Genomic DNA, 118191 nt, shown 5'->3' on the forward strand with positions numbered 1-118191 from the left:
TGAAGATCTACTAACTTTCCTTGGCACACAGGAAATCTGCACCTAGCAGATAGCTAGCAACTTTAGCCGGCAGTGTCTAAGCAACTGTGTTGGTCAACATGTCATCGAGTAACTCTGGAATTGTCCGATAGCATCAGGGTCATTAATGTAGGATTTTGTGAATAAAACATGTGCAGGTCGTTTTACGTGCTCAATAAAATTTGCAGCCCTTTATCTCCATAGTGAACAAACCAAAAGCATTCGCCTTACACTGACAACATGCATCAGACACTGTCTCTTAAAGTGAAAACAACAACTCAATGGTGGTGTTTGTAAATTATGTAGAACAGTTTCTATTATGAACAATATGTGTCATCTGTCACCCATTACATCACCTTACACAGCCCCCCCCAACCAAATTCACCAAGACCATCTGGAGCTCGTACGATCCACCCAGCTCAAGTCCTATGTGTTTTGGCAGGTGCCTCTGGCTTGCCCAGGGTGGGCTGACACGCACATGGTCATGTTGTGATGCAGGAGGTATGGTAGCGGAACCATCCAGATCTTGGTGGGCTGGTTTGAGGCAATCTACAGAAATACATTCAGGTTTACCCCTCCTATCGACAATAAAAGTCTTTTCACTCTATTCCAAAATATGGAATGGGCGATCGTAAGGGGTCTTAAGGAGGTGCTGGTGTGCATCACGGTGGACAGCAGTGATACAGTAGTAGCAGAAGGTTGTCTCACTGTCTGGAGGCTTGGGACTAATGCTATTCACAGGAATCAGTGCTGGGTCCATCGTTGTTCAGGGATTCCCAATGCTACCCACCTGCAGCTTCCACTCACCACAGTAGGTAGTGGTGCGAGTGGGCGAGGGATGCTGGAGACACAGGCACTGCCTTAGAATGCAGGTTCTTCTGTGCGTGGGCTACCAAATGGTGCCTGTCCCTCAATGTCAGGGCAAGTGACAGCCCAGGGACAAAAGAACCTGATTACTTAGAGAGGAATCTCTAAATAATGCATGGAAAGTTCCTAAAAATTCGATGATGAGAAGGGTGCTTTAGGAACTTGATATGTTTTTTTTAGAAGTGCTAAAAAGTATGGAAACTGGTACATTTAACCCATGAGGCTAAGTCTTCCTTTGCTAGTGGTGATGCTGCCCCAGATGCACTCCTCTTTCCACCAGCATTGTGGTAACATCAATAAGGCGCACAGAAGTACTACTGGAAGCACCAGCAGATCCCTTCCTACAAAATGACCGAGGATCAGTTAGGAATTCAATGAAGCATAAAAGGCTGCAAATAAAGAGCACAGTCACAGCTCTGGTAGTTGAAAAGCACGGTAAAAGCAGCAGCCCATGTAATATACCAAAAACTCTATTGTCCAGTAGAGTTTCCATGAGCAACACACACAAAATGCTGGAGGAACTCAGCAGGTCAGGCAGCATCTATGGAAATGAACAAACACAAGAGATCCAGAGCAACATGCACAAGATAACTCAGCAGGTCATTTCACCTAAGGAAATGAATAAACAGTCAACATTTCAGGCCGAGACTCTTCTTCGGGATGGAGAAGGAAGGAAGAAGATGGGGGGAGGGGAAGGGGGCTAGCCGGAAGATGATAGGTGATACGTGACTGTGGTGGTGGGTCTGGGTGAGTACACGGTCGAGGAGCTGGAGGGCAGCAGAGATCACGGGGGGGGGGGGAGCAGTGAGAGAGGGTCTCACTGTTTCTATGTGTCTTACTGATGTTGCCACAATTCCGCTGGAGGGAGGAGTGCCGTCAGGGAGACGCTGCAAGTCCATTGCCACCCGGACTACATTTGATCTCCGAAGCTTCTTTCCTGTCGCTATCCAGCTTCTCAGTTGTCATACCCTAACTGGCACTGCACAACATCTATTCCACAGTCTTTCCTGCTTTCCTTGTCCTGTTAATAAGCATGTTTGCACTTACTTAAGTTTGATTTTTGCCATTTGCACATGCGACCTTTGTAATTGTTGATTGCTTATGGCTGTTTGCACTATTGTCTTGTAAATTGTTTGTTGCTGTTTTGATAATATCCTGTGTTTTATGCTTGGCACTAAAACCATAATCAATTCTGGCATGTTTCACATACTGGCAATAAAGTGATACTGATTCTAATTAAAGGACTAGGTGGCCTACTCTGCTGCTAATTGTAGGTATATGTGCAAAAATATGCTAGGCAGGTACAGACTGCTGAGTCTTCTGATCTTATCTTCCTTGTTCTTCGAGCAGCTTCTCTTGTTATCTCTGCACCACTCTCATTCACTGAGACATTGCGAAAGGACATTTTTTTCCAGAAGGAACCACGTCTTGGGGGAATGAGTTTAAACAGAACATATTACTGACAATTGTTAGCTTTGTATGTGTTAGCATTCTCAGATATTTTGACTTTGGCAACAACCGTGTGGGTGCAAGAATGTCAAGTTTTGTAGCCAATCTCTTGTAACAAATATCAATTATAAGGAACATCTTTTGGCTTTCATGATTTGATTTCATTCATGCTGACACAGTACAAAGTTTTGTCACAGATTGCAATTGAACTATTTTATCTGTATTTGTTATTTACTTTGCTGTTAAGAGAAAATACTTCTGAAAATCATATATCCATGCCATAATCTTCCGTAGTGATTTTATTTTTTAAATGATCATTTATAAACACACGAGTTTCATGAGCAACATATTATTGTAGCAGAGAAAGGTATGCTGTTCCTGGACATTTTGCACTAACCTTTCTTCAACCGCTCTTGGAAAATTAATTAAAGTGAGAATAGCTTTAGAAAGGTAGAATTTTAACAGCAGTTAAGAATTTCATGGAATTTCATCTGCTAGAAACAAACAGTTCAGTAAAATTGTCTGAACTGTTTTAATCATCAAACCAATCTGTCAAAGAAAACAACATTTCCCCCCACATCTAACTATTATAATTTTTCATGAAATAAATAATATTAATATGTTGGAAACAATCAAAGCTAAAATTGAACTAAAAAATTGGTAATGAAAATGATTAGTATATTAATTTCATTATTGACTTAAAGTACAAAAATGTCTATAGTTCATTATAAAACCATTACAATCAGTGTGCCTTCTGAAAACTGTTATCTTTCACATACTAGTCAGCTAACATTTGTGTGAATTAAGGAAGGTGACATTGTGATTAAAGATTTCACAGAGTAGTGATGGAAAAAACATGAAATACTATCTACATTTTTATTTGCAGATGCGAACTGATCAGTTACAGTTTTCTAACATTTCTCCAGATTATTGAGTCATTTCATTTGAGTCATCAGTTGTGATAATTGTACTTTCTGTTTGGGTAGCTGTCCCTTTGATGGAGCTCACTCAGCTCATTCCACGGCGACGGACGAGAATAGTCATACTAAAAGAAGTGACAAATCAGAGTAAAAGAGTTGATGAGTTCTAAAGCAACAATTTGGGGCAAATATTAGTGTGCTCAAAGGTATTAACAATGAATCAGCTTCATTAATTTGTTCATTTCTAATTCTACTTTATGATTATATAAGCTATAAATCAGTATTGCTAAAATTTCTCAAGATTTGTCTTAAGATGTTAAAACGTCAATAATACTCTCTGGAATGAACTGTGTAAAGTAACTAGAAAATAATAACAGAGAAAGAACATTAAGAAAATACTTTTCCATATTTATTATCGATTTTAATTTAAAATCTTAGATCTTGCTTGTATGGTATTGGTATTCTCAAGTCCTGGCAACTCTTTAGAGAAATACTTTGGCTCATTAATTCATTCAATGGCAGCAGTTCATTTATTTTTGTTAAACATACTTATTATAAATGCTTATTTAAAAATAACAAGTTGATTTTTGGCACTAAAGTTTCATTACTGGTAGCACACATATAATGACATTGCACATGAAATAAATGTAGTTGTTATTTTTTCAGAAGATATACAAAATTTATTAAATTCTTCAACATGAATGCATAGTATATAACCTAGGTATAATGGATGTGAATTAGGAAACATAACATTGTTATGATGCAAATATTATTGCAAAAACGCCATCCCCTTCTCGCAATTCCTCCGTCTCCGCCGCATCTGCTCTCAGGATGAGGCTTTTCATTCTAGGACGAGGGAGATGTCTTCCTTTTTTAAAGAAAGGGGCTTCCCTTCCTCCACTATCAACTCTGCTCTTAAACGCATCTCCCCCATTTCATGTACATCTGCTCTCACTCCATCCTCCCGCCACCCCACTAGGAATAGGGTTCCCCTGGTCCTGACCTACCACCCCACCAGCCTCCGGGTCCAACATATTATTCTCCGTAACTTCCGCCACCTCCAATGGGATCTCACCACTAAGCACATCTTTCCCTACCCCCCTCTCTCTGCATTCCGCAGGGATCGCTCCCTACGAAACTCCCTTGTCCATTCGTCCCCCCATCCCTCCCCACTGATCTCCCTCCTGGCACTTATCCGTGTAAGCGGAACAAGTGCTGCACATGCCCTTACACTTCCTCCCTTACTACCATTCAGGGCCCCAAACAGTCCTTCCAGGTGAGGCAACACTTCACCTGTGAGTCGGCTGGGGTGATATACTGCATCCGGTGCTCCTGATGTGGCCTTTAATATATTGGCGAGACCCGACGCAGACTGGGAGACCGCTTTGCTGAACACCTATCCTCTGTCCGCCAGAGAAAGCAGGATCTCCCAGTGGCCACACATTTTAATTCCACATCCCATTCCCATTCTGACAAGTCTATCCACGGCCTCCTCTACTGTAAAGATGAAGCCACACTCAGGTTGGAGGAACAACACCTTATATTCCGTCTGGGTAGCCTCCAACCTGATGGCATGAACATCGACTTCTCTAACTTCCGCTAATGCCCCACCTCTCCCTCGTACCCCATCTGTTACTTATTTTTATACACACATTCTTTCTATCACTCTCCTTTTTCTCCCTCTTTCCCTCTGAATATACCCCTCGCCCATCCTCTGGGTCCCCCCCCTCCCTTGTCTTTCTTCCCGGACCTCCTGTCCCATGATCCTCTCGTATCCCTTTTGCCTATCACCTGTCCAGCTCTTGGCTCCATCCCTCCCCCTCCTGTCTTCTCCTATCATTTTGGATCTTCCCCCTCCCCCTCCCCCTCCAACTTTCAAATCCCTTACTCACTCTTCCTTCAGTTAGTCCTGACGAAGGGTCTCGGCCTGAAACATCGACTGCACCTCTTCCTAGAGATGCTGCCTGGCCTGCTGCGTTCACCAGCAATTTTTATGTGTGATGCAAATATTATTTGTGGTTTTATGAGAGAAATTATCTTTAGGCTTTGCACAAGAAAGTGTTCAACATTACCTGATTAGATTCACTTTGCAAATAATTTAATGATCCTCTGTTTGTAGGTCCTCCCAGATTTACTCTAGGAATCTTGCTTGGAAATTCAGATATGCCAGGACTTTCTCTTGACATGGAGCCCAATATTGGTTGTTCTTGTTCATCAGGTTCACTCCGATTTAGTCTGCAACAGTGGTAGCACAAGGTTATTAAAAAGTGTTGGTTTGAAAATTATTTCCAAATACGTTGACCATGTATGGCCTGTTTTAATTCATAAGCTTTTGTTTTCATATTTTCTACTGGCATAGATAGAGACATACAGCTCACCGTGGTCATGCTGAACAGCAAGCACTTATCTATACCAACCAATGTCCTGGTGAGGAAGATAAAGAATGGTAGGGTGAAGGAACCATGGGTGACAAGTGAGGTGGAAAATCTAGTCAGGTGGAAGAAGGCAGCATACATGAGGTTTAGGAAGCAGGGATCAGATGGGTCTAATGAGGAATATAGGGAAGCAAGAAATGAGCTTAAGAAGGGGCTGAGAAGAGCAAGAAGGGGGCATGAGAAGGCCTTGGTGAGTAAGATAAAGGAAAACCCCAAGGCATTCTTCAATTATGTGAAGAAAAACAGGATGACAGGAGTGAAGGTAGGACCGATTAGAGATAAAGGTGGGAAGATGTGCCTGGAGGCTGTGGAAGTGAGCGAGGTCCTCAATGAATACTTCTGTTTGGTATTCACCAATGAGAGGGAACTTGATGATGGTGAGGATAATATGAGTGAGGTTGATGTTCTGGAGCATGTTGATATTAAGGAGAGGAGGTGTTGGAGTTGTTAAAATACATGAGGACAGATAAGTCCCCAGGGCCTGACGGAATATTCCCCAGGCTGCTCCACGAGGCGAGAGAAGAGATTGCTCAGCCTCTGGCTAGGATCTTTATGTCCTCGTTGTCCACGGGAATGGTACCGGAGGATTGGAGGGAGGCGAATGTTGTCCCCTTGTTCAAAAAAGGTAGTAGGGATAGTCCGGGTAATTATAGACCAGTGAGCCTTACATCTGTGGTGGGAAAGCTGTTGGAAAAGATTCTTAGAGATGGGATCTATGGGCACTTAGAGAATCATGGTCTGATCAGGGACAGTCAGCATGGCTTTGTGAAGGGCAGATCGTGTCTAACAAGCCTGATAGAGTTCTTTGAGGAGGTGACCAGGCATATAGATGAGGATAATGCAGTGGATGTGGTCTATATGGATTTTAGTTAGGCATTTGACAAGGTTCCACACTGTAGGCTTATTCAGAAAGTCAGAAGGCATGGGATCCAGGGAAGTTTGGCCAGGTGGATTCAGAATTGGCTTGCCTGCAGAAGGCAGAGGGTCATGGTGGAGGGAGTACATTCAGATTGGAGGATTGTGACTAGTGGTGTCCCACAAGGATCTGTCCTGGGACCTCTACTTTTCGTGATTTTTATTAACGACCTGGATGTGGGGGTAGAAGGGTGGGTTGGCAAGTTTGCAGATGACACAAAAGTTGGTGGTGTTGTAGATAGTGTAGAGGATTGTCAAAGATTGAAGAGAGACATTGATAGAATGCAGAAGTGGGCTGAGAAGTGGCAGATGGAGTTTAACCCGGAGAAGTGTGAGGTGGTACACTTTGGAAGGACAAACTCCAAGGCAGAGTACAAAGTAAATGGCAGGATACTTGGTAGTGTGGAGGAGCAGAGGGATCTCGGGGTACATATCCACAGATCCCTGAAAGTTGCCTCACAGGTGGATAGGGTAGTTAAAAAAGCTTATGGGGTGTTAGCTTTCATAAGTCGAGGGATAGAGTTTAAGAGTCGCGATGTGATGATGCAGCTCTATGAAACTCTGGTTAGGCCACACTTGGAGTACTGTGTCCAGTTCTGGTCGCCTCACTATAGGAAGGATGTGAAAGCATTGGAAAGGGTACAGAGGAGGTTTACCAGGATGCTGTCTAGTTTAGAGAGTATGCATTATGATCAGAGATTAAGGGAGCTAGGGCTTTACTCTTTGGAGAGAAGGAGGATGAGAGGAGACATGATAGAGGTGTACAAGATAATAAGAGGAATAGATAGAATGGATAGCCAGCGCCTCTTCCCCAGGGCACCACTGCTCAATACAAGAGGACATGGCTTTAAAGTAAGGGGTGGGAAGTTCAAGGGGGATATTAGAGGAAGGTTTTTTTTACTCAGAGAGTGGTTGGTGCGTGGAATGCACTGCCTGAGTCAGTGGTGGAGGCAGGTACACTAGTGAAGTTTAAGAGACTACTAGACAGGTATATGGAGGAATTTAAGGTGGGGGCTTATTTGGGAGGCAGGGTTTGAGGGTCGGCACAACATTGTGGGCCGAAGGGCCTGTACTGTGCTGTACTGTTCTATGTTCTATGTAATCAGGGATCAACTTTATTCACCATAAACATTTACACGGACAGTATTAGGAATGTGCTGTGCATGTTGGCATTACATGCAACAAATAATAATTCAACAGTCATAAAGAAAGAATGATATAAAAATAAAGTTAGAGGTACAGATGTGGCATAAACTGTGCAATCCTTGTACCAGCACTTGATCCATGGTCTATCATGCCTTGTTTCTTATTGCTGTGATAGCCTGTGCCTCCAACACCTGACAGGCAGTGTTTCAGACTTCAATCACTGCCTGAATGAAAAATTCATTCTCAGCTCCATTCTAGCTTTTTACTGCTCTTCTTAACGCTATGGCCGCTGTCCTTATACATCCCTGCCAAGGCGAGAGGTTTCTTCTATCTATTCTATTCTATTTGATTGAGTGATTTGGTGCTTTGCTGCCCCTGAGGGTGTACTGAGGCTTTGAGCGAAATGTGCCATCTCGAGGCCAAGAGTCCTGGAGACGGGACACGAGCCCATGATCAACTCCATTTCTCGTTAATTAACGTGCCGAGCAAGATTGAAATCATCAAGGTGAGTGCGGATGGCGAGCAGGTGTTTATCACCGTCTACCAGCCTCTCACTCGCAGCTGCTGGAGGAAGGTGTCTGAGTGTGACGGTCTCTCTCCCTCCCTCTCTGTCACTGCTCGCGAAGGAAGGTCCCCGTGATTGAATGGCCTCTCTCTCCCTTGATGCTATTGGAGGACAGTGCCAGATTCTGGGTCATTGGCAAGGCTTAATCGATGCTCTTTGGGGATTGGACTCTGTAGTTCACGTTATGATGTGTTTCTGGTTGCTCCATTTTTTGTTGCTAATTTGGGCGACTTTGAATCAGGGCGGCCTGCAGATAATGAATACTGAGCCGACCTGAATATGCTTGGACTCTTTTAATTTTGTTTTTTTAAAATTCTGTATTTTTTCGATCATTTTTTTTGTTGCTAGTCATGCGATTTGTTTTTTTTTGCGTGTGGGGTAGGGTCCGATATTTTTCCTTGAACAGGTTCCGTGGTCTTTTTATTTCATGGCTGTCTGTGGGAAGGTGAATCTCAGGGTTGTATATTGTATACACCCTTTGATAATAAATGTACTTTGAATCTTTGAATCTTGAATCTATTTATTCCTCTCATAATGTTTTATGCCTCTGTCAGATGCCCCCTCAGTCCTCTCTACTCCTAGAAAAACAAAGCCTGCCTTTCTAGTCTCTTCTCATAACAGAGAAGTTCCATCTAGGGCAGCATCCTAGTGAATCTCCTCTGGATTTCATCAGTGCAGTCATGCCCTTCCCATAAAGTGAAATCCAGAACTTGTACAGTACTGAAGATGTAGCCATATTAAATTTGCTGAGTTCTCATCACCTGGCACCTCACTTGTGGTCTGTGAAGATTTAAAAATTTCTTGTTAGGGACCCAGAAATCTCCTCCCTTGCCTTCATATCAGTTTAGAATTTACGTCATCCGACCGGGAATTTATCCACTATGATGTCTAAGAAGTTTTGGCCTATTACCTCTTCTCACCTACCTACCATCTTTCCCTTGTTCCCCTCCTCCTACGGTCCACTCTGCTCTCCTATCAGATTCCTTCATCTCCCGCCATTTACCTTTCCCACCCACCTGTCTTCACCGATCACCTTCCAGCTAGCCTCCTTCCCCTCACTCCATCTTTTTATTCTGACATCTTCCCCCTTCCTTTCCAGTCCTGAAGAAGGATGTCAGCCTGAAACATTTGACTCCTTTTCACTTACATAGATGTTGCCTGATGTGAGATTCCCCTGCATTTTGTGTGTGTTGATATAAAACATTGCCCTCACTATTGAGTCTCCTACCATTATTGGTAGAAGTTTATAACATTGTGAGAGACTTACAGTAGATAGAGCATGCAGCCAGTATCTATTTCCCAGTGTCGCAATGTCTAATATGAAAGGTAGGCAATTCATGAAAGAAGGGTTAAGTTCAATGGAGATATGCGAGACGGGTTTCTTTACACAGTGGCTTTTAGACAGGCACGTGAATATGCAGAGGATGCAGGGATATGTCATGTTCAGACAGAAGGGTTGACATTTCTATAGCCTAATTAATTCAACACAACACCATGGAAAGCATGGCAGTGCCTAACTTTCTTAGAAGTTTGTTAAGACTCAGTATGTCATCTAAGACTTTGACAAACTTTTATAGGTCTGTAGTGGAGAGTATATGGTCTGGTTGCATCACAGCCTGGCATGGAAACCCCAATGCCCTTGTCTGTAAGGAGTTGCCATGGCCCAGTCCATTACAGCTAGAGCACTCCCCACCACTGAGCACATCGACATGGAGCGTAGTTGCAGGAAAGCAGCATCCATCATCAAAGACCACCATCACCCAGGTCATGCTTTCTTCTTGCTGTTGCCATCAGGAAAAAGGTACAAGAGTCTAAGGACTTTTATCGCCAGGAACAGGGAAAGTTACTACCCCTCAACCATTAGGCTCTGGAACCAAAGGGGACAACTTCACTCAATTTCACTTGCACCATCATTGAAATGTTCCCACAACCCATGGACTCACTTTCAAGGGCTCTTCATCTTACGTTCTCAATATTTATTGCTTATTTATTTATTAGTATTATTTCTGGTGCCTTCTTCCTGATGGCAGCAGTGTGAAGAGAACATGTCCTGGCTGGTGGGGGGTTCCTGATGATGAATGGGCTTTCTTGTGACAATACTTCATGTAGATGTCCTTCGTGGTGGGGAGGACTTTACCCATGATTGGCTTGGCCACAGCCACTACCGAATTCAGTGATCAAGGAGGAGGTCAGACCTGCAGTTCATGTCTACCTTCTGCATTCCAATGCATTGTCACGGAAGTCAGGAGCAACTTGGCCTTTGCAAAGTTGCTAGCAAAGGGTTCTATGTGGACTGCTGTCTGGAAACCAGTATGATCTCTCCTGTTGAGATACTCTTTACATTCAAACATTACCAGTATTTCTGTTTATTTTTCAATAGTATACTATTTCTACCTAGGAAGGAAACTATGGTAAACACAAGGAAGTCTGCAGATGCTAGGATTCCAGAACAACACACACACAAAATGCTGGAGGAACGCAGCAAGTCAGGCGCATCTATGGAAATGAATAAACTGTCAACGTTTTAGGTCGAGATCCTTCTTCAGGACAGGAAAGCAAGGGGGAAGACACCAGAATAAAAGGGGGGAGGGAGAAGGAGGATAGGTAGAAGGTGACAGGTGAAGCCAGGTGGGTAAAGGGTTGGAGAGAATGGAATCTGAAAGGAGAGGAGAGTGGGTTATAGGAGATGGGGAAGAAGGAAGTGACCCAGGGGGAAGTTATAGGCAGGTGAGAAGGGATAAGAGGCCAAAGTGGGGAATAGAGGAAGAGGAGACTGTGGGCAGGGGGAATCTTTTTACCAGAAGAAGAAATCAATATTCATGTTTGAGGCTACCCAGATGGAATATAGGGTATTGCTCCTCTACCCTGACGATAGCCTTATCTTGGCACAAGAGGAGGCCATGGACAGGCATGTCGGTCCTGACTCAAGAGGAGGTCAGGACAATAGGGGAAACCATGGTTTTGCTTTGAGGAAGTACTGTAACTCATAAGCTGCTTCTTTTTCCATCTGCTAAAAGTGGAGTTTTAAAACATTCATTCATGACTTCACCCAACATGACATTTATTAGTGTTAATACTCACCCTAATTTTACTGCTCCTTTAATACTAACAATTTTAAAAGCAATTACACTAAGTGTCACAATTTTCTGCAAATATTGGTCAATGTACTTTCCTAATTTTTGCATTATTCATTTACAGAATCTTCTCTTTTCAAGTAATGAAGTATATTTAGATCAAAGCATGTAAATATTACCTCACACAAAGAGTGATAAGCACAATTGCCAGAATCAGAATCACAACTCCACATACAACTCCTGTCGCTACAATAGCAGCTTGATATCCTGCAAAAAGATAGAGATTTCAAAGTAAATGTCAAATCAACTGCAGTACTAACAAAGTATTTCAGTTTGAACCCCTTTATTATTGTAAAAACCTGTTTTATAGAGATGTTAAATTATAAAATCAAAAACATGAAATTTGACATATTGGATTTGAGCTGGTTCTCCCAGAATTACTACATACTTATAAGACATAATGTTCCAAGACATGTGACAAATAATCTGTCTGCAAATTATTCATTTCATTTATTTGTGTATTTATTTATTTACTGATTGATTGATTGAGGTACAGCCTGGAATAGGCCCTTCAAGCCACATCACCCAGCAATCCCTGACTTAACCCTAGCCTAATCGTGGGACAATTTACAGGTGACCAATTACTCTACCAACTGGTACATCTTTGGACTGTGGGAAGAAACTAGAGTACCTGGAGGAAACCCCCTTGGTCACAGGGAAAACGTACAAACTCCTTACAGGCAGCAGAGGGAATTGAACCCAGGTCACCTATAATATAAAGCATTGTGCTAACCACTATGTAATTGAAAATAAACTAAAAACGTCCCTAATCAGTTCCAAAGAAAGATCATGGACCTGAAACATTAATTCTCCCTCTCAATGCTGTCTGACCTGCTGAATATTTTCAATATTCTCTGTTTTATCAAAAAAAAACTTGTTGTTTGACAAGTAGTAGAGAGTTCAGTTTGAAAATTACAGGCTAATGTCTGTGGACAATATGTGTTAACTTTGTCATAGCATTGGATGACAGCATTGTAAGTTTTGTCTTTCATAGAAAATGAAATTACAAAAGTCATTTTCCCCCTCAAATATTGAAAAACAGCATTCCACACCAATGTAAACTTCCCTCACTAATCTGTGATCTTGCAGGTCATGCTCTCAATTACCCATCAAAGTACTCTTTTTAGAAGTAATGAAGATTTCTGCCTTTACCTTCCTGACAAGCAGTATGTTCCAAACTGCTTCCACTTTCCTGGTGAAAACAAAATCCTCATCTCCCTTCTAGTCTTTCTGCTAATTGCTTCAAATTACTTTTTGATTCCTCAACTACTAGTCCTTCATATTTACTCTTTTTAGGCCTTTTATAATTTTAGGCGCTCAGTTGTTTTTCCTTTGTTCCAAAGAAAACAACCCCAGTCTCTCCATAGTAAAGACTACAAAGTCTGAATCTGAAATTAAATAAAAAGATATGCTGGGAATAGTCAAGTTGAAGCATTAACTCTATTACTTTTTCTACAGATACTGCCTAAGACTCTGAGTGTCTCTAGCATTTTCTCTCTTCATTCCTGTCCAACTTAACCAAATAAATCAGGAGCTGGAGCATCCTGTGAAATCTCAACATCTTCAATCACAATTGCACTGCAACCTGGTGATGAGGATTGTACAGAATACTCAAGGTACAGCTTATCAGGAATTGAATGTAGAAACATAGAAAACCTACAGCACAATACAGGCCCTTTGACCCACAAAGCTGTGCCGAACATGTCCTTACCTTAGAACTACCTAGGCTTACCCATCGCCCTCAATTTTTCTAAGCTCCACGTACCTATCCAGGAGTCTCTTAAAAGACTCTATTGTTTCTGTCTCCACCACCGCTGCCTGCAGCCCATTCCACACATTCACCACTCTCTGCGTAAAAAACTTAACCCTAACATCTCCTCTGTACTTAGTTCCAGGCACCTTAAAACTATGCCCTCTCATGCTAGCCATTTCAGCCCTGGGAAAAAAAGCCTCTGACTATCCACATGATCAATGCCTCTCATCGTCTTATACACCTCTATCAGGTACACCTTTCATAATTCTAAAATAATACCCCTCTATCAGGTACACCTTTCATAATTCTAAAATAATACCCCTGCTTTTATAATTTATAACAAAGAAAATCAGCTCTATGTCTTTTTAACCTCACATTTTTGTTTCTAATTTTCATGTTCCTTTTTAGGATCTTCGGGCATGTGGGGGGCAGGTAGGGTTGTGATTTCATTGAAACCTATCGAATGTTGAAAGACTTCAATAAAGTGGATATGGAGAGGATATTTCCTTTGCTGGGGGTATCTATTACCAGAGGATGCAGCCTCAGAGTAGAGGGACGTCCTTTTAAAATAGATATGAGGAGAAATTTCTTTAGAAAGAGAGTGGTGAATCTGTGGCGACTATGGAGGTCAAGTAATGGAGTATACTTAAGGTAGATGTTGATAGATTCTTGATTAATCAGGGCATGGAGGGATATGGGGAGAAGGCAGGAGATTGGGCACAAGAGAGAAAATTATTCAGCCATGATGAAATGGTGGAGCAGGCTCAATGGATCAAATGGCCTAATTCTGCTCCTATATCTTTTGGTCTTTTGGTCTTAAATTCCTTTGTAGCTCCCTACATATCAATATCATCTCATTCAGTGTCTTTGTCTTGTTGCATTCCTCCAAAAGTATTACTTCCCCAGATTAAACTTTAATTGCTACTAGACCTGGGATTCAACACCTCCTTTTGCAACTGGAACCTTGACTTTTCACGAACAGACTGCAATCAGTCAGGATGGACAGCAGCAACTTCACCATGATGATTCTCAACACTGGTGCTTTACAAGACTGGGTTCCCAGACCCCTACTCTTCTCTCTATACATTCACAACTGGGTGGCCAGATTCTGCCCTAACTCCATCTATAAGTTTGCAGATGATACCACTGAGTGGGCCGAATATCATTGATGGACTACAGGAAGGCCTGGTGGATTCGTGTCTTGACAATAGTCTTTCTCTCAATGTCAGCAAAAACACTTTGATCTATATTTTATTGTTTTACCTACTGTTGTAGTGGATTGATCTGTATGCACGGAATGCAAGGCAGGCTTTCCCCTGTACCTCGATATTAAATCAACTTACTGACTGACCAGACAAACTATATCTTTTTGAAGCTGTTCTTTCTCCTCTGTCAACCACTTTTGAAAGATTAATCTGAAAATTGTTATTATGAAACATTAAAATCCCCAAAATCCCAATAATTAGGTACAGAACAGAATTCTCTGCATTATGCATCAATACAGAAAATTTCTCATGGAACAACCCTATAACTCACTGCTTTAATGAATATTCCTTTTGGTTTGGTTGCGTTGTTCTCCAATCTTTGCAATCCATTTGCAAAAATTTCATCACCATTTGAAATGTTTCCAAATGGGTTGCCAAGATCAGAGATCAACTCAACCCAACCAACTGAGCTATAAATTTTCCAAGTTATATCCCTGATTCCTTTTCTTTAATGAGAAAGCACTGTCCCTATTTGTTAGTAAGAGAATACAATCCTCTTAAATTCATAACATTGAAACTATTAATTTTAATTCTTACCATCCTCACAGTTTATTCCATTGTAACCAAAAGGGCATCTAAATTTAAGAAGAAAAAGTATTAATTGACATTGTAATTAAAATATAATACTTCAATTGATTAATTTTTGCAACAAATTAATCTTTGGCCTTTGAAAACAATTAATGATTTAGGTTTAAAAGAGACATGTTCCCATGTGAATCTGCCACCCTGTGGACTTCAAGCAGGTGTTGACAGTAATGATCTGCAGGCAATTCATTCACAGAGGGGGTAACAATTTTAATAATATAATATGAATATTATTACCTCCACGCTCTTCTCCAAATCACACAGCACCCGAGATGGACAAGTATCACACAAGATACTGGAGAAACTCACTGGGTCCGGCAGCACCAATGCAGAGGAATAAAGAGACAATGTTTCAGGCTGAGATCCTTCGTCAGGAGTGATGAAGGGTCTCAGACCAAAACATTTGACTGTTTACTGCTCTCTGTAGGTGCTGTCTGACCTGCTGAGTTCCTCCAACACTTTCTGTGTATTTTACTCCAGATTTCCGGCATCTAGCAGCATCTCTTGGGTTCTGGATATATGTCAGCTTTTTCTAGGGAACACAGGCTAACATTCTGGAATTTCCCACCTAACATGCACGTGATCATTGAAGGAATGGGTGCAACTTGGCAAATTCCATGAAATACTCAGAGAAATTAAACACAGGCAATAAAGAGCATCACTGGTATTTCCCACACATCAGAAACAGGACAAAAGACTGACATAAGTGAAAAATCTGTGTGCAATACCAGTAGATATGCCATTCTGGTGATGCCAGCAAATAAATTAAGGAGATTGGCAACTCATTCAATGCCTCAAAGTAATGTATGTGTGAGATCACAATGAGAGAATTTTATAAACCACAAGAATAAATAGTCTTAAGATAGTAACTGGATTATATAGTTTACTATGTGTGTGAATGAGCAGTAATTGATTGGCCAAGAAATGTTATTGTAGGAGCATTAAACCAAGGAGATGGTTGCAGTAGCTTAAAAAAAACCTAAATAATTTTCAAGCTTAACCTGATCTGACACATGAATAATTTAGGTTTCTGTGGTCAGACTAGAAGCATTGTTTCCAAACATGGCTCAGACCATAAAATAAAGAAGCAGAATTAGGTCATTTGGCCTATCAAATCTTCGCTTCTATTTCATCATGGTTGATCCATTTTCCTCTCAGCCTCAATTTCCCGAATCTCCCCATATCCCCTCATGTCCTGACTGATCAAGAACCTGTCAACCTCTGCCTTAAATGACTTGGCCTCCACAGCTACCTGTGGCAACAAGTTCCAAAGAAATGTCGGTTTATGTGAGAAGACAGATGGCAGAAACGGTCACTGCACTGGACAACCCTGACAGAGAGTTTCAATGTCATGTTGCAAACCAGAAAAGAGCTTTTATCTTTAACCTTTCACAGCTGCCATTGTTATCTTTATATCCAGGCTGGCATTCACAAACAAGATTTCCATTTTGTGGAACACAGTGTTGACTCTTTCCTTTGCATTTTAGTTCACACGTTTCTGTAGATATTAAAGAAAATTACTGTAAGTTGCTATTGCAGTTACTCAGATCCTGAAACATTGAAATGGTTTCTACAAACGTTTGTATATTCATAGCTTCATATTACACAGTTAATTAAAAAATATACAGTACAAATGCTTCATACACTCAGTGACCATTTTATTAGGTGCCTCCTGTATCTAATAAAATGGCCACCGAGTGTGTGTATGTGGTCTTTCAAATGGCTTTCAACATAGAGCATTATGAGATGTTGCATTGCAGAGAGACATTATGTGTTAATATTTCAGCACTGATTTGTCCACGATCTTCACCACAATGACTTTCACAAACTTTCCACTGAAACTGAGGTTGGAATTTGTGAGAATATCTAGAAATTATCTATGATGTATGAGTAGTGGAGAGTCAAGAAATAGAGTTTCAGATATAGCAGAGGAACTTCAAGATGTGGACACATTCCCAATCATTGTTTTCCCCACACAGAATATTGTGCAATAAGTATTATATTTGCACAAGCTGTGCAATAAGTAATATGATTTTTCCCTACTGTTTGCATAACTTGTGTAATAGAAGAACATCTGTACATAGACTCCAAAGTTCTTTCCACTGGCTTCAGAGTACTTAAATGGTGACCCACGCCAATCAGTCTGAATACTTTAATGAAAGACTTTGTTTGCTAAACACTGCATCCTCATCTGCAGTCATGTACATTAAATTTGGAGATCACTTGAAGTAATTGAACTAGTCAAGAGACACAGGATCATAGAGCACAGGAATGGATCTATTTGGTCTGACATGTCCAAGCAGACAATTGGACTCATCCACTTAATAAATTTGGTCCATAACTTTCTATGTCTTGATAAGTCAAGCATTTGTCTCAATCCTTCTTAAATGATGAGAGGGTATGCTTCATCCCAGATTCCAACCTCTCTCTGTGTGAAAAAGATTCCCCTCAGAACACCGCTGAGCCACCTCCTCTTCTTAGACCTGTGCCCTCAGCTTTAGACAGAACCAACATGGGTAAAAGATTATTCTTCCTATCGCCCTAGCTATCCTCCTAATAATTATGTGCACCTCTATCAACTTGGCCATCAGCATCCTCCACTCATGTGAAAACAAATCCAGACAACTCCATTACACCTCCTCTAGTGCAATTACAATCAGAATCAGAATCAGGTTTAATATCACCAGCATATGTCATGAAATTTGTCTGTGTGGCAGCAGTACAATGTAATCCATAGTAATAGGAAAAAATGTGAATTACAGGAAATATATATAATGTGTATATAAGCTGTTCCTGAATTGTTGAGTGCGTGTCTTCAGGCTTCTATACCTTCTCCCTGATGGTATCAATGAGAACAAGGCATGGTCTGGGTGATGGGGGTCCTTAATGATGGATGCTGCCTTTTTGAGGCATCGCTGCTTGAAGATGACCTGGAGATTAAGGAGGCTAGTACCCATGATGGAGCTGACTAAGTTTACAACTCTCTGCAGCTTATTTCAATCCTGTGCAGAAGCCCCCACACCCTAAACCAGAATCCTTCCTATACTGTGCAACCAGAACTGTACAGAAGACTCGTAGAACTTGGAAAAGGTATTTAGCCCCATACGTTTTACCCTGCTCTAAGATCAATCTAAACTTTTTGTCCTACCTAGCCCTAGGTTTTTCTATCATCCATGTGCCTATCTAAGAATTTTTAAAATGTGAACTTGCCTATCTTTTACAAAGCTGTACCATGTGATCTTGTCTCTTATATTCTATTGCATGGCTGATGAAGCCAAGCATTCTCTTGTGTGTTTGATATTTCAATAATATTTGAGTAATCTCTTTTATATATATCCCCGTTTCCTCCCTGAAAGAAACCAGCTTCACCTGATAATCTGTTTCAGTGATGTATCTCAAATGACCCACCAAAAGCTGTTATAATAAATTTACCAACAATTACGTAATGAAAGAATGGGCCATTCCCTACATTAAGACTGGCTTTCCTGTCTGTGGCCACTATTGTTTCTTTAATGCATAAAGGAGATGGCGGGGTGGAGATACGTCACTATCAAAGGAGGTGTAAGGCACTCCATCTCTCTACTAGCCTGTAGGTCACCCTTGGGCAAGGTATAGCACCTGCTTAGCCCCCCTGATGGTCACGTGAAGCCAGGGGAGCAAGTGGTGGATGGTCGTATGAGCAGTTGGTGCATATCACAAGTCCTGGTTATGTGGCCACTAATGCCAGGCAGACAATCTCTGAGGAGTATTGAAAATGGCTGGGGGAGTGTCCAATAAAGACACTGCCTAATGTCAAACCACTTCCGTTGAAAAATTTGCCAAGATCAATCATGTCACTGAAAGTCCACGATCGCTCACGGAAAATGATTTAACATACATATACATAATAACTGTATGTAATTTACTTATTTATTTGTTTTTTCTATATTATCATGCATTGCATTGTACTGCTGCTGCTAAGTTAACAAGTTTCACACACATTCTGGTGATAACAAACCTGACTCTGATTCTGAAGATTGCGTATTACATTACAAGACATTATAAATGGTGAATTGTATACTTAGGATGCATAATGCCAAAAAGGCACTTCACAAATTATTTTCTGACTTACTACAAAGCACATGTTATGCAAGTACATTAACAGAGAAATGAGACTTGAAATCATCATGGAGAGAACACAGAAAATTAGAGGAAAATACATTGTTGCAAGTGACATCAAAATGATCTCTTTTCCTAATTTGAACAGTGGTATTTCAAATTAAAGGTAATCATTTCAAAGACTATCAAGTAATTTCCCATTTATACATTACATAAAATCATTTATGTTATATATAAGCAACAGAGAATAAAATTTTAAAGATATCATATTAAAATCTGTAATTAGTAAAACCATAAGATATAGGAGCAGAATTAGGCCATTTGGCCCATTGAGTTTTCTCTGCCATTTCATCATGGCTGATCCAATTTTCCTCTCAGCCCCAGTCTCCTGCCTTCTCCCCGTATCCCTTCATGCCCTGATCAATCAAGAATCAAGACCTCTGCACAACCTCAGAATAGAGGGGTGTCCTTTTTAGAGCGGCGATGAGGAGGAACTTCTTTAGCCAGAGAGTGATGAATTTGGAATTCTTTGCCTCAGGCAGCTGTGGAGACCAAGTCTTTATGTATATTTAAGGCAAAGGTTCATAGATTCTTGATTGGTCAGGGCATGAAGGGATACAGGGAGAACGCAGGAGATTGGGGCTGAGAGGAACATTGAATCAGCCATGATGAAATGCGGAGCAGACTCAATGGGCCCAATGGCCTAATTCTGCTCCTATGGTCTTATGGTCTAATTTAATATAACACTTCAATGCTGATAAATAAAATCAAGTGTAAAAAGTAAATACCAATGCATTTTGTGTCATTCCGGGAGGTCTTATAAAATTCTTCTTTGCAGATGCACTCAGTCAGACCATACTGCGGTTGGGCGCAGCCGACAGTAGTTTTTTGATCACAGTTATCTAACTTGCATCCTTGAACAGCTATTGAAGAGGAGAATAAGCTGGGAAATTAATTTCAAAACATCTAATATAAACATTTTATGCAATCTTATATCAGACTTATTTCCAAATTATTCTGAACATTGTTTGTAACCCAGTGGATCTTTAAACAAATATACTAATAACATTTTCAACATTTTACATCTCAATCTAATTCTATTTTTGTATGCACTGATGGTTAGATGCTGAAAATTTGCAAGAAAATTGATAGAATGACCTAAGCAAGAGCTTAAAGGCTGGAAACAACACCCCAAGACTGCTTCTGACAGACTTCAGTGGTTATAATTAGATGGATGTGGTAGCCCCACGAATGCCCAAGACATCATTGACTACAATTATACAGGGCTTTGGTGAGATCATATCTGAAGTATTGTGTGCACTCCTTATCTGAGGAAAGATGTGCCCGTTAAAGCATGTAACAAATCTTCAGAAGCCTGACTACTAGCATGGTAGGAATATGTATGAGGAGAGACTGGATGAACGAGGTTGTATTAACAAGAATCTGGAAGAATTAGATAGGATCTCAGTACAATATACTGATTGGGCTTGAGAGGCTGGATGCAGGAAAAGTGCTTCTCTTGACTTGGCCATGGGTGTGGTTAAGGAGTAGGTATCATAACATCAGGATTTGTGATAAAACACTTAGGACTGCTATGAAGAGAAATACCTACACTGAGAAGAGCAAGGAATGACCCGTTGCTTGGCAGAAAGAAATGGTCAGTGTGTCGGCTCCGGAGGAGAGGGATGGGTCTGTCTTCAGCTCTCTACTTGGCAAGGTTTACTAATCTGTGAGCTGAACCAAGGCTGTGGCCTGCAACTAGTGGGATCCTGGACCAGCTGCAGTGATGACTGGCTTCAGGGCTGTGAACTCACCTTCGTGAACTTTACTTCTGAATATTATTTTTTTCTCTTTTTATTGTTTGCACAATTGTTCTTTTTCTTTGTGTATCAGGTGTTTGATGGCCTTTTTTAAATGAATTCTACTGGGTTTCTGTTTTGTGGCTGCCTGGAGAAAAATCTCAATGTTATATATAGTGTACATGCTTTGGATAATAAATGTGAACTTTGAACTTTGTAATGCTGTGCAATTCTTAGTTACAGGAAGCTATGGAAGTTAAGTTGTCAAATACTCTTCAGAAGGAGGATGATAGATTTCTAAATACAAAGGAGGTGGCTAAGTCAGAGGATTGGCCACAATTCTTTGGTTGTCTGAACAGATTGAAAGGGCTGAATAGTCCCACATTTGCTCCTAAGCTCTTTGTTTCAAAGTTCTAGAGCAGGAGTTCCCCAACTTTTTCATGTCATGGATCAATATCATTAAACAAAGAATCTGTTTATCCAGTCTTTCCTCATACATACCCCTATACCAGGTTGGGAATCCCTGTTCTAGAGTATCTATTACCAGCAAAGCTTTTCCCACTCTCACATGTTTAGATTAACACTGCTTTCTTCATAATAAATCACCAATTTGAATTTAATAGGAGCTAAGTACACCAGAAGAGAAATAAAATTAGCTCATACCAATAATGCAAGATCATCTCTTCCATTTAGATTTATGGAAGATTCAAAGGTCAGGCTTTCTGGAGTGGTTGCTCTTAACAAGAAATCAGAGAGTCAGGGAGAACTACAGCACAGATTAAGGCCCAACACATGTGCTAAACACCTTTTTCACTGCCTTGTTGACCTGTGATACTGATTTTTGCAGTCTATGCACTTGTACTCCTAGATCTCTCTGTTGTGTTACACTCCCTAATGCCCAACCATTCATAGTAGAAGTCTTACACATCTGTGGAAGAAAATATTGTAAGTTAAAGATTTTGATAGACAAAGGGTTAATATTGGCTTTCCTATATGGAGACCAGTTTGCAGCTTAGGTTGCGAAAGATATAGCAACACACATCAAAGTTGCTGGTGAACGCAGCAGGCCAGGCAGCATCTCTAGGAAGAGGTACAGTCGATGTTTCGGGCTGAGACCCTTCGTCAGGACTAACGAGAACTGCATATGAAGCTAGTTTATCTTTTGTAATTCACAAGGTTAATCGAACAGACTTTGCTTTTGCAATTGATTTGTACATGTACAAAAGGAGCTGAGCTCTGTGTATTATTTGGAGTTCGAAACCCACTGTTAGCGGTTCCACTCCCCACAATATCATGAATAAGGCTCGCTCGTGTCTAATTTACTTGCAATCAATGTACCATAGCATTGGAGAAAGATAGGAACAGACAAGTTAGGAAAGCGTTTAAATGGAGTAAGGAGAATTATGAGGCTATCAGGCAGGAATTTAGCAGCATAAATTGGAAACAGATGTTCTCAGGGAAATGTATGGAAGAAATGTGGCAAATGTTCAGGGAATATTTGCATGGAGTTCTACATAGATATGTTCCAATGAGACAGGGAAAGGATGGTAGGGTACAGGAACCGTGGTGTACAAAGGCTGTTGTAAATCTAATCACTTTACACCGTACGCTGTTGGAGCAGTGCTGCCAGGATAATCAAGGACATGACCCACCCAGGCAACACACTTTTTGTCCCTCTTCCCTCTGGGAGAAGGCTCAGGAGCTTGAAGACTCGTACAGCCAGATTTGGGAACAGCTTCTTTCCAACTGTGATAAGACTGCTGAATGGATCCTGACCCGGATCCCTCCAAATATCCAGACCTGCCTCTCGGTTTCTTTGCACTACCTTACTTTCTATTTTTCTATTTTCTATTTATGATTTATAATTTAAATTCTTAATATTTAACTAATTTTTACTATTTTTACTGTTTTAAATATTTAATATCTGTAATCTGGGGAGCAGGAAGCGCAGAATCAAATATCGCTGTGATGATTGTACGTTCTAGTATCAATTGTTTGGTGACAATAAAGTATAAAAGTATAAAAAGTAGTAGTCAAGAAGAAAAGAAGAGCTTATGAAAGATTCAAAAAGCTAGGTAATGATAGAGAGCTAGAAGTGTATAAAGCTAGCAGAAGGAAGCTCAAGAATGAAATTAGGAGAGCCAAAAGGGGTCATGAGAAGGCCTTGGCAGACAGGATTAAGGAAAACCCCAAGGCATTCTACAAGTATGTTAAGAGCAAGAGGATAAGACATGAGAGAATAGGACCAATCAAGTGTGACAGTGGAAAAGTGTGTATGGAACCAGAGGAGATTGCAGAGGTACTTAATGAGTACTTTGCTTCAGTATTCACTACGGAAAAGGATGTTGACAATTGTAGGGATGACCTACAGTGGAGTGAAAAGCTTGAGCATGTAGATATTAAGAAGAGGATGTGCTGGAGCTTTTGGAAAGCAGCAAGTTGGATACGTCACCAGGACCAGACAAGATGTACCCCAGGCTACTGTGTGAGGCAAGGGAGGAGATTGCTGAGCCTCTGGTGATGATCTTTGCGTCATCAATAGGGACAGGAGAGGTTCTGGAGGATTGGAGGGTTCTGGATGTTGTTCCATTATTCAAGAAAGGGAGTAGAGAAAGTCCAGGAATTTACAGACCAGTGAGACTTACTTCAGTGGTTGGGAAGTTGACGGAAAAGATCCTGAGAGGCAGGATTTATGAACATTTGGAGAGGCATGATATGATTAGGAATAGTCTTCATGGCTTTGTGAAAGGCAGATCATGCCTTATGAGCCTGATTAAATTTTTTCAGGATGTGAATAAACACATTGATGATGGTAGAGCAGTAGATGTAGTGTATATGGATTTCAGCAAGGCATTTGACAAGGTACCCCATGCAAGGCTTATTGAGAAAGTAAGGAGGCATGGGATCCAAGGGGACATTGCTTTGTGGATCCAGAACTGGCTTGTCCACAGAAGGCAAAGAGTGGTTGTGGACAGGTCATATTCTGCATGGAGGTTGGTCACCAGTGGTGTGCCTCAGGGATCTATTCTAGGACCCCTACTCTTCGTGATTTTTATAAATAACCTGGATGAAGAAGTGGAAGGATGGGTTAGTAAATTTGCTGATGACACAAATATTGAAGGTGTTGTGGATAGTGTGGAGGGCTGTCAGAGGTTACAGTGGGACATTGATAGGATGCAAAAATGGGCTGAGAAGTGGCAGATGGAGTTCAACCCAGATAAGTGTGAGGTGGTTCATTTTGGTAGGTCAAAAATGATGGCAGAATACAGTACTAATGATAAGACTCTTGGCAGTGTGGAGGATCAGAGGGATCTTGGGGTTCATTCCATAGGACACTCAAAGCAGCTGCGCAGGTTGACTCTGTGGTTAAGAAGGCATACGGTGTATTGGCCTTCATCAATAATGGGATTGAGTTTAGTAGCCGAGAGGTAATGTTACAGCTATATAGGACCCTGGTCAGACCCCATTTGGAGTACTGTGCTCAGTTCTGGTCACCTCACTACAGGAAAGATGTAAAAACCATAGAAAGAGTGCAGAGGAGATTTACAAGGATGTTGCCTGGATTGGGGAGCATGCCTTATGAGAATAGGTTGAGTGAACTCGACCTTTTCTCCTTGGAGTGACAGGTGACCTGATAGAGGTGTATAAGATGATGAGAGGCATTCATCGTGTGGATAGTCAGAGGCTTTTCCCCAGGGTTGAAATGGCTAGCATGAGAGGGCAGAGTTTTAAGGTGCTTCGAACCAGGTACAGAGGAGATATCAGGGGTAAGTTTTTTTACGCATAAAGTGGTGAGTGTGTGGAATGGGCTGCCGGTGACGGTGGTGGAGGCAGATACGATAGGGTCTTTTAAGAGACTCCTGGACAGGTATATGGAGCTCAGAAAAATAGAGGGCTATGGGTAACCCTAGGTAATTTCCCAGGTAAGCAAATGTTCAGCACAGCATTGTTGGCCGAAGGGTCTGTATTGTGCTGTAGGTTTTCTATGTTTCTATGTAATTGAATTTCCCGAACAACTTGTCTGACTTCCCAAAATGCATCACCTCAGACTTATCTGCATTGAATTCCATTTTCCACTCCCTGGCCCAGTTTTCTAACTGATCAAGACCACCCTCCTCACCCTGCTGTGATCTATAATAACCTTCTTCACCATTAACAACACCTCCTAAGTTTATATCATCCACAAATATGCTGATTAGGCTTTGCACATTGGTATCCAAATTATTTATAGTTAACCTTATTTGTTAACTATTCAAAAAAACTCATAAAATTTGGTCAAGCCAAACTCTCTGCACACGAAGACATGCTGGTCCCTCCTTATTAGATTCTGTTTATCCAAATGCTGGCCAATCCTGTCCCTCAGGATTCCCCTCCATCATCTTCCCCATGAATAATATCAGGCTGACTGATATAACAACACCAGCCACCTTCCAGAATTTAGGAACTTTATTAGTGGCTAACAGTGAAGCAAATATCTCCATAAAGGACCCAGCAATTTCTTCTCCAGTCTCTTACAAAGTCCAAGAATGCATTTGGTCTGGCCCTGGGGATATATCCATCTGATGTGCTATAAGGCTGCAAATACCTCCTCCCTGGTAATATGAATTTCCTTCAAAGCACCACCATTGGTTTCCCTTATTAAATCAAGCAATGAGGGAATTTTCTCCTGAGCAAATATTTTGGAGAAATATTCATTAAAATCCTACTCATTTCTTATGGCTCAACACATAGGCATCACTTCTGATCTGTAAGGGAACTACATTCTCTACAGCCACACTTTTGCTCTTTATATAGCTATATAAGTTCTTGGGATATTCTTTAAACTTACCTTCCAGAAGCATCTCATTCCCTCTATTTGCCTTCCTAATTTTGCTCTTAAGCATATGTTTAAATCTTTTTAAAGTCATCAGTTTTCTGACAAATCATCATATGTTTTGGGTCATTGAGTCATAGGAAAGTACAACACAGAAACTGGCCCTTTAGCCATTCCAGCCCATGCCAAATCCATTTAAACTGCTTACTCCCAACGACCTGCATTGGGACCATAACCCTCCACACCCCTACCATCCACGTACCAATCCAAACCAATCTTAAAACGTTGAAATTGAGCTCGCATGCACCACTTATACTGGTAGCTTGTTCCACACTCTCACCACCCTCTGAGTTAAGACGTTTCCCCTCACATTCCCCTTAGACTTTTCACCTTTCATCAAAACTCATTTTTTCAGGGCAAATTCTTTTCCTGCTCTCATTTTAAATTTCCCATTCCAGCCATTATTTGTAAAACTTGTGCAAATGATTTGGTTGCTAACTGCTAAACTTCCACCTTTCATCTTTCACGTATACCTAATTCTTTCAGCTATGGCCAATCTTTCTCTTCCTTCAATGATTTAACGAGGGGCGGTGTGGCTCAGCATTCAAGCTGAATTCAGAGTCATGCCTTCCCCCAGTGTTCGACATCAAGAGTTTTGGACTCCTTTATTGCATGATTGTGATATCATTTCTGCTTGCTCGCTTCTGTGTGCTTTGTGCTGTGTGTGACAGTTGGTATTGTGTTTTGCATCTTTACCCCAGAGTAACGCTGTATCACCACAGCATGCCTCTTCTCCCCTCTTCCCTTGTAAGTCACAAAGCCAGGCTCAGTGCCAGAGACCCAACTGCTGTGACTTTCCTCTGTAAGGTTAACCTCTCCCCTCTCAACAGTATCCAAAATGATATACCTGTTTTTCAGGGGTTGGCCACATATATGCACCTTAGCTGTCCTGATGTTCCAGGGTTGAATGAAGAACCAATGAATTGGTGTCTGCTGTTGGCCTTTTGTGATGGGAGGCAAATTGGAGCAGATCCAAGTCATGCCTCCAGCAGGATATATGTTTCATCACCAAGCCATATAAGCACTTCATCACAGTGGATGTAATTTCTACTGGACGATAGTCATTGAGGCAGTTTTCCACATTCTTCTTAGGCACTGGTAAAACTGAAGCCTGCTTGAAGCAGTTGGGTGCCTCAGACTGCCGAAACCAGAGGTTAAAGCTCTCAGTGAACACTGTGGTAAAGCAGTTTGTGCAGCAGTCTCACATTGAGTTCTGTCTATGTGGAATCTGTTTGTTCTCCCTGTGACCAGGGTGATCCTGTTTCCTTCAGCATGCCAAAGTTATGCTGAATGGCTACTTAAGTTGTGTTGAGCAGATCAGTCAGGGGGATTGCTCAGGGGGTTAACCGAGGTGAATGTCAGAAGGGAACTGGGATTCATGTAGATAATTGTCACAACACATTAGGCTGAGGAGGCAGTTTCATGTATTTTGCTTCTTAGTGCGATGCTGCCTGGCCTGCTGGCAGTTTTCAGTATACTCTGCTGTTTTTCAAATTTCCGGCACTAGTAGATGTTTGACTTTCATTTCCATAAAGTTCAAAGTTCAAAGTAAATTTTATTATCAGAGTACAATACAGTATGTCACCACATACTACCCTAAGATTCACTTTCCTGTGGACATACTCAGCATATCTACAGAACAGTAACTAAACAGGATCAATGAAAGACAAACCGGGAGAGCAGAAGACGACAAACAGTGCAAATGCAAATATAAATTAATAACATTAAATAACGACAACATGATATAATGAGATAAAGAGATATAAAGTGAGATCATTCGTTGTGAGAACATCTCAATGGGTGGGCAAGTGAGTGTATGAAGCACCTTCAATTACTTGAAAAGACTGAGGTTGGGTAAAATACTGAAAGGCTTTTATTCGCTGTACAATACGACCTCCACAGTGAGTGTCTGCCCCGGACTGAGGGGGAGGGGCAAGGTGAACACCTTTATACAGGACTCTGTGGGAGGAGCCACAGGGGCAGTCAGCAGAGGGGTGTGTCCAGACAGGTAACCGAGTTACAACATATATACATGGTTTACCACATTCACCCCTCCTTTTTTTAAAAAGAGTCCCGCGGGGTGAAGTGACTGACAATATTTACAAGAAGTATATTTACAGGTTAAGTCTATCAGGCAGTCGAGTCCGTCGCTGTGATCTACGTAGCACCAGCGATGGCGGTTGTTCTGGCTCCAGCCTGACTTCAGGTGCCAGCACGTTAGGCGTCGGTAATCCCTCGTGCGTGTGCGTCGCGCCCGGTATGGGAGTGTCGTGTGGTGTCTGTATAGGGTTTGGGGTGCACGGTGTCTCGTAGGTACATACATTGGTGGGTACAGGGTCAATAGTCACCACGGAGTGTTCAGGGTAGGGGCCCGGAGCTCCTGCGGGCGCCAGGTCACGGATGGAGACCGTGTCCTCCCGCCCATCAGGTAAAACCACGTAGGCATACTGGGGGTTCGCATGAAGTAAGTGAACCCTCTCGACTATCGGGGAGTATTTATCACTCCTCGCATGTTTCCGGAGCAGCACTGGCCCCGGGGACATCAGCCAAGATGGTAGGGTGGTCCCAGTGGTTGACTTTCTGGGAAAAGAAAAGAGCCACTCATGAGGGGTGGCATTGGTGGCTGTGCATAACAGGGAGCGGATGGAGTGGAGTGCCTCGGGAAGGACCTCCTGCCAGCGGGAGACCGGCAGTCCCTTTGACCTGAGGGTTAAGAGTGTGGCTTTCCACACTGTGCCATTCTCCTTCTCTACCTGTCCATTCCCCCGGGGATTATAGCTCGTGGTCCTACTAGTTCAATTCCCCTAGCCAGTAGATATCAGCGCAGCTCGTCACTCATAAACGAGGATCCTCTGTCACTGTGGATATAGCATGGGTATCCGAACAGAGTGAAGAGCTTGCGCAGGGCTTTTATAACTGACGTGGTAGTGGTGTCGGGGCAGGGAATGGCGAAGGGGAACCGCGAGTACTCGTCAATTACGTTAAGAAAGTACACGTTGCGGTCGATGGAGGGAAGGGGGCCCTTATAGTCAACACTCAGTCGCTCAAAGGGGCAGGTGGCCTTGATGAGTGGTGCCTTTTCGGGTCGGTAGAAGTGCGGTTTGCACTCTGCGCAGACTTGGCAGTCCCTGGTCATCATTCTGATCTCCTCAAGGGAGTAAGGCAGGTTCCGGGCTTTCATGAAGTGGAAAAGCCGGGTGACTCCCGGGTGGCAAAGGTCTACATGTAGGGCGTATAGCCGGCCTATGGGCACGCTGGCGCATGTTCCCTGGGATAGGGCATCGGAGGGCTCGTTGAGCTTCCCAGGCCTGTACATGATGTCATAGTCGTAGGTGGAGATTTCGATTCTCCACCTCAGAATTTTATCATTTTTGATTTTGCTCCGCTGCTGATTATTAAACATGAATGCGACTGAGCGCTGGTCAGTTAGCAGGGTGAACGTTTTGCCGGCAGGATAGTGCCTCCAGTGCCCTATAGCTTTCACTATGGCCTAGGCCTCTTTCTCTACCGCAGAGTGCCGAATTTCAGGGCCTTGAAGGGTACAGGAGAAGAACGCCACTGGTCTTCCTGCCTGGTTGAGGGTAGCAGCCAGCGCAAAGTCGGAGGCGTCACTCTCTATTGGAAGGGAATGGCCTCATCCACCGCATGCATTGCTGCTTTGGCAATGTCCCCTTTTATGCGGTTGAAGGCCGCGTGGGCCTCGGCAGAGAAGGGGAATGTGGTGGACTTGACCAGGGGGCGGGCCTTGTCTGCATAGTTAGAGACCCATTGGGCGTAATATGAAAAGAAGCCCAGGCACCTTTTGAGGGCTCTGAGGGTATTGGGAAGAGGGAGTTCCAACAAAGGGCACATACGGTCGGAGTCAGGGCCAATGACTCCATTCTCCATGACACACCCAAGGATAGCAAGTCGGGTGGTCCCAAATACACACTTGTCCTTGTTACAGGTGAGGTTGAAAGATTTGGCCGCTTGGAGAAATTTTTGGAGGTTGTTGTCGTGATCCTGCTGGTCGTGACCACAGATGGTGATGTTATCCAGATATGGGAACGTGGCCTTCAGTTGGCACTGGTCCACCATCCGGTCCATTGCCCTCGGGAAGACAGATACACCATTCGTGACACCGAAGGGGACGCACAGGATTGATAAAGCCTGCCGTCCGCCTGAAGGCGGTGTAAGGACGGTCCTCCCGGCGGATGGGGAGCTGATGGTAAGCGGATTTTAGGTCTATGGTCGAGTACACCTTGTACTGTGCTATCTGATTGACCATATCCGCGATGCGGGGTAGAGGGTACGCGTCGAGCTGCGTGAACCTATTGATGGTCTGGCTATAGTCCACGACCATCCTATTCTTCTCCCCGTTCTGAACAACCACCACCTGCGCCCTCCAAGGACTTGTGCTTGCCTCAATGACCCCCTCCCTGAGCAGCCGCTGCACCTCCGACTTAATGAAAGCTCTGTCCCCCACGCTGTACCTCCTGCTTTTAGTTGCCACAGGTTTACAGTCGGGGGTCAGGTTGGCAAACAGCGGTGGGGGAGGGATCCTGAGGGTGGAGAGGCCGCAAGTGGTGGTCGGTTGTGTGGCAGTTGGCATGATGTTGGGTGAGATGCGCGGGTCGGTGTGTGTGTGTGGTCAGTAGCGGGGTATGTGACATATCTCTACAAAACAAGGGATTTATGACAGTAATTGGCCGGAGAGGCCCATCATACTTCATTGTCACGCTTTTCAGGTGGCTCTGGAAGTCCAACCCCAACAGCACAGGAGCACACAGTTGAGGCAAGACCAGGAACGTAAAGTCCCGATATTCTGTGCCCTGCACCACTAGTGTCACTACACAAACCCGCACCCCCCCCCCGATGTCTGTTGTATGCGACCTGGAGGCCATGGTGACCCTCCGACTTACCGGCTGTATCATGAGTCCACAATGCTGCACCGTGTCCGGGTGAATAAAGCTCTCCGTGCTGCCTGTGTCAAACAGGCAGCTTGTCCTGTGCCCCTCCACCAGGATGTCCATCATTGACCTTGAGAGCTGGTGGGGAGCGCTTTGGTCGAGGGTCACGGAAGCCAGGGTGGGGTCACTGTCTTGGTCCAGCGTGGTGGGGTGCCCCATGAGCACCCATTGGTCGTAGGCGGTGGGAGGTGGCGCCGACCAAGATGGCCGCCCCCATGTCTCGCACGTGGTGGCGGCGTGCAGGGAAGATGGCGGCAGGCAAGATGGTGACCCCCACGTCTCGCACGTGGTGGCAGTGTGCAGGAAAGATGACGGCAGGGAAGATGGCGGCCCCCATGTCTCGCACGTGGTGGCAGTGTGCAGGGAAGATGGCGACCCCCACGTCTCACACACGGCGCTGCTTGATCCCGCTCGCAGTTTTGACTTACAGACCTTGGTGAAGTGGCCCTTCTTTCCGCAGCTGGAGCAGGTAGCTTGTCGGGCCGGGCAGCGTTTCCGGGGGTGCTTCTCCAGTCTGCAGAAGTAGCACTTCGCGGACTCACGACTGGCTGCAGCCGAGGTGGATTCGCCGGTGTGGTTGCGGGGTCTGCGGCGCCCACAAGGCCATCGGGGGATCGCGTGCCTGGATAGCCTCGGAGTTATGCAGAATGGCCTCCAATGTATCAGCCAGCTCCATTGCCGAACTTAGGGTAAGATCGGCTTTTTCCAGCAGCCGCTGGCGCACGTACAGTGACCTGGTCCCCGTGACGAAGGCGTCTCTCACTAGGAGTTCTGCATGCTGCACCGCCGTCAGCTCCTGGCAATTGCAGGCCCGCACGAGTGTCTGTAGGGCCCGGACAAACTCAGCACTCGATTCCCCGGACCGTCGTTGCCGTGTCGCTAAGCGATGCCGAGCATAGACGCTGTTTATCGGCCTCAGGTATTGTCTTTTGAGTGCGTTCATCGCGCCATTGTAGTTCGGCTGTTCTCTGATCAGCGAATAAACCCGTGGACTGACCCTGGAGAGTAGAACTCTGCGCTTCGCTACGGGGTCGGTCGCTTTAATCTCCTCTAGATACGCTTCGAAACAGGCCAGCCAGAGTTCGAAAGCGTTTCCAGCTTCAGGTGTTTGCGGATTGAGGTCTAATTTTTCTGGTCTCAGGGACTGTTCCATGTTTTAAAACATACAGCGAATAAAATTGAAGCACCTTCAATTACTCCGAAAGACTGAGGTTTGGTAAAATACTGAAAGGCTTTTATTTGCTGTACAATACGACCTCCACAGTGAGTGTCTGCCCCCGGACTGAGGGGGAGGGGCAAGGTGAACACCTTTATACAGGACTCTGTGGGAGGAGCCACAGGGGCAGTCAGCAGAGGGGTGTGTCCAGACAGGTAACCGAGTTACAACATATATACATGGTTTACCACAGTGTAGTTATCTCCTTTTGTTCAAGAGCCTGATGGTTGAGGGGTAGAAACTGTTATGAACCTGGTGGTGCGGGTCCTGAGGGTTTCGATCCTTCTACTTGATGGTAGCAGTGAGAAGAGAGCATGGCTCGGGGTGGTGAGGATCTCTAATGAAAGATACCGCTTTCCTACGACACTGTTTTATGTAGGTGTGTTCAATGGTTGGGAGGGTTTGGCCCATGATATACTGAACGGGATCCACTACCTTTTGCAGGATTTTCCATTCAAAGGCCATGATGCAATGTGGGTGTTCATTGGAAGAGGTGTGGAAAATGTAAACAGTTGCTTCATTATACAGTGCCGGAAATTCCATTTTATTACTGAGTAATGAAGAAGTCCAAAATGATATCACTTACTTGAATATGTGAAGTTCTGTTGTATGGCCTTTTCAATGTCTGATTCATTTACCTTGCTATTTTGTTCAAATGTGTTTGTAACATCCATGATGACACTCCCTTTCCTGTAATTATAAAGTCATATAACTTAACTCACTATGACAATGCACAACAACACAATGTAAGTGCTGCAGGGTCAAATAGCTCATCAGAAAGTCCACTGAAGAATCATAAACCGCTTCATTTCTAGTATGATCCATTTTTTTTATCTCTCCTGTTGATTGTCTCGGGATTTACCCTCCAGCCAATTCCATTTACCATTATTTTTCTCTATGGTACATTGCACATTCAGTTCCTATATGGACCCACAATTATCTCCTGGTATCATGAATTCCCCTTGGATAAACATATGTGTTACTCAAACACATCACACAGTTCATGAGTGGCTTGACAGCCAGTTTTGATGAAGGGTCCCAGTCTGAAATGTCAACTGTTCACTCTTTTCCATAGATGCTGCCTGACCTGGTGAGCTCCCCCAGTATTTTGTGTATGTTGCTTTGGATTTCCAGCATCTGCAGAATCGCTTGTGTTTGTACGTTTATCTCTTAACATTCCTGAGGAACCCAGGCACTGTGCAACATGACAATTGTGGAATTTAATTTCAGCTAATCATATGAAATTAAAACTGAATATTAGTTATTACTGAGATGAATTATGAAGAATTCTGGATATTAAAGGGATGGTGTATATGACGCTGGAACTTAATGAATACCAGGACACACTCAAATGCTCTTGCTCCAACTTGCTATGTTCTTATGTTGTGTACTGCTGCTACTCTTTTTCTTCTCATATATCTTATTTTCATTGTGATAATTTGTTTTTATATTTCCTGGCTGTTTGCTTTAGAGCCATAGAATTGTAAAGTATTCAGTACAAAAAACAGGCCCTTCAGCCCAACTTGCCCATGCCAACCAAGATTCCCATTTAAGCTTGTCCATTTGCTATCCAAGTGTCTTTCAGATGTTATTATTTGTATCACAATAACTTCCCCTGGAAGCTCTTTCCATTTCTGTACCACCCTCTGTGTGAAGTTGCCACTCAGATGCCATTTAAATTTCTCCTTTCTCACCTTAAACTGATTCGCTCTCCATAGGAAAAAAAACTGTGTGCATTCACCCTTTCTATGTCCCTCATAATTGTATATACTTCTAGATGTTTATACTTCTGTCTTCTATGCTCCAAGGAGTTGAGTCCCAGCATGCCTAAACCCTCTCTTAAACTCAGGCCCTGGGTCCTGGTAACGTTCATAGAACATAGAACATAGAATAGTACAGCACAGTACAGGCCCTTTGGCTCACAATGTTGTGCTGACCCTCAAACCCTGCCTCCCATATAACCCCCCACTTTAAATTCCTCCATATACCTGTCTAGTAGTCTCTTAAACTTCACTAGTGTATCTGCCTCCACCACTGACTCAGGCAGTGCATTCCACGCACCAACCACTCTCTGAGTAAAAAACCTTCCTCCGATATCCCCCTTGAACTTCCCACCCCTTACCTTAAAGCCATGTCCTCTTGTATTGAGCAGTGGTGACCTGGGGAAGAGGTGCTGGCTATCCACTCTATCTATTCCTCGTATTATCTTGTACACCTCTATCATGTCTCCTCTCATCCTCCTTCTCTCCAAAGAGTAAAGCCCTAGCTCCCTTAATCTCTGATCATAATGCATACTCTCTAAACCAGGCAGCATCCTGGTAAATTTCCTCTGTATCCTTTCCAATGCTTCCACATCCTTCCTATAGTGAGGTGACCAGAACTGGACACAGTACTCCAAGTGTGGCCTAACCAGAGTTTTATAGAGCTGCATCATTACATCGCGACTCTTAAACTCTGTCCCTCGACTTATGAAAGCTAACACCCCATAAGCTTTCTTAACTACCCTATTCACCTGTGAGGCAACTTTCAGTGATCTGTGGACACGTACCCCCAGATTCCTCTGCTCCTTCACACTACCAAGTATCCTGCTATTTACTTTGTACTCTGCCTTGGAGTTTGTCCTTCCAAAGTGTACCACCTCACACTTCTCTGGGTTGAACTCCATCTGCCACTTCTCAGCCCACTTCTGCATCCTATTAATGTCTCTCTGCAATCTTCGACAATCCTCTACACTATCTACAACACCACCAACCTTTGTGTCATCTGCAAACTTGCCAACCCACCCTTCTACCCCCACATCCAGGTCGTTAATAAAAATCACGAAAAGTAGAGGTCCCAGAACAGATCCTTGTGGGACACCACTAGTCACAAGCCTCCAATCTGAATGCACTCCCTCCACCATGACCCTCTGCCTTCTGCAGGCAAGCCAATTCTGAATCCACCTGGCCAAACTTCCCTGGATCCCATGCCTTCTGACTTTCTGAATAAGCCTACCGCGTGGCACCTTGTCAAATGCCTTACTAAGATCCATATAGATCACATCCACTGCACTACCCTCATCTATATGCCTGGTCACCTCCTCAAAGAACTCTATCAGGCTTCTTAGACACAATCTGCCCATCACAAGGCCATGCTGACTGTCCCTGATCAGATCATGAATCTCTAAATGCCCAGAGATCCTATCTCTAAGAATCTTTTCTAATAGCTTCCCCACCACAGACGTAAGGCCCATGTAAGACCATTTGGTACGGCGGGGTAGGGGGGGGGGTCTCCATCATGGATACTAGCCTCCCCAGCATCCAGGACATCTTCAAAGAGTGATGCCTCAAAAAACTGGCATCCATCACCCAGGACATGCCCTTTTCTCATTGCTGTCACCAGGAAAGAGGTACAGGAGCCTGAAGACACACACTCTGTGATTCAGAAACAGCTTCCTCCCCTCCGCCATCTGACTTCTGAATGGACATTGAACCCAGGAACACTACCGCACTTTTTTATTTCTATCTGTTGCATTACTTATTTAATTAAACTATTATATATCTAAACATATATATATATATACACATACATATACATATATCCATATACACATGAGAGTGTGTGTATATATATATACACACACAAACACACTGTAATTTAGTTTTTTCTCTCTTCTACTATTATTAGATTAGATTAGATTCAACTTTATTGTCATTGTGCCGTACAGATACAAAGCCAATGAAATGCAGTTAGCATCTGACCAGAAGTGCAAAGAATAGTGTTATTTACAAAATATCTGTGAATAAAAAGTAAGTGCTACAGCACACAAATATAAAAGTACGGAGACAGTACAATACGGGTGCAATACTGCTTGGCGCTGTGATGTGAGGTTCAGCAGGGTCACAGCCTCAGGGAAGAAGCTCTTCCCGTGCCTGCTGGTGCGGGAGCGGAGGCTCCTGTAGCGCCTACCGGATGGGAGGAGAGTAAAAAGTCCATGGTTAGGGTGAGATGCATCCTTGATAATGCTTTTCACCCTGCCCAGGCAGCGTTTATGGTAGATGTCCTCAATGATGGGCAATTGGGTGCCGATAATCCGATGGAGAGTTTTCACCACCCACTGGAGTGCTTTGCGGTCCGATATGGGACAACTGCCATACCACACTGAGATGCAGTTGGTGAGTATGCTCTCAATGGTACAGCGGCATTATGCATATCTATTTCTTAGACTGGGTTCTGCCTCTTTATCAATTTTTCAGTCAACCCTTGTGGGATTTAAAATAATCCCAATTCTCAACTTTGATCCTAAAACAATTGTACAAATCTCTTTGTTAGATTATAAACCTCTTCTGTATCTTCTGTAGATAACTTGGCATGTGGCCATGCAGTTAAGGCGTTGGTCTAGTGATCTGAAGGTCGCTAGTTCGAGCTTCAGCTGAGGCAGCGTGTTGTGTCCTTGAGCAAGGCACTTAACCACACATTGCTCTGCGATGACACCGGTGCCAAGCTGTCTTGGCCCTAGGGCCCTTCCCTTGAACAACATCGGAACTGCCAGTCTTCCATACAACCTTGCCCAGGCCTGTGTCCCTAGAAACCTTCCAAGGCACAAATCCAAGGTCTCACGAGACTAACGGATGCCTATTATTGGAAAACTCTCAGCAAAAGGTTGCCTCCATTTTTTTCATTCTTTTATGAACACCCAAATGGACTCCAATCCCACCTCCTGATTTTATAAGCAAAGGTTATTTTTCATTCCTGTTACAATATCACAGCCATCCCATCTCTTCTGATGTTGAGACTCACAGGCAATAGAGAGTTCGGAAAATGAACCTGAGGTACATCATCTGTCAAGGCCCAACGAACAGTCTACATAAACAACTTTGTGGGGCTCTGTCCCTTCCTCCTTCTATTTCTGTATCCTCCTGTTCTTAATAAAGACTTCCAAAGTCCACAATATTTCATTTTGAATTAATAACTGACCTTATTTTGATTAGTTATTTATTAACTCTTCCTGTTTTTCTTGTTTAACAACACAGAACAATATTGTATGATTCAAACCATTTATCATGCTAACTTCAGAGATCACATATGAAGCATTTAATTCAATTTTCTCATTACCTTACATCATATATTATAGTTGATTTGTAGCCAAATCCCTTCAATGACTCCTTAAACTGTAAAACAATTCAGAATAATTGATAAATTTTCAATATATTTTTAATCCAAAATCTAATACTTTCTTTCTAATTAAAATAAATTTCTTTGTCTCCTTCTTCAGTTTCTTTACATTAGGAACCATTTGGAAAAATATTGCTTGGAAGCTGGATTCCGCCCATGGTTTATGCACAATAACAAACATGGTTGCACGATAGCACAGTGGTTAGCACAATGCTTTACAGTACCAGACATCCCACCCTGCAAAAACTCTTTTCAGGGAGGTAGCACCCCTGTCCCCTGCAACCCCATATCACCCCCCACCCCTGGTCGACCTCCAAGGGTGTATGTAGTACTTTGTTTAGTGATTTTGTCTAATCTGTAAACCTAGTTCGGTATATGCAGAAAATGTGACATTAAAATATGTACTTATTTTATATTATGTTTATTCTATTACAACTTTAAGCAAGCCTACAGGGAGTTTGGCCTCATCACGTAGGACATCAATAGAGTAGCTCCTTAGCAGCTAGCCAGCTAGTTTAAATAACGTTAGCTACACTAATGAACGAATGACACCTGTTAACATGTCTTTTACATTCTAACCCACCATGGGCAATAGAAAAGTCACTGTTGCAAATAGTGCAGCGAGCAACACTATCATTCTTTTTGAGGTTGATTGTAAAGCCCACCCACAGAGAAAATTGATAGGTCTACTTAGCACGAAGAGGGACCAATCAGGATGCTCGCTCTTCCTCTCCCTCTCAAAAAATCGATTTCTGGGAAATTGTATATAATTTCCGGGCATCAGGGAGCCGCTATCAATATGCGGGAGACTCCCGGAACTTCCGGGAGAGGTGGGATGTCTGCAGTACCAGCAACTTGGGTTGAATTCCTGCCACTGTCTGTAAGGAGTTTGTACCTTCTCCCCGTGACCACGTGGGTTTCCTCTGGGTGCTTTGGTTTCCTCCCACAGTCCAAAGACATACCAGTTGGTAGGTTAACTGGTCATTGCAAATTGTGCCATGATTAGGCTAGGGTTAAGTTGGGGATTGCTGGGCTGTGTGGCTTGAAAGGCCAGAAGGGCCTATTCCTCACAGTATCTCAATAAGTAAATAAGAAACAAAATGGAAGGCAAGCAATGAAAAACTCTACAGCTAACCATAATGTAAAACCATGTTGGGGTGGTTTACTCCCTGAAACGAGACCCATCCAAAAGTCATCCAGAAAGGTCTGTGTGGCACAGTCCTCCAGTAATGAGAATCCTGGAATCCTGGAAAGAATGCCGCACAAAATTCATCTTCTTAAGGCTAGGTCACATGACCAGCACCACGCAACAGATCCTAAATTGAGATCCTCGCAGTAAAACGTATTTTATGCCTGGATCTCATCCTTTCAGTGAGGTACACTCATCAGGAAGGACAGAAATGTTGTAACAAGCCATTTAAAGGATTAAAGCATTTGTCTGCTATAACAAGTGCAGGTGGACTTACAAAACAGATTTCAAGGGATCTTTTCACATCATCTAGGTTCTCTTTCTGATTCCTAATGTAATATGCAGGCACAACTAGTATTTTCTTTCCGTTCCTACTGGAGAAATATAATTTTTCGGTGATCTTAAAAGAAGTGTCTTTCAGACCTCAGCTGGGAGAGAAGGTTGTGGATGCTGACCAGGAACAATCCCACTGTAGCCTTCCCTTTTGCAGGACGTGCGTAGAACACCAAAGCACAGGATAGGCTCTTGCACTATGCCGACCTTTTAACCTGCTCTAAGATCAATCTAACCCTTCCCTCCTGAATAGCCCTCTATTTCTCTAAAATCCATGTACCTATCTAAGAGTTTTTTAAATGGCCATAATGTATCTGCCTCTACCACTAACCCTGACAGGGCCTTCCACGCGCTCACCATTTCCTTCGCAAAGAACTTACATCTGACATACCCCAACACATTCCTCCAATCATCTTAAAAAGATACCCCTTGTATTAGCCATTTCCGCCCTGGTCAAAAGTCTTTGGCTGTCCACTCAATCTATACTTCTACATCTCTATCAAGTCGCCTCTCATCCTTCTCTGCTCCAAAGGGAAAAGCCCTAGCCCAGTCAACCTATCCTCATAAGACACGCACTCTAATCTCCTCTGCACCATCTCTGGAGCTTCTACACCAGAACTGAGTGTAACATTCAAAATGTGGTCTAACCAGGGTTTTATAGAGCTGCAACATTACCTCACGGCAATTGAACTCAATCTCCTAATGAAGACCAACACAGCATCGCCTTCTTCACAATTCTATCACCTTTTGCAGCAACCTTGAGGAATCAATGGACAAGGACCCCAAGATCCCCCCTGTTCCTCCATGCTGCCAAAAATCATGCCATCAACCCTGTATTTTTCTTTCAAATTCACCCTTCTAATGTGAATCACTTCACACTTCTCTGAGTTGAACTCCATCTGACACTTCCCAGCCATTGTCCCGTTGCAATGTACAAGAAGTTGTGCACTTTGGTAGAAGGGAGAAAGGCATAGGCTATTTTCTAAACAGTGAGAAAATCAGAAATTGGAGTTGGAAAGGTATTTGGGATTCCTAGCGCCGGATTCCCTAAAGGTTAACTTGTAGGTTGAGTTGGTAATAAAAAAGGCAAATGCAATGTTAGCATTCAGTTCAAGAGGACTAGAATATAAAAACATAGATATAATGTTGAGGTTTTTCAAGGTGTGGGTCAGACCATATATGGAATTTTGCAAGTAGTTTTGGGACCCATACCTAAGCAAGGGTGTGCTCAAGTTGAAGAGTGTCCGGAATGAGTTTATGAGAATGATCCCAGGGATGAAAGGGTTTATATACAAGAAGAGCTTGATAGTTCTGGGCTTGTACTCAGTGGAGTTTATGAGGAGGTTCGGGGGCAATCTCATTGAAATATACCAAACATTGAAAGGTCTGATTAAAGTGGCCATGGCGAAGAATGTTTCCAACAGTACGAGAGTCTCGGACCAGAGGGCACATCCTTAGAATAACAGGACACCCCTTTAAACAGAAATGAGGAGGAATTTCATTAGCCAGAGAGTGGTGAATCTGTGGAATTCACTGCCTGAATTGGCTGTTGAGGCCAAGTCATTGGGTATAAAGTGTAGGTTGATATGTTCTTGATTAGTAAGGGTGTCAAAGTTTACAGGGAGAAGTTAGAAGAATAGGGTTGAGAAGGAAAAAAATGAATCATCATAATTGAGTGGCAGAGCATACTCAATGTGTTGAATGACCTAATTCTACTCCTATGTCTTTTGCTGAAAATGTTAAATCTCTCCCTCCAAGAGGTCTACAAACTTGTCATGGTTTGTCATGCTTCAATGACCTGGGGAGCTATGCTGGCTGGAGTCAGGGCTTTATGCTTTGGCTTTTGGTTGGGTCACCCATGCCAATCAGGCCTAAGGGTAAAAGCCAGTCTAAGAGTGGTCAACCAGTTCTCTAAGTTTGGAGGTTCAGCTCAGGACTAAACAACCCTGACTTGTAAAACAAAACTGTTACGGAAACAGCAATGAAGAATTCTTCTACATGTGAGTGTGACGGTATTTCTGAGTTTCCACCTGAGACTTGCATGACCTACAGTAATGAAAGCGGAGAGGAAGCTACTGACGTGATGAAGGAAGCCCTGAACACCACCAGAGATGGAGGACCTTCACTGCTGCCCTAAACACCAGCGGCGTAACAGGCAGAAGTTAAATCTCCCAGTGCTGGCAATACTTCTGACGTTTGTCAGAAAAATTCTGATGGGTTGCGATGTCTTCAAAGGCTCTCTGAAAAGAGGCTCTTTGTTGTTGAACCTCCTGGGAATAAAGATGCCAAGCCACCTTGAATGCCAAGTCATTGTCATAACAATACTTTGGTATTATGGTGCTGTCAATAGTGTTGTTAATGAGACATCCATTGAATGACTATCTCAATACAGACACGCTGAAGAAAATATTTCCTACTAATGTACATCAAACTCAGCAGAAATTGGAAACTGCAAAAGCAGCCTAGTGAGTTTTGAAGCTGCCCGTTCAAATGTAATGTCCTGGTTAACATTTCTACTACTATGCTGTGAGGTGGCATATTTTAGCAGTTTTCTGTCAAAGCAATGTGCTATGCTGGAACACGAGGAATTCTGCAGATGCTGGAAATTCAAGCAACACCCATCAAAGTTGCTGGTGAATGCAGCAGGCCAGGCAGCATCTCTAGGAAGATCTTTCAAATCTCTTACTAGCTCTTCCTTCAGCTAGTCCTGACGAAGGGTCTTGGCCCAAAACGTCGACTGTACCTCTTCCTAGAGATGCTGCCTGGCCTGCTGCGTTCACCAGCAACTTTGATGTGTGTTGCTATGCTGGAAAGTGTGTTTTGGCTTCGGCTAAGATAAAGACACATGTTGTCCAACTTGGGCATGTGAATCAGCCGATCAGGATTGTGGAGAAGAGTTTTGTGAAGGACAGTAGTCTGGTTTCGGAGCTCTTGGCAAGAGCTGCGGAACAGGACAGAAGGGAAGATGCCGCAGAATGCCATTGGAAGGAAAGTCCCCATTGCGCGAAGGGCTTTGCGCAGATGACAGGTTCTAAGGAGGAAGGGCCAATACTACTCAGAAAGAGCCGGTTTGTTCAAATTAGACATCGAGGGAAGTTCAGAATGTCGTGTGTGCTTTCACGTAGACCGTGGGTCCAGCCTGTGAGAAAAAGACAACTCCAGTGTGAGCTTCAGTGGTCTTGTGCACATTGAACCTTGTTTAACTGTAAAGGGCCCTTTTATTTTCTTTTTCCTTCTAACTGTTCGACAAAGCTGAAATTTGTAAATATATTTTCTTTTTAATTTTATACAGTATACCATCTGTTATTTCTGGCCGACTGACAATTCTGTATGGGCAGCATTTACACAGCATTTGCTCAAGTCGATGTTTCTTTAATTGGACGGGTTTCGTTGAACCCCCCCCAAACCATACAGACTAAGCGGATATTGTTTATGAAAGGTGGCCTTCTCACTGCTGGGTCACGTGGCTCTTAGCAGAGCTGGCTGACAAGCCAAGTTTGTATATGACCCCAGTGAGAGGGTTACACATGACGTACATTAATGTAACATGCCCCTTGTTTTAATGAGATGTTTTCAAAATGATTGTAGCATGGAACATTGAGCTCCAGTTTATGCAAATATAAATGGATGGAAGTGAACTTTATGATGTCCTTGGCCTGATTGGCAAAATTGCACCTGTAAATGTTAAGCATGATATATTGTAGATAAAATAGCATTTTGTGCATCTAACTCCTAAAAAATAAGTGCTTTATCAATCATTTATGGACACATTAGGCCAACCTGATTCAACTTTCCATTGTGTTGATCTTTAATTGGTCTTCAAATAGAATTATGAATGAATGTCATTTCATCGTCTCGGACTCTGTGGATGTTTGATTGAGAGATACAGAATGGTAACAGGCTCTTCAGCCCAATGAACTCATGCTCCCCTATTACGCCTATGTGACCAATTAACCTACTAACCTGTACATCTCTGGATGTGTGTGAGGAAACCAGAGCACCTGGAGGAAACCCACGAAGTCATGGTGAGAATGTACAAACTCCTTACGGACTGCGGTGGGAACTGAGCCTGGGTCGCTGGTACTGTAAAGTGTTGTGTTAACTGCTATGCTACCGTGCCACGTCAAACATACAAGCTCCTTACAGACAGCAATGGGAATTGAACACCGATCGTAGGTGCCGTAAAGCATTACACTAACCGCTATGCTGTCAATGCCACCTCCAACTGTGCTGCACCCAGTGCTGCACCCAGTTTTTGTTCAATGCTTCAGTACAATAGCTTGAGTAAAGCTGGGGAAAATGTCATTTGAGAACTAGAGGATTGAATTGATGACCTGCAAATCTTAATGAATTGTAGAGACATTTCAGTATTTTGCAGTTTTGATTAATTTCTCATTTAACAAAGGTTATTTTTGTCTTTTATTGTCTTTAACTTATAAAATGAACTTCAAAGCTATAAATACATACTACTTCAGTTACACGGTTGAGAAGATCTTGATATATCTTCGATGATACATCCTTCATCTCTTCTTGAAATTCTTCTTTGAGCGTTAGTTCTCCACCAAAAGTTTTGCCTAGATATTAAACAAAAATAATCTAATATTTATATTGTGTTCAAATTTCAGAAGATTTTGTGAATTTAATTATAAATGACAGTAACTTCTTCCTCATCTCTCATCCTTTTCATTTTCTTATTGTAATTAGTTCATGAATAATTGGAAAACTTCGAAGACCCAGTGCAAAAACCATCAGTGATTGTCTTAATTTCTAAAGGTCTTCAATAGTGACTTATTCTGCTTGTTGGGTTATTATTATTAGCTTATTCAAATTGTAAACCACCAAGATTCAGTGAGAATGAAATTCCAGGAACACTTAATTCTTGATTAACTTTAGAAACTGGTAACTGCTCCGCCCCTGATCACAAGAAACTGCAGACAATTGTGGACAGAGCTCTACAGACCATGGAAATCAGCCTCCCCTCCATGGACTCTCGCTGCACTTCTACATTTCTCACTGTCTTGGTAATGTAAACAAAAATAATCAAAGACCACATCAGCTGTGGACATTCCCTCTTCTCCACCACTCCCCCAATGAGTAGAAGATAAAAAGCCTGAAGGCACATACCACCAGGCTCAAGAACTGCTTTCATTCTGCTGTGATAAGACTATAGAAAGGACCCTAGTATAAGATGGTCTCTTGGTCTCATGGGCCTTGCACCTCATTAGCTGCCTGCTCTGCACTTTTTCTGAGTTTTGTCATTATCTTTCTTTGTACAAACTCAATGCACTGTTGTAATGAAATTATCTACTGTATATGGAAAGCATACAAAACAAAGTTTTTCACTTTGTCTTGGTGCATGTAACAACAATTAACCAATTTACCAATTTGAAAAGGATCAAATGGAACATTAGGAAAGAATGAAAAAGCACCTATTCATTCATGGGACATGGGCATCAGCAGCAAGGTCAACATTTATTAAACATATTTATTTGTCCGCCACTGGTGGCAAGACACCATTGTGAAAACTACAGTCAGAGGGTAAAGAATCATAGGACTCTACAGCACAAGAACGGGTCCACACCAAACTATTCTTCTGCCTAGATCCATTGACCAGCACCTGAACTAAACCCTCTATACCCTTCCGACCCATGTACTCATCCAAATTTCTCTTAGGTATTGAAATAGCACCTGTGTCCACCACTTCCGCTGGCAGCTGGTTCCACACTCGTACCACCCTCTGAGTGAAGAAATTCCCCCTCAGATTTCCCCTAAATATTTCACTTTTCATACTTAACCTATGACCTCTGGCTCTACTCTTACCTGACCTCTGTGGAAAAAAAGCCTGCTTGCATTTATCCTAGCTATAAACATCATTATTTTGTCTGTCTCTCAAATCTCCCCTCATTCTCCTGTGCTCCAGGAAAACTTATTCAACCTTTCCCTAAACTAAGGTCTTCAAGTCTTGACAGCATCCTTGTAATTTTTCCCTGTATCAAACTTATTGATCTTTCCTGTCAGGAGGTGATAAGAACGGCACACAATACTCCAAATTAGACCTCACCAATGTATTTTACATCCTCGCACAACATCCTAACTCTGGTACTCAGTACTTTGATTTATGAAGAACAATATTTCAGAAGCTCTCTTTACAACCCTATTTACATGTGTCACCACTTTCAAGGAATTATGGATTTATATTTTCATATCCCTCTGTTCTACTGCACTCCTCAGTGTCCTATCATCCACTGTCTAAGTCGGGGTCCCCAACCTTTTTTGCGCTGCGGACTGGTTTCATATTAACAATATTCTTGCGGACCGGCCGTTGTGGGGGGGGGGGGGGGGGGGTGCGGGGTCGTGGAGAGAGAGTTGCTGTCAAATACGTTAGCTTTACCCCGAGAAAGACTACAATGACCATGAAGCCTTGCGCGGGCACCAGTGCACATGCGTAATTTGCGTATGCATGTACGTACCAATTTTTTTCGACAAATCGATTCTGTCAGGGGGTGTAAATCACGAACACAATATGGGTGATAAGTGGCTAATACCTTCAATCTCATTTCTAAAAGGGTTTATCTACGAGTTTAATATTAAACACACAGCGCATATTTTCCTCGCATGAATATAGCGATAAGTCAATTGTCAGGGGAGCTTGAAATAAGTGTTGAACGAACTTCCAGTAGAAGTGGTAGAGGGAGGTTCGATATTATTTAAAGAAAAATTGGATAGCTATATGGACAGGAAAGGAATGGAGGGTTATGGGCTGAGTGCAGGTCGGTGGGACTAGGTAAGTAGCGTTCGGCACGGACTAGAAGGGCAGAGATCACCTATTTCCCTGCTGTAATTGTTATATGGTTATATAAGTCAATAGCATCATAACATTTTAAGTAACGTTTGGATATTAAACACATGGCACATATTTTCCCCGTATGAATATACAAAATCACTGCAACACACCAATATCGCTGAATCAGTGGGAGCCCTGGGCTTGTTTCCCTGCAACAAGACGGTCCTATCGAGGGGTGATGGGAGACAGCGATACTCGAAGGAGGTTCCTTATGTCCAATCTATTCCGCAATTTAGTTTCGTTGCATTCATTGCAGAGATATGTTGGAAATGGAAGCAATGTTTTCAGTGCTTTCGTGGCTATCTCAGGATATTCAGCCTTGACTTTGATCCGGAATGCCGGCAGAGATGTTATGTCAAACATGCTTTTCAGCCTGCTGTCATTTGCAAGTTCAAGGAGTTGATCTCCTTCCCGCGCTGACATGGATGACGTGCGGGTAATGACCTCGCATGCGTAATGGCTCAACAGTGGCCGTGACAGGGAATGAGGAAAGGTGCAGCTGACTCATATCGCCAAATCATATCGTTTCCTCACGGCCCGGTAGCGCATGCTTTGCGGCTCGGTACCGGTCCACGGCCCGGTGGTTGGGGACCGCTGGTCTAAGTAAGTCCTAGCTTGGTTTGTCCTTTTAAAGTGCAACTCCTCATACTTGACTGCATCAAATTCTATCCACCATTTATTAGCCCATTTTCACAGATGGCCCACGTCCCACTGCATGCTTTGAAAACCTTCCTTACTGTCCACTGCACCCACATTCTTGGTTTCCTAATGAAAATTGTTTCACTAATTGGATGTCTCAGGATGTTAACCTAGCAATTAAGATATTTTTAGTTTGAGAGTTTTAGTTAGTGGCCCTGATGGCCTACTGTTTATTATTTTCCTTTTGTTCTGTGATAGTTCTTATTAAAATTCAGTGGACTGTTCATTCCGCTTCAAATGTCACTCCCTCTGCACTTGGTCATCGCTGAATATCACGTCAGAAGGGTTTCTTTACCATAAACTCTCCAGTTAGATCTGGTTCATTACACAACACCCTGAATTCTCTGTGGTCCACATTCTACCTGACAATTCCTAAATATGCCACAAGATGATCCATCTTATTTCTTATACTGTGTGCATTTAAATATAACACTTCAAGTCCTATACTCACCAAACTTTTAGTATTTTTGTCTCCTTGTTGGCTGAAGTTACATTCTTATCCCTTTCTAAACCTACAGTCTCATTCTTTATTCTGGAAAGGAGCTCCCTGCAATCATTCAGTTCTTAAACAAAACCCAAATTACTACACTTTGATCATTTTGCGCTAATATGGACTCTGTTTTTGTTTTCTTTCTTGTAAAAGTTATATTTTATGTTTTTCTTGTAATTGCTGCTGAAATGATGCCAAGTGCCTGGAATACTGCTCGATTTCTCCAACCTGATCCCATGAATACCGATTTCCTTCTGGTAATCAAATTTCCCACCCCCACTTTCTTTATTCCCCATTCCGACCTTTTACTTCTTCTCACCTGCCTATCACTTACCCCCATCCTTCCCTTTCTCCTATGGTCCACTCTCCCTTCCTATCAGATTCTTTCTTCTCCATCTCTTGACCTTTCCCACCCACCTGACTTCACCTCCCACCTTCGAGCTAGCCTCTTTCCCCTCCCCCCACATTTTTATTAAGGCATCTTCACCATTCCTTCTCAGTCCTGAAGAAAGGTCTGGCCTGAAAGGTTGACTCTCTATTCATTTCTTTCGATGCTGCCTGACCTGCTGAGTTGCTCTGGCATTTTGTGTGTGTTGTTCTGGCTTTCCAGCATCTGCAGAATCTCTTGTGTTTATGCTGCTGGTTGCTTGTCATTGCACCTGTTCATAAATCTACAAACGTACTTGTGCACATGACAATAAACTCAACTTTGACTTTAAATATTTAAATCTCCAAAATTTGAGGAAGGACATTCTTGCTATTGAGGGAGTGCAGTGTAGGTTCACGAGGTTAATTCCCAGGATGGCGGGACTGTCATATGTTGAAAGATTGGAGCGATTGGGCTTGTATACATTGGAATTTAGAAGGATGAGAGGGGATCTGATTGAAACATATAAGATTATTAAGGGATTGGATACGCTAGAGGCAGGAAACATGTTCCCGATGTTGGGGGAGTCCAGAACCAGAGGCAACAGTTTGAGAATAAGGGGTAGGCCATTTAGAACGGAGTTGAGGAAAAATGTTTTCACCCAGAGAGTTGTGAATCTGTGGAATGCTCTGCCTCAGAAGGCAGTGGAGGCCAATTCTCTGGATGCTTTCAAGAAAGAGTTAGATAGAGCTCTTAATGATAGCGGAGTCAAGGGATATGGGGAGAAGGCAGGAACGGGATACTGATTGTGGATGATCAGCTATGATCACAGTGAATGGTGGTGCTGGCTTGAAGGGCCAAATGGGCTACTCCTGCACGTATTGTCTATTGTCTAAATAGATATTTTGTTTGGGCTTTAAAATTTTGGTGGTATTTTTAAAATATAAATGTGACTTTTAAGTCTAATCAGATTTAGAAAACACATCAAATTGCAATATTTCCTAATAATACCAGTAGTTTGCAGCATTCTAAATAGAAAATTTTATATACTTACCTGTCACACAGATCCCATTCTCTCTGTAAAGGTTATAGGCACATTCACATTTAGGGCCAGAATGCAAGGGTCTGCAAATTGCGTTTTCTCCACAATCAGTCGATGAACAGCTTTGTGCTGAAATAAAAATTATCTAGATTAAATACAGCCTTAATAAACTAATTAAAGTTTATCTTTTATAAGTTACTATCAAAATCCTGCCCAAATACACATTCAACACAATTCCAAATATTAGGTATAAATGTCCAGAATGGCATGAAATAAAGTTCCAATGGTAAATGTTAACCATTTCTTTGCCTCCACAAATAATGCTTGACCTGTCGAGTTCCTCAGTCAGTTTGACTTTTGCGCTAATTCATGGTTCCTACCTAGGCCATTTCTTTTAACAAGACTGTACAGTCAATTGAATCAGCACAGCCAAGAAGTAAGCTTTTATCACAAGATGGTTATCCTGCTAAAATAGACAGAAGGTACTTTGGCTGTTTTGGACAGTAGCTATAAAAGAAATTATCATTGTAGCTTGATGAACAAAACTCAAAAGAACATCGGAAACTGGTTTTTCTCTGGATTTCTCACAACGTTTTTCCATTGATTTCTTACACCTTCCATTCAAAAATGTGAAGGGTGATTCTGCCAACATAATTGGGAAGCTCTCTTGATTTCTAAAGCATGCCAGTTCCCTTTAAATGTTTCAATTCTCATTGTATCATGGTACAACGCGAATGGTTTGACAGAATTCTTTTCTGTAGCTCCTCCAAAATTTAAGCAATTATTCAAAATGGAGCAAAAATAACACCTTGAGCAGAATTCTAGCACGGTCTAGAATTTCATCATTGACATATTCCTAGCATGAAAACAATATCAAGTCTGTTCCACTATTCATCATGACTGATCCATTTCCCTCTCAGCCCCAATCTCCTGCCTTCTTCCCTGTAACCTTTCATGCCCTGACTAATCAAGAACCTATCAACTTCTGCCTTAAGTATACCCAATGACTTGGCCTTCATGGCTGCCTGTGACAACAAATTTCAGAGATTCACCACCCTCTGTCTAAAGAAGTTCCTTCTCATCTCTCTAACTGGACTTCCCTCTATTCTGAGGCTATGCCCTCTTGTCTAAGACTCCCCCAACATAAGAAACATCCTTTCCACATCCACTCTATCTAGACTTTTCAATATTTGATAGGTTTCAATGAGACCCTCCCTCATTCTTTTAAATTCCAGCAAGTTAAGGCCCAGAGTCATCAAATGCTCCTTTCATTCCTAGGATCATTCTGGTGAACCTCATCTGGACCCTCTCCAATGTCAGCACATCCTTCTGGCATCTCACCTGTCATTAACAATAATGCATACACTGAGTGTATGTTTGTGGCTTTCAGGTTCTGTAGACCACCCACTCAAGGTTCAATGTATTGTGCTCTTCTGCACACCACTGTTGTAATGCTTGTTACTGTTGCCTTCCTGTCAGTTTGAACCAGTCTACTCATTCTCCTCTGACCTCCCTCATTAACAAGGCATTTTTGTCTACAGAACTGCCATTCACTGGATGTTTTTGTTTTGTTTCTTGTGCTATTCTCTGTAAACTCTTTAAACCGTAAACTGGTGTGCATGAAAATCCCAGGAGATCAGCAGTTTTTGAGATACGAATTGGCATCAATAATCATTCAATGGTCAAAGTCACCTCGATCACATTTCTTCCCCATTCTGATGTTCAGTTTGATCAGCAATTGAACCTCTTGACCATATCTGCATGCTTTTATGCATTGAGTTACAGGCACATGATTGGCTGATTAAATACTTGTATTAACAAGCAGTTGCACAGGTATACCTAATAAAGCAGCCACTGAGTGTAAATCTCAATTAGGGCTCATGCAATTTCTAGTTGGCCTCCCACAGTGTTCTTAGATAAATCTAATCAGGCCCCAGCACCTACACTGCTGTAATGCAGACTATCCCCAAGATAACCCCCTTACCTATCTCAAGTTCTGAAGTCTACATGTTTTTCTCCATGGTTAAAAAAAAGAGGAGAAAGTTCATAAAGCACCTCACCCATCTTCTGGGGCCCCACACAAAGATGTATTTGAAGAACCCTAATCTCTTCCTAGTTACACCTTTCCACTTATAAATTTATAAAATCTCTTCTGGTAAATTGAATAAGAATAGAGAAATACTTCATAGGTAGCAAGAAAATTGTGGGCCAAGAGGCCTAATAGTTGTTTATATAATAATATAATTCTATGTGGTCACGCCTGTTGTGGATGGTTTCGCAGTAAAAGCACTTGCAATAAAACCTAATATGAAATGATTAAATAAGCAAAGAAGCAATTTATGTCAAACAAATTCCTTCTGTCATCACTATGTGCCCTTATAATCTTGTAATGTTAAAGTATGGAATTCAAGCAAATTAATTTTAATTCTGATATGCTAGTCCATAATGCAACAAACAGAATGAAAAGATTCAGGTCATACCTGTGGGTGATGTGGTCACCGCTATAAAAGAGAATAGAATATTTAATATGAGACTATCAAATGCACAGTATCATATAATGATATAGTCACTCCTATCATGATTGTCACTGAAAACAGAACTGTTGTTCTGAACCTACACATATTTGTAAAATCAATCCAGAGATAAGTTGCCATTTATTCCATTGATGCAGCACGATAACAAGGTTTTACTTTGATTACGATTCTTGTGCGGTAAGTTTAACCTCTCACAAAATACAACTGCTAGTTACAGTGGTAAAGGGTTAGCATTTTGGGTCTGACCAGGCTTCTATACAGCTGTAACATTACCTCTCAGCTCTTAAACTCAATCCCACAGTTGATGAAGGCCAATGCACCATATGCCTTCTTTACCGCAGGGTCAACCTGCACAGCAGCTTTGAGTGTCCTGTAGACTCAAACCCCAAGATCCCTCTGATCCTCCACACTGCCATTATATTTGACCTATACTATATTCTGTCATCATATTTGAGTTGTATACAGACCCCCAAACAGTAGTAAGCATGTGGTCTACAATTTACAATGGGGGATAGAAAATGCATGCTGAAAGGGCAATGCTACAATAGTCATGGGTGATTTCAATATGCAGGTAGATTGGGAAAATTAGGTTGGTACTGGATTCCAAGAGGTCAAATATCTAGAATGCCTATGAGATGGCTTTTTAAAGTAGCTTGTGATTGAGCCTACTAGGGGATCAGTTATTCTGGATTGGGTGCTGTGCAATGAACCAGAATTGATTAGAGAGTTTAAGGTTCAAGAACCCTTAGGGGAGGTGATCATAATTATGATTGAATTCACCGTGAAATTTGAGAAGGAGAAGCTAAATGAAAATTGCAAATGTTACTCTACTCTTTAATAAGGGAGAGGGGCAGAAGAAAGGGAATTATAGGACTGCTAATCTGACCTCAGTGGTTGGGAAGGTGTTGGAGTCGATTATTAAGGATGAGGTGTCAGGGTAGTTGGTGGCACATGATAAAGTAGGCTGTGGTCAGCATAGTTTCCTCAAAGGAAAATCTTCCCTGTTAAATATGTTGGAATTCTTTGAAGAAATAACATGCAAAATCAGTTGATGTAGTTTACTTGAATTTCCAAAAGGCCTTTGACATGGTGCCACACATGAGGCTGCCGAACAAGCTATGAGCCCATGGTACTACAGTAAAGATTCAAGCATGGATAAAGCAGTGGCTGATTGGTAGGAGACAAAGAGTGGCGATAAAGGGAGTCTTTTCTGGTTGGCTGCTGGTGACATGTGGGTTCCACAGGGGTCTGTGCTGGGACAAATTCCTTCATGTTATATGTCAATGATTTTGATGATGGAATTGATGGCTTTGTTGAAAAGTTTGCAGACAATATGAAGTAGGTGGAGGGGCAGGTAGTTTTCAGGAAGTAGAGAGGCTACTGAATCACTTAGACAGATATGGGGAATGGGAAAAAAAAAAAGGCAGATGGAATACCGTGTCAGGAAGTGTATGGTCATGCATTTTGGTAGAAGAAATGAAAGAGTTTACTATTTTCTAAATGGTGAGAAAATACGAAAGAAACTGAGGTGATGGTGGACTTGGGGGCCCTTGTGCAGGATTCCCTAAAGATTAATTTGAAGGTTGAGTCTGTGGTGAGGAAGGCAAAAGTGACGTTAGTATTCATTTCAAGAGGACTAGGATATAAAAGCAATGATGAGACTTTATAAAACACTGGTGTGGCCTCACTTGGAGGTTTGTGAGCAGGTTTGGGCCCCTTATCTTATCTTGTCACATGAAGAGTGTTTGACGGCTCCGGGCCAGAATTCACTAGAGGTCAGAAGAACGAGGGGTGACCTCATTGAAAACTATTGAATAGTGAAAGGCTTCGACAGAGAGGATGTAGAAAGCATGTTTCCAATGGTGAGAGAGTCCAAGGCCAGAAGTCATAGCCTCAGAATGGTAGAGTGTCTTTTTTAGAACGGAGATGAAAAGGAACTTCTTTAGCCAGAGAGTGGTGAATCTATGGAATTCTTTGCCATAGGCAGCTGTGGAGGCCAAGTCTTTATGTATATTTAAGGCAGAGGTTGATAGATTCTTGATTGGTCAGGGCATGAAAGGATATGAAGAGAAGGCAGGAGATTGGTGCTGACACTACTGAGAGGAAAATTGGATCAGACTCAATGGGCCAAATGGCCTAATTCTGCTCCTATATCATATGGGCTTATGGTCTAAAATTTTTCTCGCAGGTCCCTTTCCTGCACTGGAAATCACCTGAGAGACATCTAGAAAATTATAAGGCTAGCAGGAAGAAGTTTAAAAATGGAATTAGGACAGCCAGAAGGGGCCATGAGAAGGCCTTGGCAAGCAGCATTAAGGAAAACCCCAAGGCATTCTACAAGTATGTGAAGAGTAAGAGGTTAAGACATAAGAGAATAGGACCAATCAAGTGTGACAGTGGAATAGTGTGTATGGAGCCGGAGGAGGTAGCGAAGGTACTTAATGAATACTTTGCTTCAGTATTCACTACGGAAAAGGACCTTGGTGATTGTAGGGATGACTTACAGCAGACTGAAAAGCTTGAGCATATAGACATTAGGAAAGAGGATGTGCTGGAGCTTTTGGAAAGCATCAAGTTGGATAAGTCACTGGGACCGGATGAGATATACCCCAGGCTACTGTGGGAGGCGAAGGAGGAGATTGCTGAGCCCCTGGCAATGATCTTTGCATCATCAATGGGGACAGGAGAGGTTCCGGGGGATTGGAGGGTTGCAGATGTTGTTCCATTATTCAAGAAAGGGAGTAGAGATAGCCCAGGAAATTATAGATCAGTGAGTCTTACTTCAGTAATTGGTAAGTTGATGGGGAAGATCCTGAGAGGCAGGATTTATGAACTTTTGGAGAGGTATAATATAATTAGGAATAATCAGCATGGCTTTGTGAAAGGTAGGATGTGCCTTACGAGCCTGATTGAATTTTTTGAGGATGTGAGTAAACACATTGCTGAAGGTAGAGAAGAAGATGTAGTGTATCTGGATTTCAGCAAGGCATTTGACAAGGTACCCCGTGCCAGGCTTATTGAGAAGGTAAGGAGGCATGGGATCCAAGGGGACCTTGCTTTGTGGATCCAGAATTGGCTTGCCCACAGAAGGCAAAGTGTGGTTGTAGATGGGTCATACTCTGCATGAGGTCGGTGACCAGTGGTGTGCCTCAGGGATCTGTTCTGGAATCCCTACTCTTCTCAATTTTTATAAATAACCTGGATGAGGAAGTGGAGGGATGGGTTAGTAAATTTGCTGATGACACAAAGGTTGGGGATGTCGTGGTTAGTGTGGAGGGTTGTCAGAGGCTACAGCGGGATATCGATAGGACACAAAACTGGGCTGAGAAGTGGCAGATGGAGTTCAACCCAGATAAGTGTGAGGTGGTTCATTTTGGTAGGTCAAATATGATGGCAGGATATTGTATTAATGGTAAGACACTTGGCAGTGTGGAGGATCAGAGGGATCTTGGGGTCCGAGTCCATAGGATACTCAAAGCTGCTGCGCAGGTGACTCTGTGGTTAAGAAGGCATACAGTGTATTGGCCTTCACCAGTCGTGAGATTGAGTTCAAGAGCCGAGAGGTAATGTTACAGCTATATAGGACCCTGGTCAGACCCTATTTGGAGTACTGTGCTCATTTCTGATCGCCTCACTACAGGAAGGATGTGGAAATTAGAAAAGCAGTGGAGATTTACAAGGATGTTGCCTGGATTAGGGAGCATGCCTTATGAGAATAGGTTGAGTGAACTTGGTCTTTTCTCCATGTCTGATATAATTAGTACACGTGAAAGCATTTCCACAAATAAATTATATTCAAACTTAGGTAATGCTACACAGTGCAAATCATTATCTCAATGACCCTCCAAGTGAGTTAAGTCTAATCTATGTTACTTTATCTGACCATTTTAATACAATAGAACACTGGACATCTGATATATGTGCCTTCAGTGCAAAGAAATTGTTCCTCGTTCTTTATAATGAAGTGAATTCGGATGTGACTGCAAATTTGGATAATAGGTGTGAAATTATTGCTATTGAGAAACTTAGGAAGATAAAGTGATCAAATAAATTCTTTGTATTCTCAAATTACAATGATCACAAAGCAAACGTTCTCACAGCCTGTCTTGTGACACTGAGAATTTCTACAAAAATATGCATTCAAATAGCAAGGTCAAGTAACTTAATTTCTAATGGCAAACAACTAATTCCTGTGATTAATATAACAATCACAATGAAAATGTTGTGCTGTCATCTATTATCCTTTCAGTGGCATTGACTAACTCAGAACTTGTATAATTTAGATCAATCTATTCAACACCTAGCAGTATCCAAATCTTTATTAAAATGCCTGTACTAGTGATTTACCAGTTTCTCCTTCCCCTTTTCAACTTCTGCCATAATTCTCTTTGTGTGCTCCTAAACTGACTAAAGATATTTTGTATTCATGTTTCTTGTAGAAAAATCAAAATATTCAGGTTATTAACCACATGTACATGGAATAGAGAACATTCTGGGCATCTGTTTTATTCAGCCTTCCAGCAAAAGAATACCACTCACGCATTCCATTATCACTCATGCCTTACAAAGACACCAAACCTAATAAGACTGCAAAAGTTGTAAAAGTGTGCTAACTGAATATTATTGAACAGCATTAGAATTTGTTCTGAGAAGAAGGCAAAGTAGTCAAGTAAATTCCTATGATTTGAGGAGATTGGGCATGTCATCGAAATCTTTGACAAACTTCTTTACAGTTCTTTCACTTCCTTCTTTTGAACCCTCTCTCCCTCCAACCAATTCCTTAAGACTGTAGCACACAAAATGTCAGGCTCATCCACTTTGAGAGGACCAAGGAAGGTAGGTTTTACAGGATAAGTGGTAGTCCACTGAGGAATTCAGTAGAACAGAAGGATATAGGAATAAAGATCCATCATTGCTTGAATGTAGATAGAGTTATAAAGAAAGCTTTTGGAACATGGCCATCATAAATTAATGCTTGAGTACCGGAGTTGGGATGTTATGTTGAAATTGTATAAGATGTTGCTGAGGCCTAATTTGGAGCATTATATCCAGTTTTGGTCACCTACCTGCAGGAAAGATGCAAATAAGATTGAAAAGTTACACGGATTTTACTGTGAATGGAGGAACTGACTTATAGGGTAAGGCTGAATCGGTTGGGACTTTATTAATGCAAGCAGGCATTCTCCACTGAGGCTGGGTGAGACTAGAACTGGAGGCTTTGGATTAAGGGTGAAAGGTGAGATATTAAAGGTGAAAATGAAGGGGAACATCATCGTTCAGAAGGTGGTGAGAAAGTGGAATGAGATGATAGCCCAGCTGGTGGATGTAATTTCGATTTCAATGTTTAAGAAAAAATTGGATAGGTACATAGATAGGAGAGATATGGAGGGCTATGATCTAGTGCACGTCATTATGACGAGGTAGATCAATGGTTTGGAATGGACTAGATCAGCCTTGAGTCTTTTTCTGTGCTGTACTCTTCTCTGAACCTATGTCCATGACTTCATCACAATGAAACTTTCCTGCTCGTATCTGATGCCCTTACATTGGTATTGACTGAAAAAGAGTTTTCTGTAGAATTTAACTGAAGCTATCCTATACCTCGCATTATTCAAATCTTTCTCTCAAGTCTGTCCTTGTGATTTAACAGGTTTGCATTCTCCGTGTCAATTTATGCCATAATTCCTTCAGAGGCCTGGTTAATGTGGGCCCCACTGAAAAAGAGAAAATTATAAAATTTAATATGAAACTATCAAATGCACAATTTCTGACGTTGATGTGATTGCATCAAATGCAGAATAGTTCTCAGTTAATGGTGCTGAAACGGGTCAAGTGTTCTCCAGTGACAAGGTTCCATCTTCTCTGATTGATAAAGGATGTCAGTGATGGTTTTACTAAATAACCACTCTAATAACTTAACTTTCATTTCCCTCATACACATTCATAAAGTTTCAAGAAAGAGATGAATATTATATGAACCATAAACAAATTTTCTCTCAGGTCGCTTTCCTGCAATGGAAATCAACTGGTTTTTGTTTCCTTCAATGAGCCATACCTTGGTGCTGCAGTGATGGCTTAGCAGATTGGCACAACTTACTCAATGATCTATCACTCAATTCATTTGCATCTCACTATTCTTCCAATACAAACCGGTCCTTCAAAATTCTGAGCTAATTTAGTGCTGTGGTGGTTCAATTTTCACTGTTATCAAACTGAATAAATAGTTTGCTTCAAACCGGTTGCTGTTATAAATCTTACTCAGCAACATTGCCCAGTTACTTGCTTGAGAAGTGTCCCTAGAATCCAAACATTAACAAGCAACCTCATTGTTTCCTTAATAAATTCCACAGAGGAAGAGAGAATATTAGAGACTTCGAGAATGTTCATCCACCTTGAAAAGAATATTGCTCATTGCCTGTAGAGAATGGAAATCAGACCTGACTGAAATCATCTCTTTAGTATGAAGAGAACATCGTTGAGCACTATTTCGCTGAAATGGCATCAGAAAGCAAACATATTATCTCTAATTATGAAAGACTATCTTGTAATGTTAAGAATTCATGTGAGAAAACATAGTGAAGTAACAAATTCAATAAACTTAATCTCCAATGATCAATGGTCATTTCACTGAAATTGTAACATTCAAAATGAAAATTTAGTGCTCCTACCTGTCATTACTGCTGTGGTATTTTCTGTAAAAGAGTTTGATTTACAATTTAGTTGAAGCTATTTTCTATTAGTATCATCTAAGTACTCATGTTACCTCAGATAACAGACCATGTCTAATGTACTTAGTACTCATGAAACCATTCTGAGAAATAAATTACATTCGAACTCAGTTAATGCCACACAGCGCAAAGAAGATGATTGAATACAGTATCCAGCTGAGTGGTGCCACAACAACAACCTCTCACTCCATATCAGCAAGAACAAGGAGCTGATTGTTAACGTCAGGAGGAGGAAACCAAAGGCTTATGAGCCAGTAATGATCAAAGCTTCGGAGGTGGAGAGGGTCAGCAACTTCAAATTCCTCAGTGTTATCATTTCAGAGGACCTGCCCTGGGCCCAGCACACATGTGCAATTATGAAGAAAGCACAGGAGATTCTCTCATTTCTCGGCAGTTTGCAAAAATTCAGTATATCAGTTAAGCCGTTGACATAATTCTATCAACTGCACGCGCTCACTTCTTTTAAACTCTGCAGTCTTACAACCTATCCGCTGTCATCTTAGATATGTGGCTTGAAGTAATGTGCCATCTGCCACTGCTCACTTCTTTTAAACTCTCTCTCTCTCTCTCTCTCTCTCCAAGCAATTCGGTGTCAAGACTATGTGCACACACAATGTCAGGCTCTGTCACTGTAGGAGGACCAAGAAGAGTGGGTCCTACTCAGTGAAGGGAAGAGCACTAAAGAATGCAGTAGAACAGAGTGATCCGCGAATACAGATCAATAACTCTTTAAAAGTCATGTCACAAGCAGATAGAATGGTAAGGAAAGATTTTGGCACATTGACCTTCACAAATCAATGCACGGTGTACAAGAGGTGGGATGTAATGTTCAAATTGTATCAAACGTTAGTGAGGACAAGTTTGGAGTATTGTGTCCAGCTTTGTTCACCTACCTAAAGGAAAGGGGTAAATATGATTGAAAGAGTGCAGACAAGATTTTTAAGGATGTGTCTGGGACTTGAGGGTCTGAGTAACAGGGAAAGGTGGAATAGGTTAGGACTTTATTAATTAGAACGTAGAATACTGAGGGGAGATTTCTGAGAGGTATGCTAAATTATGAGGGGTAGTGATAGGATGAATGCAAGCAGACTGAAGGTGTGTGAGACTAGACCTAGTGGTCAAGGAGTAAGGGTTAAAGTTGAAATGTTTAAGGTGAACATGAAAGGGAAGATCTTCACTCAGAAGGTGGTGAGAGTGAGAATGGAAGTGACAGCGCAGGTGGTGGATGTGATACTGAATTCAACATATAAGAAAAATTTAGATAGGTACATGGATGGGAGGGATATGGAGGGCTATGGTAAACTGCAGGTCAATGGGAGTAGGCAGACCTAGAAACATGACTCCATCACAATGAAACTTTCTTGCTCCAATCTGATGTCGCTTCATTAGCATTGACTGTAAAGTATTCCATCTCTCAGTCAAAAATATTGCTCAGTCACTAGAGAGAATGAGAGTCAGACCTGACTAAAATAATCTCTTCAATATGAAGGGAGCTTCATTCAGCACTATTTATCTGAAATATCATCAGAATGCAAATATATTATCTCTGATTATGACAGAGTATCTTCTAAAGGTAAGAATTGAGATGAGAAAATATATCGAAATATCAAATTCAAATCACTTAATTTCAAATGACCAATGGCCATTTCACTGAAATTGTTACAATCAAAACGAAAATTTACTGCTCCTACCTGTCGTCTCATTTGTGCCATTAACAGTAAAAGAGATGGATGTACAATTTAGTTGAAGCTATTTTCTATTAGTATTGTCCAAATACTCATGTTATCTTAGATAACTGACCCAGTCTAATGTAATTAATACTCATGAAAGCATTTTCAGAAATACATCACCTTCAAATTCCATTAGTATCACAGTGCAAAGAGCATGATTCAAAATCTGCTTCAGCTAGTGATCATGGTTTCCGGGTTAAAGCTCAAATGTTTAAGGAGAACATGAAGAGGAACATCTTCAATCAGAAGACAGTGAGAGTGAGGAACAAGATGACAGCACAGGTGGTTGATGTGATTCTGATTTCAACACTGAAATGAAATTTAGATAGATACATGGATGGGAGTGCTATAGCATACTGCAGGTCAATGGAACTAGGCAGATCAATAGATCAGCATGGATTACTCAGCCTTTGGGACTTTTATCTCTGCTGTAGTGTTGGAAAAACTATAAGCATGACTCTGGCACAAAAAAATACTCTTCCTCCAATCTGATGTCCTTTCATTGGCATTGACTGCAAAAGAGATTGCTGTATAATTTAATTTAAGCAATCCTATACCTCACTTTATCCAAAACTTTTTATCAATCCCTACTCACAGGATTTAACAGTTTTTCATTCTCCTTATCAATTGATGCCTTAATTCCTTTAGAGTCAAGGTTAATAACAGAATATCAACTGAAGAAATTTGTGTAATATTTCAAAGGAAAAGGAAAAAGAAAAAGTGGTCAAAGAAATCCCAATTATATTCACTCGAAAGACTGGGCTGGAAACGTTCAGGTCATACCTGTTGGTGTTGGTGATGTCGCCACTGAAAAAGAGAAAATTATAAAATTTAATATGAAACTATCGAATGCTGAATTTCAGACGTCGATGTGATTGTATCAAATGCAGAATAGTTCACAGTTAATGGTGCTGAAATGCGTAAAATGTTCTCCAGTGACAAGCTTCCATCTTCCCTGATTGCCAGAGGATGTCAGAGAAGTTTCTCCAAAATAACCACTCTAATAACTTAACCTTCATCTCCCTCATACACATTGTAAAGTTACAAGAAAGCAATGAATTTTGTATTAACCATAAAGAAACTTTATCTCAGGTCGCTTTCCTGCAATGGAAATCATCTGATACTTTTTCTTCAATGAGCCAAACCTTGCATGCTGTAGTGATGGCTTCGCGGATTGGCACAACTTTCTAAATGATCTATCGCTCAAATCATTTGCATCTCACTATTTGTCCAAATCAAAGCGATCCTTGAAAATTCTGAGCTAATTTAGTCCTGTTGTGGTTAAACTTTCACTGTTATCTAGCTGAATAAATTGTTTGCTTCAGAACCGTTTGCTGTTGTAAATCTTAAACAGCAACATTGCCCAGTTTTGAGAAGTGCTTGTGGAGTTGTCCTGGAATCCAAAACTTAGCAAGGACTTCATTGTTTCCTAAGTAAATTCCACCAAGGACCAGGAAATATCAGAGAATTGTAGAGCCTTGTAAAGTATTCATCTCTCTGTCAAAAATATTGCTCAGTCACGAGGGAATGGAAGTCAGAACTGATTAAAATAATCCCTTCAATGTGCAGGGAGCTCAGTTGAGTACTATTTCTCTGAAATATTGTCAGAAAGCAAATATATTATCTCTAATTATAAGAGAGTATCTTTTAAAGGTAAGAATTGATATGAGAAAACATATTGAAATATCAGTTTGAATTCAATTAATTTCCAACACCCAATAGCCATTTCACTGAAATTGTTTCAATCAGAAAAAAAATTTATTGCTCCTACCTGTCATGTTATTTGTACCATTATCTGTAAAAGAGATTGATGTACAATTTAGTTGAAGCTATTTTCTATTAGTAATATCCAAATACTCATGTTATCTTAGATAACTGACCCATTCTAATGAACTTAATCCTATTGAGAGCATTTTCAGAAATAAATCACCTTCAAATCCCATTAATATCGCTCAGTGCAAAGAGGATGCTTGAAAATCTGGCTGAGCTAGTGAGGATGGTTTCATGGTTAAAGTTGAAATGTTTAAGGTAAACATGACGAGGAACACCTTCACTCAGAAGGTAGTGAGAGTGAGGAACAAGATGACAGCACAGGTGGTTGACGTGATTCTGATTTCAACATTGAAGTGAAATTTAGATAGGTACATGGATGGGAGTGCTATAGCATAGTGCAGGTCAATGGACCCAGGCAGATCGATGGATTGGCATGGATTGATCAGCCTTTGGGCCTTTCTTCTGTGCTGTCTTGTTCTCTGAACCTATAAGCATGACTCCAGCACAGTGAAACTTTCTCGCACAAATCTCATGTCCTTTCATTGGCATTGACTGTAAAAGAGATTGCTGTATAATTTAATTTAAGCTACCCTATACCTCACTTTATCCAAATCTTTTTATCAATCTCTGCTCATAGGACTTAACAGTTTTTCATTCTCCTTATCAATTGATGCCTTGAGAATCATGGTCAATAACAGAATATCAACTGAATATATTTGTGTGAATATTTCAAAGGAAAGTGGAAAAGTGGTGAAAGAAATCCCAATTATATTCACTTGAAAAACTGGGATGGAAACGTTCAGATCATACCTGTTGGTGTTGGTGAGGTGGCCACTGAAAAAGAGACAGTTATAAAATTTAATATGAAACTATTGAATGCAGAATTTCAGACGTCGATGTGATTGTATCAAATGCAGAATACCTCACAGTTAATGGTGCTGAAATGCGTAAAATGTTCTCCAGTGACAAGCTTCCATCTTCTCTGATTGCCAGAGGATGTCAGAGAAGTTTCTCCAAAATAACCACTCTAATAACTTAACCTTCATCTCCCTCATACACATTAAAGTTACAAGAAAGGGATGAATTTTGTATTAACTATAGAGAAATTTTATCTCAAGTCACTTTCCTGCAGTGGAAATCAACTGATTTTTTTTCATCAATGAGCCAAACCTTGCAGGCTGTAGGTATGGCTTCGTGGATTGGCACATCTTACTCAATCATCTATCGCTCAATTCATTTGCATCTCACTATTTTTCCAAATCAAAGCGGCCCTTCAAAATTCTGAGCAAATTTAGTCCTGTTGTGGTTCAACTTTTACTGTTATCCAGCTGAATAAATTGTTTGCTTCAGAACCGCTTGCTGTTGTAAATCTTACACAGCAACATTGCCCAGTTTTGGGAAGTACTTGTGAAGTGGTCCTGGAATCCAAAACTTAGCAAGGACTGCATTGTTTCCTAAGTAAATTCCACCGAGGAACAGGAAACATGAGAGAATTTTAAAGTATTCATCTCTCAGTCAAAAATATTGCTCAGCTACTAGAGGGAATGGAAGTCAGAAATGATTAAAATAATCCCTCCAATGTGCAGGGAGCTCAGTTGAGTACTATTTCTCTGAAATATCGTCAGAAAGCAAATATTTTATCTCTAATTATATCAGAGTATCTTCTAAAAGTTAGAGTTGATGTGAGAAAATATATTGAAATATCAAGTTCAATTCACTTAATTTCCCATGACCAATAGCCATTTCACTGAAATTGTTACAATCAGAACGAACATTTATTGCTCCTACCTGTCATGTTATTTGTGCCATTAACTGTAAAAGAGATTGATGTACAATTTAGTTGAAGCTATTTTCTATTAGTAATATCCAAATACTCATGTTATCTTAGATAACTGACCCATTCTAATGTACTTAATCCTCATGAAAGCATTTTCAGAAATAGATCACCTTCAAATCCCGTTAATATCGCTCAGTGCAAAGAGGATGCTTGAAAATCTGGCTGAGCTAGTGATGATGGTTTCATGGTTAAAGTTGAAATGTTTAAGGTAAACATGAAGAGGAACATTTTCACTCAGAAGATAGTGAGAGTGAGGAACAAGATGACAGCACAGGTGGTTGACGTGATTCTGATTTCAACATTGAAGTGAAATTTAGATAGGTACATGGATGGGAGTGCTATAGCATACTGCGGGTCAATGCACCTAGGCAGATCGATGGATTGGCATGGATTGATCAGCCTTTGGGCCTTTTTTCTGTTCTCTCATGTTCTATGAACCTATAAGCATGACTCCAGCACAGTGAAACTTTCTTGCTCCAATGTGATGTCCTTTCATTGGTATTGACTGTAAAAGAGATCGCTGTATAATTTAATTAAAGCTATCCTATACCTCACATTATCCAAATCTTTTTATCAATCTCTGCTCATAGGACTTAACAGTTTTTCATTCTCCTTATCAATTGATGCTTCGAGAGTCATGGTCATTAACAGAATATCAACTGAAGATATTTGTGTGAATATTTCAGAGGGAAAAGGAAAAGTGGTCAAAGAAATCCCAATTATATTCACTTGAAAGACTGGGATGGAAACGTTCAGATCATACCTGTTGGTGTTGGTGAGGTGGCCACTGAAATAGAGAGAGTTATAAAATTTAATATGAAACTATCGAATGCTGAATTTCAGACGTCGATGTGATTGTATCAAATGCAGAATACCTCACAGTTAATGGTGCTGAAATGCATAAAATGTTCTCCAGTGACAAGCTTCCATCTTCTCTGATTGCCAGAGGATGTCAGAGAAGTTTCTCCAAAATAACCACTCTAATAACTTAACCTTCATCTCCCTCATACACATTGTAAAGTTACAAGAAAGCAATGAATTTTGTATTAACCATAAAGAAACTTTATCTCAGGTCGCTTTCCTGCAATGGAAATCATCTGATACTTTTTCTTCAATGAGCCAAACCTTGCATGCTGTAGTGATGGCTTCGCGGATTGGCACAACTTTCTAAATGATCTATCGCTCAAATCATTTGCATCTCACTATTTGTCCAAATCAAAGCGATCCTTGAAAATTCTGAGCTAATTTAGTCCTGTTGTGGTTAAACTTTCACTGTTATCTAGCTGAATAAATTGTTTGCTTCAGAACCGTTTGCTGTTGTAAATCTTAAACAGCAACATTGCCCAGTTTTGAGAAGTGCTTGTGTAGTTGTCCTGGAATCCAAAACTTAGCAAGGACTTCATTGTTTCCTAAGTAAATTCCACCAAGGACCAGGAAATATCAGAGAATTGTAGAGCCTTGTAAAGTATTCATCTCTCTGTCAAAAATATTGCTCAGTCACGAGGGAATGGAAGTCAGAACTGATTAAAATAATCCCTTCAATGTGCAGGGAGCTCAGTTGAGTACTATTTCTCTGAAATATTGTCAGAAAGCAAATATATTATCTCTAATTATAAGAGAGTATCTTTTAAAGGTAAGAATTGATATGAGAAAACATATTGAAATATCAGTTTGAATTCAATTAATTTCCAACACCCAATAGCCATTTCACTGAAATTGTTTCAATCAGAAAAAAAATTTATTGCTCCTACCTGTCATGTTATTTGTACCATTATCTGTAAAAGAGATTGATGTACAATTTAGTTGAAGCTATTTTCTATTAGTAATATCCAAATACTCATGTTATCTTAGATAACTGACCCATTCTAATGAACTTAATCCTATTGAGAGCATTTTCAGAAATAAATCACCTTCAAATCCCATTAATATCGCTCAGTGCAAAGAGGATGCTTGAAAATCTGGCTGAGCTAGTGAGGATGGTTTCATGGTTAAAGTTGAAATGTTTAAGGTAAACATGACGAGGAACACCTTCACTCAGAAGGTAGTGAGAGTGAGGAACAAGATGACAGCACAGGTGGTTGACGTGATTCTGATTTCAACATTGAAGTGAAATTTAGATAGGTACATGGATGGGAGTGCTATAGCATAGTGCAGGTCAATGGACCCAGGCAGATCGATGGATTGGCATGGATTGATCAGCCTTTGGGCCTTTCTTCTGTGCTGTCTTGTTCTCTGAACCTATAAGCATGACTCCAGCACAGTGAAACTTTCTCGCACAAATCTCATGTCCTTTCATTGGCATTGACTGTAAAAGAGATTGCTGTATAATTTAATTTAAGCTACCCTATACCTCACTTTATCCAAATCTTTTTATCAATCTCTGCTCATAGGACTTAACAGTTTTTCATTCTCCTTATCAATTGATGCCTTGAGAATCATGGTCAATAACAGAATATCAACTGAATATATTTGTGTGAATATTTCAAAGGAAAGTGGAAAAGTGGTGAAAGAAATCCCAATTATATTCACTTGAAAAACTGGGATGGAAACGTTCAGATCATACCTGTTGGTGTTGGTGAGGTGGCCACTGAAAAAGAGACAGTTATAAAATTTAATATGAAACTATTGAATGCAGAATTTCAGACGTCGATGTGATTGTATCAAATGCAGAATACCTCACAGTTAATGGTGCTGAAATGCGTAAAATGTTCTCCAGTGACAAGCTTCCATCTTCTCTGATTGCCAGAGGATGTCAGAGAAGTTTCTCCAAAATAACCACTCTAATAACTTAACCTTCATCTCCCTCATACACATTAAAGTTACAAGAAAGGGATGAATTTTGTATTAACTATAGAGAAATTTTATCTCAAGTCACTTTCCTGCAGTGGAAATCAACTGATTTTTTTTCATCAATGAGCCAAACCTTGCAGGCTGTAGGTATGGCTTCGTGGATTGGCACATCTTACTCAATCATCTATCGCTCAATTCATTTGCATCTCACTATTTTTCCAAATCAAAGCGGCCCTTCAAAATTCTGAGCAAATTTAGTCCTGTTGTGGTTCAACTTTTACTGTTATCCAGCTGAATAAATTGTTTGCTTCAGAACCGCTTGCTGTTGTAAATCTTACACAGCAACATTGCCCAGTTTTGGGAAGTACTTGTGAAGTGGTCCTGGAATCCAAAACTTAGCAAGGACTGCATTGTTTCCTAAGTAAATTCCACCGAGGAACAGGAAACATGAGAGAATTTTAAAGTATTCATCTCTCAGTCAAAAATATTGCTCAGCTACTAGAGGGAATGGAAGTCAGAAATGATTAAAATAATCCCTCCAATGTGCAGGGAGCTCAGTTGAGTACTATTTCTCTGAAATATCGTCAGAAAGCAAATATTTTATCTCTAATTATATCAGAGTATCTTCTAAAAGTTAGAGTTGATGTGAGAAAATATATTGAAATATCAAGTTCAATTCACTTAATTTCCCATGACCAATAGCCATTTCACTGAAATTGTTACAATCAGAACGAACATTTATTGCTCCTACCTGTCATGTTATTTGTGCCATTAACTGTAAAAGAGATTGATGTACAATTTAGTTGAAGCTATTTTCTATTAGTAATATCCAAATACTCATGTTATCTTAGATAACTGACCCATTCTAATGTACTTAATCCTCATGAAAGCATTTTCAGAAATAGATCACCTTCAAATCCCGTTAATATCGCTCAGTGCAAAGAGGATGCTTGTAAATCTGGCTGAGCTAGTGATGATGGTTTCATGGTTAAAGTTGAAATGTTTAAGGTAAACATGAAGAGGAACATCTTCACTCAGAAGATAGTGAGAGTGAGGAACAAGATGACAGCACAGGTGGTTGACGTGATTCTGATTTCAACATTGAAGCGAAATTTAGATAGGTACATGGATGGGAGTGCTATAGCATAGTGCAGGTCAATGGACCCAGACAGATCAATGGATTGGCATGGATTGATCAGCCTTTGGACCTTTTTTCTGTGCTGTCGTGTTCTACGAACCTATAAGCATGACTCCAGCACAGTGAAACTTTCTCGCACAAATCTAATGTCCTTACATTGGCATTGACTGTAAAAGAGATTGCTGTATAATTTAATTTAAGCTACCCTATACCTCACTTTATCCAAATCTTTTTATCAATCTCTGCTCATAGGACTTAACAGTTTTTCATTCTCCTTATCAATTGATGCTTTGAGGGTCATGGTCATTAACAGAATATCAACTGAAGATATTTGTGTGAATATTTCAAAGGGAAAAGGAAAAGTGGTCAAAGAAATTCCAATTATATTCACTTGAAAGACTGGGATGGAAACGTTCAGATCATACCTGTTGGTGTTGGTGAGGTGGCCACTGAAATAGAGAGAGTTATAAAATTTAATATGAAACTATCGAATGCTGAATTTCAGACGTCGATGTGATTGTATCAAATGCAGAATACCTCACAGTTAATGGTGCTGAAATGCATAAAATGTTCTCCAGTGACAAGCTTCCATCTTCTCTGATTGCCAGAGGATGTCAGAGAAGTTTCTCCAAAATAACCACTCTAATAACTTAACCTTCATCTCCCTCATACACATTGTAAAGTTACAAGAAAGCAATGAATTTTGTATTAACCATAAAGAAACTTTATCTCAGGTCGCTTTCCTGCAATGGAAATCATCTGATACTTTTTCTTCAATGAGCCAAACCTTGCATGCTGTAGTGATGGCTTCGCGGATTGGCACAACTTTCTAAATGATCTATCGCTCAAATCATTTGCATCTCACTATTTGTCCAAATCAAAGCGATCCTTGAAAATTCTGAGCTAATTTAGTCCTGTTGTGGTTAAACTTTCACTGTTATCTAGCTGAATAAATTGTTTGCTTCAGAACCGTTTGCTGTTGTAAATCTTAAACAGCAACATTGCCCAGTTTTGAGAAGTGCTTGTGGAGTTGTCCTGGAATCCAAAACTTAGCAAGGACTTCATTGTTTCCTAAGTAAATTCCACCAAGGACCAGGAAATATCAGAGAATTGTAGAGCCTTGTAAAGTATTCATCTCTCTGTCAAAAATATTGCTCAGTCACGAGGGAATGGAAGTCAGAACTGATTAAAATAATCCCTTCAATGTGCAGGGAGCTCAGTTGAGTACTATTTCTCTGAAATATTGTCAGAAAGCAAATATATTATCTCTAATTATAAGAGAGTATCTTTTAAAGGTAAGAATTGATATGAGAAAACATATTGAAATATCAGTTTGAATTCAATTAATTTCCAACACCCAATAGCCATTTCACTGAAATTGTTTCAATCAGAAAAAAAATTTATTGCTCCTACCTGTCATGTTATTTGTACCATTATCTGTAAAAGAGATTGATGTACAATTTAGTTGAAGCTATTTTCTATTAGTAATATCCAAATACTCATGTTATCTTAGATAACTGACCCATTCTAATGAACTTAATCCTATTGAGAGCATTTTCAGAAATAAATCACCTTCAAATCCCATTAATATCGCTCAGTGCAAAGAGGATGCTTGAAAATCTGGCTGAGCTAGTGAGGATGGTTTCATGGTTAAAGTTGAAATGTTTAAGGTAAACATGACGAGGAACACCTTCACTCAGAAGGTAGTGAGAGTGAGGAACAAGATGACAGCACAGGTGGTTGACGTGATTCTGATTTCAACATTGAAGTGAAATTTAGATAGGTACATGGATGGGAGTGCTATAGCATAGTGCAGGTCAATGGACCCAGGCAGATCGATGGATTGGCATGGATTGATCAGCCTTTGGGCCTTTCTTCTGTGCTGTCTTGTTCTCTGAACCTATAAGCATGACTCCAGCACAGTGAAACTTTCTCGCACAAATCTCATGTCCTTTCATTGGCATTGACTGTAAAAGAGATTGCTGTATAATTTAATTTAAGCTACCCTATACCTCACTTTATCCAAATCTTTTTATCAATCTCTGCTCATAGGACTTAACAGTTTTTCATTCTCCTTATCAATTGATGCCTTGAGAATCATGGTCAATAACAGAATATCAACTGAATATATTTGTGTGAATATTTCAAAGGAAAGTGGAAAAGTGGTGAAAGAAATCCCAATTATATTCACTTGAAAAACTGGGATGGAAACGTTCAGATCATACCTGTTGGTGTTGGTGAGGTGGCCACTGAAAAAGAGACAGTTATAAAATTTAATATGAAACTATTGAATGCAGAATTTCAGACGTCGATGTGATTGTATCAAATGCAGAATACCTCACAGTTAATGGTGCTGAAATGCGTAAAATGTTCTCCAGTGACAAGCTTCCATCTTCTCTGATTGCCAGAGGATGTCAGAGAAGTTTCTCCAAAATAACCACTCTAATAACTTAACCTTCATCTCCCTCATACACATTAAAGTTACAAGAAAGGGATGAATTTTGTATTAACTATAGAGAAATTTTATCTCAAGTCACTTTCCTGCAGTGGAAATCAACTGATTTTTTTTCATCAATGAGCCAAACCTTGCAGGCTGTAGGTATGGCTTCGTGGATTGGCACATCTTACTCAATCATCTATCGCTCAATTCATTTGCATCTCACTATTTTTCCAAATCAAAGCGGCCCTTCAAAATTCTGAGCAAATTTAGTCCTGTTGTGGTTCAACTTTTACTGTTATCCAGCTGAATAAATTGTTTGCTTCAGAACCGCTTGCTGTTGTAAATCTTACACAGCAACATTGCCCAGTTTTGGGAAGTACTTGTGAAGTGGTCCTGGAATCCAAAACTTAGCAAGGACTGCATTGTTTCCTAAGTAAATTCCACCGAGGAACAGGAAACATGAGAGAATTTTAAAGTATTCATCTCTCAGTCAAAAATATTGCTCAGCTACTAGAGGGAATGGAAGTCAGAAATGATTAAAATAATCCCTCCAATGTGCAGGGAGCTCAGTTGAGTACTATTTCTCTGAAATATCGTCAGAAAGCAAATATTTTATCTCTAATTATATCAGAGTATCTTCTAAAAGTTAGAGTTGATGTGAGAAAATATATTGAAATATCAAGTTCAATTCACTTAATTTCCCATGACCAATAGCCATTTCACTGAAATTGTTACAATCAGAACGAACATTTATTGCTCCTACCTGTCATGTTATTTGTGCCATTAACTGTAAAAGAGATTGATGTACAATTTAGTTGAAGCTATTTTCTATTAGTAATATCCAAATACTCATGTTATCTTAGATAACTGACCCATTCTAATGTACTTAATCCTCATGAAAGCATTTTCAGAAATAGATCACCTTCAAATCCCGTTAATATCGCTCAGTGCAAAGAGGATGCTTGTAAATCTGGCTGAGCTAGTGATGATGGTTTCATGGTTAAAGTTGAAATGTTTAAGGTAAACATGAAGAGGAACATCTTCACTCAGAAGATAGTGAGAGTGAGGAACAAGATGACAGCACAGGTGGTTGACGTGATTCTGATTTCAACATTGAAGTGAAATTTAGATAGGTACATGGATGGGAGTGCTATAGCATAGTGCAGGTCAATGGACCCAGACAGATCAATGGATTGGCATGGATTGATCAGCCTTTGGACCTTTTTTCTGTGCTGTCGTGTTCTACGAACCTATAAGCATGACTCCAGCACAGTGAAACTTTCTCGCACAAATCTAATGTCCTTACATTGGCATTGACTGTAAAAGAGATTGCTGTATAATTTAATTTAAGCTACCCTATACCTCACTTTATCCAAATCTTTTTATCAATCTCTGCTCATAGGACTTAACAGTTTTTCATTCTCCTTATCAATTGATGCTTTGAGGGTCATGGTCATTAACAGAATATCAACTGAAGATATTTGTGTGAATATTTCAAAGGGAAAAGGAAAAGTGGTCAAAGAAATTCCAATTATATTCACTTGAAAGACTGGGATGGAAACGTTCAGATCATACCTGTTGGTGTTGGTGAGGTTGCCACTGAAAAAGAGAGTTATAAAATTTAATAAGAAACTATCGAATGCTGAATTTCAGACGTCGATGTGATTGTATCAACTGCAGAATACCTCACAGTTAATGGTGCTGAAATGCGTAAAATGTTCTCCAGTGACAAGCTTCCATCTTCTCTGATTGCCAGAGGATGTCAGAGAAGTTTCTCCAAAATAACCACTCTAATAACTTAACCTTCATCTCCCTCATACACATTGTAAAGTTACAAGAAAGCAATGAATTTTGTATTAACCATAAAGAAACTTTATCTCAGGTCGCTTTCCTGCAATGGAAATCATCTGATACTTTTTCTTCAATGAGCCAAACCTTGCATGCTGTAGTGATGGCTTCGCGGATTGGCACAACTTTCTAAATGATCTATCGCTCAAATCATTTGCATCTCACTATTTGTCCAAATCAAAGCGATCCTTGAAAATTCTGAGCTAATTTAGTCCTGTTGTGGTTAAACTTTCACTGTTATCTAGCTGAATAAATTGTTTGCTTCAGAACCGTTTGCTGTTGTAAATCTTAAACAGCAACATTGCCCAGTTTTGAGAAGTGCTTGTGGAGTTGTCCTGGAATCCAAAACTTAGCAAGGACTTCATTGTTTCCTAAGTAAATTCCACCAAGGACCAGGAAATATCAGAGAATTGTAGAGCCTTGTAAAGTATTCATCTCTCTGTCAAAAATATTGCTCAGCCACGAGGGAATGGAAGTCAGAACTGATTAAAATAATCCCTTCAATGTGCAGGGAGCTCAGTTGAGTACTATTTCTCTGAAATATTGTCAGAAAGCAAATATATTATATCTAATTATAAGAGAGTATCTTTTAAAGGTAAGAATTGATATGAGAAAACATATTGAAATATCAGTTTGAATTCAATTAATTTCCAACACCCAATAGCCATTTCACTGAAATTGTTTCAATCAGAAAAAAAATTTATTGCTCCTACCTGTCATGTTATTTGTACCATTATCTGTAAAAGAGATTGATGTACAATTTAGTTGAAGCTATTTTCTATTAGTAATATCCAAATACTCATGTTATCTTAGATAACTGACCCATTCTAATGAACTTAATCCTATTGAGAGCATTTTCAGAAATAAATCACCTTCAAATCCCATTAATATCGCTCAGTGCAAAGAGGATGCTTGAAAATCTGGCTGAGCTAGTGAGGATGGTTTCATGGTTAAAGTTGAAATGTTTAAGGTAAACATGACGAGGAACACCTTCACTCAGAAGGTAGTGAGAGTGAGGAACAAGATGACAGCACAGGTGGTTGACGTGATTCTGATTTCAACATTGAAGTGAAATTTAGATAGGTACATGGATGGGAGTGCTATAGCATAGTGCAGGTCAATGGACCCAGGCAGATCGATGGATTGGCATGGATTGATCAGCCTTTGGGCCTTTCTTCTGTGCTGTCTTGTTCTCTGAACCTATAAGCATGACTCCAGCACAGTGAAACTTTCTCGCACAAATCTCATGTCCTTTCATTGGCATTGACTGTAAAAGAGATTGCTGTATAATTTAATTTAAGCTACCCTATACCTCACTTTATCCAAATCTTTTTATCAATCTCTGCTCATAGGACTTAACAGTTTTTCATTCTCCTTATCAATTGATGCCTTGAGAATCATGGTCAATAACAGAATATCAACTGAATATATTTGTGTGAATATTTCAAAGGAAAGTGGAAAAGTGGTGAAAGAAATCCCAATTATATTCACTTGAAAAACTGGGATGGAAACGTTCAGATCATACCTGTTGGTGTTGGTGAGGTGGCCACTGAAAAAGAGACAGTTATAAAATTTAATATGAAACTATTGAATGCAGAATTTCAGACGTCGATGTGATTGTATCAAATGCAGAATACCTCACAGTTAATGGTGCTGAAATGCGTAAAATGTTCTCCAGTGACAAGCTTCCATCTTCTCTGATTGCCAGAGGATGTCAGAGAAGTTTCTCCAAAATAACCACTCTAATAACTTAACCTTCATCTCCCTCATACACATTAAAGTTACAAGAAAGGGATGAATTTTGTATTAACTATAGAGAAATTTTATCTCAAGTCACTTTCCTGCAGTGGAAATCAACTGATTTTTTTTCATCAATGAGCCAAACCTTGCAGGCTGTAGGTATGGCTTCGTGGATTGGCACATCTTACTCAATCATCTATCGCTCAATTCATTTGCATCTCACTATTTTTCCAAATCAAAGTGGCCCTTCAAAATTCTGAGCAAATTTAGTCCTGTTGTGGTTCAACTTTTACTGTTATCCAGCTGAATAAATTGTTTGCTTCAGAACCGCTTGCTGTTGTAAATCTTACACAGCAACATTGCCCAGTTTTGGGAAGTACTTGTGAAGTGGTCCTGCAATCCAAAACTTAGCAAGGACTGCATTGTTTCCTAAGTAAATTCCACCGAGGAACAGGAAACATGAGAGAATTTTAAAGTATTCATCTCTCAGTCAAAAATATTGCTCAGCTACTAGAGGGAATGGAAGTCAGAAATGATTAAAATAATCCCTCCAATGTGCAGGGAGCTCAGTTGAGTACTATTTCTCTGAAATATCGTCAGAAAGCAAATATTTTATCTCTAATTATATCAGAGTATCTTCTAAAAGTTAGAGTTGATGTGAGAAAATATATTGAAATATCAAGTTCAATTCACTTAATTTCCCATGACCAATAGCCATTTCACTGAAATTGTTACAATCAGAACGAACATTTATTGCTCCTACCTGTCATGTTATTTGTGCCATTAACTGTAAAAGAGATTGATGTACAATTTAGTTGAAGCTATTTTCTATTAGTAATATCCAAATACTCATGTTATCTTAGATAACTGACCCATTCTAATGTACTTAATCCTCATGAAAGCATTTTCAGAAATAGATCACCTTCAAATCCCGTTAATATCGCTCAGTGCAAAGAGGATGCTTGAAAATCTGGCTGAGCTAGTGATGATGGTTTCATGGTTAAAGTTGAAATGTTTAAGGTAAACATGAAGAGGAACATCTTCACTCAGAAGATAGTGAGAGTGAGGAACAAGATGACAGCACAGGTGGTTGACGTGATTCTGATTTCAACATTGAAGTGAAATTTAGATAGGTACATGGATGGGAGTGCTATAGCATAGTGCAGGTCAATGGACCCAGGCAGATCAATGGATTGGCATGGATTGATCAGCCTTTGGACCTTTATTCTGTGCTGTCGTGTTCTACCAACCTATAAGCATGACTCCAGCACAGTGAAACTTTCTCGCACAAATCTCATGTCCTTTCATTGGCATTGACTGTAAAAGAGATTGCTGTATAATTTAATTTAAGCTACCCTATACCTCACTTTATCCAAATCTTTTTATCAATCTCTGCTCATAGGACTTAACAGTTTTTCATTCTCCTTATCAATTGATGCCTTGAGAATCATGGTCAATAACAGAATATCAACTGAATATATTTGTGTGAATATTTCAAAGGAAAGTGGAAAAGTGGTGAAAGAAATCCCAATTATATTCACTTGAAAAACTGGGATGGAAACGTTCAGATCATACCTGTTGGTGTTGGTGAGGTGGCCACTGAAAAAGAGACAGTTATAAAATTTAATATGAAACTATTGAATGCAGAATTTCAGACGTCGATGTGATTGTATCAAATGCAGAATACCTCACAGTTAATGGTGCTGAAATGCGTAAAATGTTCTCCAGTGACAAGCTTCCATCTTCTCTGATTGCCAGAGGATGTCAGAGAAGTTTCTCCAAAATAACCACTCTAATAACTTAACCTTCATCTCCCTCATACACATTAAAGTTACAAGAAAGGGATGAATTTTGTATTAACTATAGAGAAATTTTATCTCAAGTCACTTTCCTGCAGTGGAAATCAACTGATTTTTTTTCATCAATGAGCCAAACCTTGCAGGCTGTAGGTATGGCTTCGTGGATTGGCACATCTTACTCAATCATCTATCGCTCAATTCATTTGCATCTCACTATTTTTCCAAATCAAAGTGGCCCTTCAAAATTCTGAGCAAATTTAGTCCTGTTGTGGTTCAACTTTTACTGTTATCCAGCTGAATAAATTGTTTGCTTCAGAACCGCTTGCTGTTGTAAATCTTACACAGCAACATTGCCCAGTTTTGGGAAGTACTTGTGAAGTGGTCCTGCAATCCAAAACTTAGCAAGGACTGCATTGTTTCCTAAGTAAATTCCACCGAGGAACAGGAAACATGAGAGAATTTTAAAGTATTCATCTCTCAGTCAAAAATATTGCTCAGCTACTAGAGGGAATGGAAGTCAGAAATGATTAAAATAATCCCTCCAATGTGCAGGGAGCTCAGTTGAGTACTATTTCTCTGAAATATCGTCAGAAAGCAAATATTTTATCTCTAATTATATCAGAGTATCTTCTAAAAGTTAGAGTTGATGTGAGAAAATATATTGAAATATCAAGTTCAATTCACTTAATTTCCCATGACCAATAGCCATTTCACTGAAATTGTTACAATCAGAACGAACATTTATTGCTCCTACCTGTCATGTTATTTGTGCCATTAACTGTAAAAGAGATTGATGTACAATTTAGTTGAAGCTATTTTCTATTAGTAATATCCAAATACTCATGTTATCTTAGATAACTGACCCATTCTAATGTACTTAATCCTCATGAAAGCATTTTCAGAAATAGATCACCTTCAAATCCCGTTAATATCGCTCAGTGCAAAGAGGATGCTTGAAAATCTGGCTGAGCTAGTGTTGATGGTTTCATGGTTAAAGTTGAAATGTTTAAGGTAAACATGAAGAGGAACATCTTCACTCAGAAGATAGTGAGAGTGAGGAACAAGATGACAGCACAGGTGGTTGACGTGATTCTGATTTCAACATTGAAGTGAAATTTAGATAGGTACATGGATGGGAGTGCTATAGCATAGTGCAGGTCAATGGACCCAGGCAGATCAATGGATTGGCATGGATTGATCAGCCTTTGGACCTTTTTTCTGTGCTGTCGTGTTCTACCAACCTATAAGCATGACTCCAGCACAGTGAAACTTTCTCGCACAAATCTAATGTCCTTACATTGGCATTGACTGTAAAAGAGATTGCTGTATAATTTAATTTAAGCTACCCTATACCTCACTTTATCCAAATCTTTTTATCAATCTCTGCTCATAGGACTTAACAGTTTTTCATTCTCCTTATCAAATGATGCTTTGAGGGTCATGGTCATTAACAGAATATCAACTGAAGATATTTGTGTGAATATTTCAAAGGGAAAAGGTAAAGTGGTCAAAGAAATTCCAATTATATTCACTTGAAAGACTGGGATGGAAACGTTCAGATCATACCTGTTGGTGTTGGTGAGGTGGCCACTGAAAAAGAGAGTTATAAAATTTAATAAGAAACTATCGAATGCTGAATTCCAGACGTCGATGTGATTGTATCAACTGCAGAATACCTCACAGTTAATGGCGCTGTAATGCGTAAAATGTTCTCCAGTGACAAGCTTCCATCTTCTCTGATTGCCAGAGGATGTCAGAGAAGTTTCTCCAAAATAACCACTCTAATAACTTAACCTTCATCTCCCTCATACACATTGTAAAGTTACAAGAAAGCAATGAATTTTGTATTAACCATAAAGAAACTTTGTCTCAGGTCGCTTTCCTGCAATGGAAATCATCTGATACTTTTTCTTCAATGAGCCAAACCTTGCATGCTGTAGTGATGGCTTCGCGGATTGGCACAACTTTCTAAATGATCTATCGCGCAAATCATTTGCATCTCACTATTTGTCCAAATCAAAGCGATCCTTGAAAATTCTGAGCTAATTTAGTCCTGTTGTGGTTAAACTTTCACTGTTATCTAGCTGAATAAATTGTTTGCTTCAGAACCGTTTGCTGTTGTAAATCTTAAACAGCAACATTGCCCAGTTTTGAGAAGTGCTTGTGGAGTTGTCCTGGAATTCAAAACTTAGCAAGGACTTCATTGTTTCCTAAGTAAATTCCACCAAGGACCAGGAAATATCAGAGAATTGTAGAGCCTTGTAAAGTATTCATCTCTCTGTCAAAAATATTGCTCAGCCACGAGGGAATGGAAGTCAGAACTGATTAAAATAATCCCTTCAATGTGCAGGGAGCTCAGTTGAGTACTATTTCTCTGAAATATTGTCAGAAAGCAAATATATTATCTCTAATTATAAGAGAGTATCATTCAAAGGTAAGAATTGATATGAGAAAACATATTGAAATATCAGTTTGAATTCAATTAATTTCCAACACCCAATAGCCATTTCACTGAAATTGTTTCAATCAGAAAAAAAATTTATTGCTCCTACCTGTCATGTTATTTGTACCATTATCTGTAAAAGAGATTGATGTACAATTTAGTTGAAGCTATTTTCTATTAGTAATAATCCAAATACTCATGTTATCTTAGATAACTGACCCATTCTAATGAACTTAATCCTATTGAGAGCATTTTCAGAAATAAATCACCTTCAAATCCCATTAATATCGCTCAGTGCAAAGAGGATGCTTGAAAATCTGGCTGAGCTAGTGAGGATGGTTTCATGGTTAAAGTTGAAATGTTTAAGGTAAACATGACGAGGAACACCTTCACTCAGAAGGTAGTGAGAGTGAGGAACAAGATGACAGCACAGGTGGTTGACGTGATTCTGATTTCAACATTGAAGTGAAATTTAGATAGGTACATGGATGGGAGTGCTATAGCATAGTGCAGGTCAATGGACCCAGGCAGATCGATGGATTGGCATGGATTGATCAGCCTTTGGGCCTTTCTTCTGTGCTGTCTTGTTCTCTGAACCTATAAGCATGACTCCAGCACAGTGAAACTTTCTCGCACAAATCTCATGTCCTTTCATTGGCATTGACTGTAAAAGAGATTGCTGTATAATTTAATTTAAGCTACCCTATACCTCACTTTATCCAAATCTTTTTATCAATCTCTGCTCATAGGACTTAACAGTTTTTCATTCTCCTTATCAATTGATGCCTTGAGAATCATGGTCAATAACAGAATATCAACTGAATATATTTGTGTGAATATTTCAAAGGAAAGTGGAAAAGTGGTGAAAGAAATCCCAATTATATTCACTTGAAAAACTGGGATGGAAACGTTCAGATCATACCTGTTGGTGTTGGTGAGGTGGCCACTGAAAAAGAGACAGTTATAAAATTTAATATGAAACTATCGAATGCAGAATTTCAGACGTCGATGTGATTGTATCAAATGCAGAATACCTCACAGTTAATGGCGCTGAAATGCGTAAAATGTTCTCCAGTGACAAGCTTCCATCTTCTCTGATTGCCAGAGGATGTCAGAGAAGTTTCTCCAAAATAACCACTCTAATAACTTAACCTTCATCTCCCTCATACACATTAAAGTTACAAGAAAGGGATGAATTTTGTATTAACTATAGAGAAATTTTATCTCAAGTCACTTTCCTGCAGTGGAAATCAACTGATTTTTTTTCTTCAATGAGCCAAACCTTGCAGGCTGTAGGTATGGCTTCGTGGATTGGCACATCTTACTCAATCATCTATCGCTCAATTCATTTGCATCTCACTATTTTTCCAAATCAAAGCGGCTCTTCAAAATTCTGAGCAAATTTAGTCCTGTTGTGGTTCAACTTTTACTGTTATCCAGCTGAATAAATTGTTTGCTTCAGATCCGCTTGCTGTTGTAAATCTTACACAGCAACATTGCCCAGTTTTGGGAAGTACTTGTGAAGTGGTCCTGGAATCCAAAACTTAGCAAGGACTGCATTGTTTCCTAAGTAAATTCCACCGAGGAACAGGAAACATGAGAGAATTTTAAAGTATTCATCTCTCAGTCAAAAATATTGCTCAGCTACTAGAGGGAATGGAAGTCAGAAATGATTAAAATAATCCCTCCAATGTGCAGGGAGCTCAGTTGAGTACTATTTCTCTGAAATATCGTCAGAAAGCAAATATTTTATCTCTAATTATATCAGAGTATCTTCTAAAAGTTAGAGTTGATGTGAGAAAATATATTGAAATATCAAGTTCAATTCACTTAATTTCCAATGACCAATAGCCATTTCACTGAAATTGTTACAATCAGAACGAACATTTATTGCTCCTACCTGTCATGTTATTTGTGCCATTAACTGTAAAAGAGATTGATGTACAATTTAGTTGAAGCTATTTTCTATTAGTAATATCCAAATACTCATGTTATCTTAGATAACTGACCCATTCTAATGTACTTAATCCTCATGAAAGCATTTTCAGAAATAGATCACCTTCAAATCCCGTTAATATCGCTGAGTGCAAAGAGGATGCTTGAAAATCTGGCTGAGCTAGTGATGATGGTTTCATGGTTAAAGTTGAAATGTTTAAGGTAAACATGAAGAGGAACATCTTCACTCAGAAGATAGTGAGAGTGAGGAACAAGATGACAGCACAGGTGGTTGACGTGATTCTGATTTCAACATTGAAGTGAAATTTAGATAGGTACATGGATGGGAGTGCTATAGCATAGTGCAGGTCAATGGACCCAGGCAGATCAATGGATTGGCATGGATTGATCAGCCTTTGGACCTTTTTTCTGTGCTGTCGTGTTCTACCAACCTATAAGAATGACTCCAGCACAGTGAAACTTTCTCGCACAAATCTAATGTCCTTACATTGGCATTGACTGTAAAAGAGATTGCTGTATAATTTAATTTAAGCTACCCTATACCTCACTTTATCCAAATCTTTTTATCAATCTCTGCTCATAGGACTTAACAGTTTTTCATTCTCCTTATCAAATGATGCTTTGAGGTTCATGGTCATTAACAGAATATCAACTGAAGATATTTGTGTGAATATTTCAAAGGGAAAAGGTAAAGTGGTCAAAGAAATTCCAATTATATTCACTTGAAAGACTGGGATGGAAACGTTCAGATCATACCTGTTGGTGTTGGTGAGGTGGCCACTGAAAAAGAGAGTTATAAAATTTAATAAGAAACTATCGAATGCTGAATTTCAGACGTCGATGTGATTGTATCAACTGCAGAATACCTCACAGTTAATGGCGCTGTAATGCGTAAAATGTTCTCCAGTGACAAGCTTCCATCTTCTCTGATTGCCAGAGGATGTCAGAGAAGTTTCTCCAAAATAACCACTCTAATAACTTAACCTTCATCTCCCTCATACACATTAAAGTTACAAGAAAGGGATGAATTTTGTATTAACTATAGAGAAATTTTATCTCAAGTCACTTTCCTGCAGTGGAAATCAACTGATTTTTTTTCTTCAATGAGCCAAACCTTGCAGGCTGTAGGTATGGCTTCGTGGATTGGCACATCTTACTCAATCATCTATCGCTCAATTCATTTGCATCTCACTATTTTTCCAAATCAAAGCGGCTCTTCAAAATTCTGAGCAAATTTAGTCCTGTTGTGGTTCAACTTTTACTGTTATCCAGCTGAATAAATTGTTTGCTTCAGAACCGCTTGCTGTTGTAAATCTTACACAGCAACATTGCCCAGTTTTGGGAAGTACTTGTGAAGTGGTCCTGGAATCCACAACTTAGCAAGGACTGCATTGTTTCCTAAGTAAATTCCACCGAGGAACAGGAAACATGAGAGAATTTTAAAGTATTCATCTCTCAGTCAAAAATATTGCTCAGCTACTAGAGGGAATGGAAGTCAGAAATGATTAAAATAATCCCTCCAATGTGCAGGGAGCTCAGTTGAGTACTATTTCTCTGAAATATCGTCAGAAAGCAAATATTTTATCTCTAATTATATCAGAGTATCTTCTAAAAGTTAGAGTTGATCTGAGAAAATATATTGAAATATCAAGTTCAATTCACTTAATTTCCCATGACCAATAGCCATTTCACTGAAATTGTTACAGTCAGAACGAACATTTATTGCTCCTACCTGTCATGTTATTTGTGCCATTAACTGTAAAAGAGATTGATGTTCAATTTAGTTGAAGCTATTTTCTATTAGTAATATCCAAATACTCATGTTATCTTAGATAACTGACCCATTCTAATGTACTTAATCCTCATGAAAGCATTTTCAGAAATAGATCACCTTCAAATCCCGTTAATATCGCTGAGTGCAAAGAGGATGCTTGAAAATCTGGCTGAGCTAGTGATGATGGTTTCATGGTTAAAGTTGAAATGTTTAAGGTAAACATGAAGAGGAACATCTTCACTCAGAAGATAGTGAGAGTGAGGAACAAGATGACAGCACAGGTGGTTGACGTGATTCTGATTTCAACATTGAAGTGAAATTTAGATAGGTACATGGATGGGAGTGCTATAGCATAGTGCAGGTCAATGGACCCAGGCAGATCAATGGATTGGCATGGATTGATCAGCCTTTGGACCTTTTTTCTGTGCTGTCGTGTTCTACCAACCTATAAGAATGACTCCAGCACAGTGAAACTTTCTCGCACAAATCTAATGTCCTTACATTGGCATTGACTGTAAAAGAGATTGCTGTATAATTTAATTTAAGCTACCCTATACCTCACTTTATCCAAATCTTTTTATCAATCTCTGCTCATAGGACTTAACAGTTTTTCATTCTCCTTATCAAATGATGCTTTGAGGTTCATGGTCATTAACAGAATATCAACTGAAGATATTTGTGTGAATATTTCAAAGGGAAAAGGTAAAGTGGTCAAAGAAATTCCAATTATATTCACTTGAAAGACTGGGATGGAAACGTTCAGATCATACCTGTTGGTGTTGGTGAGGTGGCCACTGAAAAAGAGAGTTATAAAATTTAATAAGAAACTATCGAATGCTGAATTTCAGACGTCGATGTGATTGTATCAACTGCAGAATACCTCACAGTTAATGGCGCTGTAATGCGTAAAATGTTCTCCAGTGACAAGCTTCCATCTTCTCTGATTGCCAGAGGATGTCAGAGAAGTTTCTCCAAAATAACCACTCTAATAACTTAACCTTCATCTCCCTCATACACATTAAAGTTACAAGAAAGGGATGAATTTTGTATTAACTATAGAGAAATTTTATCTCAAGTCACTTTCCTGCAGTGGAAATCAACTGATTTTTTTTCTTCAATGAGCCAAACCTTGCAGGCTGTAGGTATGGCTTCGTGGATTGGCACATCTTACTCAATCATCTATCGCTCAATTCATTTGCATCTCACTATTTTTCCAAATCAAAGCGGCTCTTCAAAATTCTGAGCAAATTTAGTCCTGTTGTGGTTCAACTTTTACTGTTATCCAGCTGAATAAATTGTTTGCTTCAGAACCGCTTGCTGTTGTAAATCTTACACAGCAACATTGCCCAGTTTTGGGAAGTACTTGTGAAGTGGTCCTGGAATCCACAACTTAGCAAGGACTGCATTGTTTCCTAAGTAAATTCCACCGAGGAACAGGAAACATGAGAGAATTTTAAAGTATTCATCTCTCAGTCAAAAATATTGCTCAGCTACTAGAGGGAATGGAAGTCAGAAATGATTAAAATAATCCCTCCAATGTGCAGGGAGCTCAGTTGAGTACTATTTCTCTGAAATATCGTCAGAAAGCAAATATTTTATCTCTAATTATATCAGAGTATCTTCTAAAAGTTAGAGTTGATCTGAGAAAATATATTGAAATATCAAGTTCAATTCACTTAATTTCCCATGACCAATAGCCATTTCACTGAAATTGTTACAGTCAGAACGAACATTTATTGCTCCTACCTGTCATGTTATTTGTGCCATTAACTGTAAAAGAGATTGATGTTCAATTTAGTTGAAGCTATTTTCTATTAGTAATATCCAAATACTCATGTTATCTTAGATAACTGACCCATTCTAATGTACTTAATCCTCATGAAAGCATTTTCAGAAATAGATCACCTTCAAATCCCGTTAATATCGCTGAGTGCAAAGAGGATGCTTGAAAATCTGGCTGAGCTAGTGATGATGGTTTCATGGTTAAAGTTGAAATGTTTAAGGTAAACATGAAGAGGAACATCTTCACTCAGAAGATAGTGAGAGTGAGGAACAAGATGACAGCACAGGTGGTTGACGTGATTCTGATTTCAACATTGAAGTGAAATTTAGATAGGTACATGGATGGGAGTGCTATAGCATAGTGCAGGTCAATGGACCCAGGCAGATCAATGGATTGGCATGGATTGATCAGCCTTTGGACCTTTTTTCTGTGCTGTCGTGTTCTACCAACCTATAAGCATGACTCCAGCACAGTGAAACTTTCTCGCACAGATCTAATGTCCTTTCATTGGCATTGACTGTAAAAGAGATTGCTGTATAATTTAATTTAAGCTACCCTATACCTCACTTTATCCAAATCTTTTTATCAATCTCTGCTCATAGGACTTAACAGTTTTTCATTCTCCTTATCAATTGATGCTTTGAGGGTCATGGTCATTAACAGAATATCAAAAGAAGATATTTGTGTGAATATTTCAAAGGGAAAAGGAAAAGTGGTCAAAGAAATCCCAATTATATTCACTTGAAAGACTGGGATGGAAACGTTCAGATCATACCTGTTGGTGTTGGTGAGGTGGCCACTGAAAAAGAGAGTTATAAAATTTAATAAGAAACTATCGAATGCTGAATTTCAGACGTCGATGTGATTGTATCAACTGCAGAATACCTCACAGTTAATGGTGCTGAAATGCGTAAAATGTTCTCCAGTGACAAGCTTCCATCTTCTCTGATTGCCAGAGGATGTCAGAGAAGTTTCTCCAAAATAACCACTCTAATAACTTAACCTTCATCTCCCTCATACACATTGTAAAGTTACAAGAAAGCAATGAATTTTGTATTAACCATAAAGAAACTTTATCTCAGGTCGCTTTCCTGCAATGGAAATCATCTGATACTTTTTCTTCAATGAGCCAAACTTTGCATGCTGTAGTGATGGCTTCGCGGATTGGCACAACTTTCTAAATGATCTATCGCTCAAATCATTTGCATCTCACTATTTGTCCAAATCAAAGCGATCCTTGAAAATTCTGAGCTAATTTAGTCCTGTTGTGGTTAAACTTTCACTGTTATCTAGCTGAATAAATTGTTTGCTTCAGAACCGTTTGCTGTTGTAAATCTTAAACAGCAACATTGCCCAGTTTTGAGAAGTGCTTGTGGAGTTGTCCTGGAATCCAAAACTTAGCAAGGACTTCATTGTTTCCTAAGTAAATTCCACCAAGGACCAGGAAATATCAGAGAATTGTAGAGCCTTGTAAAGTATTCATCTCTCTGTCAAAAATATTGCTCAGCCACGAGGGAATGGAAGTCAGAACTGATTAAAATAATCCCTTCAATGTGCAGGGAGCTCAGTTGAGTACTATTTCTCTGAAATATTGTCAGAAAGCAAATATATTATCTCTAATTATAAGAGAGTATCTTTCAAAGGTAAGAATTGATATGAGAAAACATATTGAAATATCAGTTTGAATTCAATTAATTTCCAACACCCAATAGCCATTTCACTGAAATTGTTTCAATCAGAAAAAAAATTTATTGCTCCTACCTGTCATGTTATTTGTACCATTATCCGTAAAAGAGATTGATGTACAATTTAGTTGAAGCTATTTTCTATTAGTAATATCCAAATACTCATGTTATCTTAGATAACTGACCCATTCTAATGAACTTAATCCTATTGAGAGCATTTTCAGAAATAAATCACCTTCAAATCCCATTAATATCGCTCAGTGCAAAGAGGATGCTTGAAAATCTGGCTGAGCTAGTGAGGATGGTTTCATGGTTAAAGTTGAAATGTTTAAGGTAAACATGACGAGGAACACCTTCACTCAGAAGGTAGTGAGAGTGAGGAACAAGATGACAGCACAGGTGGTTGACGTGATTCTGATTTCAACATTGAAGTGAAATTTAGATAGGTACATGGATGGGAGTGCTATAGCATAGTGCAGGTCAATGGACCCAGGCAGATCGATGGATTGGCATGGATTGATCAGCCTTTGGGCCTTTCTTCTGTGCTGTCTTGTTCTCTGAACCTATAAGCATGACTCCAGCACAGTGAAACTTTCTTGCACAAATCTCATGTCCTTTCATTGGCATTGACTGTAAAAGAGATTGCTGTATAATTTAATTTAAGCTACCCTATACCTCACTTTATCCAAATCTTTTTATCAATCTCTGCTCATAGGACTTAACAGTTTTTCATTCTCCTTATCAATTGATGCCTTGAGAATCATGGTCAATAACAGAATATCAACTGAATATATTTGTGTGAATATTTCAAAGGAAAGTGGAAAAGTGGTGAAAGAAATCCCAATTATATTCACTTGAAAAACTGGGATGGAAACGTTCAGATCATACCTGTTGGTGTTGGTGAGGTGGCCACTGAAAAAGAGACAGTTATAAAATTTAATATGAAACTATTGAATGCAGAATTTCAGACGTCGATGTGATTGTATCAAATGCAGAATACCTCACAGTTAATGGTGCTGAAATGCGTAAATTGTTCTCCAGTGACAAGCTTCCATCTTCTCTGATTGCCAGAGGATGTCAGAGAAGTTTCTCCAAAATAACCACTCTAATAACTTAACCTTCATCTCCCTCATACACATTAAAGTTACAAGAAAGGGATGAATTTTGTATTAACTATAGAGAAATTTTATCTCAAGTCACTTTCCTGCAGTGGAAATCAACTGATTTTTTTTCATCAATGAGCCAAACCTTGCAGGCTGTAGGTATGGCTTCGTGGATTGGCACATCTTACTCAATCATCTATCGCTCAATTCATTTGCATCTCACTATTTTTCCAAATCAAAGTGGCCCTTCAAAATTCTGAGCAAATTTAGTCCTGTTGTGGTTCAACTTTTACTGTTATCCAGCTGAATAAATTGTTTGCTTCAGAACCGCTTGCTGTTGTAAATCTTACACAGCAACATTGCCCAGTTTTGGGAAGTACTTGTGAAGTGGTCCTGGAATCCAAAACTTAGCAAGGACTGCATTGTTTCCTAAGTAAATTCCACCGAGGAACAGGAAACATGAGAGAATTTTAAAGTATTCATCTCTCAGTCAAAAATATTGCTCAGCTACTAGAGGGAATGGAAGTCAGAAATGATTAAAATAATCCCTCCAATGTGCAGGGAGCTCAGTTGAGTACTATTTCTCTGAAATATCGTCAGAAAGCAAATATTTTATCTCTAATTATATCAGAGTATCTTCTAAAAGTTAGAGTTGATGTGAGAAAATATATTGAAATATCAAGTTCAATTCACTTAATTTCCCATGACCAATAGCCATTTCACTGAAATTGTTACAATCAGAACGAACATTTATTGCTCCTACCTGTCATGTTGTTTGTGCCATTAACTGTAAAAGAGATTGATGTACAATTTAGTTGAAGCTATTTTCTATTAGTAATATCCAAATACTCATGTTATCTTAGATAACTGACCCATTCTAATGTACTTAATCCTCATGAAAGCATTTTCAGAAATAGATCACCTTCAAATCCCGTTAATATCGCTCAGTGCAAAGAGGATGCTTGAAAATCTGGCTGAGCTAGTGATGATGGTTTCATGGTTAAAGTTGAAATGTTTAAGGTAAACATGAAGAGGAACATCTTCACTCAGAAGATAGTGAGAGTGAGGAACAAGATGACAGCACAGGTGGTTGACGTGATTCTGATTTCAACATTGAAGTGAAATTTAGATAGGTACATGGATGGGAGTGCTATAGCATAGTGCAGGTCAATGGACCCAGGCAGATCAATGGATTGGCATGGATTGATCAGCCTTTGGACCTTTTTTCTGTGCTGTCGTGTTCTACCAACCTATAAGCATGACTCCAGCACAGTGAAACTTTCTCGCACAAATCTAATGTCCTTACATTGGCATTGACTGTAAAAGAGATTGCTGTATAATTTAATTTAAGCTACCCTATACCTCACTTTATCCAAATCTTTTTATCAATCTCTGCTCATAGGACTTAACAGTTTTTCATTCTCCTTATCAAATGATGCTTTGAGGGTCATGGTCATTAACAGAATATCAACTGAAGATATTTGTGTGAATATTTCAAAGGGAAAAGGTAAAGTGGTCAAAGAAATTCCAATTATATTCACTTGAAAGACTGGGATGGAAACGTTCAGATCATACCTGTTGGTGTTGGTGAGGTGGCCACTGAAAAAGAGAGTTATAAAATTTAATAAGAAACTATCGAATGCTGAATTCCAGACGTCGATGTGATTGTATCAACTGCAGAATACCTCACAGTTAATGGCGCTGTAATGCGTAAAATGTTCTCCAGTGACAAGCTTCCATCTTCTCTGATTGCCAGAGGATGTCAGAGAAGTTTCTCCAAAATAACCACTCTAATAACTTAACCTTCATCTCCCTCATACACATTGTAAAGTTACAAGAAAGCAATGAATTTTGTATTAACCATAAAGAAACTTTGTCTCAGGTCGCTTTCCTGCAATGGAAATCATCTGATACTTTTTCTTCAATGAGCCAAACCTTGCATGCTGTAGTGATGGCTTCGCGGATTGGCACAACTTTCTAAATGATCTATCGCGCAAATCATTTGCATCTCACTATTTGTCCAAATCAAAGCGATCCTTGAAAATTCTGAGCTAATTTAGTCCTGTTGTGGTTAAACTTTCACTGTTATCTAGCTGAATAAATTGTTTGCTTCAGAACCGTTTGCTGTTGTAAATCTTAAACAGCAACATTGCCCAGTTTTGAGAAGTGCTTGTGGAGTTGTCCTGGAATTCAAAACTTAGCAAGGACTTCATTGTTTCCTAAGTAAATTCCACCAAGGACCAGGAAATATCAGAGAATTGTAGAGCCTTGTAAAGTATTCATCTCTCTGTCAAAAATATTGCTCAGCCACGAGGGAATGGAAGTCAGAACTGATTAAAATAATCCCTTCAATGTGCAGGGAGCTCAGTTGAGTACTATTTCTCTGAAATATTGTCAGAAAGCAAATATATTATCTCTAATTATAAGAGAGTATCATTCAAAGGTAAGAATTGATATGAGAAAACATATTGAAATATCAGTTTGAATTCAATTAATTTCCAACACCCAATAGCCATTTCACTGAAATTGTTTCAATCAGAAAAAAAATTTATTGCTCCTACCTGTCATGTTATTTGTACCATTATCTGTAAAAGAGATTGATGTACAATTTAGTTGAAGCTATTTTCTATTAGTAATAATCCAAATACTCATGTTATCTTAGATAACTGACCCATTCTAATGAACTTAATCCTATTGAGAGCATTTTCAGAAATAAATCACCTTCAAATCCCATTAATATCGCTCAGTGCAAAGAGGATGCTTGAAAATCTGGCTGAGCTAGTGAGGATGGTTTCATGGTTAAAGTTGAAATGTTTAAGGTAAACATGACGAGGAACACCTTCACTCAGAAGGTAGTGAGAGTGAGGAACAAGATGACAGCACAGGTGGTTGACGTGATTCTGATTTCAACAAAGAAGTGAAATTTAGATAGGTACATGGATGGGAGTGCTATAGCATAGTGCAGGTCAATGGACCCAGGCAGATCGATGGATTGGCATGGATTGATCAGCCTTTGGGCCTTTCTTCTGTGCTGTCTTGTTCTCTGAACCTATAAGCATGACTCCAGCACAGTGAAACTTTCTCGCACAAATCTCATGTCCTTTCATTGGCATTGACTGTAAAAGAGATTGCTGTATAATTTAATTTAAGCTACCCTATACCTCACTTTATCCAAATCTTTTTATCAATCTCTGCTCATAGGACTTAACAGTTTTTCATTCTCCTTATCAATTGATGCCTTGAGAATCATGGTCAATAACAGAATATCAACTGAATATATTTGTGTGAATATTTCAAAGGAAAGTGGAAAAGTGGTGAAAGAAATCCCAATTATATTCACTTGAAAAACTGGGATGGAAACGTTCAGATCATACCTGTTGGTGTTGGTGAGGTGGCCACTGAAAAAGAGACAGTTATAAAATTTAATATGAAACTATTGAATGCAGAATTTCAGACGTCGATGTGATTGTATCAAATGCAGAATACCTCACAGTTAATGGTGCTGAAATGCGTAAAATGTTCTCCAGTGACAAGCTTCCATCTTCTCTGATTGCCAGAGGATGTCAGAGAAGTTTCTCCAAAATAACCACTCTAATAACTTAACCTTCATCTCCCTCATACACATTAAAGTTACAAGAAAGGGATGAATTTTGTATTAACTATAGAGAAATTTTATCTCAAGTCACTTTCCTGCAGTGGAAATCAACTGATTTTTTTTCTTCAATGAGCCAAACCTTGCAGGCTGTAGGTATGGCTTCGTGGATTGGCACATCTTACTCAATCATCTATCGCTCAATTCATTTGCATCTCACTATTTTTCCAAATCAAAGCGGCTCTTCAAAATTCTGAGCAAATTTAGTCCTGTTGTGGTTCAACTTTTACTGTTATCCAGCTGAATAAATTGTTTGCTTCAGATCCGCTTGCTGTTGTAAATCTTACACAGCAACATTGCCCAGTTTTGGGAAGTACTTGTGAAGTGGTCCTGGAATCCAAAACTTAGCAAGGACTGCATTGTTTCCTAAGTAAATTCCACCGAGGAACAGGAAACATGAGAGAATTTTAAAGTATTCATCTCTCAGTCAAAAATATTGCTCAGCTACTAGAGGGAATGGAAGTCAGAAATGATTAAAATAATCCCTCCAATGTGCAGGGAGCTCAGTTGAGTACTATTTCTCTGAAATATCGTCAGAAAGCAAATATTTTATCTCTAATTATATCAGAGTATCTTCTAAAAGTTAGAGTTGATGTGAGAAAATATATTGAAATATCAAGTTCAATTCACTTAATTTCCAATGACCAATAGCCATTTCACTGAAATTGTTACAATCAGAACGAACATTTATTGCTCCTACCTGTCATGTTATTTGTGCCATTAACTGTAAAAGAGATTGATGTACAATTTAGTTGAAGCTATTTTCTATTAGTAATATCCAAATACTCATGTTATCTTAGATAACTGACCCATTCTAATGTACTTAATCCTCATGAAAGCATTTTCAGAAATAGATCACCTTCAAATCCCGTTAATATCGCTCAGTGCAAAGAGGATGCTTGAAAATCTGGCTGAGCTAGTGATGATGGTTTCATGGTTAAAGTTGAAATGTTTAAGGTAAACATGAAGAGGAACATCTTCACTCAGAAGATAGTGAGAGTGAGGAACAAGATGACAGCACAGGTGGTTGACGTGATTCTGATTTCAACATTGAAGTGAAATTTAGATAGGTACATGGATGGGAGTGCTATAGCATAGTGCAGGTCAATGGACCCAGGCAGATCAATGGATTGGCATGGATTGATCAGCCTTTGGACCTTTTTTCTGTGCTGTCGTGTTCTACCAACCTATAAGCATGACTCCAGCACAGTGAAACTTTCTCGCACAAATCTAATCTCCTTACATTGGCATTGACTGTAAAAGAGATTGCTGTATAATTTAATTTAAGCTACCCTATACCTCACTTTATCCAAATCTTTTTATCAATCTCTGCTCATAGGACTTAACAGTTTTTCATTCTCCTTATCAAATGATGCTTTGAGGTTCATGGTCATTAACAGAATATCAACTGAAGATATTTGTGTGAATATTTCAAAGGGAAAAGGTAAAGTGGTCAAAGAAATTCCAATTATATTCACTTGAAAGACTGGGATGGAAACGTTCAGATCATACCTGTTGGTGTTGGTGAGGTGGCCACTGAAAAAGAGAGTTATAAAATTTAATAAGAAACTATCGAATGCTGAATTCCAGACGTCGATGTGATTGTATCAACTGCAGAATACCTCACAGTTAATGGCGCTGTAATGCGTAAAATGTTCTCCAGTGACAAGCTTCCATCTTCTCTGATTGCCAGAGGATGTCAGAGAAGTTTCTCCAAAATAACCACTCTAATAACTTAACCTTCATCTCCCTCATACACATTAAAGTTACAAGAAAGGGATGAATTTTGTATTAACTATAGAGAAATTTTATCTCAAGTCACTTTCCTGCAGTGGAAATCAACTGATTTTTTTTCTTCAATGAGCCAAACCTTGCAGGCTATAGGTATGGCTTCGTGGATTGGCACATCTTACTCAATCATCTATCGCTCAATTCATTTGCATCTCACTATTTTTCCAAATCAAAGCGGCTCTTCAAAATTCTGAGCAAATTTAGTCCTGTTGTGGTTCAACTTTTACTGTTATCCAGCTGAATAAATTGTTTGCTTCAGAACCGCTTGCTGTTGTAAATCTTACACAGCAACATTGCCCAGTTTTGGGAAGTACTTGTGAAGTGGTCCTGGAATCCACAACTTAGCAAGGACTGCATTGTTTCCTAAGTAAATTCCACCGAGGAACAGGAAACATGAGAGAATTTTAAAGTATTCATCTCTCAGTCAAAAATATTGCTCAGCTACTAGAGGGAATGGAAGTCAGAAATGATTAAAATAATCCCTCCAATGTGCAGGGAGCTCAGTTGAGTACTATTTCTCTGAAATATCGTCAGAAAGCAAATATTTTATCTCTAATTATATCAGAGTATCTTCTAAAAGTTAGAGTTGATCTGAGAAAATATATTGAAATATCAAGTTCAATTCACTTAATTTCCCATGACCAATAGCCATTTCACTGAAATTGTTACAATCAGAACGAACATTTATTGCTCCTACCTGTCATGTTATTTGTGCCATTAACTGTAAAAGAGATTGATGTTCAATTTAGTTGAAGCTATTTTCTATTAGTAATATCCAAATACTCATGTTATCTTAGATAACTGACCCATTCTAATGTACTTAATCCTCATGAAAGCATTTTCAGAAATAGATCACCTTCAAATCCCGTTAATATCGCTGAGTGCAAAGAGGATGCTTGAAAATCTGGCTGAGCTAGTGATGATGGTTTCATGGTTAAAGTTGAAATGTTTAAGGTAAACATGAAGAGGAACATCTTCACTCAGAAGATAGTGAGAGTGAGGAACAAGATGACAGCACAGGTGGTTGACGTGATTCTGATTTCAACATTGAAGTGAAATTTAGATAGGTACATGGATGGGAGTGCTATAGCATAGTGCAGGTCAATGGACCCAGGCAGATCAATGGATTGGCATGGATTGATCAGCCTTTGGACCTTTTTTCTGTGCTGTCGTGTTCTACCAACCTATAAGCATGACTCCAGCACAGTGAAACTTTCTCGCACAGATCTAATGTCCTTTCATTGGCATTGACTGTAAAAGAGATTGCTGTATAATTTAATTTAAGCTACCCTATACCTCACTTTATCCAAATCTTTTTATCAATCTCTGCTCATAGGACTTAACAGTTTTTCATTCTCCTTATCAATTGATGCTTTGAGGGTCATGGTCATTAACAGAATATCAAAAGAAGATATTTGTGTGAATATTTCAAAGGGAAAAGGAAAAGTGGTCAAAGAAATCCCAATTATATTCACTTGAAAGACTGGGATGGAAACGTTCAGATCATACCTGTTGGTGTTGGTGAGGTGGCCACTGAAAAAGAGAGTTATAAAATTTAATAAGAAACTATCGAATGCTGAATTTCAGACGTCGATGTGATTGTATCAACTGCAGAATACCTCACAGTTAATGGTGCTGAAATGCGTAAAATGTTCTCCAGTGACAAGCTTCCATCTTCTCTGATTGCCAGAGGATGTCAGAGAAGTTTCTCCAAAATAACCACTCTAATAACTTAACCTTCATCTCCCTCATACACATTGTAAAGTTACAAGAAAGCAATGAATTTTGTATTAACCATAAAGAAACTTTATCTCAGGTCGCTTTCCTGCAATGGAAATCATCTGATACTTTTTCTTCAATGAGCCAAACTTTGCATGCTGTAGTGATGGCTTCGCGGATTGGCACAACTTTCTAAATGATCTATCGCTCAAATCATTTGCATCTCACTATTTGTCCAAATCAAAGCGATCCTTGAAAATTCTGAGCTAATTTAGTCCTGTTGTGGTTAAACTTTCACTGTTATCTAGCTGAATAAATTGTTTGCTTCAGAACCGTTTGCTGTTGTAAATCTTAAACAGCAACATTGCCCAGTTTTGAGAAGTGCTTGTGGAGTTGTCCTGGAATCCAAAACTTAGCAAGGACTTCATTGTTTCCTAAGTAAATTCCACCAAGGACCAGGAAATATCAGAGAATTGTAGAGCCTTGTAAAGTATTCATCTCTCTGTCAAAAATATTGCTCAGCCACGAGGGAATGGAAGTCAGAACTGATTAAAATAATCCCTTCAATGTGCAGGGAGCTCAGTTGAGTACTATTTCTCTGAAATATTGTCAGAAAGCAAATATATTATCTCTAATTATAAGAGAGTATCTTTCAAAGGTAAGAATTGATATGAGAAAACATATTGAAATATCAGTTTGAATTCAATTAATTTCCAACACCCAATAGCCATTTCACTGAAATTGTTTCAATCAGAAAAAAAATTTATTGCTCCTACCTGTCATGTTATTTGTACCATTATCCGTAAAAGAGATTGATGTACAATTTAGTTGAAGCTATTTTCTATTAGTAATATCCAAATACTCATGTTATCTTAGATAACTGACCCATTCTAATGAACTTAATCCTATTGAGAGCATTTTCAGAAATAAATCACCTTCAAATCCCATTCATATCGCTCAGTGCAAAGAGGATGTTTGAAAATCTGGCTGAGCTAGTGAGGATGGTTTCATGGTTAAAGTTGAAATGTTTAAGGTAAACATGACGAGGAACACCTTCACTCAGAAGGTAGTGAGAGTGAGGAACAAGATGACAGTACAGGTGGTTGACGTGATTCTGATTTCAACATTGAAGTGAAATTTAGATAGGTACATGGATGGGAGTGCTATAGCATAGTGCAGGTCAATGGACCCAGGCAGATCGATGGATTGGCATGGATTGATCAGCCTTTTGGCCTTTCTTCTGTGCTGTCTTGTTCTCTGAACCTATAAGCATGACTCCAGCACAGTGAAACTTTCTCGCACAAATCTCATGTCCTTTCATTGGCATTGACTGTAAAAGAGATTGCTGTATAATTTAATTTAAGCTACCCTATACCTCACTTTATCCAAATCTTTTTATCAATCTCTGCTCATAGGACTTAACAGTTTTTCATTCTCCTTATCAATTGATGCCTTGAGAATCATGGTCAATAACAGAATATCAACTGAATATATTTGTGTGAATATTTCAAAGGAAAGTGGAAAAGTGGTGAAAGAAATCCCAATTATATTCACTTGAAAAACTGGGATGGAAACGTTCAGATCATACCTGTTGGTGTTGGTGAGGTGGCCACTGAAAAAGAGACAGTTATAAAATTTAATATGAAACTATTGAATGCAGAATTTCAGACGTCGATGTGATTGTATCAAATGCAGAATACCTCACAGTTAATGGTGCTGAAATGCGTAAAATGTTCTCCAGTGACAAGCTTCCATCTTCTCTGATTGCCAGAGGATGTCAGAGAAGTTTCTCCAAAATAACCACTCTAATAACTTAACCTTCATCTCCCTCATACACATTAAAGTTACAAGAAAGGGATGAATTTTGTATTAACTATAGAGAAATTTTATCTCAAGTCACTTTCCTGCAGTGGAAATCAACTGATTTTTTTTCTTCAATGAGCCAAACCTTGCAGGCTGTAGGTATGGCTTCGTGGATTGGCACATCTTACTCAATCATCTATCGCTCAATTCATTTGCATCTCACTATTTTTCCAAATCAAAGCGGTTCTTCAAAATTCTGAGCAAATTTAGTCCTGTTGTGGTTCAACTTTTACTGTTATCCAGCTGAATAAATTGTTTGCTTCAGAACCGCTTGCTGTTGTAAATCTTACACAGCAACATTGCCCAGTTTTGGGAAGTACTTGTGAAGTGGTCCTGGAATCCAAAACTTAGCAAGGACTGCATTGTTTCCTAAGTAAATTCCACCGAGGAACAGGAAACATGAGAGAATTTTAAAGTATTCATCTCTCAGTCAAAAATATTGCTCAGCTACTAGAGGGAATGGAAGTCAGAAATGATTAAAATAATCCCTCCAATGTGCAGGGAGCTCAGTTGAGTACTATTTCTCTGAAATATCGTCAGAAAGCAAATATTTTATCTCTAATTATATCAGAGTATCTTCTAAAAGTTAGAGTTGATGTGAGAAAATATATTGAAATATCAAGTTCAATTCACTTAATTTCCCATGACCAATAGCCATTTCACTGAAATTGTTACAATCAGAACGAACATTTTTTGCTCCTACCTGTCATGTTATTTGTGCCATTAACTGTAAAAGAGATTGATGTTCAATTTAGTTGAAGCTATTTTCTATTAGTAATATCCAAATACTCATGTTATCTTAGATAACTGACCCATTCTAATGTACTTAATCCTCATGAAAGCATTTTCAGAAATAGATCACCTTCAAATCCCGTTAATATCGCTGAGTGCAAAGAGGATGCTTGAAAATCTGGCTGAGCTAGTGATGATGGTTTCATGGTTAAAGTTGAAATGTTTAAGGTAAACATGAAGAGGAACATCTTCACTCAGAAGATAGTGAGAGTGAGGAACAGGATGACAGCACAGGTGGTTGACGTGATTCTGATTTCAACATTGAAGTGAAATTTAGATAGGTACATGGATGGGAGTGCTATAGCATAGTGCAGGTCAATGGACCCAGGCAGATCAATGGATTGGCATGGATTGATCAGCCTTTGGACCTTTTTTCTGTGCTGTCGTGTTCTACCAACCTATAAGCATGACTCCAGCACAGTGAAACTTTCTCGCACAAATCTCATGTCCTTACATTGGCATTGACTGTAAAAGAGATTGCTGTATAATTTAATTTAAGCTACCCTATACCTCACTTTATCCAAATCTTTTTATCAATCTCTGCTCATAGGACTTAACAGTTTTTCATTCTCCTTATCAATTGATGCTTCGAGGGTCATGGTCATTAACAGAATATCAACTGAAGATATTTGTGTGAATATTTCAGAGGGAAAAGGAAAAGTGGTCAAAGAAATCCCAATTATATTCACTTGAAAGACTGGGATGGAAACGTTCAGATCATACCTGTTGATGTTGGTGAGGTGGCCACTGAAAAAGAGAGTTATAAAATTTAATAAGACACTATCAAATGCTGAATTTCAGACGTTGATGTGATTGTATCAACTGCAGAATACCTCAGAGTTAATAGTGCTGAAATGCGTAAACTGTTCTCCAGTGACAAGCTTCCATCTTCTCTGATTGCCAGAGGATGTCAGAGAAGTTTCTCCAAAATAACCACTCTAATAACTTAACCTTCATCTCCCTCATACACATTAAAGTTACAAGAAAGGGATGAATTTTGTATTAACTATAGAGAAATTTTATCTCAAGTCACTTTCCGGCAGTGGAAATCAACTGATTTTTTTTCTTCAATGAGCCAAACCTTGCAGGCTGTAGGTATGGCTTCGTGGATTGGCACATCCTACTCAATCATCTATCGCTCAATTCATTTGCATCTCACTATTTTTCCAAATCAAAGCGGCCCTTCAAAATTCTGAGCAAATTTAGTCCTGTTGTGGTTCAACTTTTACTGTTATCCAGCTGAATAAATTGTTTGCTTCAGAACCGCTTGCTGTTGTAAATCTTACACAGCAACATTGCCCAGTTTTGGGAAGTACTTGTGAAGTGGTCCTGGAATCCAAAACTTAGCAAGGACTGCATTGTTTCCGAAGCAAATTCCACCGAGGAACAGGAAACATGAGAGAATTTTAAAGTATTCATCTCTCAGTCAAAAATATTGCTCAGCTACTAGAGGGAAAGGAAGTCAGAAATGATTAAAATAATCCCTCCAATGTGCAGGGAGCTCAGTTGAGTACTATTTCTCTGAAATATCGTCAGCAAGCAAATATTTTATCTCTAATTATATCAGAGTATCTTCTAAAAGTTAGAGTTGATCTGAGAAAATATATTGAAATATCAAGTTCAATTCACTTAATTTCCCATGACCAATAGCCATTTCACTGAAATTGTTACAATCAGAACGAACATTTATTGCTCCTACCTGTCATGTTATTTGTGCCATTAACTGTAAAAGAGATTGATGTACAATTTAGTTGAAGCTATTTTCTATTAGTAATATCCAAATATGTTATCTTAGATAACTGACCCATTCTAATGTACTTAATCCTCATGAAAGCATTTTCAGAAATAGATCACCTTCAAATCCCGTTAATATCGCTGAGTGCAAAGAGGATGCTTGAAAATCTGGCTGAGCTGGTGATGATGGTTTCATGGTTAAAGTTGAAATGTTTAAGGTAAACATGAAGAGGAACATCTTCACTCAGAAGATAGTGAGAGTGAGGAACAAGATGACAGCACAGGTGGTTGACGTGATTCTGATTTCAACATTGAAGTGAAATTTAGATAGGTACATGGATGGGAGTGCTATAGCATAGTGCAGGTCAATGGACCCAGGCAGATCAATGGATTGGCTTGGATTGATCAGCCTTTGGGCCTTTTTTCTGTGCTGTCGTGTTCTACGAACCTATAAGCATGACTCCAGCACAGTGAAACTTTCTCGCACAAATCTAATGTCCTTTCATTGGCATTGACTGTAAAAGAGATTGCTGTATAATTTAGTTTAAGCTACCCTATACCTCACTTTATCCAAATCTTTTTATCAATCTCTGCTCATAGGACTTAACAGTTTTTCATTCTCCTTATCAATTGATGCTTCGAGAGTCATGGTCATTAACAGAATATCAACTGAAGATATTTGTGTGAATATTTCAGAGGGAAAAGGAAAAGTGGTCAAAGAAATCCCAATTATATTCACTTGAAAGACTGGGATGGAAACGTTCAGATCATACCTGTTGGTGTTGGTAAGGTGGCCACTGAAAAAGAGAGTTATAAAATTTAATAAGACACTATCGAATGCTGAATTTCAGACGTTGATGTGATTGTATCAACTGCAGAATACTTCAGAGTTAATAGTGCTGAAATGCGTAAACTGTTCTCCAGTGACAAGCTTCCATCTTCTCTGATTGCCAGAGGATGTCAGAGAAGTTTCTCCAAAATAACCACTCTAATAACTTAACCTTCATCTCCCTCATACACATTAAAGTTACAAGAAAGGGATGAATTTTGTATTAACTATAGAGAAATTTTATCTCAAGTCACTTTCCTGCAGTGGAAATCAACTGATTTTTTTTCTTCAATGAGCCAAACCTTGCAGGCTGCAGGTATGGCTTCGTGCATTGGCACATCCTACTCAATCATCTATCGCTCAATTCATTTGCATCTCACTATTTTTCCAAATCAAAGCGGCCCTTCAAAATTCTGAGCAAATTTAGTCCTGTTGTGGTTCAACTTTTACTGTTATCCAGCTGAATAAATTGTTTGCTTCAGAACCGCTTGCTGTTGTAAATCTTACACAGCAACATTGCCCAGTTTTGGGAAGTACTTGTGAAGTGGTCCTGGAATCCAAAACTTAGCAAGGACTGCATTGTTTCCTAGGTAAATTCCACCGAGGAACAGGAAACATGAGAGAATTTTAAAGTATTCATCTCTCAGTCAAAAATATTGCTCAGCTACTAGAGGGAAAGGAAGTCAGAAATGATTAAAATAATCCCTCCAATGTGCAGGGAGCTCAGTTGAGTACTATTTCTCTGAAATATCGTCAGCAAGCAAATATTTTATCTCTAATTATATCAGAGTATCTTCTAAAAGTTAGAGTTGATCTGAGAAAATATATTGAAATATCAAGTTCAATTCACTTAATTTCCAATGACCAATAGCCATTTCACTGAAATTGTTACAATCAGAACGAACATTTATTGCTCCTACCTGTCATGTTATTTGTGCCATTAACTGTAAAAGAGATTGATGTACAATTTAGTTGAAGCTATTTTCTATTAGTAATATCCAAATATGTTATCTTAGATAACTGACCCATTCTAATGTACTTAATCCTCATGAAAGCATTTTCAGAAATAGATCACCTTCAAATCCCGTTAATATCGCTGAGTGCAAAGAGGATGCTTGAAAATCTGGCTGAGCTGGTGATGATGGTTTCATGGTTAAAGTTGAAATGTTTAAGGTAAACATGAAGAGGAACATCTTCACTCAGAAGATAGTGAGAGAGAGGAACAAGATGACAGCACAGGTGGTTGACGTGATTCTGATTTCAACATTGAAGTGAAATTTAGATAGGTACATGGATGGGAGTGCTATAGCATAGTGCAGGTCAATGGACCCAGGCAGATCAATGGATTGGCTTGGATTGATCAGCCTTTGGGCCTTTTTTCTGTGCTGTCGTGTTCTACGAACCTATAAGCATGACTCCAGCACAGTGAAACTTTCTCGCACAAATCTAATGTCCTTTCATTGGCATTGACTGTAAAAGAGATTGCTGTATAATTTAGTTTAAGCTACCCTATACCTCACTTTATCCAAATCTTTTTATCAATCTCTGCTCATAGGACTTAACAGTTTTTCATTCTCCTTATCAATTGATGCTTCGAGAGTCATGGTCATTAACAGAATATCAACTGAAGATATTTGTGTGAATATTTCAGAGGGAAAAGGAAAAGTGGTCAAAGAAATCCCAATTATATTCACTTGAAAGACTGGGATGGAAACGTTCAGATCATACCTGTTGGTGTTGGTAAGGTGGCCACTGAAAAAGAGAGTTATAAAATTTAATAAGACACTATCGAATGCTGAATTTCAGACGTTGATGTGATTGTATCAAATGCAGAATACCTCACAGTTAATGGTGCTGAAATGCGTAAAATGTTCTCCAGTGACAAGCTTCCATCTTCTCTGATTGCCAGAGGATGTCAGAGAAGTTTCTCCAAAATAACCACTCTAATAACTTAACCTTCATCTCCCTCATACACATTAAAGTTACAAGAAAGGGATGAATTTTGTATTAACTATAGAGAAATTTTATCTCAAGTCACTTTCCTGCAGTGGAAATCAACTGATTTTTTTTCATCAATGAGCCAAACCTTGCAGGCTGTAGGTATGGCTTCGTGGATTGGCACATCCTACTCAATCATCTATCGCTCAATTCATTTGCATCTCACTATTTTTCCAAATCAAAGCGGCCCTTCAAAATTCTGAGCAAATTTAGTCCTGTTGTGGTTCAACTTTTACTGTTATCCAGCTGAATAAATTGTTTGCTTCAGAACCGCTTGCTGTTGTAAATCTTACACAGCAACATTGCCCAGTTTTGGGAAGTACTTGTGAAGTGGTCCTGGAATCCAAAACTTAGCAAGGACTGCATTGTTTCCGAAGCAAATTCCACCGAGGAACAGGAAACATGAGAGAATTTTAAAGTATTCATCTCTCAGTCAAAAATATTGCTCAGCTACTAGAGGGAAAGGAAGTCAGAAATGATTAAAATAATCCCTCCAATGTGCAGGGAGCTCAGTTGAGTACTATTTCTCTGAAATATCGTCAGCAAGCAAATATTTTATCTCTAATTATATCAGAGTATCTTCTAAAAGTTAGAGTTGATCTGAGAAAATATATTGAAATATCAAGTTCAATTCACTTAATTTCCAATGACCAATAGCCATTTCACTGAAATTGTTACAATCAGAACGAACATTTATTGCTCCTACCTGTCATGTTATTTGTACCATTATCTGTAAAAGAGATTGATGTACAATTTAGTTGAAGCTATTTTCTATTAGTAATATCCAAATATGTTATCTTAGATAACTGACCCATTCTAATGTACTTAATCCTCATGAAAGCATTTTCAGAAATAGATCACCTTCAAATCCCGTTAATATCGCTCAGTGCAAAGAGGATGCTTGAAAATCTGGCTGAGCTAGTGATGATGGTTTCATGGTTAAAGTTGAAATGTTTAAGGTAAACATGAAGAGGAACATCTTCACCCAGAAGATAGTGAGAGTGAGGAACAAGATGACAGCACAGGTGGTTGACGTGATTCTGATTTCAACATTGAAGTGAAATTTAGATAGGTACATGGATGGGAGTGCTATAGCATAGTGCAGGTCAATGGACCCAGGCAGATCAATGGATTGGCATGGATTGATCAGCCTTTGGGCCTTTTTTCTGTGCTGTCGTGTTCTACGAACCTATAAGCATGACTCCAGCACAGTGAAACTTTCTCGCACAAATCTAATGTCCTTTCATTGGCATTGACTGTAAAAGAGATTGCTGTATAATTTAGTTTAAGCTACCCTATACCTCACTTTATCCAAATCTTTTTATCAATCTCTGCTCATAGGACTTAACAGTTTTTCATTCTCCTTATCAATTGATGCCCTAATTTCTTTAGAATCATGGACATTAACAGAATTTCAACTTAAGATATTTGTGTGAATATTTCAAAGGGAAAAGGAAAAGTGGTCAAAGAAATCCCAATTATATTCACTTGAGAGACTGGGATGGAAACGTTCAGATCATACCTGTTGGTGTTGGTGAGGTGGCCACTGAAAAAGAGAGTTATAAAATTTAATAAGAAACTATCGAATGCTGAATTTCAGACGTTGATGTGATTGTATCAACTGCAGAATACCTCACAGTTAATGGTGCTGTAATGCGTAAAATGTTCTCCAGTGACAAGCTTCCATCTTCTCTGATTGCCAGAGGATGTCAGGGAACTTTCTCCAAAATAACCACTCTAATAACTTAACCTTCATCTCCCTCATACACATTGTAAAGTTACAAGAAAGCAATGAATTTTGTATTAACCATAAAGAAACTTTATCTCAGGTCGCTTTCCTGCAATGGAAATCATCTGATACTTTTTCTTCAATGAGCCAAACCTTGCATGCTGTAGTGATGGCTTCGCGGATTGGCACAACTTTCTAAATGATCTATCGCTCAAATCATTTGCATCTCACTATTTGTCCAAATCAAAGCGATCCTTGAAAATTCTGAGCTAATTTAGTCCTGTTGTGGTTAAACTTTCACTGTTATCTAGCTGAATAAATTGTTTGCTTCAGAACCGTTTGCTGTTGTAAATCTTAAACAGCAACATTGCCCAGTTTTAAGAAGTGCTTGTGAAGTTGTCCTGGAATCCAAAACTTAGCAAGGACTTCATTGTTTCCTAAGTAATTTCCACCAAGGACCAGGAAATATCAGAGAATTGTAGAGCCTTGTAAAGTATTCATCTCTCAGTCAAAAATATTGCTCAGCCATGAGGGAATGGAAGTCAGAACTGATTAAAATAATCCCTTCAATGTGCAGGGAGCTCAGTTGAGTACTATTTCTCTGAAATATTGTCAGAAAGCAAATATATTATCTCTAATTATAAGAGAGTATCTTCTAAAGGTAAGAATTGATATGAGAAAACATATTGAAATATCAGTTTGAATTCAATTAATTTCCAACAACCAATAGCCATTTCACTGAAATTGTTTCAATCAGAAAAAAAATTTATTGCTCTTACCTGTCATGTTATTTGTACCATTATCTGTGAAAGAGATTGATGTACAATTTAGTTGAAGCTATTTTCTATTAGTAATATCCAAATACTCATGTTATCTTAGATAACTGACCCATTCTAATGAACTTAATCCTCATGAAAGCATTTTCAGAAATAAATCACCTTCAAATCCCATTAATATCGCTCAGTGCAAAGAGGATGCTTGAAAATCTGGCTGAGCTAGTGAGGATGGTTTCATGGTTAAAGTTGAAATGTTTAAGGTAAACATGAAGAGGAACATCTTCACTCAGAAGATAGTGAGAGTGAGGAACAAGATGACAGCACAGGTGGTTGATGTGATTCTGATTGGAACATTGAAGTGAAATTTAGGTAGGTACATGAATGGGAATGCTATAGTATAGTGCAGGTCAATGGAACTAGGCAGATCAATGGATTGGCTTGGATTGATCAGCCTTTGGGCTTTTTTTCTGTGCTGTAGTGTTGTCTGAACCTTTTAGCATGACTCTAGCACAATGATACTTTCTGGCTCCAATCTGATGTCCTTTCATTGGCATTGTCTGTAAAAGAGATTGTTGTAGAAGTTAATTGAAGCTATCGTATACCTCACGTTATCCAAATCTTTTTATCAATGTCTGCTCTTGGGATTTAGCAGTTTTTCATTTTTGTTATCAATTAATGCCATAATTCCTTTTGTGTCCTAGTTAATAACAGAATATCAACTGAAGATATTTGTGTGACTGGTACAGAACGTAAGGCAGTGATGGCCAACGTGTGGCACATGCTCTAAAAGTGGCACATTGGATGATTAGAAGTTGCGCATTTCACCTCCTTGAAAATAATAAAAAGTAAGCCTACTCATGCGAAATGTATTAACCAAAAACCAATTTGTTAGAAAAAGAAATCTATAACAGGAATTCAAGTAGCTTAGAACTGGAAATGGGTTTTACTGAGAATAAATCTAAAACTGGCAAGTATTTTTAGTGATTTTATTATTTCATGCATGTCTTTTGGCGAATGTTATCTTTTTTGGTATTAATCTGTTTTCAATTAAAAAAATGTTCAATGGGTCAAACTAGGAAGGAAGGACTTTTGTTCTGCTGTCGTTCCATAACTGTTCAATACACGTTTGATACCTGTTTGATCCTGAGGCGCCAGGCGCCTGCACCGGCAGGTTTTTGGTGCGTCGCAGGTTTTTGCCAGTCAGTTTACAATTGACACTCGTGCGCTACGGAGTTATGCTTTGTTCATCCTTTGTGAACATTCGCAGTTTTGTACTTTTTCAAAAATTAAGCCTTGTTTTTACATTCAGTTACCTATCACAGTGCAAAAGAAAATGAGCAAAAGAAAAGCAGAAAGTGATAGTAAGTGTGAACTCAATGAACAGTGGGAAAATGAATTCTTGTTTCTAGTGGGTCCATCGGGAAAACTGTTGTGCATTGTTTGTGAAAACACTTTCTCACATAATAGAAGACAGGATCTTAATAGAGACTGTAATACGCAACATCTGACTGAAATAGAAGCAAAACTGAAGCTAGTGCTTGGGTCTGAGTTATGGAAAGAATATGTGACCAAGAAAAAGGAAGAAATCAAAAGAAGACAAAATATACTTTTTAAAAGTCTCATTAAGTTAAGTATAGTTTATCTTGTTCTTATATTAAATTAATATATCAAGTAAAATGCTTAATATGTCCATATTAACATATTTTTACAAGAATTGAATGGGGGTACAAGAGTTGTACGGTGCATCTGAACTCGTGCGTGAAAAAATTGATGCATGGAATGTAAAAGGTTGGCCACCCCTGTGCTATAGGGCAGCAGCCCCCAACCACCAGGCCACGGACCGGTACCGGGCTGCCAGGCATGTGCTACCGGGCCGTGAGGAAACGATACAAGTCAGATACATCTTTCCTCATTCCCTGTCACGCACTATTGAACTTGAACATAGGGTTGCCAACTGTCCCGTATTTGCCGGGACATCCCGTATATTGGGCTAAGTTGGTTTGTCCCGTACTTCCCCCACTAAGGTAGATCGTTCCTGTGAAACCTTTCGTGCCGAAATGGCGTAAAGCGAATAAGCAATTACCATTAACTTATATGGGAAAAAATTTTGAGCATTCCCAGACCGAAAAAATAACCTACCAAATCATACCAAATAACACATAAAGCCAAAAATAAATAACACTATAGTAAAAGCAGGAATGATATGATAAATACACAGCCTATATAAAGTAGAAATAATGTAAGTACAGTATAGTCGGGAAGATGAAGGTAAAACCGAGTCGTGGGAAAAAAAATCGGCACGTACGCGCTTGCGCATGTCATGCATGCACACACACGTGCTTGCGCAAGGCTTCATGGTAGTCTTTCCTGGGGTAAAGTGTCCCGGGATTTGACTGCTACTTTTGTTCCGTATTTGGGAGTGAGAAAGTTAGCAACCCTAACTGTAAAAGACATGTTGAGGTGAGTTTAACCCTACTTGAACCCCCCTCCGGTCGGCCAGTCCGCAAGAATATTGTCAATATTAAACCGGTCCGCGGTGCAAAGAAGGTTGGCCACCCCTGTGCTGAGGGGAATGGAAGTCAGAGCTGACTAAAATAATCCCTTCAGTGTGAAGGGAGCTTTTTGAGCACTATTTCTCTGAAATAGTGTCAGAAAGCAAATATATTATCGCTAATTATGACAGACTCTTGAAAGGTTAAGAATTGATGTCAGAAAATACATTGATATATCAAGTTCAATTTACTTAATTTCCAATGACCAATGGCTATTTCACTGAAAGGGGCGTGTATACTCGTTCGGGGAGCTGCATTTTAGTGTATGCGTTTGCAAGAGTGATACAAAGGAGTACAGCAGGCATCATGAGCTCAGGTACTCAAAGGTAGCAGGTTGTGGAATACATACTCTGTGGTTTTAAATATGTACTGTTTAACTGCTACCCGTCTTTGATATTTTGCGTAGTGTGGGAATTAGTGTGGGGATATCTCAGGGAGAGGTTTTACCCAGATAGATCAACCAGAATGGTACCTATTGAGTTCAGGCAACGTCAGGTTGAGAGCCCTGATGATCCGAGCCAGCCCTTGACCTTGATTATGACTATTCATAAGCCCTTCACCCCCGGGGAGAAACAGAGCATTTTGTCTGAGTTGCCCTCACTTAAAGTCGCCTGTGGGAATTCAGAATTCTGGCATAAGCTCGAGGAAATGGTTGAAATTCACCAGATGCACCCTAAAGGTGTTAGTGAAAGCCAAGTGCCCGAGGAATATGTGGGACAGGATGGCCCAGGGGGCGCGGGATGGTACATGGGCAACTTACCGGGAGTGCCAGTAATGAAGAAAGATATCGCTCTTTTAAAGGGGAAGTGAGGCAGTGGCTGGGGGGAGGCGAGAGTAGCTGGGGAATGATAATGGCAGTGACCCAGAGGGCTGACGAGACAGCCATGGATTATGCAGAACGTAAATACCGAGCATATGAGGAGTATTCAGGGATGGATAATCCAGGGAGGGACGGCCCAGTCTTCCTAAAAATGCTGAAGGAAGGTCTGAGCTCAGCCCACCAGGAAGTTTTAGATTTAGGCATAACGGTAGGGTCCACCTACTCTACGATAGTTTCATAGGCCATTGAGATAGACCAAAGAAAAGGCAAGAGAAATCGTAAAGTGGGTATAGTGGATGCAGCTGCTGTGATGTCCCGGAGAGTTTGTTTTGCTTGCCGGCAGCCAGGACACCTAGCAAAGGACTGCCGGACCAGGTATAAGACAGTGAAAGAGCTGATATGCTACAGCTGTGGCCTATCGGGACATGGATGGAGACAGTGTCCAAAAGGGAGGGGGATAACCCAGGCGAAGGTCACGGCAGACACCCAGTCACTCACCCCATCAGCAACCAGTCTGACTATGGATCAGATAAAAGAGCTAGTAACGGCACCTCTTAGGGCAGAAAAAGATGTGGCCGCGGGCTACACTGCCAGCACTGATGACCCGCGGATGTACATAACGGCATTGTTAGGGGGACGGCAATGCAGTATGTTAGTGGACACAGGGGCATAGACTTACACTTACCAACAACCGGACAGGCCAGTTATATCAGGGGTGTGGGAGGGTAAACAGTAAAAGCAGAAAGAAGCGAGTCGCAGATACTAGAAATCGGAGGAGTGTAGCTTCCAGTGTATTTCTGCGTATGTCCAAATCATGAGGGCACAATCCTTGGAACAGACATCCTACGGGAAGCAGGAGCTGTTACAGATTCGGGAAAGGGAGAAATAATATGGACGAGTCAGCGGCAGCAAACACATACAACCAACAGAATACACAGACTACCTAGCAGGGTTGCAGCTGCCCCGATCACCAGAGACTGCAGCCCGGATGGGGTCCATGGGTTACCTTGCCAGTAGTTCCCAGCAGTGCGGGCTAGACACAAGCAAGATCATGGTCAAGTAAAGATAAACCCAGTTAAAATAGAGGAGGGTCTGTATAAACCCCCTAAGCAGGACCCTATACAAACTGACACACTGACTGCTGTTCAGGGTATAGCGAAGGAACAAAAACACCAGGGGATACTCAGAGAGACTGCGGCCACTCCAGAACATAATGTTTTCCCAGTTCCTCCGAGGGCAGACATTACTGCGAATAAGGCAGCAGGGGAACAAGAGGCAATTGAAATTGCAAGTGTGCAGGAGGAAACGACAGAAACCAGCTTAGTAAAATTATATGAAGAGGTAGAGGCAGAAGAGAAGGAAAAATGGAGGAGAAAAGGAGCAAAGAAGGGACCAGATGGGTGCTGGACAGACAGGGAGGAAAGAGTCGCGGTGGCCCCACCCTGTATTAGACAGATACTACTAAAGTTATATCATGGGGCGATGCATCAGGGAAGGCAGAGCATGATCACAACCCTCCAGCAGGACTGGTGGTGGTCAGGGATGGGCGGGGATGTTGAGAAATTCTGCCGCCGTTGTGCCATTTGTGCCCAACATAACCCTGGTAAGGGCAGAAAGCTACAACTGGCAAATCAGCCTTGGCCGGGGGGACCCTGGGAAAACATCCAGATAGATTTCACAGGGCCCCTGCCAAAAAGCAGGGGGAAAAGCTACTGTCTAGTAATTATGGATCACTTCACCCGGTGGGCAGAGGCTTTCCCAACAAGTGACTGCACCACCCGCACTGCTGCATGGATCCTAGTTCAGGAAATCCTCTCAAGGTGGGGAACCCCGGTTCAGGGGGATTCAGATCAGGGAGCACATTTCACAGGGAAAGTGATGAAGGAAATGTGCCAACTACTGGGGATTCAACAATGGTTCCACGTACCCTACCACCCCCAGAATTCAGGGATGGTAGAAAGGATGAACCAAACAATCGAGAATGCGTTAGCCAAAGCTATAGCTGAGACAGGAAAGACATCAGTTGATGTATTACCAGGAAACCTGATGAGATTGCACGCAACTCCGGACCGCACTTTGGATCTCAGCCCCTACGAATTACCCCCTTATGGGGTAATTACGGGTTGTGGGGAGCCTGGGGCTTACAGGGATAGAATGACCCAATACATGAAAGACCTTTGTAACCAACTTAGAGTGTTAAAGGACTGAGTGAAATAACAGCAGCGAATCGCTGATCAGAGAGAGCCAGAGGGAAAGGGGGTAGTCCTTCCACAGCCCGGCGACCAAGTTATGGTGAAGGTGCTGCCGGAAAGTCCAGGGTTTGCCCCCAAGTGGATAGGACCACAGACGGTACTCCTAACCAATGATACGCGTGTCTGTGTACAGTCTCGGCAAGGCAGCCAGTGGAAACACTGGACTCAGGTTAAAGCATACGACTCACCCTCTTGTTGCTCCCACAGACAGAGTGGGGGAACCAAGTGTACCCAGTAACCATGTAATTACAGAGAACCTAAGAGAGGAACACCAGTTGGCCATGCCAGACCTGACCATAGCTGATGAAAACTTACCTGGAGAAAACGCAAAGGCAGAAAACGTCGAGAGTGTGGCAGAAGACACTGAGAGCGTGTTGGAAAACCATGAATAGCCTGCTAAAGTGTGATGATGATAGTACTCTGTAAGGAAGGCTAGTTGCTGAAGGTAGATGATTAATTTTATAGCATAGTATAGAAATTTATTGGGAAATAGATGGGGAGGGATTTTTGAGTTAAAGCAGAGACGTCAAGTTCCACCACTTCGATGGCATTTCAGACTGCACACGGCATCTGGAAGCAGTCACCCCCAGTCTGAGGAGTTGGGCCCTTTCAGCAGTTGGGCCAGTGATCGACTGGACAGTTTGGAAGGGGGTGCCACCAGGGAGGGGTCCTTGCAGACATTTACGTAGAGGCCACCCCAACCCCTGCCTGTACATCGATGAGAAGGCCTGTGGGTGCTCTTGGAAGGAGAGTTTCAGTACCAGAGGATGAAGGGCTGAAGACAAAGGAACGTGATTAAGCTGCAGTCAGCCTGCAGGGAAAGAGCCGACAGGCACACGAAAGGAGCCGCATTTCTAAAGACTTGGAACAGCTTCTCTGCCTAACATTTGGCAGGTAGTTTGACCCGACGCTGTAGTTTCGAAGACAGTGCTATCTATACTTTATAAATATTAATTGTCTTCTATGTTAGCATGTAAAATGCCAAATAAATGTATTGTGGATTTAACTTGTATTCCTAAAGGCTGTGGGTACCAACCCAGACATGTTGGCGTCAGAAGGAAAGGATGAAGTCCGAAGGTGTGATGTTTGTATGTAGCTTTGAAAGGAAGCATTGTCTATGCATTGTCTATAACTTTTTAAGTAGCGATTGCCTTTGTGTTTAGCATATAAATATTGAGCCCTCATTGGGCTAGCAGACCTTTCTACCGAAAGCGTCTCCATCCGTATGATACCTGCTGTACCTTGTTGTGTCCAATAAACATAGAAACATAGAAAATAGGTGCAGGAGTAGGCCATTTGGCCCTTCGAGCCTGCACCGCCATTCAGTATGATCATGGCTGATCATCCAACTCAGAACCCTGTACCTGCCTTCTCTCCATACCCCCTGATCCCTTTAGCCGCAAGGGCCATATCTAACTCCCTCTTAAATATAGCGAATGAACTGGCCTCAACTGTTTCCTGTGGCAGAGAATTCCACAGATTCAGCACTCTCTGTGTGAAGAAGTTTTTCCTCATCTCGGTCCTAAAAGGTTTCCCCTTTATCCTCAAACTGTGACCCCTCGTTCTGGACTTCCCCAACATCGGGAACAATCTTCCTGCATCTAGCCTGTCCAATCCCTTTAGGATTTTATATGTTTCAATAAGATCCCCCCTCAATCTTCTAAATTCCAGAGAGTATAAGCCTAGTCGATCCAGTCTTTCATCATGTGCTGCTTTGTATCTACCAGTAACTGTCTCACCGGTGATTTCATCCACGCTACAACAGTATTGTCTAAGTACCTGTACTCATGTTATCTCAGATACCAGACCACAGTCTACTGTACTTGATACTCATTGAAGCATTTTCAGAAATAAATAACCTTCAAATCCCATTAATATCGCACAGTGCAAAGAGGATGCTTGAAAATCTGGCTGAGCTAGTGATGATGGTTTCATGGTTAAAGTTGAAATGTTTAAGGTGAACATGAAGAGGAACATCTTCACTCAGAAGACGGTGAGAGTGAGGAACAAGGTGACAGCGCTGATGGTGGATGTGATTCTGATTTCCACATTGAAGTGAAATTTAGATAGGTACATGGATGGGAGTGCTATAGCATAGTGCAGGTGAATGGAACTAGGCAGATCAATGGATTGGCATGGATTAATCAACCTTTGGGCCTTTTTCTGTGCTCTAGTGTCCTATGAACCTATAAACATGACTCCATCACAGTGAAACTTTCTCACTCCAATCTGATGTCCTTTCATTGGCATTGACTGTAAAAGAGATTGTTGTAGGATTTAATTGAAGCTATCCTAAATGGTGCTGATACGTGTCAAATGTTCCCCATTGACAAGGTTCCATCTTCTCTGATTGACAGAGGATGTCAGAGACGTTCATCCAAAATAAACACTCTAATAACTTAACCTTCATCTCCCTCATGCACATCATAAAGTTTCAAGAAAGGGATGAATATTATATTAACCATAAACAAATTTTATCTCAGGTCACTTTCCTGCAGTGGAAATCAACTGATTTTTTTTCTTCAATGAGCCAAACCTTGCAGGCTGTAGGTATGGCTTCGTGGATTGGCACAACTTACTCAATCATCTATCGCTCAATTCATTTGCATCTCACTATTCTTCCAAATCAAACCGGCCCTTCAAAATTCTGAGCTAATTTAGTCCTGTTGTGGTTCAACTTTCACTGTTATCAAGCTGAATAAATTGTTTGCTTCAAAACCACTTGCTGTTGTAAATCTTACACAGCAACATTGCCCAGTTTTGAGAAGTGCTTGTGAAGTGGCCCTGGAAACCAAAAATTAGCAGGCAACTTCATCGTTTCCTGAATAAGTTGCACAGAGGACGAGGGGATATTGGAGAGTCCTAGCATGTTCATTTTTCTGGAAAAAGAATATTGCTCATCTCCTGTAAAGAATGCAAGTCATTCTTGAATGAAATCATCACTTGACTGAGAAGGGAACATCGTTGAGCACTATTTCTCTGGAAGAGTGTCAGAAGGCAAATAACCATATAACAATTACAGCACGGAAACAGGTCATCTCGGCCCTTCTAGTCCATGCCGAACTTTTTTTCTCACCTAGTTATTCATAGAAACATAGAAACATAGAAAATAGGTGCAGGAGTAGGCCATTCTGCCCTTCGAGCCTGCACCGCCATTCAGTACAATCATGGCTGATCATCCAACTTAGAACCCTGTACCTGCCTTCTCTCCGCACCCTCGATCCCTTTAGCCACAAGGGCCATATCTAATTCCCTCTTAAATATAGCCAATGAACTGGCCTCAACTGTTTCCTGTGGCAGAGAATTCCACAGATTCACCACTCTCTGTGTGAAGAATGTTTTTCCTCATCTTGGTCCTAAAAGGCTTCCCCTTTATCCTCAAACTGTGACCCCTCATTCTGGACTTACCCAACATCGGCAACAATCTTCCTGCATCTACCCTGTCCAATCCCTTTCGGATTTTATACGTTTCAGTAAGATTCCCCCTCAATCTTCTAAATTCCAACGAGTATAAGCCTAGTCGATCCAGTCTTTCATCATATGAAAGTCCTGCTATCCCAGGAATCAATCTGGTAAAACTTCTTTGTACTCCCTCTATGGCAAGAATGTCTTTCCTCAGATTAGGGGACCAAAACTGCACACAATACTCCAGGTGTGGGCTCACCAAGGCCTTGTACAACTGCAGTAGTACCTCCCTGCGCCTGTACTCGAATCCTCTTGCTATGAATGTCAGCATACCATCCGCCTTTTTCACCGCCTGCTGTACCTGCATGCCCACTTTCAATGACTGGTGTACAATGACACCCAGGCCTCGTTGCACCTCCCCTTTTCCTAATCGGCCACCATTCAGATATAATCTGTTTTCCTGTTTTTGCCACCAAAGTGGATAACCTCACATTTATCCACATTAAATTGTATCTGCCATGAATTTGCCCACGCACCTAACCTATCCAAGTCACCCTGCATCCTCTTAGCATCCTCCTCACAGCTAACACTGCCACCCAGCTTCGTGTCATCCGCAAATTTGGAGATGCTGCATTTAATTCCCTCATCCAAGTCATTAATATATATTGTAAACAACTGGGGTCCCAGCACTGAGCCTTGCGGTACCCCACTAGTCACTGTCTGCCATTCTGAAAAGGTCCCGTTTATTCCCACTCTTTGCTTCCTGTCTGCCAACCAATCCTCTATCCACATCAATACCATACCCCCAATACCGTGTGCTTTAAGTTTGCACACTAATCTTCTGTGTGGGACCTTGTCAAAAGCCTTTTGAAAATCCAAATATACCACATCCACTGGTTCTCCCCATCCACTCAACTAGTTACATCCTCAAAAAATTCTATGAGATTCGTCATTTTCCTTTCACAAATCCATGCTGACTTTGTCCGATGATTTCTCCGCTTTCCAAATGTGCTGTTATCACATCTTTGATAACTGACTGTAGCAGTTTCCCCACCACCGATGTTAGGCTAACCGGTCCATAATTCTCCAGTTTCTCTCTCCCTCCTTTTTCAAAAAGTGGGGTTACATTAGCCACCCTCCAATCCTCAGGAACTAATCCAGAATCTAAAGCGTTTTGAAAAATTATCACTAATGCATCCACTATTTCTTGGGCTACTTCCTTAAGCACTCTGGGATGCAGACCATCTGGCCCTGGGGATTTATCTGCCTTTAATCCCTTCAATTTACCTAACACCACTTCCCTACTAACATGTATTTCCCTCATTTCCTCCATCTCACTAGACCCTCTGTCCCCTACTATTTCCAGAAGATTATTTATGTCCTTCTTAGTGAAGACAGAACCAAAGTAGTTATTCAATTGGTCTGCCATGTCCTTGCTCCCCATGATCAATTCACCTGTTTCTGTCGGTAAGGAACCTACATTTGTCTTAACCAATCTTTTTCTTTTCACATATCTGTAAAAGCTTTTACAGTCAGTTTTTATGTTCCCTGCCAGTTTTCTCTCATAATCTTTTTTCCCTTTCCTAATTAAGCCCTTTGTCCCCCTCTGCTGGACTCTGAATTTCTCCCAGTCCTCAGGTGACCCGCATGATCACTAGCACTGCAACTCACCATCACTAACACCATTTTCCAGCAGAAAGACAGTCTGAAGACAACCTGGATGCATCATTGTTCCAAGCATTGGCACCTCATAGACTACATCTTGGTTCGCCAGAGAGACCTTACTCACCCAAGTGATGCCCAGCGCAGAGTGTCATACGGACCATCGTCTTGTCCGCTGCAAACTCAGTCTCCATTTCAAACCCAAACCAAAGAGAGAAGGCACTCCAAGGAAGAAGTTTCAGGTTGTCAACCTCCAGTCAGCTGAAGTGAAAGCTGACTTTAAGACAAATCTTCAGTCGAGGCTTCAGGATCCTGGTTTCCCCATGGACACCTCTCCAGAAGTACTTTAGGAACACATAAAAACCACCATCCTGCAAACCTCTGAAGAAGTCCTAGGGTTTTCCACAAAGAAGAACAAGGACTGGTTCAATGAAAACAACCAGGAGATCCAAGAATTGCTGGCGAAGAAGAGATCTGCCCACCAGGTGCACCTTGCTCAGCCATCTTGTCCTGATAAGAAAGCAGCCTTCCACCTTGTATGCAGCAACCTCCAGCACAAGTTTCGAGAGATTCAGAACATGCGGTGGACCAACCTTGCAAAGAGAACTCAGCTTTGCGCAGACACCAGTGACTACAGAGGGTTTTATGAAGCCCTGAGAGCAGTGTACGGCCCTTCGCACCAGGTCCAGAGTCCCTTGTGCAGTGCAGATGGTCAGGCGCTCTTCACAGGCAAGGCGTCCATCCTGAACCGGTGGTTGGGATGTTTCCAGACTCTCTTCAGCGCCAACCGCATGGCCCAGACTCAGCAATTCATCGCATCCCACAACAGCCAGAGAAAACAGAACGGGACAAGATTCCAACCCTAGAAGAGACAGTCAAGGCCATAGAGCAGCTGAAAAGTGGCAAGACAGCAGGAGTCGATAGAATCCCACCTGAGATTTGGAAGCATGGTGGCCCAGTGTTACACGCCAAACTCCACGAGTTCTCTGTCTGCTGCTGGGAACAAGGTAAACTACCACAGGACCTCCATGATGCAGTCATCATCGCCCTGTATAAGAACAAGGGAGAAAAGTATGACGGCTCCAACTACTGGGGGATAACTCTGCTCTCTATCGCAGGAAAAGTCCTCGCAAGAGTACTCCTGACCAGATTGGTGCCCATCATTGCAGAAGAACACATACCTGAGAGCCAGTGTGGCTTCAGAGCCAACAGGAGCACTACCGACATGGTATTTGTTCTCAGGCAGCTCCAAGAGAAACGTAGGGAACAGAACAAGGGGTTGTACGTGTCGTTTGTTAACCTCACCAAACCGTTCAACACTGTGAGCAGGGAAGGTCTGTGGCAATCATGGAACGACTGGGATACCCTCCAAAGTTCCTCAGCATGGTCATGCAGCTACATGAAGATCAGCGTGGCCAAGTCAGACACAACAATGACCTCTCAGAACCCTTCCCAATAGGCAACGGAGTAAAACAAGGCTGCATCCTCGCGCCGACTCTCTTCACCATCTTCTTCAGCATGATGCTCGAAAGGGCCACAGGAGACCTTGATGACGGGGATGGTGTCTACATCCGATACCACACCGATGGCAGCCTGTTCAACCTGAGGCGACTACAGTCCCACAACAAGACACTGGAGCAACTCATCCAAGAGCTACTCTTCACCAATGATGCTGCCCTTGTTGCCCACACAGAGACAGCCCTGCAGTGTATAACATCCTGCTTCGCAGAGGCTGCCGAGCTCTTCGGACTGGAAGTCAGCTTGAAGAAGACAGAAGTTCTCCATCAGCCTGCACCTCAGGAAGATTACCACCCTCCCCGCATCATCATCGGCGAGGTAGAGCTGAAGACAGTCCACCAGTTCAGGTACCTGAGGTGCACCATCTCGTCAGATGCCAAGACCGAGAAAGAGATTGACAACAGACTGGCAGAGGTAAACAGCGCATTCGGCAGCCTGTACAAAAGAGCCTGGAACGACAAGCATTTGAAGAAAGACACAAAGATCAGCGTGTACAGAGCCATTGTACTGACCAACCTCCTGTACGGCTCTGAGTCATGGGTCACCTACCGTCACCACCTACGACTCCTTGAGCGTTTCCACCAGCGCTGCCTCCGCACCATCCTCAACATCCACTGGAGTGACTTCGTCACCAACATCGAAGTCCTCCAACAGGTGGAGGTCAACAGCATTGAGGCCATGCTGTTGAAGACGCAGCTGCGCTGGGCAGGGCACGTCTCCAGGATGGAGGATCATCGCCTGCCCAAGATTGTGCTGTATGGCGAACTCTCCACTGGCCACCGTGACAGGGGGGCACCGAAGAAGAGGTACAAGGACTCTCTGAAGAAATCCCTTGGTGCCTGTCACGTTGACCATCGCCAGTGGTCTAATCTATCCTCCGATCGCGAGGCCTGGTGACACACCATTCACCAGTCTGTCTCTTCCTTCGAGAACACACGCAGGGCTGGCATTGAGGACAAAGGGAGAAGGAGGAAGAACCGTGACACAGCAGCACCAAACCCAGAACAGAATTTCCCTTGCAGCCGCTGTGGCCGGACCTGCCTGTCCCGTATTGGCCTCGTCAGCCACCAGCGAGCTCACAGCGGACGCAGGCAGCCCCCTTCCTAAATCTTCATTCGGGAAGCCAAGCCATGAGTGAGTGAGTGATTTTTAATAACACACACCACTGAAAATATAAAGGCAATTTGGACAATTTTCTTGTACTTATTTCTCCTTTTACATTTATGTTGAGCTTGCAAACTGATAAATGTTTTTAGTAAATTTACAGTACATCGGTTGAAGGAACATAAACAAGAATAAATCTATTCTTTCCTTCATTTCCTTCCATCTTTAAAATTATTTATGTCTTACCTTGGTCACACGTTGCTCTGGATAACAGGCAATAAATAATCCCAAGAAGAACGGCTATTTTCACTGATTGAGCCAACATGTTTCTCTTATGCTGCTTTCAACTCTAGCTGAAGTCTTGTGTAGCTTGCTTTGTGTTGCTGACAATTCGAAACTGTAATTTAGGTGTGACAAGAAAGGCTAATTGGAATGAATAACCAAATTGCCGTGGTATTAATGGACTTTGAATCTTTATATGTTATATATTACATCAGCCTTTGATTGGATTTACTTCAGATGTGACAGCCATTTTGTGATGAAATCTAGCAATCTGGTCTGTTCTCGGTTTAAAAGTAAAGTTTACCCACCTCCCCCCCCAAAACAAAGGGAGAAAAAGGTGGAATATCTCAATACTTATCAATTAAGGAGAGATATGACTCCATAGAAAGCCTAGAGCACAAAAAATAATTGGCTTGTAAAGCCTATCTTCAGCCAAAAGAAAATCAGAATTATTTTACTTTTGTCCAATGCCATCTGATCAGTTGACCTTATTCTTTAAGTAATTGTTATTCCCACTTCTTCGTTTGAGACAGAGAAAACAGAAAGAAAAACAACAATAAAGTTTAGCTTTATTTGTCACATGTACATCAAACCATACAGTGAAATGCGTCATTTGTGTCAAATGAAATTAGCAAGGATCGTGCTGAGCTGCCCACAAATGGTGCCATACTTCCATGCTATCATAGATTACCTGTAACATATTAACCCTAACCATACATCTTTGGGCACGTGGCCAAGTGGTTAAGGCATTGGACTAGCTACCTGAAGGTTGTGAGTTCGAGCCCCAGCCGAGGGAACGTGTTGTGTCCGTGAGCAAGGCACTTAACCACACATTGCTCTGCGACGACACTGGTGCCAAGCTGTATGGGTCCTAATGCCCTTCCCTTGGACAACATTGGTGTCGTGGAGAGGGGAGACTTGCAGCATGGGCAACTGCTGGTTTTCCATACAACCTTGCCCAGGCCTGCGCCCTGGAGAGTGAAGACTTTCCAGGCGCAGATCCATGGCCTTGCAAGACTAATGGATGCCTTTAACATCTTTGGTATGTGGGAGGACACAGGGGCACCCAGAGGAAACTCACACAGTCATAGAGAGAATTTACAAAATCCTTACAGGGAGCAGCAGGAATTGAACTGCATCCTTACAGCTGGTGTCATAAATCACTGTGCTAACCACTACACTACCAGGCATAGTACAGACCAAAGAGTTCTCATTTCATAATGAATTGCTGATGTTCATAAACATTAAGGCATAGATAGCAAAGGGATTCTGTCAGAATAAAAGGTAAAGATAACAGGTGTAAGAAACCTTGGTTTTCAAGAGATATTGAGGCCTTGGTTAAGAAAAAAAGATGCTTAGCAGGTCGGAACAAATGAGGTGCTGATGGAGTAAATCCATTTAGAACAAAGATGAGGAGGAATTTCTTTAGCCAGAGGGTGGTGAATCTGTGGAATTCATTACTACTGGTGGCTTTGGAGGGCAGGTCACTGTGTGCATTTAAGGCTGAAGCTGATAGGTTCTTGATTAGTCAGGGTGAGAAGGGTTTACAGGGAGAAGGCAGGAGAATGGGGTCAAGAGGGAAATGGAGCAGCTATGATGAAATGGCAGAGCAGACCTGATGGCCTAATGGCCTAATTCTGCTCCTATGTCTTATGATCATATGTGGGATTTTGACATTGTTGTCATTAGTGAAGCTTGGTTGCAGGAGGGGCAAAGCTGGCAGTTCAGAGCTCTGGGGTTCCACTGTTTTAACGTGATAGAGCAGAAGGGATTAAAGGGGGAGGGAAAATGTCAATGCAGTGCTCAGTCAGGACAGACTGGAGAGCTCATCCAGTGAGGCCTTGTGGGTAGAACTGAGGAATCAGAAAGGGATGACCACGTTAGTGGGATTATATTATAGATCACCTGCCAGTCCACATTAGAAGAGCAAAATTTGCAGAGATCACAGATTGTTGCAAGAAACATTATGATAGTAGGTATTTTAACTTTCTAAGTATTAACTGGTATATCCATGCTGTAATAGAGAATAGGAAAAAATTTGTTAAGTGTCTTCAGGAAAGTTTTTTAAATCAGTACATGAAGTCTTAACCAGAGAGAGAGTGCTTTACTAGATCTATTAGGGAATGGAACAAGGAAGTTGACAGGAGTTTGTGTAGGTGTATCTAGTGATCATTAGTTTGAAGGTAATTACAGAAAAGAATCTGGTCCTTGAAAAGAACATCTAAGAAAGGGTCTTGGCCCGAAATGTCGACTGTACCTCTTCCTAGAGATGCTGCCTAGCCTGCTGCGTTCACCAGCAACTCTTATGTGTGTTGCTTGAAATTCCAGCATCTGCAGATTTCCTCGTGTTTAAGAACAGATTCAATGTTTTGATCTATTTTCAATGTAGCCGTTATGAAAATCCCCCTTGGTACTATGTTCCTGTAAGGAATAAAGGTATTTATATTATAAAGGTATTAATATTATATGGTCTGTAAAACCACGGGACTCAGAAATTTGTTTCCTTG

The 118191-nt window shown here is 40.4% G+C and overlaps 1 protein-coding gene across 1 annotated transcript; it reads right to left on the bottom strand.

Annotated features, from left to right (window-relative positions):
* Positions 1-2606: 2606 nt before the first annotated feature.
* LOC140198776 (uncharacterized) lies at positions 2607-115827 on the bottom strand. Its single transcript, XM_072259786.1, has 46 exons — positions 115649-115827; positions 102093-102116; positions 101107-101130; positions 100291-100314; positions 99315-99338; positions 98507-98530; positions 97531-97554; positions 96723-96746; positions 95747-95770; positions 94935-94958; positions 93957-93980; positions 92159-92182; positions 90371-90394; positions 88581-88604; positions 86782-86805; positions 84992-85015; positions 83194-83217; positions 81406-81429; positions 79618-79641; positions 77828-77851; positions 76029-76052; positions 74239-74262; positions 72449-72472; positions 70651-70674; positions 68861-68884; positions 67061-67084; positions 65836-65914; positions 65271-65329; positions 64459-64482; positions 63471-63494; positions 62659-62682; positions 61681-61704; positions 60869-60892; positions 59881-59904; positions 57308-57331; positions 50586-50606; positions 48118-48234; positions 43131-43237; positions 37082-37137; positions 32574-32677; positions 19939-20073; positions 16439-16550; positions 15005-15042; positions 11569-11656; positions 5327-5489; positions 2607-3379 (listed from the first exon to the last, which is right to left on the bottom strand). Exons 1-46 carry the CDS (start codon positions 115725-115727, stop codon positions 3287-3289), a joined length of 2019 nt encoding a protein of 672 aa, XP_072115887.1. The 5' UTR covers positions 115728-115827; the 3' UTR covers positions 2607-3286.
* Positions 115828-118191: the final 2364 nt, after the last annotated feature.

The sequence above is a fragment of the Mobula birostris genome, chromosome 6, assembly GCF_030028105.1.
Source record: "Mobula birostris isolate sMobBir1 chromosome 6, sMobBir1.hap1, whole genome shotgun sequence".
NCBI lineage: Eukaryota > Metazoa > Chordata > Chondrichthyes > Myliobatiformes > Myliobatidae > Mobula > Mobula birostris.

What these genes read in the sequence shown, in the direction of transcription:
- LOC140198776 (XM_072259786.1), bottom strand. Translation starts at nt 115,727, where the DNA reads ATGTTGGCTCAATCAGTGAAAATAGCCGTTCTTCTTGGGATTATTTAT. An exon ending in TGGTACAAATAACATGACAG is followed by an intron (nt 99,339 to 100,290) that starts GTAGGAGCAATA and finishes TCTCTTTTTCAG; the next exon opens with TGGCCACCTTACCAACACCA. An exon ending in CACCTCACCAACACCAACAG is followed by an intron (nt 62,683 to 63,470) that starts GTATGATCTGAA and finishes TCTCTTTTACAG; the next exon opens with TTAATGGCACAAATAACATG.